A 138,405-nucleotide genomic window follows, 5' to 3' on the forward strand; every position below is an offset into this window, starting at 1 on the left:
TGCCCAATCTTATTCATTTTTTATATGATTAAGAAATTTGTTAGAATAGAAACAACTATTTCAAAAAATCAGATGCACTTTCTGCATAGTTCCAGTAGCCAAAAAAGTAAACTAAGTTCTTCTAGTACTACATGTATTATTTACTAATAAAAATACAAACCAAGGTTGTATACTCTGATACTTGAGACTTTTATGTTTAATTTATACCCATTCATCATCTGTGTTTTGTTTTTTTAGTGTGTGTGTGTGTGTGTGTGTGTGTGTGTGTGTGTGTGTGTGTGTGTGTGTGTGTGTGTGTGTGTGTGTGTGTGTGTGTGTGTGTGAGGGTGTGTGTGTGTGTGTGAGTGTGTGTGTGTGTGTGTGGTTAATTCATTAATTTTAATTGTAAGCAGACATCCTCCTTTCTGTTCACACCATTTTCGAGTATAAAAAACTATTCTCTCACATTCAAGGCTCAAACCTAAACATGCGGATTTATGGTTGTAACACTGAGGAAATGCCTCTCCTGTGTAGGCAACTAATATCCCATATCTTTGAAATATACTAAGCTCTATATTTATAATTCAAAGCCTATCATTAAGGGTCCTCCAAAGCCTATCATTAAGGATCCTCTACACACCTACAGCTTATTATGTTCTCATATTATTGAGCATTACTTTTAACAAACATATCAACCTTTAAAAACTGTCCAGGGATCAAAATGTAATTTATACTGATTTTTTAAAACAATAATTTCACAAGTTTGAAGAAATTTTTCCTAAGGCGTTTTCATACATAGCACAACAAATTTTGTTTTACCCTTTTGTATATACAGAATAACCATAAAAACTCAATTTCATCGATCAACATATTTTTAACAGATATTCATTTTATTTATAAAAAGTACATAAAATCATTTTCTTTAAAAAATCAGTAAAGACTCCCTTTGTAGAGAAGAAACATTAATGAATTAGATTACATTTTAAAAATCTAATTAAAATCAAATGCACTGAAAACAACATTTTCAAAATCTTTGCTATCAAAGTTCCTTTTGGGAGTTATCTTTCCTGTTGCCTGGGACTCAAAAACGTCAAGTCTCCGCAAACGTCACCATACTATATTTAAAAATTACTGGCCACTGAACTGGACAGATATAAAAGAGGAAAACTAGAAACAAACACTATTTTATCAATATTTATAAACACACAATGAGATAATGTATTATTGAAACGCACAAATTAGTGTGCCGAAATTTCAACTATCAAAACAGACTCGGTTGATTAGCCTGAGAGTATAAATAACCTAAACGTTTCTCGTCATACCAACCGGTACCTGTTGAATTGTTTATGAATTATTATGTAACATAATCCAAGACGACTCTTGTTCTTTAATTAAAAAAAAAACCGCACATCTTTTTCAATCGATCACTCCGTGATCACGTCAAGTGTTCATTGTTTGTAATTACAAACGGTGCTAGGCCAAATCGTCCATCCATAAACTAAATAAAACAGGAAGTAAAAGTATTTTTTCTATAAAAACGTCACGAGTCACATGGTGTGGAGGACCCATAAGGAACATTTTTTTTTTTTGTGGGCATATGTTCATGATGTTAAGAGTTTTTTTTACCTTAAAGTTTTATTTTCTTTATACTCATTGCTTCAAAATCGAATTTTCTTAATAATAATAATAAATTACCTCATTCAGTACACGGCGTGTACAGTTCAGTTGACAGACAAGAGTAATATTTGCCATTCCTTCAGTAAATTCACTATGAATTAAATCAAGTACCCCCCGAATTTCCTCTGCGTCCTTCAAACTGTCAACATTATAAGTTCTATGATTAACTCCAATCTCGTTCACTCTTTCCAAGATTTTTCCAACATTGTGCGCTGAAATAGAGAGAAAACAGTTTTAAAATTGTATTTCAAAATGTTCAATTGTTTTTCGCCTAGTTTATTTCATCAATTAGATTGAACGATCACAACATTAATGTATGAATTCTTGATTTTGGATGTTGATGGTCTACATCAACAACACCTGCCCGTGTCCACATAATTTATTTTGTCAACACTAACAGGCGAAGTTACACAATCGACTACATCCTAAAAAAAGTAATTTAATACTACTCCATGACACCTAATCCCAACTCTGATGTTTCAGAGGTCCGTGTTTACTCTGATTCTATTTTGTATTGTTTTATGGATTTGTTTAATCTTGAATACTGTTCGTTATCCATATATGTTTCAACTATTTTTTTTTATTTTCTATGTTTTCTCTTTAAACATGTCGATTCCTTTTATTTCCATTGTGAAATTAAGTGCTATTCAGAACTGATGTGTTTAGGATCTTTATGATATTGAAATGTATATAAGCATTGCTATGGGAAATTAAACAAAACATATAGTCTATAATTTTTGTTCTTTTCACAAAAAATTGGGTATAATATTTCACCTGAGCCAAAAAATACATATTTTGATATTCTCTGTATATTGAACATAAATATAATTAGTTACTATTGTGATTTTCCCACCTTGACATTTACGTGTGTATTAAAGGTGGTCAAATATTGTAGATTTTCATTGGAATTCATAGCAAAAAAACTCTCAATGTAAATATTTAATATCCATTGCTCAAACTAATTGAATGAAAAATAAGAAATACACAATCTTATACTCGTAATAAGGAAAACACAGTCGTCGTTTAATTACCAGTTGCATTTTCAAAGAATGTTATTGTAGATTTCCAATGCAGATGCGTCAGTATTCGAGCCACCATAACCGAAAGTGTTTCCTCATCAAAATAATTTTCTCCAAATTTGATTGATAAGCAGGCTTCCGTGGGAGTATTGTGAAGCTTTGGTTTTACTTCATGGCAATAGGGATACTTTTCTGGCGCCACAAGACTCTCCACGCTTTCTTGATCTACATCATTCAGGTGAAGTGTAGGCGTGGTATTCAGATTTGAAATTGTCATTATGATGCGATGATTGGTGGAGTTGACGTAAACAAGATCAGCGCTGTTCTTTTTCATTTCTTTGACTAAAATATAAAATATTATTTTTTTTAATACAAAATCTTATCTTTTTGTTCAAATTTGTGCATAAGTGGGCAACATAAAAACTGTCTGAAAACTTTAAGGTATCTAAGATGTCAAAGAAGAAGGTAGAGTTTCAATGCAAATTAAACTCGACATTTTTCTAAAATACTAAAGTGATATAAGAAATCAAAATGCATTCTTTCTGAATAAAAGGAATTCCCTGCAGTAAGAATATACAAATCGATTTTCTCATAAGACCTTCTTATTGCTAATTGTGACGTCATTTACTTATGCATTTTCTCATTTCTTTTAAAGTTGCTAAAGACACCAATTTTCAGTGGAATTTTCTATAAGAAAACACACTCTGCCACCGTCGCCCAGAAAGATTTTGAGATTTGTGATTTTTCATAGCTGTTTACATAATATATCCAAAAATCAAAGTGGGCGACGTTGGCAGGCACTATTTTCTAAAGGAAAATTAGCACAGAAATGTTATTTTAAGGTTTTCTGCACTAAACTTAGAAATGGACCCAATTAATGACGCCATATTTCCAGATAGGGCCTACTTCATGCCATATTCTTTCATAATTTATCATATTCATCTACTTATCTATTGTTAAAATCAATTTCATAACCTTTTAAGAGCATTAAATTTTTCGGGCACAATAAAGCGCAAACTGTACCTTCTTCTTTAAACAAAATTTGAGTTCTCTATTTAGAGTCCTTTTGACAACTTATCAACAAAAACTAAATTAAAATAATATTTTTGATTAAATATCCATAATTAATCAGAAGAATAACTTTATTTTTTTTCTGAAAGAAGTGTATAATTTAAATTAATTCAATTATTTAGATTGTTTATTCGTATTAAGTAACAGTCAATACTTTTTTTCGTCAGTATTTTTGAAAGTTGATAAACGTGGCCTAGAATAGATAAAACAGATAAAGATAACAAAAATGATTAATAATTTGTTTTTTGAAATACAAATATTTCACAAAGATAACTATTTTAGATGGATGTAGTTTTTACCAACACATGTAATGTTATACTCTGTCTGATTGTTTTCTAATGTAAATTTTAATATATTATGTTTGACACAGAAACATCTTATATTTCTAATTTTATGCTGTGATAATAAATTATTATTCATTTTATTTACTACACATTTAGGGCGATTTCCACCTTAGTTTTGACTTTCAGTAAGGCGTGGTATTCTAGGCGCTATGTAATTAGCGTGTGTAAAATGAAGAACAGATTCTCATTGGTGAAGATGTAAATAACATCAGGCTTTAAATTGTTGTTGACAACGATATGAGGCGACTAAAGCTCTACCTCTTTGCCGGAGGAGACCATATTAGTAGTTTTTCGATACACTAATAGGCTGTTGCCCGATTATCTATCCCATGTATATTTCAACAGTCAAGGAGAGCTTTGTAAATTTCAGATGCTAATTATGTAACGTCGAGAATGCCACGCCTTACTGAAAGTCCAAAATAAACTTGAAATTGTCCAATAAACATGTATCTTCTTCATAGTAGAATAAACTTGAACACAAGTTCAGTAATAGATAGGACACTTTTTCGGATTCCCTCGTTTGAACACTTAGCTTAGATAACTAACTGCATAATATATAAATAGAACTTATGCATTACATAGTATGACCTTTTAGCTTCCTTTCTATCGCTTGTTTTCATTGGTTAAAAAATTATACTCGCTATAAATTAAAACCAAACACGATAAGGCAGAGACAGCTAAAGTCGGACAAAGACAGTGAAAGTCGGACACCACGATTTTAAAGTCGGACACAATTTGTTTTCTTATATTATACAATAATAATCTTATTTACCCAATCAATAGGGCTAAATAATTGCTTATTTTTATGCTGATAGCTTATTTTTATTACAGACGTTTTAATGCTTATCTAATTTATGCAATAATTGTCTTAGTAATTAAATAATTAAATTACTAATGCTGCCAATTTTTGGATGTTACTATCGATTTAAAGCACCATAAACAATATCTTTTATGAAGTAAACTGTTAAAACTGAAACGTAAGAGAAACGTACAGAGCACCCCCATCGAATGGAATGACCTGACACCCCTTGGGAATAAATTGTTTCAAGGGTATATAAGTCAGTGCAATTGGCAGAAGCGGGGAATTCTACTGATGACAGATGGCGGGAAAGTTACAGAGAAGACGACGACAAACAAACGTAAGGCTGGTGCACCAGCGGTAAGGTATTAGAAGAATTAATTTGAGAGTCAGGAGGTAGTAGGTCTAACAAGATCGAGGCGCATGATTTTTTTATATTATTAGGAACCCTTTTACCAAGAATACGCGGTGAAGTTACCCAGTCACATTTAAATAATTATATAGCCCTCGGTAAAGCCTCTGATAGTTTAATTATTTTCGAATTATATACAGAATCATTATACTCAGGAAGAGTAAAGGAAAATTATCATATCTCATAATCATGTTTACTCAGATAGAATACAAGGAAAATCATATATCCCTTTATTATAAAGAACCCTATTATTCAGATAAACACGTAACAAAATTAACTCATCTCTGACAGTCTCTCCCAATATTGCACACATTGCACAATTTATTGTTTTTTATTTTTCATTTTTTGTTTTCTCTCTGTTTTAAGTTTTTCTTTTAACATCTTCTTCAGTTCTTTTTCTTTCTTCTCTTCAATGACATCTTTTGTTGTTAGCAATCGATGCGATGTTTTAGACTTTGATTTCTTTACAGTGCCAGTGCCCTTCTCTGTATTGGGGTGACTTGGGGGTAGAAATATACTCTCAACCACACTATTCCAGACAGATTCAACAGAGGTAGATTTTGATGCGTAAGGCGAGACATCCCCATCATCAGACAGACTTTGACAATCACCCGCGGAAATTGTTTCTGGAAGTTCGGATTCATGAGCTGATCTATATTCGGCGGTGTCCTCTGGAACTATCTGGCATTGTCCAGAAGTTATTAGGGACAGCAAAGCTTCGGGGTCATCAAGAACAAATGTGTCGTCGGAACATGCCGATTCCAGAGGAATTAAGGCTCGATCAGAACAGCTGGGGTCAGAAATCGAGAGCTCAAGGGGAGTACATGCAGAGATAGCCTCAGGGGTCTGTGATTCAGAAGTAGAGAAGGGTATCCTTGTGGACAAACCCTCGGGATGATCATAAGACTTAGAAATAGAGAGGGCACTACAAGAGGGCATACTTTCAGGACTCTGTGTTTCAGGAATGGAGATAGGAGTACATATAGACTGAGTCTCGGTATGAGCACAGAGAGGAATCGGCGGAGAAGTCGGATCCAAAATTGCAGTGTCAGAAGTAGCCAGAGTCACGGTACATGTGGGTTGAGAAGCTGGGGATGATCTGGTGTTATCTGGAGAAGTATGTTGGTGGGGCGGAACTACTTCAGTGGCAACGGAGGGATGAAAAGCGTCAGATGAAATGGCACCTGGATTAAAAGGGACTATCCCGCATGCTTTGAATCCGTTTACTATATTTTCCTTAGTGATTCCTGACTGAAAAGCTTTATTGAAAAGATTCAAGAAACTGCTTTTGTTCACAATGTGATAAGGTGACTCTGACAGAAATTCTGAACATGCAGCGTTGTAAGCTGCATTGAAGGGTCCGAAAACTGATCGATCCAGTGGCTGCAGTACATGAGTTGTGTGAGGGGGCAAGCAGATAATATGAATGTTTTCTTTCATGGCCAGCTCCAGAAGACCAAGTGTCTCATGAGACGAGTGGCCATCTAAGATTAAGAGTTGGGGCCGCTCCGGTCCACAGTTCTTCAGGAACACGTCCCGGAACCACCTTTCCCCGAGCTCCTCCGTCATCCACCCGTTTTCTTGGTACGCAAATACCGTGTCAGGTGGGGCATCACTAACATGAAGACCATGAAGAGTGGCGGATGTTTTGCCCTTCACAACTACCATTGGGGCCATTTTCCCTCCTGCGCCATTGACACAGACCATTATAGTGATGTTAGTTCTGTTTTCAGATACACGTCCCACTACATTTCTGGCGCCCTTTTCTGAGATCACCTTAACAGGTGTGTGCTGAAACTGTTTCCCAGTTTCATCACAATTCCATATGTTGTGTGGTTTGTCATTCAAATTAAGATTTGTAATTATGTTTCCCAAATCATTCAAATACTTGTTAACAACCGTGGGATTGAGCATACGAGCACGGGAATTGCCAAGCTTCTCCGGTTTTCTAATTGTAATTTCCGGGTGTCTTTTCTTAAGACCATCCCACCACCCCCGACCTGGAGCCCCATTTTTAAAAGCTGCAACTTTCATCCTCTGACAGAGGATTCCTGTTCTGGCAAAAAGTTGCCTGCGGGAAATCCCCATCCCTCTTTTGGATGCCTCGAGGACGTTTCCCACCACTCTTTCTTCAATAAACTTTGGGAGTGCAGGTTGACGTCCAATGTTTGTGTCAAGGTCACTCCGACCTGATATTTTGTCGGAAATGGTGGACCTGGGGACATTGTAAAGTTTTTCAGCCGCCCGTACAGATAGCACACCTTTTTTAACGTCTTCCACAGCCTTAACCAAGGATTCATGCTTATACCGCAAAATTTTCCGTTTTGCAGAACGCTTTTTTGCCATTTTTGTCTGAAAGGTAAAGGGAACATACTTTTTTCTAAAATTCTGTATAATATGGGTTTTGTCTATATGTCATCCTTTAATTCTATAAATAAAAAAAAAATAATCTACATTATGTCTTCTTTTAACATACTGCAGCTATTTATTTTGAATTAAAATTATGACATAAAGACAGCACATAGGCGTCGAAACCCACCCACCCACAACCCACTGTGTGGGATGATGGGCCCATTGAACATTAAGATTAAGGCGAAGGTTTAGCCCCCCCCCCCCAACTTTCAACAGAAACCTTGCAGTTTAGGTGAAATAAAAAAGTAGTTTTGAAATTTTTATTCTTTCACTTAGACCCCCCCCCCCCAAATTTCAATTTGCTTCCGACGCCAATGCATCATAACAAACCCAATATTCCTTAACAAATTCTGCCTGGACGCTGCCCTAAAGACTTAAATATTTTTATGGCAATATGTTGTTTGCTTTCTTTTTGGTTTTGATTTTCACGTAAATTGATTTTTTTTTGGCCACCCCCCTCCCACTTTTAAACGAGTTCACGTGCCTGGTATATTTGTAAAATTAAAGTAAAAGAAGTAATTACTAAATTTTAATACTCATTTATTTTAATTACAAGTGATTTCAGTTTGTAATTAAATCTAAAGTTTCGTTTTATTTTTCACCACACTTTCAGTTGATATTCCGAGAGCAAATCTTTAATTTTTTGAACATTTTCTTCTGTGCACATGAACCCAATGTTGCAGCGTTGTTTAGGTCCGCATCTCTTCTGAAACTTTTCTGCAGGACCCTTTGCTTTTAGGTATGTTTTCCCACAGATTAGATTTTTTTAAAACAGTTGAGATATAATTAAAGCGTCACTACGAGATAGGTAGGCCCTTTTTCGCTTTAATTCATTGTCTTCATAAATCGATACGGCATTGCTGTCTCGTGGATTTTCTGGCTCGTCTTTAATATAAAAAACATTTCCTACAGCCAACTCGCGACTTCCCCAGTGATGCATCCCCACGGCATATACGCAGTAAACTGCTACTTTCTTCATTCTTCAAACTAAGTTTTCAAGCTGAAATATTTAGTTTTATCGAGTAATTAACACAATATTTTCGTTTTTAAAGGTAAGTAAGAATTTTGTATTTTTATATTGACAAAACAATAACTAGTAAAATTAAGACGATACTAAAAAAAACCCGAATGGCTCGTTTATATTAAATTTTATTTTAAATTCAATTATTCTTATTTTCTTTTTTTTTTTGGCAGAATTTGACAGGGAATATTTGGTGAGATAATTATATAGATATAATTTTATATAAATAAAATTAAATCATTGTAATAAGTATATCTATACATAAAATAAATTCATTTAATTCTAGATATTTGTTAAATAATGGAAAAATACACATCTTTAGAAAATATTAACACGTTCTGTCACTGTGTCCGACTTTAAATGTCTGGCTTTCATGACAACATGTAAAGTCGGACACTAAATTAATTTTTAATTTTAAATCAAACACTTTTATTTGAAACCAATTCATATAAAAAAAAATGTTTATATTAACCTTTTACAACATTTTTTAAAAAGTGCAAATCTGTAATACGGACTATTACCTGTCTTTTGTCTTTCCTTTATGGAGCCTCTTTGACTTTGAAAATTTTTCGCGGTCGAACTTTCATCCGGATCTTTGAGATGTGCTAATTTGATTTCTGTTTTATAGCTGCCCCAAACGTTTTTAGGACTATTAAGCGAATGAAAACATCCAATGAACTCTTGCGTTACACAGGGATAAAAGGAAAAGAAGTGAAACACAATTTCTATATTTATTTTAATGCAAACAAATAACGTGTCCGACTTTCGATGTCCGTCCGACTTTAGCTGTTCCTCCCCTACATGTATCAACGTTGCATACTTCAGTAAAACTAATGCTTTATTGCTGTTGATGAAAATCGATGTTTTAATTTTAACAATAAGAAGTGAAAGTTATTACAGCTAAATACACACAGGGTTTAATTGAAAAATACCATTTCGCTATTTAAGGGTTACCAACCCATGGCAAAAAAACATATTTTTTTAAAGTATAACAAATGAATTGGAAAGGAGTCAATATTTTTTATTTCAAATTAATTTTCAGTTAGAATACAGAGTATAAAAATTGAGTTAGATTTAAATGAACCTAAAATATACATATTCATGACTGGAAACCATATTTTTGATTTCATCTTCGTTTGATTTACCTTTCTGAAGAACATTATACAGTTCGGAGAAATCTGCCTGGGCCCATATGATATTTATAGTACTGTTGTTAAGTTCTAGCGTGGAAGACTGCAGACTTTCATTTCCCATCTGCTCGGGGGAACATATGCTATTGATTATGCCTAAAATAAAACACAACATATTATTAAAGTAATATCACGTTAAGGTAAATATTAGTATTGGTAAATGAAATGAATTATTAACTCTAGTATATGTGGCCAAAAATCAATTATTAGATTTTGAAAATATGTGTCTTAAATAAATATTTGTTTTGGGTAGGAATTAATGTTAGTTTTTTTTATCAATGCAGATTATTATGATTAAAATCATGTTTATTTAAAGTAAAATTTGAATAGAGATTTGTTATTGAATTAAATAGATGTATTTTTTGCAGAAAGCAATAGCATTTTACATGTAATAAAAACAAACATGTCCATTTTTCAGGAAAAATTATTGATCCTTATTAAAACAAACTCATTAAAACATTATATGATAGTTTAGTAAATGGGATTCTTATTTATCCGGAAAAAAATTAACCGAATTCAGAAGTATTCTCAGAAAAACTGCACCATAATATCCTGTTAGTACCCACATCTTTGCGGTAAAATAGAAACATTGTTTTCTGTCAATGCAACATTGTTTAGTTGTCTTTAAAAAAAAGTTTACTAATCTCAAACAAGTAGTAAGGTAGGGAAAATTGGAAATATAATATTGTCTTTAATTAGAAATTTTCTCCTCTCAAATCAAAATGGAATTTTGAAGAGTCAGATTAAGAAACCGGTGTGTAATGGCAGGGCTTCAAACTTTAAATCTTTCCGGTGTAAATAATAAGATCAATGCCCCCCATGAAATGATAACCGGGACTCAAATCTCGACGTGATCACATCGATTGATTAATTGATTTATGTTTTTACGTCTTTTTGAGAATATTTCACAATGTTTATAAAGAACCCATCACTTTGACTGGAGGAGAGCTACAAATGTTGTCCTTTACTCGGCACTTACAGTCATTGAGCAGTGGGGATCTTTTTGTGCCAGCATCTATTGCGGTTCAGGACCTCGGATTATACGGTCTCATCCGAGCTCGAGGGACCGATCTTCACGTACCACAGTGAGATTCGAACCCGCGATGTAGGGATCATTTCCATTTTTTGCGACTCTATAGAAGACGCTTTAACGACTGCGCAACGCGGGCAACTGACCACATGACTTAAAAAACCTGCATATTCGACATAAAGTTAACTATATAAAAATGACCCTTGTAGATTTTAGTATGAGTAGTCATTTTATCCCCCCCCCAAAAAAATACCATTTTTTTGGTCATTTATATGAATTCTTAAGGCTTCCAAAGAAGTTGGTGGGATTACGCTTAATTTTAGATGAGCAAGACAGTTTTTAAAAACAATATATTTCCATTTTAAATTTCTTTTTGAAAGTTAACGGATTTGATTTCTTGATAATTCTACCGGAATGGAAATGAGGCAGGTCGATAGATCAGGATCTTAGGAGGCCTAATATGCATACATCTCGTGCGTATCTGTCTGTGTCTGACGCTAAGGAGGCCAAATATACATGTAAATCTCATGCAGCAGCCTTTGTGTTTGACGTCAGTCATCCCTACTAATGTTATTGTGATTTAAATTCAAGCCACGTGGTTTAAGTTGACCCATTCAAAGATTACAGGGTAAATAAAATTGGCAGTAAATATGAAATTGCCAAAACTATATACTTTATCTTCGCTTTTGTGATAATTCACGGTATAAATTGGAGCTCATTAGAAACAATATCCCCAAAATAGGCCGATACCCTGGTATGAAATATAAATGTTTACAATAACATTTACACTGACACACCATTGTATGCCTTATATGGCTATTTTTTATCAATGCGCACGTCAGATCCTACCAATCGCCACCTGACCAATCGTTGAATGAATAGCAACGTTTACGTAACTATACATGTTTTTATTTTACTTTGAACACGTGGTTCAGGTCGATCTATGATCGATGTGAAATGGGCCCCAAAAAAGTTCATATGAAAAAATACAAAGATTAGAAACTATGAAAGATGTCATCGGCGTTTTAAATTTGTTGTTAACTAGATGTATAAAAATGTAGTTTGTGTCAAGTTCAGAACACCAGAGCTTGAAAGGTAAGGAAACCGAGCAGCATCTCCTGAGCATTTTAAAGCACAATATCTGTAATCATACGTGTTTTTTTGGCCAGGGAATCCACTTGACATTTGTATTCATCGATAGTACAACAAAGGAATCAATACAGACGCAAATCGTCTTGTAGTATGACTAAGAAATACCTAGAATTTTATGTTTATTCAATAAATGAATTGCTATATAATAAATCATTATTAGCATGAAAATAATAGGACAAAAAGGAACAATTGAAATTGCTTTACGAAATTGCTGCAACAGTGTTCTTTGTGCCTTTCCAATCGCCATTATATTTGTGTGGTTTTTCTTCAGGTGTAAAATTCCTGTAGTACCCGTAGTAACCCATAATGCAATTCTCATTCATCTGATTTGTCAGTTAAAGCCATGTTTGTGCCTCATTTGCTAAGCTGACGCCAAAAATATAGTCCCGGTTCCAAATACATGTACAGCATGTACAGTAATTTTTAAACATGGTTTTTCGCACAAATTAAAGTCACATTTTTCGTGCAATAAAACTTAGAATTATTGAGTTTCAGTTCGAGACATAACCCTTGTTGTATTATATTGTTTCATGTTACAAGTGCACATTCTCTAAAATCATTATCGTAAGTTTCAAAAGTCAGTGTTCTAAAAGGAAATTTGTTTATAAATTGTATGATGTTAAATGTGTATGATTCTATCATAGGTTTTTACAAATTTATTAATGGACCTTTCTTTGATACTATTTTGTTTAAATGTTCAAATTTACTTCTTAAAGATGAGTATTTTTCGAGGTACTTTGCAAATTTTCTATACTTGTCTATATTTTTTCGAAATTAAGCGCCGAAAAATGACAAAACTGTATAAAGAAATCAAGTAAAAGGATAGGATAATAAATTATTGTTTATCTTTCAACAAAGTAAATTGTAAATATCAAAAAGAAATTTCTTTTACATTTATGGTCTGAAACTTTGAAATTTTGCGAAGGAAGGTATCTTTCATGATGCTAGATTTCAGGAAGTTAACCCGAAAAAATGCCACCTTTTTAACATAGAAAGCAGTCGAAAAGATGCGAAATACATATATATTACATGAACTGCACTGTTTCTGTATTAAGGCAAGGTAAAAGTATGCTTTAAAGTGAACGGATACAAAGACAGTTACATTTGACAAGAAACAATGAAAAATACTTTGGAAACTCTGATAAGATATCAAGCAAGAGCATAAAAAATCCCACCAATTATTATGAGTGAATTATGTTTAAAGTATTGGAATATGATCAAAATTAAGTTATAAATCATTTTAGAAATATATTTTCTTGTCACATTACACTTATTTTGCATTATAGCAATGTGACTTTAAAATAATTTGTGCGAAAAACCATGTGAGTTTAAAAAGTTTGTTGAGCTGTATATTTGTTTAAAAAGAAATTTTGATGCATGAATGCAGAAAAATGATACCAAAGTGAATATATATACTCATTTAAGTTGAATGAATTCAAATCTGTAGAAATGTACTTCAATTTCATTTCACCTAAGTTGATAAAAATTGAAACACAACATAACTTTTCTGTTTACCATGTCTCCACGTGCTAGTCATTTCCTAGCCACATTTCCGTAAATAATTTACCATATTTCCCCGTATTCTCGCTTACTCTCGCCAGAGCTACTACCAAAGCTACCCCTCGTGTTTTATTATTTGCAGAACACCGAAAAATAAAAAGTGCCGTACACTTTAGAAGGGGTGTCAGTGGGCAAGCTAGGACTATTGATAATGGCATTGGCTATGGAGTTCTCGTGTAATTTAAATCTATGTCTACATTGTAAAGCCTAAATTTACAATTTTATTTCACAATGAAATGGAAATATAAGGAATCACTGTCTAGTTAGTATAGAATACCACGGACATCAACGATAGTAGGAAATATGGGATAATATATGCATAACGGGCATCGCCCGTTCTGCAAATTATCCAATGTTTTCCACTATCTTTGATGCCCTGGCATACTATAGTAACTAGACAGTGATTCCTTAACTAATTTAATGCAATCGAACAAAGATAACACCGTCGTAGACAGGAATGTGGATTATGTAACAAAAAGGTTTTGTTGCAGATTATTTGTAAGTTGGCCATAAGAGTCTTTTATCATTAAAATATCCAAATATAAAACTTATTGCATTTTTATGATGAATATGTTATTCTATAGCAACGGCAATGTATCTCTCATGCGATTTTTAATGTTTGCTAGAAACACAATGGGTGAAATATGCGGATAACGAGCCAAATTCATACTTAGTGCTTCATCTGAACATTATATATTTTAGCAGAGCAAACATAAATTAAAGGATGAAAAATCGGTTTTAAAATATATGCATAATTAGATAAAGTTAATTTTTCTGTCTACGTTTGCTCAAATTTACCAAAACATACAGCTTGGTAAAAATTTGTAATCGAATGAATTTTTATGTCTTTAAAATCAGCCAATTTTGAATAAAACCTGATACATGTTTCATACCTGAATCACATTCTTTTTGTAGCAGAAAATCAAAGTCAGCATGTTATTTACATATGAAGGCTTATTAATCAGCGCACTTGTTAAATGTTGACATTTACATGACAAATGCAATCTCATTCAAAGGGAAAATCAATACATTATTTAATAGTTAAGTTCACCAATATAATCTTAACTTATACAAAAAAGATTAAAATACTACACATAAACTTGCCTATTGTGTTGGTCGAATTCATCCCATTTTTAATCACAACTAGAAGAAAAAGAACAATTTCTGCGAGAAACACATACATGATGTCTCAGGGAAGATAATAATCAAACAAGCCAGCAGCCGAGCGTTCTTGATGTGGATTAAACATTATCACATTAATATTTCAAAGTACATAAAACTTGAGTACAATATCCCGATACCGAGGTTAGCTTCAGTGTTGACATTAAAATGTGGTTATAGAACTGTATAGGAGTAAAATGGTACTTCTTGCTAGTAATGATCTCTTATCTGTCCACAATCTCATTAGTTCTCATAACACTCAGAGTATGTTTACTTGGCAAATCAATAGTTTGCTATGTTTTTTAATTAGAATTGATTTTAATGTTTAACGGAGTTGTTTTGTCAGGAAACAATCGTGTTTTTATTTTAATCTTGAGTGTGCTTTTACGATGAACAATTATCCAGACTAAATGTTCCTTTAAAGCACCGAATCTATTGTTGGATTTCGTCGGTTCGTATAACATAACATGTCCGTTAGGACAAATTGAATACCAGTTGCTGAAACAGTCATATGCGCTATTAGACAACAAGAACTCAATTTTCGATTTTCTGATTTTTCATCTTCAAAAATATTAATTTTGGGCCCCATACGTGGTGGGAGTTATTCAAATGTGTCTTATCAGGATTATGCTTTAGTATTTTGCAAATGGGTTTCATAAGAAGAACTACATTTCATGTTTATGTACTGCAGTATGTGCTAATATTTTAAGGTTAACGTTTGCGGCTCGTCTTTTGCTAAATGTTATGTTTATCTCAATTTGTATTTTGGATCCCTCCATTTGGTTTCATTTTCCATTTGACAAAATATTTCCTTCTGTTGTTAAACGAAGAGTATTTATAAAATGTCCCTTTGTCTTCACAAGAAAAATTTTCTTGAAGAATGCTTTAAAATCAATCATAATTTTGATATAAAAGAGCTATGCAAATGTTTTCAATCAAAAGCTTAGATCTCCATATTTATATATGGTCGTATTTAATGTTGAAATCCTACAACACATGTATGTAAAGTAATCATTGGGACATATTAATATTAGACGCTTCATGTGGCAATACACGATGGATCAATGTATTTATTCCAGATATTCTTGGCGACGATTCTAGTAAAGTGATTACCCCTTACTAGATTGATTGTGCCGAGGTAAACATGAAAATGCGAATATTCTATTCATATTGATTTTTCAATTGTAAGCTAGATAGAATAGAGATTTAAATATGTCATGAAATGAGGTCTATGCCTGACGGTCTTTGTCTTGCAATATTATTAAAACAGGTCAAGTTGCAGCCTTTTCGCTTTCCTTTTGTCAGGTCCAGCAACTATGATATTCTGATGACAAAATAAGATGGATATCGGTATATATTAATAAAAAAAATTGCCAAACAGGACTTAAAACAAACCCTTATATTATCAATCAATATATGGACTGCAATGGGGCTGCAGAAAAGGGGATATTTAATGATTCAAGTTATTCAGGGAATGTTTTTTTTATAGTGTCTGGAAGTCGGGGGACTTCAGAAGGCCTCAATACATGTATTTCCATGGTTTTTGTCCTCTTGTCGATTGACTGAAATGATATTTATATATGCACTAAAAATGCCATATATTTAACATATTATAGGATCCGTCAATTAGCTAATTAAATGCTAATTAAAAGACGTTCGAATGCTAATTTGCGAATCATATACTGTAAGCATAATTATGAAAAAAGAAAATTTTGATTTCATTTTATCACTGAATACCGGGTACTCTTCATAATATATTTTAATAAATGTGTTTTTCTCGGGCCACACATAGAATCATAAAAAAGTACAGCAGCTGTTATCTCTGTAACAAAAATGGATTTCCTGAAACCTTTAGGGCACAAATAAAAATTTAAAAATGCATGATACTCTGAAAGGTCTGGTACAGATTCCGAGCATAAACAATGTTAAACTTTTTAGCATTATCTAATTGAGACCTTTGAAAATAAAAGAAAATTTAAATTTTACGTTGACTATTTAATTAAATATGGATAAGTTCCTTTTACACCCCAGTAACCGCAACAAATAATTCATTTTTAAATGAGATACCTTTAAAGAGTATTTTTTATATAGCACAATTAAATTTTCACGACTTCTTAAAACTAGTTTTAAATGAATGACGATTTAAATAAAAGATTCATTTACTCTATTCTGGTTTACGCCATCTTTTATAGGATTTCTATAAAAATAAGTCCTTTTCTAAATCAAGAAAGTTATGATCAGTTTCATTCCAATAATGACATGCATTTAAACAAAATTCAAAGAATGAATTTTGATTTTCCTAGCCGCATTTTAGAAAGACATTAATTTCTTCGAAGATGGAAGAAACCCATAAAAAGTGTCTTTTTTTGTTTCTTTTAGGTGAAAGTACAACACAAAGCAGAGTCTAATGTAGATTTGCAAAATATAAAAGTTGGTCCTTACTACGTCGTGGGTTCAAATCTCATTATGAGACGTGAAGACAGGTCCTTTGAATAAGGCTTTATACACTGAGATCCCATATGTAGGACTTTCAAGTGCCGCTAGGGTTCGCTTTTATGAACGATAACTCACTGCTGAAACGTTTTCAAAGCAGGTCCGAAGTATCTAACTGTTTACATGCAATTCAGTTTTTAGCATTTCCTAAGTGTTTCTTTGCTGTCAGTAGAATCCAGTGGTTTTTAAAATTTAGCTGCAATGTTAAGCATATTTACTGTGTATTTGCGGACACCGTTTAACAACATATATTTAAAATTTTTAATTAAAATAAAAAGTTAAATCTACCCTCCTTCTTAGTTCTAACCTGATTAAATTTTTATACTCGGTCTTCCCCCTTCGTGCTAAGTAACAAAAATAAGATAATCAATTGTTTCACTTACTTGTAAAAATATGTTTTTTTAATACGGGAAGCAAAAAAGCGCAAGCACAAAATAATGAAATTATATTTTCTTCTTCACAACAGTCGTCAAAGAGAGTTAAAAGTATTGAATATAGTCTGTTTTCCATTTATTCAACCCTGTTATTCTAGGTAGAGTGACTGCATTCTACTATCATTCCAATAACAGCGTGTCACTTTGCTTGATCGACCATGGTAAAAATTTCACAAATTGATTACCATATCATTCATCGAATGGATGTTTGATTTGAATGAAAGCAATGCTACTTTGCCTATAAAAAACAGAATCCAACAATACCCCGATAACACTGACCAATCGTATTGAATGATTGCTTTCCAGCGCTGGCATTTGTAGTAACCGACAACACGTGGTCAGTCAAAGCCCGTTTACTGTCCAGCAAAAAACACGCGCCATATTTCTTGTGATTTGACCAAATGGAATTAATTTTGATACGAATGAGAATATTTAAAGCATGAAATAAGTAAGGCTGTACATTGAAACTATTATAATATGTATATCATATTGTATATAGCGATTAATTACTTCGTTATAAGGATAAAAACTTGCTTTGCCTGTCCACGTATGATTATTGTTTAATGCATTCTCGTGAACAATCATTCAATGGGATTGGTCAGTATTCTTAAGGGTATCGCTGGATTCTGTATTTCATATGCTAAGTAGTATTGCTTCCATTAAAATCATACATCCAATCGATGAGTAATATGGTAATCAACATGTGAAACTTTTCCATGCTCGATCAAGCAAAGTGACACGCTGTTATTGGAATGAATACAAAACAATATAAGGAACCCTTTTGTGTGCATAACAATACCAATGCCGAAGCAGCCTATATGTCATTCCTATAATTTTTTTTTACACCTGAGTTACCTGTCCTTAAAACACAACATCGTAAAAGTCAATTATAAAATATTTATTTTTTTAATGATTTAATTAAAAATATGCATAAGTTATTATATTTTTTTTTATTTTCATGTACCTATAAACCTATCTATGCAAAGTTTTTATCATATGTGCAACTTGAAAAATTAGCTGAAAGGACTACCATTTGGCATTAAGGAGGCTGGGGGATGTTCAACAATTTAACAACAAATTAACCACCAAATTTAACTTATTTTTTTTAGATACAGTATCTAAAGCTGTCAACATTCATTTGGCAAAGAAAAAATTTATACATTTTAGTTTTAAATTTTGATCATTTTTGTATATCTTTATATGGAGCTCTTCTTTTTAAGGAGACCAAAATAGTCTGAAAATGGCTGCCAACGCAACGCAAAGAAATTTTGTGCAAAAGTTTCAGAAACGATTTTTAAAAATACATCTTCATTATTCATGTATTTTTATAAAATATCAAATGAATGCAATATATGTTATTATCATTAGGAATCAAGAAATCTATAATTTTAAACAGAGGGCCAGTCTTTGGAAATTTACTTCTGATCGATATTAACAGTTTACCTTTCAGAGAAAACTACACTTTTACCCTGTCAATATATTATATCTCTTAACTTTTTTAAAGAGGAAAGTAGCTGATTTCCATCATGCCCACTTATTTCAAAAGGAATCTTAAAAGGTATAACTATTGTCTTTCACCATCAACTAGCTTGCATTTCTATTTAATTAATGGCTTGTTCTTTCCATGAATCGAAAAAAAAGATAGAAAATTGAATGTAGGATTCGGATTCTTAATGGTCTATTATTATTATACAGCACGCGTTTTTATAGATATATATTATAAACTTTGTATATATTGCTTTTTTAAAAATGCTTTTATATATTGTACATTCTTGAATACAAAACAAATTAAGAAAGTAAAAAAAAAGTTACATGTTTGTTACAAATGGATAGGGACAACATTAATAATTAACTCAAATTTCTTATGCAATGTTACATGCTCACGCAATGTATCAATGAAACTCAGACGCATTTTCATAATATATTCATTGATTTATAACATTCCTCCTATGAATATTTAAACTGATATGTTCCTATTTAATTCACATATTGATAGAATATTGCTTAAAGTCTATCCATATCTCAGCCACATTTCTGTGGTCTTGTATATTATATAATCGATATGATATATACTGGTATTTACAAATACCATAAAAAATTATGTAACTTCTATCTTATAAACTATAAATTCAAAACAACGATGTAATAAAAGACGATAATAGGATTCGTATTGTCTGTTTAATTGCAATGGAAACAAAAAGTGTCTATACTGATTTTTTTTAAAAAGATACAAATACTGCTAAATTTTTTTTTTTGATATTATTTCAAATTTTTCCTCGTCAGAAAATTCAATCTTTAACTTTTCCTCTTTTTAAAGGAAATACATGTATTTCACTTCTGCTCGTGTTACTTTCTCTCGCTTATGATACTATCCTTAATTTTATTAAGGGGAAATTTACAAATAAGTTAATTTTCCAAGGACATCAGAGGAGCATTTTAAGTCAGTATATCGAAAGAAGAAAATACGGTTTTGGCTTTATTATGTTCTAGGAATTTGATGGAATTTTGAAATTGGCTTTAATAAGAGTATAGTAGAGGAATATGACAAATCAATAAAGGATGTTTCATGAGAATGACTATTTTATATGCAAATCTGATGTCATTAATTTGGTGCATTTCTAGGTTTCATTCAGAAATGCCTCAAAATGAATTAAGCATTTTCTTTAGAAATATTTTCTTTAGAATATATGTCCACATTCGTCGCCCAATCCAATTTTTGGAGAAACATTGTAGTGTGTAAAATACTTTCAGAAATCAAATATCTCAAAATTTTGTGATCGATGCACAATCAGCATTTAGGAGCTCAATTTGGAAAAGGTATTTGTATTTATTTTTTTACTTAAAGGAATTTCAATAATTCAGAAGGATGATTTTCAATTTCGTACATCACTTCCATATTTAAGGAAAAAAAAATATAGGACAAGATTTGTATTGACACCGTAAACCTTATTTTTCAACGGTCATATTGAGTTATTAAATAAAGTGTAGAAAAGTCAACAAAGGATGTAATTGTCACTATTTAAAGTGTTTTAAGGTAGACTAAACTTATCAAAAATATATGTTTTTGAGCGGATAGTCGATGTTTAAATAAACCAACCATTTCAATATTTATTCCATTTTCATGCAAGAAACGCTGAGCCTGTGAGATCTGCTTCTCATGGGAATTGTTTGTTCGAGGAGTACAATTTCATGTATTAAAAACCTGAACCACGAGTGCTGCCTTTCACTGCAGCACGAAATATATATTTGTCTGATTTCTAGTCATGAAAAGAACAGGAAATCAATTTCGTCCAATTTATTCAATGGCAATGATTAGTGTAAATGTGACAAATCAGCAATTGTACTTTTAAGAGGACTTGGTGAATACAAATAGAAATGATCGATACCAACAATATTCCTCTAGGGAATCTAATGATATGTATTGACCGTGTCTACATTGCAATATTCATGTAAACCAGGTCAGTTCGGGGTAACATGTTATGTTCATAAGATGTGAACATCATTACAAAAAGAAAAAATATGATATATTATGCAAGAAAGATGATCTTATAAAAAATAGTAGCTTGCGAGGATGCAAAAAAATTTTGGGAGAAGAACAAAAGTGGAGTCAAATAGGTCATAATAAACATTTATAATCAAAATTGGGAGGATTTTTATAGCTATTAAGTGGGATGAATATTTATATTAAACTATACAACACCAGAGAATTAAGTACGAGATCAATATGTTTCGAATTAAGACATTTAAATATATTTGTTTTAAAATTTCATTTAAGCAGTAATATAAGCAAAATATGTACTTTTGATTATCTTCTTTTTTTTTGCCTTCAACATGTCTGATTTCTGGAAAGATATGAACAATTCAAGTGCAAATGCAGAATGCATTGCATTCATGACCTAGAGCCCTAATTGATAGTTCTTTGTAGATGCATTCTGTGCGTTATTATTTTGATATCTGGGGAGAAAATGTACTCGTCTTGATTAATATTCGTATTGATGTTGATTGACATTAATTAGGTACAAAATAATTATAAAAGATTAAAGTTTTTATTGTTTCCCTTAAGTTTAAAATTTTTAACGTGTCTATTGAAATATATCGCGAAAATGAACAGTATTCAAGCTCAAAGTCCATCAAACAATACGAAACAGGAGCAGAGCAAATAGGGACCTCCAGAACACCACAGGTGGAATCTGGCGACATACAGGAATGAGTATCCCCTGCCGACTGATTACACCCTCCTTATCATGCTCCTTGTCTTGATCGAGAAATATCAGAAAAACCGTCGTCAATTCAGTGTGTAAATAATGGACCAACAATTAGTATGAAGAAAGTCAGTCAGCATTTTATTCTTTGATAATTTTTATCGGCAGCAAAGTTAAGGTTACAAAAAGGAGGCGGAGCCTAATTAGTACGGGAAAACTTAACTGTGACATCATACAAAATCTTCATCATACAACAATTCTTTAAAGTACCATATAATGAGGTGATTTGCTATTTTAATATGTAGGAAACAATCAAACTACATCAAAACTAACTAAGCATGCAGATTTGTCGTTAGTTAAATCCCACATAACAAGTTATAAAGAAGTCACTGACCGCAATCCACTTGTCGATGTAACGTCATTGCGTAAAACGTGACGCAGTTTGTATGCAGTGAGAGGTAGATCAAGTAATATTTTCTCAACGAAAAATGTATTCAATAAAAAAATGAAATATCATATACAGATATTCTACAGGTCATTAACTTGGATTCAATGTAGTTTTCACGATTTTATTGATATATCATCTGTCTATTTCGTATTTAATTGACACTGCCGTATATCTGTGTGCAAGTACATGTAAATCGGAGGGTAATGTGAGGGTCGTAATAAATCGATCTAGTGCAAGGGCAAACACTCAATTGATTCTAGTTAATTCTAGAAGGATAAGGGTGTCTGAAAAGTGCTGCGATACTGATAAAATTTGAAAATAATTGATTTATATTTTATGCCGTTGACCAGCAAAAAACAGCATTCGGTCATACAAGTATGATTTTAACAATAAAATTGCAGAATCTAGATAGGATCGCAGCTTCTTTCAAAAACTAATATGCGTTTTTATAATATTTATAAACTAAACTTAACGTAGAACCTACGTCGTATGGCATCATAATTAGTAAATGTGTTTAACATGTGCTAGATCCATTATGACGTCATAATTAATTCAATGTCACTTTTTTCCGTACTTGACAGCTTCAATAAAAATGGTAGAAAATACTGCATTTTGAAATTCACAGAATTCAATCATGCCGAAATAGTCTTTATTCAATTCATATATTTTTTGGTTTATAATGCTTAATGGCAATATATTTTTGGAATAAGAGAAAACCTGTAGGCACCTTTAATTTACTAGATCTAGACCTAAAGTTGACAAACCCAAGACTATCGTGTGTAATAAAAATACAATGTATACAACTTTCAAATTTGAATGGTATGTAACCATTTTGAGGGAATGCAAAAATTGTAAGAAATCTTTAGTTGCCAGCTAAATAGTGTATTATCTTGATGAAATGTGTCTAAGTCAAGCTGTACCTGTTGTAGATCGTGTGATCGTGTGTACATTTTTGGGATATCTATAGTGAAATCATGTGCATTCATTTTCACAATTATGTGTTAATCATTCATATTCTTGGTGTTTTATTACAATTTTTCTATTAAATATGATCTTTTTGATTTAAAGGTACAATTTCTGATAAATATTTAATCTGAAGGTTACCCCAAACAGTCATTTCATTATCAAATCCCGTGTAAGTGTAAAAGGTCAAGAATAGGAGTATCAGTAAATAGCCTATCTCTCATTAGTTAGAGGGGAAAGGTATATATTTTAATCACTTTTTGTTATCATTTTGGTATGTTCGTCATCATATTAAAGATTGAAAACATTGTGACAAAGACTTCCAAAAAATATTTACAAATTGAGGTGCAAAATTGACTAAAAATAATAGAGTTCATTTGACTATTTTTTTAATGGTGGACTTATCTTTTATGTCAATTGAATAAAAAAGAAATTATTCTTGAGAAAATATTGTTTAATATTGTTCAGTTACTGTGAAATCACTAATTTTCGTGGGGGTTTAATTTTCGTTGTTTTCGAGGTATGAAGAGACTCACGAATTCATGTCCACCACGAAATGTCAATTTTCATATGCACAACTACTAAAGAGTTCTTCATCCACGAAATCAAATCCCCACGAACCAACCTTTTTTCCTTCAACCACGAAAATTTGACCCCACGAAAATATGTGATTTTACAGTAATAAAATCTATAAAGGACGATGTTTGAAGAAGTATTTTTGTGATTTTTCATATTCCTTTTTTGACAAGAACCCCTAAAAATATTTGAAAATATGAAGTCGCAATATGTTATTACCTTATCAAGTTTCACAGCCTGTACTAGATTTAAAAACAAGGAAACATATCATGATATTTTAACTGATTGATAAGCAAGTACTAATCTATCATTTTGAAAAGTTTGAAAATCTTGTGACAAAGACTTTTCCGACATAGGTTCTACCTTAACTAAACTTATACACTAACTTAACTTATAAACTAAACTTAGAATTTTAACTTGGTTATGCCCTAGCACAAGTGAAATTTATAGATGACCTCAATACTGCAAGTAAATGTACTAAAATCATGTGACTGCCGCATCACGTGACAAATCTAAACATAAAATCTAAACGTCTTCAATATGTAGTTATTAATCATAAGTTCAATTATCCGATATAAATAATGTACTAAACATAATCGCCATCCCGAATATGAATGCACTTTTAATTACAAAACAATATTGTCGATATTTCCATTTCGCACCTTAACTGTACTGCATTTGCTGACCAGGCCATTGTATCGACCATACAACTTACGAAATGATTTATATTATTATTTATACGTTACTGCTGATATTCTTGTTTTCATCACATTGTTTGTCAATAATTTACCTCTTTTTAGAAATTGCACTGAACTCTTGCGTATCGAATCAACTGAGAGATATTAACCCCGTATGCAGGTGACGAAGGTATTCCTGCATGTACTGTTTTCTATTTTATCGAATCGACATAAGAATGGATATAACCATTGAAAATTGACAATGCGTCGTAGATATATCTAAATGTCGAGTTGATTGATTGATTGTTTATTGTTTAACGTCCCTCTCGAGAATTTTTCACTCACATTGAGACGTCAAGATGCCAGTGAAGGGCTTCAAATTTTGACCTCTACTCGGCACTCAGGGCCATTGAGCAGTGAGGCTTCAGCCTGCCGCTGACACGGGGCCCTGGATTTTAAGGTCTCATCCGAAGGACCTGCAACTTTCACTTCAAAGTGCCTAGCGCATGGGGAAGGAACAGTTGCTACCCATTTTATCGACTAGGTCAGTTGTGGCCGAGAAACGAACTCACGGCCTCCGATCAAGGTGCGAGTCCTCTACTGACTGAGCTACTGTGAACGGTAAATGACGAGTTGAAGGCCACAGCAAGTGTTTTCTTCTTTTTTACGGATCTTTTTCTTTTTTCTTTATTAGTTTATTTCCCTTTTCATATATTTGGAGGAATTTTAAAAAAAAAATTCCATGCATATTTTTTGCAGAATTTACTAAATAAATTATATACATTATCAAATTGCACATATAAAAAAAGTTTATCTAATTTATTTGAATTTCAGATGTTTGCAAATGTCAAATGCGTAATTTGTAAATCGATTGCCAAAATAATCAGTTTGCATTTGAATAGATTGTCTACACAATTACTAGTGACCTTTTAATCTTCCAGCAACAAAATAAATGCAATAGAACTAGGCAGCCATTTACCTTATTAGAATCCAAAGCGTTAACTTCTTGAAATATTGATTATAATTTAAGTTACATCCATAAAAAAGCAGTTCATGCGCTTTCAGATTAAGTAGACCATTGAGTTGGCTTTAAATATTTCTTTTTTTTTCCTATGAAAAAAGAATGACATCGCATTTAGGGGAAAACACACAATGCAAAAATTGATCAATACATTATAGGAATAAAAGTATTACCTTTTCCCGACGTAACGCATTTGACAATTTTTTGAGATGATATCAATTTTGCTCACTAAAATTTGAAAGCTGTAGTCCTACTTAATTTACTTAAGTTTGGAAATATTGAGTCTTATAGGACCAAAACATACTGAAATCCCCGAACAAAAAAAATACTTTTTATCACAATCAACGCTTTTAAAATAGATTGGTTAGATGTTTGTGTTCACAAATTAATTGCTTTTGTTTTATAATGATGACGATTAAGAAAAAAATATGAAGCTTAAAAAAATGTTTTTTATATAAATTTTCCATGAATACAGACATTGTACGATTTGTTAAAAGAAAAAGTAATAATAGTAATATTGTTGTAATTTCTCCTTGTAAAATGAGACCAGATAACTTACGTGCACTTCAGGAAATTGAGCACTATTTTAATAATGTTTTATAGCTTTATGAGGTCACATTTCAACTAAAACAAAAACATGATGATCAAAATATCGGTATGTATCTCCTTCATTAAAAATCTAGATGACCTTAAGGTTCAATAACCCTCTGCTCACTCATATGAAAATTTTATTTAGTTTTTATGATTTTCCAAATGAAATATATATGCTGAATAAAATAAAAACAATTATATCATGGCTTGCGGGACTAAATTTGACAAAAAGGCACTTATGTCGTTAAGATTTATCGCTGTTATCAGAGTATCAATGTACCTTAAGGCCGGTGGAATTTTAATATGTTGTTGTTTAAAGAATGGCCATTTAAATGTAAACATGATTTTTTTGTAAAGTTGGAAATGTTAATATAAGGTCAATCATCCATATATAGATATCATTTTTCAAACAGTGGTTTGAATGAGAAATTAAATGAGTGAATTCTTTCATTGAAAATTAATGCAAGAAACACAATACTAAGCAGTGTCATCAGTTGGACTTCAAAGATTTCTGAATAATTTGTTTAATAGTTATATAATGATTGCAATTTCTGGTTCTTATCATTCGGAACCATTTATTATATCCATGTACTCTAAAATGAAATGGTAGCTCTAACGGTCCATCATTTTGAACGTGAACTGTGGTTCTTAATTCCCCTCGCTAAAGCTTATACTTAGGTATACATGTACTGTGAAGCAATTATCTACTGGAAGTTAAAAATTAAAGGAACCTTTTCATTGAAAAATAAAATATTAACATAGATTTATATCGTATGTATCAACTATCAATAACAACCAATGAAAATGAGAGAAAGTGTTTTGTGATTGGCTGATATTTTAAATTTGTTGTTTTGAAAAAATTATGTATTTCTTATAAAAATTTTAAAAAGTATCGAAAAAATAAATTTTACGTTGAATTTTCCTTACAAAAGGGATAAATTCTTAAATAAAAGACCTACTAACAGCCTTTGAAACTCTTTTGAAATCTAAAACTTCCTCTTAGTCTCACAGCTGTATGTTTATCATCCCCTTAAATAATAATTAAGTCTATTGTGTTATCATTATACATGTATTTTGCACATTGATTGTTGTGAAAAGGATAATTCAATTAAAAAAAGGAAGAAAAACTACCTTTAAACTTAACTACTTTAAGAGGAAATATAAGCTTCAATTCGTTTTTAAAAATCTTTCTTAGAAAAAAAAACTCAGTGTACATTAAAAATTAACAATTGATGTTAGTTCTAGAGCATTTATAAGTGTTATGCAGAAAAGCCTCAAAATGATTCTCCTATGTACTTATTTTCATTAACAAAACACCGATAGTGCCTTCCACCGGCACCCACTTCAGTTATTGGATATATTTTGTAAAATGCTTTGAAAATTCACATGTATCAAAATCTTTGTGATTCTGAAAGAAAATTCCACTGAAAAATGGTGTCTTCTGCAACTTCTTAAAAGAAAATTAGGGGAAATGCTTCAGTTCATGACATCACAATTAGCATTATGGAGGTTATATTTGAAAACCTATTTGTATGTATTTTTTCTGCATTGAATTTCAATAATTCAAAAAAAAAAATCAAGTTTCTTCTATCAATTCCTTATTTTAGAAAAATACAGGGCAAGCTTAAATTTTGGTTTGAAAACATACCGTATTCAAATTTATAGTATTTACTTGTCAAATACTAATGTTTTTTTTTTAAATCACAAACTTTACTATATGCGTATCATAATTAGTTGCTCACCTATTGTAATGTTGGATCCTCCGACAAAACATATAATTATAAGTATAATAAGTATATTATACACAGTAAGCCAAAGTCCTTTCTTTTTCACAAGAATCACTTTAAAAGACATGACAGTATTTTCCAATTAAAATTTCCCTTCGGTTACATATTCATTGTCTTGAAGAATTCAAATATCCAACTGTTCTTAAAGGTTTGTATCAATACATCTATCTTCCTCAATACAAAGTGTGATAATTTTCTTAGCATATTAACAGAAATGTATTAATCACCTAATTATCCGAAAACATTGATTATAGCATACTTTTCAAATGTAAGCTGAATTGAATCAAAACGGTAAAATGCGTTATGGTGTTAACTGCATATTACTAACTTTCGAGCGATTGTCTCTTACTAATCAATATAGTCGCTCTAACGTTCACGTGCCTAAAAGGATGATCTTAAATAGGATAGAACTGTGTCTCTTTTATCAATGTATTGATCTTCAATGTTACATTATTACCCGCTTAAGGTAATCATAAAAATAAAAAAAATACTTTAATTTAGTGATGCGTTTAATATTACATGACTATGACCTACATCAAATATTTTAACAATTGTCATACAAAAGATTCAAATAAGGTCTTTGGAGAAACTTTTTTATCGAAACAAATGACCTGTGAAATCTATATCTGTAAAAGATTCAAAAATTAGAGTTTAAATTAGATATGGGTTAGAATCAAGGATTGCTTTAATGTGGGCCAAAATTCAATGTCAGGGTCGAAGGGCATATCAATGGCACAAAGCAAAAGGCTTTGTAATGAGAAATACACATGTGAATACCCGCGGTATTTAAGCACCAACTGTTCAAAAGTTATCGGCAGGTTTTTTTTTTTGTTTTAAAGTTGTTCAACAAAAGGCCGAACTCCAAGGTCAAGGTCAACAGATTGGAATTGTTAGAATTCAAAGGTAGGACTTGTGGCATAGAATACATATGTGAAATATGAGAAGTCTTTCGTGCTAATTGCAAAAATACATTTTATAAAGTTTAAAATGACCTTTTTTTGAAATGACAATAACATCAGAACGTACACTGTTACAGTAGGACTTTTCTACACTTTACACATGTAAAACAATTTCTCGCGAATATTTGAAAAGAAGGCCTAGGGTTTTTGATATCATGCAAAACCTGCTTCTTCGATAAAAAAAAAATCGGAAATTTACACATCTTGTGGTTGGTCATCAACAAAATAACTTCGTTTAAAGTCTGAGATACTAGTTTCTCATTTGTAACACATTTATTTTTATATTTTTCTTGTCTTCCAGCTCTTAGTGATTATTTCCCTATTTCCATTTAGGCTTTTTCATCGTTAATTTCTGTAGCAAAGTTGTACAAAACATTTCAACAGATTTTTTATTAAAAGGTTTCAATGTAAAACAGTTTATTCTGCTTGATTATTTTCACATACAATATCATATGATATTTTTGCACAATATAAAAGATAGTGTATCTGTTTTGTCCGTTTGTCAATTTATTGGTCACAACTCTTTCATAAATACTTCTGTCTTTATATCTTATTAAAGTTAAGCTAAATCAATTATCAGACAGACCGTCGTTACAATATTTCAAAACAAGTTGAAGTGGAGAAGGAATACTGAGAATTGTCAAAATTTAAAAGGTTGTGTTGCAACCACTATTGAACTACGACCACTATTGGAATGATTATAGCAATAGTTGTTGAGAGTGCATTTCACTAGCATAAATAGTTAGTAACCACTATTGAAATACAATCACTATTGAAATAATTTTATCAATAGTGGTTGAGAGTGCATTTCAATAGCAAACATAGTTAGTAACCACTTTTGAAATACAACCACTACTGAAATAATTATATCAATAGTGGTTGAGAGTGCATTTCAATAACAAACATAGATAGCAACCACTATTGAAATACGACCACTATTGAAATGATTATAGCAATAGTGGTTGAGAGTGCATTTCAATAGCAAACAAAGTTAGTAATCACTATTGAAATACGACCACTATTGAAATGATTATATCAATAGTGGTTGGGAGTGCATTTCAATAACAAACATAGTTCTGAAGACATGACGTTATTAATTTGTGATACATTTACCTATTTTAAACAGAAAAGCCTCAAAATGACACATTTCAAGGTTTATTTTCCTTTAGAAAATAGTGTCCACAGCCGTCGCCCATTTCAGTTTTTGGATATATTGTGCAAAATTCAATGAAAAAATCAGATATATCTAAATCTTTGTGGGCGATTCCTGTACACAACATTTACGAAAGAAAATTCCATTGCTGAAAGAAAGTTCCATTGAAAATTGGAGTCTTCTGCAACTTAAAAAAACGGGGAAATGCATATGTTTATGACGTCACAATTAGCATTTAAAAATACATGGGAGTAAAATAATTTGTATGATTTTTTTTTTGCATGGAATTTCAATGATTCAGAAAGCGTGTGTTTTTATTTTTTATTACAGTTTAATTTTTAAGGAAATCACAGGGCAAGATTTCTATTAAAACCTTACCTAATTCTTCAATTTCGTCTTTCAGAGGGGTGATTGGGACAGAAAATGATTCTTAGTACTACTTACAAAATATATTTATATGCTAATTTTGATCTTTACCCTGGTATACATGTATATGATATAGGGAAGTCAAATCGGTCAATTTTTAATGCTCGGTTACCCGGACGTTTTTCCGATCGAGTACCCGGGTACTCGGTAAAAAGTGTAAATAAAAATGAACTAGAGGTACTGTGAGCAATGAGCTCACTAAATGATACCCCCCGCTTCCCATATGGTTATAACTGATGACAAAGTCCATGATTTGCCATGGCCGGTAAACCCAAAATATGTGTCAGATCAAAAAGTAAAATAGGAGGTGCACAATGGCAATATGTAATAAAGATTCTGTGAAAGTTTCATTAAATTTCACTGAGTGGTATAAGAGGAGTTGCGGATAAGAGATAGGTACTCTAAAGCGTAACAGACGGACGGACGGACGGAATTAACGATTACTATATACCCTCCCGCTTTTCAAGCGGGGGGTATAACAAGTAAACAAGTTCTCATAACAGAGATGATTTACGATTTTTGCACACTTTTTCACTCCTATATTATAAAGTATTTCGGCACGGTATTTTGTAGTTTAGTGCAACGATGGACATCAGTTTTTAAAAGCCTTTGCCTTCAACCATTTGTATTGGCGTGTAATCAAACAAACGATATCAACAATCGCACGTGTAATATCTGTCTCTTGTCCGAGAACTTACGGCTTCTAGGAAAATTGACAAAATCATCCAACTTATTTAAACACAATAGACCTTAAACGATGTTTGTTCAGTGAAAACAAACAAAGTAAATCAAAAATAATGGTCCGGGACGAGGACGTTCGATCGAGTACCCGGTCAACCGGGTACTCGTTGACATCCCTAATATGTAATGTTGCCAATGTTTATAAATGTTGCTTATGTAACTGAAAACAATATAATGTACAATGAAATATATGGAGAAAACGAGCTGTTTTCAATCTCAAAAGTCCATTAATCAATGATATCAGGAGCAGAGAATACACGGACGTTTTAAACACTAGAGGTGGGATCAGGAGCCATGGAGGGGTGAGCAGTATCAACCTGAAGTTGACGCACAGAAACAGGGGAATTTGCCTCTCGCCATATAATCAATAAAAAATAAACACAACAAGTATTTGTCAATTCCCCCCGTTATATACCAGAGTTATTTTTTTACTCTTTTTTGATTAGAAAAACACCAATGAAAACAAGATGTGTTTGTAAAACACTGGTGCCCCCGTATGGCAACATAGCAAAGATTAAGCTTTTCTTAAATGCAAATTTATTTAATTGGTACCAAAAGTAGGGTATTCTCACTGGAAAACAATTGTGAAATTTGAAAGTAGGATAATGTTAAAGTTTTTTAATAAGTACAAAAATCTCCAAGGTCAAGATCAATGTTATTAGTACCAAATGAAAGGTCTTGCCATATAAAATACTTATTTAGAGCATGAAAGCCCAAGCCCTAACCGTTCAGAAGTTATGGTAAACGTTCAATTTCTTAAAAAGTAATTCAAACTTCAAGGTCAAAGGGTCAAAGTTATTGTTATCAAAGGAAAGGTCTTGTCATATATCATAGGATCAAATATGTAAAGTATGAAAGCTCTAGCCCTAACTCTTTAAAAGTTATGGTCAAGGTTTGCTTTTCTAAAGTAGGTCAATCTCGAAAGTCAAGGTCAAAGGGTCACAGTTCTTGGTATCAAATGAAGGGTCTTCTCACAAGGATTACATATATGAAGTATGAAAGCCCAATTCCTTAACATTTAAAAGTTATGGCCAAGGATAAAGTTATTTCACAAGTACAGAAATCTACAAGGTCAAGGTCAAAGGGTCAAAGTTAATGGTATCCAGTGAAAGGTCTTTTAACAAACATTACATATGTGAAGTATAAATGTCCTGGTGTCTACTGTTCAAAAGATATGGCCAAAGTAAACTTTTAAAATTTTCATGTAAAAGTGGGTCAAACTCCAAGGTCAAAAGGTCAAACTTGGTGGTACCCAAAGAAAGGTCTTGTCACAAGGAATACACATATGAAATATGAAAGTCATAACTCCACTAAATCAAAAGTTATGGGCTAGGTTAAAGTTTTTGCGGACAAACAGACAAAAAGCTAGAGAGACAGACAGACGGATGGACAAGACACAAACTATATACCCCCGATACTTCGTTTACGGGGGCATGAAAATTTTCACATACATTTTAATTTTGTTTAGATAGTAATCAATTAATAATTGCTTTAAGTTGATAAGTTCATCTGTCAATAGGAATGTTATCATTAGGAAAAGTGTTTTTTCATCTTGTTTAACGTGGTGAAGTCAAATATAAGTTTGTATACTTTATTGAATGGAAAGTTGTGATTGATTTTGTTTGCACCATCACCTTGTGCTTGATAATCGCTTTCAGCTTTAAAATCGATAGCGATGATCATAGTTGAGCTAAAAGAACAATTCACATTCAATGACGGACAATCCATGATTGTACATTACCTTTTTAATAGGGTAATTGATTTCAATTTTGAATCAATTCAACAATGCAACATTGAATTAATTCTGCAAACCATTCTGTATGCATAGGTGATTACAAGGTCAAGTTCGTGAAGTAGACAATACAATTGCTTCTATCAATTTATTCTTATGCAAATATTTTTCAAAGGGAACCAACGAATTGATATCTTCTGAAAATATCCAGAGTTACATTTATTTTAAATTTGCAACGGCAACTTTAACATTGAAATTTAACGTCATATATATAATTAATAATGTACATAATTAAAAACTTAATCTTAATATTTTTCTTGCATAGAAAATGCTCTACTCAGCTACTTTTGTATAACAAATGAAAATAGAATTGTGTTATTTTATTGTAATAAAATTAGCAGCTTTGAATACTTAGTTGAAATTATTAACAGTTAGTCTAAAAATATCGATAAATGTACCTTTTATGAAATTTATGAATTGCAAAGGTTAATTGTCGGCATTCTATCAGCTTAGTGAACTTACAATTTTGAAAAAAAAATCGTTTGCAATTGGATTACAAAAATACTGGAAATATTGGAAAATCTTAGGAGATGCTTACTGCTTCATAGCACCAGGGTCCGCCGTCATAATGCTTTGAGAATTCTCAAAAAAATTCTCAGCTCAAGTCTTGAGAATTACTAAGCTGAGAATTAGAGAATAAAACGGAGTTTAAGGAATTTTTATTTTTCTCAGCTTTTCTATGACGGCCACTGAGTCTGAGAATTTTGGATTTGAGAAAATTCTCAGACTTGAGAGCATTCTCAGACTTAAGTATGTTTTATGACGACGGACCCTGATCCTACCGTCTGAGGTCTTTGGAGCCCCCTTTTTTGCTTTGCTCCCGATTTGTAAGATTTCAATGGGCTCTTGACCTTGATTATTGCTCGTTGTTTCCATAATTTCAAAAAGATGCCCTTTTTTATTTAACATTAATTATAAATGACAATTGTGCAATTTATATTAGCAACATGAAATGTATAAACTTTGTTAGCCAAATAATTTCCACTAGATTTTGTTATTTTTACACATTAGACAATTTCTTGTATTAAATACTTAAAAACTTCAAGTCCATTAAAAAATTAAAATAATTGTTCTTAGTGTAATTTACAAAAGTAGATATCACCTCAATGATAAACCAAAAGCACTTCTTTAGAAAAATTACAAACTTATCTTAATTAGGCTTTAAAAATAATGAAAGGTTAAAATACATTAATGAGCATTTTTTTCTATATAAAGATATCTCTCTAGCCAGTGTAATTAATTCTTCTTTATCTTAGACTTGCAAAGGAAGGAGTTGATCCTTACGTCACGGGTTCGAATTTAAAAACAGAAAAAACCAAATAAATATTCACATTTGAAGAAATAAAAAATATTTGGCAAAACCTGCAAGCAATTTAGTGTCCATTTATTTATTTAATCTTTCAAAGCAACATTTTTACCATTACAATGTTCGGCTAATGCATATATAAATTATTATATTATATATTATATTATTATAATTATTATTATTCGAGACTTAGAACATTGACTGAGATTCTTCAAACTTTAAAGGAATGACAACTTCTTTGTGCATACCATCGTAAATAAATACTTCACAGAAATAAAATGAAAGGGAATACATTTTTTTTACATGCGATCCTAAATAAATAGATTTCTCATAAAAAATAAACAGTTAAAGAAAAGACAACTCTTGGTATACAGATTGTCCTCAATATACAGATACTTTACAAAATAACTTTAACGAGAAGACTGACACTGGTCATGTGCAAGCTTATGGTGTTTTTGAAGTCTGTTGTGGTTTTAACATCTTCCACTCTTTATCTCTACTTCATCTACCGCTATCATTCCGGTGGAATTTAGAGCACCATATATTTGCTGACAAGTGAAAAGAAGAAAGAACAACAAAACAATATAATAATATTATAATATAATATCCAATTTTGTGATTGAAGGAAGAAAAAAATCCATTTAATTGTGCCTAAAATGTAATATTTATAAACTACAACCATTGTTTAACTTTTGATTCTTAATCCCTTAATTTAATAAATGATTTGTGTAAATTGAGTTAATAAGTATTATTGAAATGTGGAATATGTTTTTTCATAGCTGCAGAACTGTAGCTCTCGGAAGAAAAAATATATATTGACAGACCTGACAGCTACACTGTCACTTGCTGATAAATTAAAGTAAAATTTATTGCGAAAAAAATGCGATGTTTTTCGATTTATTTCACTAGGGTTTTTTTCAACTTCCATCTCAAAATATTACAAAATGTGTGTTTCTAACATATATTTTTCACTACTACCCCAAACCAAAGGTCTGAAAATATAATCATAGAAAATTTCGCCATATATTCTGTTATCTTGGTTAGCAAGACAATTAGGTCCAACGCCTTTTATGCATGACTTGCACATAGAGTCTGGTTGTGAAAGTAGCCAAAGAATATATTTGTAACAAACATGTATGTATATGTGAGTAACGCATGTAAGTAATATTTTTAGATATATTTAGAAATAAATTGAGAAACAACGCACATATGTGCACAATAAATATACACTTTTTTCAACTCGTGACACTGTAGCTCTCTAGTCGAACATCCCATTTTTTTCGGACCAGCAGCTACAGATCTGCAGCTAGAGTCTTTAATACAGTTTGGAACCTTTTCTCTAGGATAAACTAAATTTAACGATGTACAAGGCAGAGGGCGCTCACCAGAACAGATGAAGCAGACGCTCTGTAATTTCCGGTTACCGCCATCCAATATCCCTCCGAGGGTGTGTTAGAATGCCAGATCCATTTAGTGTCGTAAAGACCGATGAAAACCGACGAACCCTTCATATAATAACTGAACTTAAGGCAGTAGTCTCCATCTATGTGTAGAGAAGCGGTATAATAAAGTGTTTTGGGGATGCAATAATTAATTTCAAGTAAGCATGTACTTATAAAGAGCTATTTCGAGAGACCAGAGAATACCTCAGTATTTACTAAGGAGGATAAACATTAAATTGAAATGGAGAGAATTCAATCGTTAAAATGATTGTCGAACGTTCAATGTTTGATAAATTTAACGTTCTGTAATTATGATGAGAGTGCAAAATAAAACAAAGGCAGATAACATATTATATGTAAAATGAAATAATCCCGAATGACTACGTAGAAATTTGGAGCCAAAAAAAAATCCTGGAAGATATGTTCGTAATTGCAGTGATTAAACCGCAGAGGGAAGTTAATTCATTTCAAATTTTTAAATAAATTTAGTATCGTAAAAACTGTCAGTTAAACATTTTGGAAGTCAAAATTAATATCGAAACATTTCATATGCTCTCAAGAATTGAACAAAGTATGGGCTAATGTTACCCAGATAATATTGGAAAATAAACATCACAAATTTTGTTTTTAATTTAAAGAACACATAAAATCTAATGCGTGTATTCTGATGTTCCTAAATCATTATCATGTCATATATGCACATAGATTGCTACGTTTACGACACGGCGTAATTGTTTTATCAGCAGAAAGATTATATTTTAATCCGCTGAAAATAGCTCTGTTTTGATATCCAATGTTAATTTATTTTTTATGATTAACTGTCTAAATTCAGTAATAATATTTTGGCTTGGGTCGAAAACGTGATAGAGGGCTCGGAAAGCCTCGCCCGTTATCACGTTTCTTCCCCTCGCCAAAATTTCAAGACAATAATCATGTATTTAAGATGTAAACATGTCACTTTATTCGTAAACTGTACAATTTTACTGAAAGTAAGTAACAAACGAAAACCACAAACATTATGTTATTTCATGAAAATATTACATAATTACTAGATAGAATGTTCTATCGTTAAAATGATATTGTCCTACGGACCCGGTTTAATGATAGAATTCGTTCCGTGTATTCGTAATGTAGCAAAAGAAACACGGGCGATAACTCGCATAGTGCATTTACTAGGAACAATCTAGAGAGTTCCGAGTGTAAACATGGAGGTAATTTGAATCGAGAGAAAAACGTTGAGAAAATTAATTGGATTTTCGTATTTATATGGATTATTTTTTGGGGGACAAAAGGCATAAGCAATCTCAAGAAGGTTTGTTTTGATTATTTTGGTAGTTATTTCCAGTGCAAATCATTTTATATTCTTCAAAATCGTTTCGGAGCGGATCCGCTCCGATTTGCTACATTGCAAGTATATGGGACGTATTCTAACTGTGGTGAGGGCTTGTACCGAGACACAGTTAGATTATTCTAACTACATAATTACCAGTAAATGTATTCCTTGGTGTAGCCAATGAAAATGTTGTTACAGTATCGATATACGCATAACCAGGGGTATTTCTAGCTCCACTTGGGGGATCCAACCACCATTTATTCTGAAAAGGAGTTAAACAAGAATCAATTGAATCTAACAAAATTAAGGTCTTTTATTCATTTGTAAACATAAAAAAATCTTTTATTTCTATTAAAAATTATTTGATGACGCTTATCGAGTCAAAATATAGATGTAATTCGTGGTTGTTGCGTGTATGTCAGGGTAACGTGATTTATTTAAAGAATAAAACTTGGATTTGGCAGAAAAGGAAGCTATTATAATTATGCTATTTTTTTCGACGATTATATAAAAATGTTTACTTCTTAATGATGAATATTATGTTATCTTTAACCTATACATGTAAACTTTTTTAACAAAAATAACGGATACTCCCACACCAGACTCTCCTGTAGTCGTGTTTGTATCATCCAGCAGGTATTGGAACTATCGAAATTGCAGGCTCTATTGAAGGTTGATGGTGAACCTTGAAATATTTTTTAAAAGATCAATCATATTGATTCAATTTTCTATAATACATCTGTTTTCATGTATTATCAAAAGAAAGACAAAAATTTAATGGAAGATGCTTGAGTTTTTTTATTTGCAGAATCTATGTGGTTTTAAAGGATCAAATTTTTCATCAATCTGATGGAATTCCCATGGGTACCAATGGAAGAAAAAAATTGTATTCATACAAAGCATATCTTAGAATCTTATACATGAAGAAAAAAATGTGGCCTTCAATTCCACATTTCGATATATTAACGCATTGCATGTTTTAGCAATAAATATCAATTATTTCCATTCATATATCGCCATCGTGTATCCCAATGAACTTGAATTTAAAGATACCACAAAGTTTGACGCATCTAGAAAAAGATGTCAAGTATAATTTGTCACATTACAACCAAGCTCCGCGATAAACATGATGACTTTGAATTTGCCATCATCGACCTCCCTTACTCAATGCAATAAACCCTTAAGCTTGTCGTCTTGACACAGGTATATATCTCTCTTAGTTGATTAAATGTGCAAGTGGATGCTCTATATGTATAAATTTCTAAATTGAGGTTAAGTTATCAATAAACAAATTAATAAACAGGAGTATCAACAGTCTCCTTAATGACTACCTTTTCTACATTCTATGGTCGATACAATTACCTTGTCAGCAAACACAACAAAACAATACTAACTGGAATTATTCATTCTACATGTAAATTTAAGTCATATTTTTAAAAATTTCCGTACATGATAAGGAGCACATGCCAGATGTAGCTGGTCGGTATGGAATGATTACTCCTTCATGGCACCTGATCCCATCTTTCATTTTTATTGGAGGTCCGTGTTTGTTCTACTTCTTATTTGTAGCTACTGTTCGTTTTTTCCCATATAATTCATTTGATTTTTTTATATGAATGGAACTAGACATACATAATTATACATGTATTTTAGAGGAAAGTTTCCGAACCAACAAATCTATGGTATAGCTAATTTAAACAGTGTTTTGTCTATTTAATGAAATTAATTAAAACTTATATGTGACCAAGATCGTGGCTCATTACCTCCACCTGTGCTCGCCCTTAAAAAGAATTTTTGGCCACTGTAAGGAAGATAATCCTTGGAAAATCTACTATTGAATCGTATCATCATTTGATTGCCTTCTGATACAATAGGGCTGAAAGGATTGCAAAACCTTAAAAAGAAGAAAAAATGCAAATTAAATATACATAGTACTTTTCTCATTTCTCTGTCTTCCATCTCAAAGTCAATATTAACATAATCCGTCTCTGACTATTTATTTTTCGCTTCCATTAAATGTCTGAGGATAAAAACAATGAACTTATTCAGAAACAAGTCATTTGATTGGATAAAAGATTTTATCCATTTTGTATAACATAACTTGCCTACTTCACAATGAGTTACGTCAAAAAATGTATTACTCCGCTTGACGTTACTTTTAAAATTTTATCAATGTGAAGCCTTATTCTGTGGGGAAAATTATCTCATTGTCTGTACTAAAATTAACTTATAAGGAATGAAGCTTATTTCAACTTATATTATACGATATAACAAAACTTCGGACAGTTGACGCTTTTTTATAAACCGCTTCGCGGTTTATAAAGCGTAAACTGCCCCAAGTTATGTTATATCGTATAATATAAGTTGAAATAAGCTTCATTCCTTAAGGGGTACCGACCCTCTGCTATCAAATTTCTCTCAGAAAATTTTATATTTCTAATGTTGATTTTCATGAACAACAATGACAATAGAGCCATATGGAAAATAGTTTGATGTAAGAAGCGCAGCTTATTCTTTTCAGAAATGATTTTTATATCAGATCATGATATAAAGAAATTTCAACATAGAGAACAGAAACAGTAACGATTTATTATCATAACATTTAATTTGAAATGTGAGGTGTATATGAAAATAAAACTTAGTATAATACCTATTAAAATCATGTCAGAAAACATCATGAAGCGATGCTTCCTAAGTCAGAAAATTACAATGTTGTATGTGGTTGCAAGAAAAAAATACATCTGTGAGGAGGAGTTATCTTTCTTCTAAAGATTTCTTCATATGAAAAAAATGTCATACTTATAAAAATTCTGTATCAAGTACTTGAAACATTGAAACCATTATTAAAATGGTCTTTTAAAAAATACAACTTGTTCAATTTAAAATGCTTTTGAAGTAGGATTTAAATGTTTTATTGTTAAATAAAATAAAACAATTAGTAAGAGATTGGCAAAAGAAATAGAAAGTAATGTTTCAATCACATGTTAGATTTCATCGAATTGACTACTCAGTGGTCTAAAGAAGAAGGTACAGTTTCAATACAAAATAAGCCCTATATTTTTCAAAAATATGAAAGTGATATAAAAAATTAAAATTCATTCCTTCTGAATCATTGGAATTCCCTTCAGTAAGAATACACGAGTTGTTTTTCTTATATGACCTCCTAAATGCAGATTAAAAAAATTTTGTGAAATTTTCTTTCAGTACCGTCGCCCGGAAAAATTTTGAGATATGTGATTTTTCATAGCAGTTCGCACAATATATCCAAAAATTAAAGCGGGCGAAGGTGGCAGACACTATTTTCTAAAGGAAAATTAGCGGGAAAACGAGTCATTTTGAAGCTTTTCTGCATTAAACTTAAAATTGTATCAAATTAATGACGTCATATTTCAAGAATGGCCCTTCTTCATGCCATATTCTTTAATGATTTATCATATTCATCTATTGAACTATTGTTAAAGCCAATTTTATAACTTTTTAAGAACATTAGATTTTTAGGGCACAATAAAGCTCAAACTGTACCGTCTTCTTAGGAAACTCAGATTAAAAAAAACTGTGAGTAATATTCATACTTTGTATTCTGACTGTCTCTGAGAGTTATCTCTCATATCAGAGGGTCGGTACCCCTTTAATAATTCTGGAGGGAAAATTTATTGGCCTTTTATTTTACCTCATCCTGATGTCAATTCTAGATTTTGTTTGAACAAAATAAAATATTAATGTAAACAAAATGAAAATGAGACAAACTTTCTGTATCTTTTCTATGATGTCAATTTAAACGAACAACAATTTTATGTATAAATAAAACACTTCAAAGCTCCAGAGAAAATATTTATAAAAGTAGACAAATGAATTACTTGGGACCATTGATTTCTGTTGACGTGTAGCGAACTTCAATCCAATGGTAACAGTAATTACTTGCAGATCTTCTCAGATTCAGTTCATTGTTCATCACTTCAAGTTTTATTTTTGATCCTTTTGGCGCCTAAAAAAGAGCACTCGTTTTCAGTCACAATTTCAGACATTTCATTAACTACTTGCTTGATTTAAGACATTTCATAGACACCCTGCTTAATTTAATATAATAAAAGATTTATCATTGCTTCTAATTTAAAATTCAATGTCATTTTAGGCATACAATCTGAGTATATTAACTGATGCAAGATCAAAATGAACTTACATTTCTCAATATATTTATTTACTCTCTCAGATGGGAAATAATCTCTTTCTGTATTAATTAAAGTCATATACACTTTGTATAACGCCGTATTTTGTGTGAAACAAAATGAGTAATGATTTAAAACACATGAAGTGTAATGAAAAATAATACTTTCCACAAAATTGTACTATAGATGTCGTTGTAATAACAAAACAATTAAACAATATCTAGGAATTAGGAACTCAGTCTTTTCATGAATATTAATGAAGGAAGTACGTATACAGTAGGCCTATATATAGAAACACATGTCCACAGGGAAATCACAGACAACGAGGTATGTTGCATTTTGACGACAGTTATTAATATAAGGTTAATACGCGTCATAACAGAGAAGATGGTTGATACTGAATACATTCAAAAATAAGTACCATTAAATAAGATGCTTGCCATCCACGTCAAAAATGAGTAGTATCTCAAACGGCCTACCTTGTTTTCTTTACGCCACGTGTGTTTATCAATCTAAAAGTAGCGACGGCGTCACGTAATGGACTTATTTAAAAATAGCTGTATTTCTTTCCTTGCAGGATAATAAAAAATTATAATTTGATAACTTTGAAACGCGTTTAATTTTAATGGTGTAGTTTACAGTATTTTCCTAACTTTTATTGATAAACAAATTATATCAATTTCCAATCGTATTTTAACTGGCGCAAGTTATAGCGTGTATATTTTTAAAATTCAATTTCCTTTATCTGAATTATCACAATTAAACCCTGTCGACAAATGTTTTTTACCTTACCAAAAATTACTTTGAAAAAATTCAAAGAAGATAAAAATTTACAAATGAGGAGAATATTTGACAAATAGAGTTCAGTTAAGCATTCAACCAAGCTTCTTATGGTGGGCTTTCATGTTTAACACAGTAAATTAAGATCACGAAAAGCCCGTGCTGAATAAAGCAGATATTATTTTTACAATTCATACCGTTATCAAAATGGTACACTCTTTGTCAACAGGATAAGCATTAGGATAGTTGATTGACTTCAAATCCCTGTATCCGTTTGAGTTCAGATTCAAAATTCCACCACAACCTTTAACATAAAATTGATGTTTCACGGTAATTAACAATCGCATTATAAGAAATATTAGCTTTCTTAGATTTTTGCTTTCTTACAAGACAATGATATAGCCAATATTAACAAATAGTGATTTTTTATCACAATACAATTTTTTTTTTCTTGTTACATTGAAGAAAATTTTTTTTCGCAAATAAATATTGTTTTTGAGTAATTTTGCTAGAAACCTCAAACAGACAGATTTATTTTCAATCTGGGAAAGGTAACCTTAGTATTGGATATGACTGTGTATCTGTAGTTTCAAAAAAGAAATTTTGTTTTTCATGTAAACGAATATCACCAATTTACTATGAAATCACTAATTTTCGTTGGGTTAATTTTCGTGGTTTTTAAGGTATGAAGAGACCCATGAATTTATGTCCACCACGAAATACATTTGTCACATATATTACTTCTGAAAAATTTTTGACCACGAATTGATAACCCAAGGAACCAACACATTTTCATTAAAAAAAACCCACAAAAATCTGACCCCACAGAAGGATGTGATTTTACAGAATTGCATATTTAACACAAAATTCGTGTATATTAAGAGCAGTCTAGTGTAAATTATATGTAGTTCATTAATGATTAATAGAATTTTTCTTGATGACGCTAAAAGGAAATCATATAAATCTAACCTTAGCATCGATCTTCCCATTTTTCCCCGTATACACGTTTGTATTCTAAAATGGCCTTCAGTTACATACATGTATTACCTAGATCAAAACACGACTTACCTGGATCAGACTCGACTTACCTGCATCAGACTCGACTCCTTGGCAGATAGTTCCGGTTAGACCATCAGGACACTCACAATCGCAGTTCTTACCAACAAATCCGCCATTGAGGCAAGATGGTTTGTTGACACATTTAGCTACAACATAACAAAAAGAAACTGAATAGTCAACCAACAATACGTGTTTTGCTCTTCATAAATTTTCCTAATAAATATTCAGTTTTTAATTAACATTTCAGATATTTAATGTCATCGGTTTGACTATGTAATTTTTTTTGTAAAACGCAAGGATTTGAATCTTATTTTGTCATTCGATTACTCCACCGATTTTAAATGATGCAAATCTTATTTCGTTAAGCATTTAATTTTTCTTTTAATTACTTAAGTTGTAAAAAATATCAATTGAATTAGTTTTCTTATCTACGCATTTAATTAAACTACTAATCACAGTGATATTTCACTGTACATGATTTACTATTTTGGCACCTTTGAAACAATCAAAATTCAACAATACTAATCTGTTTAACCAAAACATAGGACTTAAATAATTTTACAGAATTTAAGGAAGGATTTACTCTTTTCCCAGAAATGCCCCCTTTTATTTCTCTGTCTATTCTCTACTTAACTAAAACAGGAAAAAGAAATTCCCAGGCTGCATGCAGGAAAATAGATAGTAGTTAATTATAGGAAATCTTACATGAACACTGGTATGCAAGAGTGATTTCCTTCACGTCTAAATGTGTCAGACCTTCTGACGATTTTACCAAGCCTTCTAATTTTTTGTCCTTCAAAGTCATCGTCCTTAATCCTGTTTTTGTAAATGCCTGCAAAATTCCATTTTAAAATAAAGACAATCATGATTCTTTCCAACAAGGGGTCAAAAATTTCTTGAACACTACTGGAAGTTTTTACATGTATCAGGTGGAATATTAAAGTTCAAGAATATATAGAATTGAATTTTCTTTGTTATCAATTCATTTTTAAGGGTGAGTATAATGAAATGCCAGTAGATTGAAAATATATTATATAAAAACAATAAATAGTTTTTTTTTTTTAAATCATTCGAATCAATATTCTCTACGCATACTAAATTACTTATTAAAACGCATCAACATAACATTTATACCATCATTTCTCACATATTTACCCCTATACCCAATGTATATCACTCATTAGATTTTTTATATCCCACTGATGTGACCTAACAAAGTATTTTGCTTAAAAATGATGATGTTTATAAAAAGTATAGATTCACATTAGAACTAAGTTAAACATTGATGCATAAAACATAAAATAAGAAAAATATGTCATAATTTATGCATATGGTTGGTCTTGATTTTTTTCCAACTCTTATATGTTCTGATCAGGACACAACTCGTTAAATAAAAAAATCATATCCAATCACAAATCGTTGGAGATCCGACACGTCGTGCACAATATTAACAATGTAATGCTTACATGTCAAAATTACCACTTTAACGAAATATAAAGAGGATAATCAATGTTTTGTTATTGAATTTGGAGGATTTTCAATGTTTTGTTGTTGAATATGGAATTTATTTTACGAGCGGGTTAGGATTTCTAATTAAAATATATTTTTAAAACTGTTAATAAACTTGTTATGCAAATATTAAAAAAATCTTGTTTCATGAGAGAATAAATTTCATATTATTTAACTATAATGAATTAATTTTTGTTTTTACATTACTTCAATTTCCCTATGCCTCGAACTTTACTGTCCTGTACGAATTTGAAAGGCGGATTCCGCCTGGAATTTGGGTGGAATATTGGCGGAATTGAGCAGGAGTTTGCAAATTCCGGGCGTACTTGAGCAGGAGACGGAGTTTTCGAAAAGTTACGCCTCAGTAGAAGAGATGTTTTCCAGGCGTAATTTCTAATATCCGGGCGTCAGTTTGCAAGTTCAGATTTTCCAGGCGTAAAATGGCAGGAAAACAAAAACCAAACTTACGCCTGGAACTTTCAGGAGAAGTAAAAGCCTCTGATTGGTCAATTTTAATTATCAAGGAAGGGTCATTTCAGATAGGAAGTTAAGTTTGAATTTGATCAAGAAGGGAGGGACTTTTAAGTGTGAGTGAAATAGGAAATGCAGATATTTCAATGTTGAGGCTTTTACACTTCTTCTGGATGACACAGTATCTGCTGGTAGGTGTTATTATTAATATCTGGTACATATTTGGGTAAATTTGATTATGATTATGTATAATTATAGATATATAACTTGTTAACCCTAAAATTACTTTAGATATTTGAGTTTCCTTGCACACATTCTGAGATAAATAACAGATAGAGGCAGTCTCCAACTGTAAAGTACGGAGTAATAATGTAGAACTGTATTAAGTAACTTGTTTCAAGATCATGATTATATTGAAGTGGTAAAATGTACGGGTATTGTAAAAAGTTTGTGTATAATCCTTAGACATTCGATCATGATGGAGTTCCTTACACAAAAAATTGGAAAAGTCTTACAGATTATATTTCTATACTATGTAAATGCCCTGTCATTACATTTTCTTGCAGTTCAAAAAGCTAAAATTTTAGCTTTAACAAGGTACACCTAAATGTTTTCTTGGTTAATATGGCTAATATATAGGTTTTTAGGTCACATAGTATTATATAATTCTAGGCGGAATTTTGATACAGGGGTCATTTTAGTTTCCAGGCGGAATCTTTTTCCGGGCGTCATTTATTTTTCCAGGCGTAACTCATTTGCATATTCCGCCTCAAAATTCCTGCCAGTTTCCGCTTAGCTTCCGCTTGGTTTACGCCCGGAGCCTCTGTGTAACACCTTAAATATAGAGAGGAACAAACTGACGCCCGGAATTCCCTCTCCAAGTACGCCTCTATTCCCCCTACATTCCGGGCGGAACATTTCGTACAGGGTAATACAATCATAGGCCATATGATGTCACAGCTGAGCGGTTGAGACGGCATAGCTAGGTGATATGAGATTGTAAACGTGGATTTAAACTTATATGAAGGCTATGGTAGTTTAATTATCTGTCAAAATTGTTTTTTTCTCCTTCTCTCTCTCTCTCTCTCATAACAAACCAAGGAAAATTTTGCTACAACACTCTTTGTTATTGGAGCGAAAATTGAGAGTTTTCTGCGTTTCTGAAATTTGTCACACATTCTTTTACGATACCATCCTTTGAAACTTTTAAAGAATATTTCAATTTAATGAATTAATTACAGTAAAAGACTGTTTTAAATGTAACAGAGGAAAAATACAATACCTCCTAAAAATTGATTAATTGATTGAAAATTTAATATATAAACAAGTGAATTCAAACTATGAACCTACATGTTTTGATGTTAACTTTATAACTATACCTCATATGGCTAAAGGAAAACTTTATAACACACGTACTGTTAATCCGTATTGTAAAATAGATGTGACGTCATAAGGCGTCCTGTCGTGGGAGCCTAAGGAGAGCCTCTCCATATTTTGGTTTTGTCTCCCTTCTTCTATTTGATCCCAGTGCATGATCACGTGATCATCTCTATCTTTGCGCTGTTGTTCATGAAGTTGGCCGAGTGCATGCATAATTTCATGGATAACTGTCCTTTGCTAGTTATTAAAACAAAGGGAAAACAATGAACTAATAATAAAAACCGAGGGACATTAATCAGTTTAGAATAACAAGGATTGAGATAAGATATTTCGTAATATATTTTACGGAACATTGATTTGGCCTTAAAAAATAGTGTGTACCTTGTGGGAAAATGCTTCTGAATTTTTGAAAATAAAATTTCCTATTAAAAAACGAATTGCATATTGGTTCATACATGTTTTGCTTTCTTACCAGCATTCAATTGATCTAAATCATCAACAATTAAGTTAATCAACCAAGTCTTACTGATTTTTTTAACCTTGCATCATCGGCAAAAAATTTATTTTGTAAAATAATGACATATAATGCACTTAATTTACCGTAAAACAATACGAAGCATTCAGTCCTATCCGCTGCTCCCCATTTCCTGTTCTACCTACAGCGGAACTGCATGCTTTTCTGATGTAGAAAAAAAATTATGCTTCTTAATTAAACCTTTCATAAAAGTGAAATAATTTGGAATATTTAATAGAAAAATAGATGAAACTGTAGTGAGAGTATTATTTTAGTATTGTAGAAATATATGGCTTTTAACTTGAAATACCGAAAAAAAATGCAAAAGTTGTTTAAAAATCTGCAAATGTCCAATCCTCATGGGCTAAAATTAAATTCAGTTTTTGAGATGCAGTTCAGCATCATTTTAGGTCATAGTCTAGTTTAGGAGCAAACCAGAGTATAAAGAACACATACAGACATTAATAGATATTAATGTAGGAGACATTATTTTAAAAAAAAGAAATATTTGTGCATGGTTCGATGTCTTAATTTGAATGATATTTCAATTTCATATCATAAATCTTACCCGTAGGTGAAATAAATATAATCCTTGTGTGGAAGAGATGACCAATCAGCGGAGGCACCAGGGACAAGGCGTATACATGTCTTCTGTGAAAATTCCCTGATCGCCTGGTTCACTATCTGTCGTTGCCGTGTAGTAACTTAAAAATAGGATCATAATTATCATTTTTATTTTCTTTACAAATGTTATGAGTTCAGAACAAAATTACAGTTTTTTTGGTCTTAAAGAAAATAACTAGAAAGAATTCCTTGCCGCAAAATTCAGTATCGTGTATGTTCACTTTTTGCATCAGATTTAATTTAACAAGATGGAGACCTGGCCTGGGGGCCATGAAAACTAAGATGATCGCACTTTTGAATTCAGACACACTTTTCAAGTAATCCTTTTGAAAAAAAAACGTGATACTGAGATAAAAATTTACCTCGTCCAGGTTTTATGGCCAACTGAATTTGAAGATGCCAAGCGAATCCATGTCTCATTATGTTCTTGCAACAAACTTATTAAGTGTTTCATTACAGGGTATTATATAAGCTTGGGTTAACAGAGATTTACGTGCACAAAGATAGAAACAAATTTCCTCAAATTTGGATTCGTTTGTTTCGTTCATTAATCAGATTTCTCATATGCTCAGACAGTTAAGGTGATTGGGGTTTATTCAATGCTGACCATAGAATGACGTCATTGATATAAGTCTTGGGTTGACAGAGTTTTACGTGCACAAAGATTGAAAAAAAATCCTCAAAATTGGATTCGTTTGTTTCCTTCATTAATCAGATCTCTCATACAGTATGTTCAGATCAGGATGGTAAATGATTATGCGTTTCATTTTATTTCTTTTGTGAATTTTATGAATTTTGCGTTTGTATAAAAAAGAAGTGTCACAATTTTCATCAAAATCGTTTTATGTGTGCTTAGCCTTTAGTCGTAAATGATTTCAAGCTCTCTAGCATTGCTTAGAAAAGGAAGTTGTAATCTAAAATACAACGTTTAAGAAATAGAATTTGCCTTTTTTCACATACACGATACAAAAATAGATAACAGGGAAGGAGTTATTTTATCTGTTAATATTTATATATATATATTAATGTATATAATTTGAAAGTGTAAGAAAATCTATAAATAGTAATTAACATATAAATAAAAAGTACAAATTGGAGGCAATGTAGTCTTACATTTTGAGTCAATATAGTATGGTATATAACCATAGTCCCACAGCTTTACATAACGCTCTGCAAAGTTCCTCTTATCCTGCAAAATTCTGCAACTTTTTTTTACTGTTTATTATATATAGATTTAAAGATAAAACTTTTTCATTTAACTATGGAAAAAATAATTATCTGTAATAAATTTCTAATTTGATTCTCTGATAATTTTTCATTTGAATGTTTAAAAATAATAGCCAGTATTTGCAAGTCTGTATTGCCTTACCTCTGACGTTGACTTGTTCTTCTTATCCTGAAAGTACATTTCATAATAAAGGGTAATTTATAAAACATTTCAACAAACTTCTCGTTCAAAGATGAGATTGTATTAATATTACAGAGTTTGTTTTTTATTTATAGCCATATTTATCCGAATTTAATAGATCATTTTAGTAAAGATTCCATTATTTTCAAATATAAATATTATAATTTCATGATTTATTTTAAACGTAACTACAATCAAGAGATTGCATCTTGTTAATTTTTTGTAACACATCGCAAATACACACAAAACTCTTTGACTATTATATCTACTGGAAGACTTAATTATTGTTTCATAATGTGCCTTGTACTGGTGAAATTAATGTCAGGTGATACAGCAGTGAATTATGTCGACAAAAATTCATACTAGTGTAAAAATTATTTGCTGCACTTGAAATTTTCGAAAATAATCCCGAAATTTGTAGCTCTCCATCGGCAAGTGGTGACGTGTCCATATGAGTGAAACCTTCTCGTGAGGGACATTAAACAACATTTATTCGATCAATCAATCATTAGCGTGAGAGGGTCAGCGTTTGTGGTAGAAGCTTGGTTACCGATAGTGGGGTAACAGATCTTTGGTAAAGTTCTGATTAAAAGATTTAGTAACGCCATGGGTAGCAATTTGTGCATTACTAATGCCGATTGTAACACAGAGTAAGGCTGCTTAGAATGAAATCATTAACAAACGAATCCATAAGTAATCATATATTTTGCTTATCCTGCTATATTTTTATATCAGAGCACCAAAACAAGCTATTTTCAGCCAATTTATGTACATCTCTGCAGTTGAAACAAAAAGGCAGACGTAACACTGCAATGTTTATGACGTCACAATGCATTAGAATGCATGCACCAGGCTTTATTTAAGAAATAAGGTATAATTTTTTGAGTTTTATTGAGATGTAAAACGGGTTGGTCACGTGATCAAATCCCATAAAGCCCGAAGGGCTTTATGGAAGATTTGATCATGTGTCAACCCGTTTTACATCTCAATAAAACTCAAAAAATGATACCTTATTACTTATATTTACATTTGTGACTTATTCATACTTTATATTTGCCTGATTGTTACTTTTAACGTGTGAAATGCGTTAATTTTTCAAACCCAACGGCATGTATGTAATCCACTAAACGCGCGTCGACCCTTTATGACGTCACAGAGAAATTACGTGGAACGTTTATCCAAACGCACATCTATGACCTCTTGACCCCAAACCTGTATTTACACAGTTATAAAAACGCTTGCCTTCAGTAGTGTTATGTAAAGGAAAACATTTGCAAATGTAAATATTAGGGCATGGACCGAATAAAGCTACGGTTTATAAGGTTACCATTATATTAGGCCAATTCAAGGGATGGTTTGGGGTTAATTTATTGGTGTTTCTTTTTCTTTAATTTAGCAAAGGCTTTAAATTTTTGGAAAGCTTTTCTTTTTCCTTTTTATTTGCACATATATATTCTATCTTTTTTTTTTTATCAAAGTGAAGGTATTTTGTATATCCTTTATAAATATCTCATTAATGTTTGATACATTATTTCTGTTAACGTAAATGGAATTCGATTATTCACTTTTTGAGACAAGGTGATGGTTATCAGTATTAAAAGGAACTTAGTCACCTGCAAGAAATATTTTCATCTACGCCCTTTTTTATTTAATATATAAATGTATATATACCATTCAGAATACAACTTTTGTCCGCAAGCAATGTAAATTTAAAGTGGTCCTTAGATATTTGAAATATATATCAAACTTATTGACGTAATAAAAACTATCCTTTCTATCAAAAAACAGGTCATCAGGTCACAAGATATAAAAAAGGCATCAACGAAGCTTTCATAATTAAAGGACTTGTGAGAGAGGGGAGGTAAGGAGACAGAGGGGATAGCAAAGGCCCAAATCAAATCATGCAAATTATCAAAGGAATACACAGTGAAAACTTTCTAATCCGACACCTGTGTAATCCGACATTCTGTCTATTCCGACGCAAAATTCGTCTTTCCTGCATAACACTTGAAAGAACAAACAAATGATAATAGAAATGTATGTGTAAAGTTGTATATATTCTGAAACTTTACCTGAGGATAAATATGCCCATCAAATTTTTCTGCAATTGCTGATTTCTTCTTTGAAGGGTGTATTCCATTGGGCTAGGAAAAAATTCAAATTTAAATCAATTACATGTATATATTAAAAAAACAGACTGTTTAATATTTTTTCTTCTTTTCAATTTGTATATATTGCAGTAAATATAAAATTCCAAATTATTTAAGAAACGAAAATGATATTTCATAATTCAGTATTATATTTCAAAAGTCCAGACCATATGCGGTTTTCCGTTTTTATCGAATACAACCATCGTCTGCAGGAGATCGGCTATTGCGTCATCTTGGCTATGGGGGTGGTCATACTAGTAGAGAAAAGCAATTTTATATCACAATTAATAAAGAGGATTATTTTATTAATTAAAAAAATAACAGCGGGACAGGCCATACTTTTCCTCCTAGGCACCTTTTAACTCTAGTCTAGTATTTCCAAAGGTCATTTTTTTTTAACCCTGTTAACGTTTTATGATTTTTTTATGTATTTAATAAAGATAACTGACTGTAACCTTCACGTTTTCATATTTTCATACTTTTCAAAAGTTCTAAAAGCATTTTATACTTCTAAATAATTCTAGATACTTTATGCTGTACAGATGTCAATGATTAATAATGCTTTCTGAATTCTGTTTCTCTTCTCAACAGAAAGCAATTTTGAGATTTCATTTTGAAATAATAATAATAATAATAATGATTGGATTTATATAGCGCTTTTCTAGCATAAATGCTACTCAAAGCGCTTTACAATCATTATTACCCCAGCAGACCTTAACAATCCAGAATCTTTCTCAGTGCAAGCTGCCGTAATCAGCGCTAGAACACTAACATTCTGACAATATCTTTCACTGTCTATAGCCAGGTACCCCTTTTACACTTGGGTGGAGTGAAGAAATTCGTGTAAAGTGCCTTTCCCAAGGACACAACGTCGAATTGCCGCGGCCAGGATTCGAACTCACAACCTTTTGGTTTGGAGTCCGGCACCTTAACCACTAGACTACCGACGCCACTTTATCGTGTAAACCCAAAATAAATTTTGTTTTGTGAGACTTCTTTTTGAAATTCTTTGTTGCAGAGGAAATATGCACTAACATTTCAGGATAATATCAGTACATCAATAATGAAACCGATTTTTAAAAATAAATATACTGAATTATGCTTCAAAAAAAACAATCAGTAAAAATGAAAATGGCTTGTTCAAAATTAAAGGTATATAAAACCATTAATCAACAGCTTATGTTATGATTTTTGACAAACATTTAAGGAGGAATAACGCAACAGTTTTATTTATAGATCTCTAAAACATCACTATAAAAATTGTTTTCAGCATAAAAAGGCTGATATTAGTGATTTATTTCAAAATTTAATTCACTGAGAGTAAAAAATTTGCTGTAAATTATTGCATTCAACGAATATCATAAAATATGTAAAGAAAAGCCTTAGAGACATTTGATTTTTTTCTGATAAAAATTTATGAAAATAATACACATTATTTGTGAATATTTTATTTATATATGTGGCTAAAATCTTCAAAAAACCAAATAAAACCATAAAAACATAAAATAAGGAGAACATGTTAGTTAATATTATTTTAAAAAGAAATTGAAATTAAATTGCAAAATTTTAAAAGACATGATGTTTTTAAAAAATTATTTTGGCCAATCCTAATCAAACTTAACTGAAGCAAACGAGAATTTTAAAATTATTGGAAATAAATAGCATTTTCCAAGAATACTGATTTGCTATGAATTAAAAAATATTGAATATGACAATCAAGTAGAGTTTTTAATTTCAAATACAAGAAGGTGGCAACAATTAAGTATTTTATCAATTCTGTGTTAATTCTGGTCGTGATCATTTTAATTTTGATCGGGATCGGTCCAAAATTCCTTAAAAAAATATTTTCCCCCAAAATTTCACTATTTCACAATTGCAATGTCGTGTGAACAATTTCTAAAACAAAGTAAGTTATTGACAAAGAAGTTGATGACACAAGAATATCAGCAGTTTTGTTTAAAGTCCTTAGTACATTAGTTCTATGATCGATAAGATGATTTTCCCAACAAAACAATCTATCAATAAGTTAAATGGCAACTCAAGTGTTTCATGCTTATTAATATTGTAAGGACATTATTTATATACCGAATTGTTGACAGAATTCTCCTTTACTTTATGATCATAACAAGGAGCAAATAGTGGGTATGATGGTCAACAGAGGATGCTCACTTATCCATATTATTTGATCCCACCTCTGAGCTTTAGAGGCCCGTGTTTGCTCTGCTCCTGATTTGTATTGTAAATGGGCTTTTGAGCTTAAATACTGTTCATTATCTTCATATACTTCATACTAAAGTTAAGTGAAATACATGATAAAAATAAGTATCTATTGGTTTAGTTTGACAAGCATTGGTGATTTGAAAAATAATTATAAATTATTTTATAAAAGCCACATTCTAACATAAACCATTATGAGGAGATCATGCATGTATAAACACATATAAATGTACATTTTGAGTGAAGAAAGTAAGTTGTAAGAATCATCAGCATGCTTCACTCATTTAGCTTTTAAATTAAAAATACCTCCTCCTGCTTACCCATTCTTTTATCATATTTTTATGCCACTTTCCAGGTTTCTGTAACTTTTCCCAACCTCTCCAGACAATTTTCTTTTTTCCAATTTTATCATCTTTTTCTTTCACTTGTTTAAACTGCCATTGACTTTTTGATTGGCTGGACTGTCCTCCTTAAAAAAAATTGAAAGAATTTTTACTTAATCTTAATACAAGGAAATCTTTATAATACGCTTAATTTGTACATTTTTAAATTAGAGAGTATTTTGAATTTCAATTATTTCTCCCAATAAAACTTTCACGTGATAAATGCATTGGACAACTTCTAATTATTTGTTGTATTCCATAACGTTATGTAAAGTTGTATTATTTTTTAAATTTATTTATTTAAATCGAAAGCATTTTAAAGATACCATCCACATAGAATTGTAAGAATTTGATGGTATAATCTGTAATAGCGAAAGTTTAATCAATTCAAAAATTGAAATCCCGCGTTTTCATTCTCTTTATAATTATAAACCTTTAAAAAGAGCAAGAAATCGTCCAATAAAAATCAAATTTCAATTTCAATTACTTTATAAATTATATCTTACTATCATGGGTCTTCAGAAGTTTTATAAGCTCTTTCTCATTCTCAAATTCAGCCTGAACGACCAATACACAAAGTAGAATGTAAATTAAAAGCATCTCAAAGTTAATCCTCCCCCAAAAAAGAGTTAAATCTCAAGGAAGTAAAGATGTTTGAAACAGTGATTATATATTGCTTGAATGACATTGACCTTGGTCAAAAAATAAGAATATCAAACGAATGTAAATTTGATATCTTTCAATTTCACTTGTTCATCCTTAAAACAATAAAATGTAATGGTGTTTTATCCCTATGCAAATTGTTCTCCTTTAGTTCCTTTAAAACATTTCAGTTTCACACAGGTTTTTAAATTACAAAAATAGATAAATGAATTGCGTCTCTGATTTGATTCAAAGCAGTATTTGTGTGTCGAGGTCACTTTGGCAAAAGGAAAAAAATTATCGCAAGTACATATAATAATATCATATATTTAACAATTTTCTCATAGAGAAAGTCAATCGTAGAAAAAATTGAGGTTTTATTTTGATTGTATATCTTTAAGATAATTCAAGAGTAACGACATATATTTAAAACAATTTAATTTTTTCATGAATCAGCTGTTGAATTTATGGAAATTTATATTTGTTAAAATAGCTATCAAAATACAGCTAAATATAAGTCGTATAAATCTGTCCAATTGTATGACCATTTGACAAGAGAAATGTTGGAAGTGGTAACACAATAATTAATTGCAAAATTACCATGAAGTTAATGGAGATTTTAATTATTACAAAAGCATCCTATAGAATTACAAAATCTGGAAATGTGATTTCTATGCTGATGACGAAGGGCTGATAGATTTTGATATATAAATCAACAGCCGGAGAAGAAGGACTTTTTCTTTATGAAGCCTTATCTACATAGACATTTTTGTCTGTACTTTTAGTGAAGATGAATTATTAAGTAAAAGGGTTTTTTGGCAATCGTTGAATGATTGCTTGTTTCAACGAATATTTCAAATAAAAAGGATCGATTATATTAACTAAGCATTTGAAGTACTTCTTAAAGGTTGTTTTTACATCCAAAAATAAATGTTCTGCATTCAAATTTTGATATACCATTTTCCTTTTGTTGTTGTTTCATTTTATTTTATTCCGAAATATTCGAAGTTTTATTACTTATTGATATTCCTCTAGGAAATAAATAACACATTGTTTGTATGAAAATGAATCTTAGAGGACATACATTTGAATAATAGATGTAGTTATTGTGAGCTTCCTCCATCTTTTCACATTTCTTTTTCATTCATTTTACATTCAAATGCATTTACTCTTATGTTAAAATACAAAGATAGATATGCAAATCTGATATAAATGTATATTTCCGTTATTTTTATTTTTATGATATTACATCTGTGCAAGTTTGCATTGAAGCTTATTTTAAATTTCTTACCTTCTTCATGTAATTTAATGCCTACAGTTCTATCAGCGGTAATGGCATGTCCACGAGACTGTAGTTGAACGAAAAAGAAGAGCAAGAACGCTTTAGAGGACTGTATTTATTAGATAATAGTTTGGAGATAGTAGTATCAGTTGTAAAAAGCAGAGTGAAGACTTCAATTGAAATATGGTGGAAGCATGAAACTCTGCTTCATAGGAGTTTCAAAACATGCCAGTTAATATAGGAGCGAATTTAGTGACACTCGAAATTCAAACAGTTCGTCGAATTAATTGACTTCAGTATTATTTTGATACTTTGAGAATAGTTCCTTTCATTTTTATGTTAACTTAATATATTCAATCAAGAGAACTTGAAATGAAAGACGCAAAAAGGGCTTTCAAGATCTATTTCATATCTGGATGTTTTACTTATTATAGAAGATAGAGATGAAATAATTAATATGTATGACAAGCGAGATCACTTCGTGAACTTTTCTTATCTTTGTAGTAATATTTCACTATTGCCTCTTGAAGGTATTTATGTCTCTCAGTTTATTCGCTATTCAAGAGTTAACTCTGATTAGATCAGTTTTTAAAGCGAGGCATGATAGTCACTAATACGTTGATTCCTCAGAAATTTTATGATTATATTTTTTTATTAATTTGGATGCAAATATAACTCATCATTGAGTCGTAATTTAGCTGACGTATTTCATAGTAATTTTTAGGTCTTTCCTTTCAAGTTAAATTTGACTACGGGATGTTCGTCCACCTCATCAATACATACTGCCATCAGTCAGCAAACGATGCTTACTCCTTCTCAGCACCTGATCCGACCACTAAGATTTCCAGGGGCCTGTGTTTTATTCCATCTTCACATATTTTTATTGTTGATAAATTGTTGTAGACTGGTCATTGTTTTGGGGGGTCCAAAATAATTTTTTTAAATACATTTCGCATTGAAACCTTATTATCTTTAATTACAGCAAAGGCTTTTGTCATTGAAGGGGGTTCTTTTTACCAGAACTTTGTGATTTGCTGTCACCTTTTTATTCTGAGCTCCATGTTGGCAATTATGCAATTGATTACATATTGTTTTTAACGTCCCTCTCGAGAATTGTTTACCACCAAAGGACAAGGTAGGATAACGACCAAATCTGGTCCCTTATTTGATGTAAAATCAGAGCACTGGTAAAATTGTGATAGTTTGTTGTTCAGAACTTAAAATGTTGCCTGCTTTAAAATCTGCACTAATTTGGATTCAAGGTTTACATAGAAGCCACTAGAGGGCGCAGAAGTAGGATTTCCCGATTTTCCTCATTTCTTCTTGGTAGAATTTCTTCATATACGAAATACTTTTCTCTCCGAAAAACATAGAGCACAAGCTTGCCTATCTGCGATTTTAAACAAATGAGTTGCATCTGATACTAATTTATAAAATTTATGAATTTTGTAGATAGGCTTTTGCTTGTGCCCTATGTTTTCCGAAACAAAATGTGCTGTAAAAATGATTAAAAATTACATAAAAATGAGAACAATCGAATTGTGACAAATTAGGTTTATTTACGTTTTCATAATTATTTCATTTCGATCCCGATGTAAATTGTCCACGTTTTATTTGGAAACGCCCACTTTTATCTTTCGGCCAATAAGGTTTTTGACAGTTTCTTTTGTTCCTTTTTCATATATAAAGCTATGTAACTATTAGATCGGGGAGGGAGACAGCTGGCTTCGCTAGCTAAACTCTTCATATACTGGAATCGTCCCTTGTTCGTCTGTCTTAATTAAATTATATTACTACTTAGGTTAGACTATATTTGGGTTAAGTTAGGCCATATTTGGGTTTGGAAATAAGGTCTGCATATTGTGTACTATTATAACGTACTGTAAGATTGGTAATAAATTGTAAAGTCTTGTTAATCTTATTTTCTTTTATAGTTCATTACCATTTACAAATATTTCCAAGGTATATCTAATGTAGAGGTCTTATATTCAGAAAGTCGTCTCAAAACAAAAATAAACACAACGCGAAGTACAGGCTATATGAACACCAGACCTGCTACATTATTTGGTGAACCGTGACCAGGATAGGATTTTCATTGTCGTGGGTAGTGCCTTGTATAGACACGTGCTACACGATGTGAGTCCTGTTCAGTGATTCGGGCTTGGCTGAAATCTATTGTCTAGTAAAACCTGTTTGTTTTTTTTCTGTTGGGTAAAATAAATTCACTTTTGCTTGGGCTTAGAGTGAGGTATGTTGTAAATAGTTTCACTTGTGGATTTCAAACTTTGATAATATTTTTTTCAACTACTTTGTTTTGAAATAGTTTAGTTTAATTAGAATTGAATTAAATTAGAAATGTCGTCAGAGGATTTAAGATATGGTCGGGGTTTTGAGACATCTACTCCAGCACGCTCTAACAGAAGCGTTCGTTTTGATACTGAGCAAGAGAGATTTCGAGGTTTGAATTTGAGAGAATTAGACAGAGAGATTGAAAATATTACTGCTGAATGTTCCAGGTTAGAGGAAGAGATAAACAGAACGAAAGCTGAGAAAGAGAGATTTAGAAATTTACATTCTGAGAGACTTAGAAAGAGCAAAGTCCACGAACTATCAAAAAATGCCTCTTGCAAAATATTAACGCAATTTTTATCATAGATAGTATAGACTTGAAGCTTTTCATAACCGTTTTTCTTTTTTCAATATCTATTTTATTTTTTAAAAACATGGTCTTGCAATATGGCAATGTTTTAATAGAAAAATGCAATAGGAACGTCATTTTTTGTATTGTAACGTCACGTCAAATAGCGATAGAATGACCTTGCTTTTACAATGCACAGATATATAGGAATATAGGACTTTTAAAATGCAATAATGAGAATCAATTTTATATTTATCTTATCAATTCATAATCAATAAAGATGATAATTCTGGATGAATAGAATTAGAAAAAAAAATATTGGAAATTACTTCCGCTGCGGTAGTTTTAGATCCTGCAGCCTTTTATCACAAATCTTGCTTGAAAGTACACACTTCGGCCGATATTGTGATGCGTTGAGTGACGATACTGATGAATATGAATGAAATACAATTGAATCTTACTGACTGTCGATTGCGCAATCCAACAAAGAATCTGATTGATCCTTTTTTGTAGGCCCGCCCACTTTTTCAAATGTAAAGCCGAAAATATGGAATGTTTCGAAGTAAAATAGAACAGCTGTAGAAAACGGGCAAAAAAGTGGTATATTTTGAACTAAAAATTTAATAGACCTTTACAATACCTTATTAATTATTGTGAATGTGGGTAATCTGTATAATGATCTTCAAATACGATATGTTCCAGAGCTGGCAGCAGTCCTGTCATGTTATATCAGGTGCATGTTCCCTGGGCACATGAACACAACCGTTGGCGTTTCTCGTTTTTTTTTTCTTCAATGCACCAATAAAAATAAAACGTACTTAGATTTGGTTGTTACATTAATTATTTTTAACATGAATTATAAGTAATATTTCATATTTTTAATGCATAACATTCGCCATAACAGTAAAAATTTCACTTCCCGCAAAAAAGAACAAAGATCTAGATTTTTCTGTTCGCATGTTTATTGCCATGGCGACCGTTGAAATGGGAACGTAGCAGCACAGATGCATTTTTAAAAACATGTGGTATTTTTGAGACAGTGTTGACAATAAAACGGTAAACTTTTGAATAAATCCGATGTTTTACGCGTTTTACCACCTATGGTTATGATTTTTTTTTCCACTGAATAACAAGGTTGTCCGCTATATCAGCTGGGTAATTATATGATTTCCAGTAATACCCCGTTTTAAATTTGTGTTTGCCAACGCAATGAAATAGCTCACTTATGACTAAAACATGGAGAGAAAAAAAATTTTAATGCACTGAAAAATCGCACAGAAAAAACACCTAAAGTGTTAAATGTCGTCAATAGGAAATCGGCAGAAATACATGTAGGATGAAATGAAATAGTGTGTGCCATCGAATGATATCCATGTATCGTCTGCGTAAGGAATATATCAAATGCTAAAAAAAAAAAATTATGGTTTGTTGTTTTTTTTTTTCAGAAAGTCAACAACGCTTTCCGCGCGAGAGTGAGCGGGTCCTAATCAACCAATTAAAACGCTTGTTTCACAAAACGAAATCCATGATTCAAATATATTGTTATCGATTGACTTACATGTAATAATTTTATTATGGGTTTTTTTTAATGTGCATTGCTAGCTTATCGTTTATCACTTTCCATTTCATTTTTACAATATGATTTCCATGCGTATGTAATTCTTATAAATACGTGTCAAAATAAAAAGTGAAATACAAGTACAGACATTAACATTTTACTAATACTTACAGGGAAAGATTGATTTTACCCGAAAAAGGCTCCTTAATAAGAAATTATTTTAGACAGCATTTATAAGAGGAAAGTGTGAAATGGTCTCAGTTTTTCTTGAAAAAGAAAACACATTTATGGTCGAAGTAAGCAATTTCAGAAAAGAAAGGGGGGGGGTATACAAAAGACGAACATATACAAAGTTCTATCTTTTAAAAATAATTTTTTCAAGAAAATGTTACGGTAAATTATATAATTTTGAAGTATATTTTAGACAAGTCCTGTAGTTCACAATAATGCTCATATAATTGTATGTAACATTGGCGTCGGAAGCAAAATGAAAGTGGGGGGGGGGGGGGGCTAAGTGTAAAAAAAAAAAAATTGTTGTACCTCCAAAAAAACCTGACAAGCAAAAAAAAAAGGAAATGTCTATTTCCCAAACACGAAAATCCTATTTCGTGGGTGGGGGGATGGATTCGAACTCCAGTACCAAAAATGTTCTTCTAAACACCACCACTTTCCCCATTTTTAACCTATACTAAGACGTCTCTGTGGAAAGTGGGGGGGGGCTAAAATTACGAAGATATGTTCAATGTCTTTACTAAGTATATATCTGTAAAAAAAAAAAAAATGGGGGGGGGGCCGGTTCCGACGCCTATGTGTAATTAACGTATAATTTATGTCAAAGCATGGAATCCCCCCCCCCCCACGTGACTTCTTCTAATCGTATAGTGATAAACTACTAATCTTCGTAGTAGCGGATCCACATTCCAGCGATTTTCAGATATTAACTGCAAAGGAAGACATAGTCCCCCTACTCCACCTTTCCTCCTACCCTAAGCCATAACAATACAGGGGCAATTTTGAATACTGATCTACATGCAAAAAAATTAAAATACAGAATACTAGTAATCAATATTTGATATGAGAAACACTATAGTGGCAAAAGAAGGATCTTTGATTTGATGTTCTTTTATAAATAATAATAAACACTATCTGGGGTCGTATATTTGAAATTCAGCTCTTGTTTCTAAAAACAAAATTGAAACAACTTCTTCATAATATTTTTGAAGAAAGCTAAAAATTATTTTTCATGTTATGCAAGTGCATAAAAATTATCTACGCAGGATTTATGTAGTGAAATGAATGTTTTTTTTAGGTTTTGAAATAAAAAAAAAGATTAATATATATTGCTGCTACATGTGATACTTATACATGTACATATATATGTATTGTATGCATCGACGTGGGGATTTGTTAAAGCGAACATGTGCATTTTATGTAAACACACACACGAGTTCTACGTTGAATCCAGTTTACAGAGTTATTAATTTTTTTAATAATAGATAATTTCCCGTTTCAATTAAATGAATTTAACAAAGCGACAGAAAACTACATGTATATCTTTAAAAAAAAAAAAGAATTTTCCCCATTTCTCCCTGCCACTGATTCCCAATGACTGCATATATTATGACGTCACAAATGACGTACACCGAGTAACGTCATGTACAACTGTGAACTCATAAGTTTGTTTTCCTTTGATTTCAGAAATGTAATTTTTAAATTCTCACATTTATTGCCTTCAGTGAACAATTGACTGCTTTTTTTATCACCATGTGTGTTATCTATTATTTGATGTCCCATGACCTACAAATTAGTCACTGACTGCATATCTAAAAAAATTACCGATTCTTGATAACAAAGTTTAGATTGAACACTAATTTCTTATACTCGTCACAGTCATAAACAAACATAATAATTGACATGAAAGTTTATATTTGCGATAGTCATACATATAGTAAGTTGAAAGTTGTACTTGTCTGTAAATCAATCTAATTTTGGAAAAAGAACTGTCGATAAATCGGCATTTTTAACGGATATGTTTTTAGACTGAAGCCATCCTATTTATTCCAGTAGTCAGACGTGTCTATAGGTGCCTCGGTTGACATTTTCTTACTTGTGTGATATGAGTGTCCATCCATTTACATAATCAATATTATACACCTTTGTAATTGATCCTTTAAGTTTGTATAAAAGACAAAGACAAATATGGTGGTTCATGATCATAGCATTTTTACACGCGTTGACATTTTATTTTATTTTTTTTCACCATGAGCGCACTCGTTACCGCAAAATATTTTCATTGGAAATTGTTTGTCGAAAAGGTATAATTATTTTTCTGTTTCAATATTTTGCGGTAACGACTGTGCTCTATGTAAAATTCACGATTTATTTTGTAAAATTTGAGCCATTTTCCGGAAAACCTCGAACCATGCTGCGTTTTGGAATTTAGTTTGACATCGAAACATCTGGTTTTGACGAAATTGTTGCACATGTGAAATGTGTCAATGTTCTACGTTGATAATAACCCAAAACATATTTTCTAATGCCCTTTTCAAAATTTACATATTTGCTAGGCCAAATAAGGCATTTTGTGGATTGAATTCTTTACAGTCTGAGAGTGATAGACAGAGATATTTACAGTCTGAGAGTGTTTGTTATACAGATACTAGTCTATCTAGAGGTCAAAGGTCAGATAGAAGATGGGATACTGAAATTAGTGGGTCTGCTAATAAACGTAAGGAAATAAAAACCCCTTCATTTGATGGTAGTTGTGAAATCACAGAATTTTTCATGCAATTTGAAGAAGTAGCCCGATGGAATGAATGGACATCGAGAGAATGTGCAAGTCAGTTGATTATGAGTCTGAAGGGTCCAGCAAGACAGATTTTGAGTGAGATTAGTGTTACAATCATTGACGACTTCTACGCTTTTAAGGAATCTTTAAGAAATCGTTTCAATCCTAGAGAACGAGAAAGCTCGTATAAAGTTGAGTTTAAAACTAAACGTAGACAAGTTGGGGAATCAGTTTCAGATTATGGTCATTCTTTAAGAAGGCTTGCAACTAAAGCGTACCCAGATTGTTTGTTCAGCTCGTTAGAAACGCATGTTATTGACCAATTTATCTACGGTCTCGGTGATGTAGATCTTAGGAAACATGTTCAATTTAATCATCCATCGACCATTGACAAGGCAATAGCCCTGGCAGTTGAGTATGAAAGTTTTGTGGGAAAGTGTGATGAAATAAGAAAGCCCAGTCTAAACCGTGTTAGGTTTGACGAAAGTGCATATTGTTCCCGAGACATTGTTGATAAGGACGAAGTTGCAAAAATCGTGCGCGACGAAATGCAAAGAACACTTAATACCATGAATTTTAGAAATGAGTCCAACTCTCGCTCGTCACAGAATGTTGTCAGAACGCGCGATAACGTACAACAACCCACTCAGACAAGTGTAAGTAATGAAAGGCGATCTCAAATTATCTGTCATTTCTGCAATGAAGTTGGTCATATTGCGCCGAGGTGTCCACTTAAGCAAACACAAGAACCTATGCGAGTATCGCCCAGAAATTCGAATTCGGAAAACTCACAGGGACTGGCTCTGGGGCCGGGGAGTCAGTCCTAGACCGTTCGACCCTTACTGAACACAGTCGGCCGTCCGGATTTGAAACAAACAATGCAATTGATCATATTAAAATAAATTTAAGTAAAGACCAGTGTTTGTTTGCCATTTGTAAAATAGGTGAAAAACTTATTCCGATGCTTGTAGACACAGGTTCGACAAAATCATTAATATCTAAAGAAGTGTTTGACTCCTTGGGTGTTACAAATGAAAAATACGAACCCTCAGATACAACTCTTACTGCAGCAAATAACGCAAAGATCAATGTGCATGGTTGCGTCACTTTACCTTTTTCAGTAGGTCGTAAAGAGATATCGCAAAAATTTCTTGTGGCCGATATTGTAACGTTTCAAGGAATTCTTGGTATGGATTTCCTTGCCCAAAATCAGGGGAAAGTAGACATAGACAAGAAAATACTTAAACTTGGAAAGTTCAAAGTATGGCTCAAGTCAAACTTAGAATCCGGTATAACCAGGGTCAAGTTATGTGAAAGTGTTAACATCCCCCCTTGTTCTGAGATTCTTGTTAAATGTTGCCAAGATAAACCATGTTTTCTTGAGGTGGGTCTAGTAGAGCCTGCAAAATTCTTAAAAGGGAAAAACCTTCTTTTAGCTAAAACCCTAGTAAGCCCTGGAAGTAAAATTGTTTTGTCCCTAATAAACTTGGGAGAAAAACCTGTCAAGATAGAATCTGACACTGTAATAGGAATGATACACCCTATTGAAAGAATTTGCTCTATGGCCAGTCAATTTGAAAAAGAACAAAAAGAAATACCGGAACATCTTCAGCCCCTATTAGAAAATGTGTCAAATAATTTGAACGAAGAACAAAAATATGAGTTGAGAAAATTGTTAGGGGAATACAGAGACATTTTCAAAGAGCCTGATGGGCCTCTGGGTCAAACAGATCTAGTCTTACATGAAATAGATACAGGGAATGAAAAACCAGTTAAAATACCACTGCGTAGATTTCCTTTAAAACAAAAAGAGGTCATAGATGAAGAACTAAACAAAATGTTACAAGAAAAGATTATCGAACCCAGTGAAAGTCCTTGGAGTTCAAATGTTTGTTTGGTCACAAAGAAAGATGGGTCATTGCGATTTTGCGTAGACTTCAGAAAATTAAATCAGGTTACTCGTAAAGATGCATATCCATTGCCGCGAATCGATGATACATTAGATACCCTATCAAACAGTAGGTGGTTCAGTACTCTTGATCTTGCTAGTGGGTACTGGCAAATAAATGCACCCTAAAGATAAACCAAAAACTGCTTTCTCCACGCATAGGGGGTTGTTTCAATTTAATGTGCTACCATTCGGGTTATCAAATGGCCCAGCCTCCTTCCAACGTTTAATGGAAAAAGTGTTAGGACACCTAAACTGGCATAAATGTCTATGTTATTTGGACGATGTGATTGTTTTTGGTCAGAATTTTGAAACAGCATTATTGAATCTTAGAAGTGTATTTGAATGTTTTAGAAGAGCTAATTTAAAACTAAAACCATCCAAGTGTGTATTATTTCAAGAGCAAGTGAGTTTTTTGGGACATGTGGTTTCCAAAGAGGGTGTTCAGTGTGATCCGTCAAAAATTGATGCTGTAAAAAACTGGCCCAGACCTGAAAACAAATCAGAAGTGAAAAGTTTCTTGGGATTAATTGGGTATTATAGACGTTTTGTTCCCGATTACTCTCTTAAAGCTTACCCCTTGAATGTTCTCACTTGTGCTAAATCAAAGTTTAAGTGGGATGAAAGATGCGAGGATGCTTTCAATATTCTTAAAAATTGTCTTATAAGTGCACCTATTCTTGCTTTTCCGACTGAAACTGATACTTTCGTGTTAGACACTGATGCAAGTAGAGAAAGTATAGGAGCTGTACTTAGTCAAATTCAGAATGGGGAAGAGAAAGTATTAGCCTATGCAAGTAAAACACTTAACAAAGCACAACAGAATTATTGCACCACAAAAAGGGAACTTTTAGCTGTACTTTGTTTTGTTCGGTTGTTTCGTCATTATTTGATAGGCAGGAAATTTCTATTAAGAACAGACCACGCCCCTTTGATTTGGTTAAAAAACTTCAAAGATCCCGAGGGGATGTATGCTAGATGGATTACTATCTTGGAGAATTTTAATTTTGAGTTACAGTACAGGGCAGGTTATAAGCATAGAAATGCTGACGGGTTAAGTAGGATTCCAAACAGGAAATGTAAAAACCCCAATTGTCCTGAATGTGTACAAAAACTGTCATCAGATCAAATAACTTCCAATAAAATCAATGAAGTTCAAAATGTTCAAGTTTCAAACAGTGAAAATCAAGTTTTTGACAAAGAGCATGTAAATACTATAACAACAATATCAGACACTAATGTACCAGAAATAAGGGAGAGAGAAAATCCGAATTGGTTAGATGTTTGGAGTAATGGGGAAATTTTAGAAATGCAATTAAACGATCCAGGGATAAAACAAATCTTATTGTGGAAACAAGATGGGAGAACAGTACCCCCTGAGAATGAAATAAGTACTCTCAATGATGAGGCTAAGTCACTTTGTGCAATGTGGAAAATGCTCAGCATATCAGATAATCTGCTCTATCTAAAGGGAGATAACTCTTTGGGTATCCAAATTTCAAGACTTGTCGCGCCCCGAGAAATTAGAAATGTGTTATTTCAACATTTACATACCAACAGAACTGGGGGACATTTAGGTAGAGATAAGATGATTGAAGCAATAAAACGGCGATTCTATTGGCCTAAACAAAATGATGATGTTAGACGATGGTGTGAACAATGTGATGGGTGTGCCCGGGGAAAACCTGGCCCTGGTTTGGGGAAATTTCCATTAAAGCAATTTCATGCTAGTGCCCCTATGCAAATTGTAGCAGTAGACATAGTTGGCCCATTGCCTATTACAGACAAAAATAATGAATACATAATTGTTTTTGGGGATTACTATACTAAGTGGAAGGAAGCATTTGCTGTACCTAATCACACTGCGGTAACAGTAGCCGACAAACTGGTCACTGAAGTATTTTGTAGATTTGGCTGCCCAGAACAAATTCATACTGACCAGGGGAGGGATTTCGAGTCTGAACTGTTTAGTTGTATCTGTGACCTCCTTGGTATTCATAAAACTCGCACGACCCCATACAGACCCCAGTCAGATGGGCTCGTAGAACGCTTTAATCGTACCCTCATTCAGATGCTTTCAATTTGTGTTGATGAAAACTTCCATAGCTGGGATGAACATTTGCCCTATTTGTTAATGGCTTATAGATCTACAGAACATAATAGCACCAAGTGTACACCAAACCTCCTTATGCTTGGTAGGGATATTAACTGCCCTCTTGACTTAATGGTTGGGTTACCCCCAGATCAAAGACAAGTTAGATGTTCAGTTCAGTATGTTGAATGGTACAGTCAGTTATAAATAAATCATTTGAGCTGGCTCATAGTCAGTTGGGAAAAGCAGCAAATAGACAAAAGAAGTGGTATGACCAAAATCTTAAACCAAGGTCTTTTGAAATTGGTAATTGGGTGTGGCGATGGTACCCTCCAAAAGCTGGTGTGAAATTGGGGTTGGGTTGGACAGGCCCATACTTAGTAGTAAATGTTATTTCAGAGGTGACCTGTTCCATTCAAAAATCCACACAATCTCCCGTGGTTAATGTTCACAAGGACCATTTAAAACCATATAATGGTACAAATCATCCCGTGTCTTGGCTAGGTGACCAACTCCCAAACAGTCCTGTAATAGAAGAATCAGATGAAGGTGAATCAGGGGATTTACAAGAGATTAATCCTCCTGGGGATTCTGTTCAGCAAACTCGTAGAGGCAGGGTGGTGAAACCCAGGGAGATTTATTCCCCTTGATTAATGATATAGTTAGCCGGGTAGTGATATAGAGGATTTCTTTTGTATATATTGGTAAAACTTCAAGTGTATTATATACAGTATGAGTATTTTGGTTTTGGGTTTACAGTGAGTTTAATTGAATATATGTATATGTGTGTACGTTATATAAACTAGTTTAAATTGTTAGATTATGCTAACAATAACTAAGTTAATTAAATAGCTTATAAAACGCGTAAAATTTGTAAGGTTGCCCTGACAGTGACTATCCTCTGTCAATCATGTTGACAAATTAGGGTACTGATCTGTTACTAAACCGCGTAAATTTAAATCGCGTAAAATAGACATCCTAAATAAGCATAATTAATAAATGTTTGAGTGACTTGAATGCAAAAATGGTGAAAATGAGTGTTTATTTAGACAATGATATTAATATTTTTGATGATTTAAAGAAATATTTACTTTGAAATGAATTTGCAAGTAAACTTGTAGGTAGTATATTTGAAAAATGCTAATTGATATTTATGCTTATGATTTTTTTAGTAGTACAATGGAGACTTTACAATTGGCGGTACAGGAGTCGGAGCTTAGAGATCTGGATATGGACAGAGTGGTTTTTCCTCTGGAAGGAATGGCTTGTTGTGTTCAAGGTTGCGACAGCATAGTTTACAAGACCTTCAAAAAATATATGGAACATTGGAAAGCTAGGCATGTGTCGACTGTTCCTAAGTTTGGATGTGTCGTGTGTCGGCGGCAATTCAATACTAGACCGCATGCCATATCATGTATTAAACGGCATCCTTATGATGGTGATTTTTTAAGTTACTTGCTGATTACGCGAGTGCCAAATAGTGATTTTATTGACCCAAAAGGAATTTCACCCCCTAGAAAAGGATCCCCTAGCGAAATACAGTGCATGCAAAGAAATTTAGAAGAAGCCGCTAAGGAAAGGAGAAAGTCTGTGAAAAATTGCGTTATTCATCAATATGAAGAAATGCTTTCTCGCGACAATCCAGTGAATATGGTGTATAGTGAAAATAGTGTAACAGCTGTTATTTCTGTCGATGGGAGACAAGTGGAGTATGTGCCACCACCATCTGAGATGGACATTTATATTAACTCTTTAAATTAATTAATTATGAATTACTGTACATCCATGATAAAGTAGTATCTACATTTTATATTTATTTGCAAAGTATAACCTTGCTTTGAAAGGGGGAAGGGGGTATTCAATATTTTTGAGACTTTTTTTTTACTAATTGTACAGTCAAATGTATAACATTTGTCTTTTGGGGGGGGGGGGGGGGAATTTGACAAATTAGGTTTATTTACGTTTTCATAATTATTTCATTTCGATCCCGATGTAAATTGTCCACGTTTTATTTGGAAACGCCCACTTTTATCTTTCGGCCAATAAGGTTTTTGACAGTTTCTTTTGTTCCTTTTTCATATATAAAGCTATGTAACTATTAGATCGGGGAGGGAGACAGCTGGCTTCGCTAGCTAAACTCTTCATATACTGGAATCGTCCCTTGTTCGTCTGTCTTAATTAAATTATATTACTACTTAGGTTAGACTATATTTGGGTTAAGTTAGGCCATATTTGGGTTTGGAAATAAGGTCTGCATATTGTGTACTATTATAACGTACTGTAAGATTGGTAATAAATTGTAAAGTCTTGTTAATCTTATTTTCTTTTATAGTTCATTACCATTTACAAATATTTCCAAGGTATATCTAATGTAGAGGTCTTATATTCAGAAAGTCGTCTCAAAACAAAAATAAACACAACGCGAAGTACAGGCTATATGAACACCAGACCTGCTAGAGAATATTGACCTATTTTTCGACCTCTTTGTGACCTCTGTGTATTTCAAAACGTAAAACCAATACTCATTTTGTGGCAGGGATGACTACAGGTTTTTATGGATAAACTTTTGCATCATTCTGAAAGTCCCCCAAAATCAGGAGTCAAAAACCGGTGTTACCCTATCTTGTCCTATACTCGGCATTCAGGGTAATTGAGCAGTGAATGTACATTTTCATGCTAGCACCGACTGCGACACGGGACCTCGGTTTATACAGTCTCATCCGAAGGAACGGTCTCCACGTCCCACATTTGGATTTGACCCATCAACGTAAGGATCAGCTTTTTACATCGCGACTCTAGAGCAGACGCTCTAACTACTGCACCACACGGGCGGCTATGGAATCGATGAACTAATTTTAATATTTTCCCAAAGTCAGAATTTCACACTTATTTCCTTTATTAATTCCTTCTCAAATATTTAATAACACACGGACAAGAAACCTTCAAAATCATTTTAGTTAAAAATATAAAGAAACCACTTGATATAGCCACCAAATAATTATATCAATATATCATTTGTAAAATTTGAATAATAAATATGAAACATGAAAATAACTATTGATAACTATTATAATTCAAAATCCATTCCAACAACACAAATCAGGAGTTGAGCAAACATAGACATCTTAGGCAGGAGGTGAGATCAGCTGGTCCCAGAATCATAAAACAAACTTAGACTTAAGTCAAATCCTGAAAAATGTTTATTTATTATTGAATTGATCTAAAAACTAGCAAATAACAACATGTTAATAAATAAAAATTAAAAAGACATTCAATTTTGGTCTGTTTGCCGTCTATGAAATATAAGCACAGAATGAAGATTTTGACTTAAGTTTAAGATGTTTCATGATCTTGGGTGCCAGGTGTTATGTAGGAGTGATCATCCTCTGCCGACTACTTGTCACACCCGCTCCTGTATAATGATCAAGAAGAAATGAAGACTATGCCGACAATTCAGTGTGTAATTAATGGTCTCATTATTAGTACCGCCTGTTATAAATCACATCCTGAACAAGCGATAGGTTGGATAGGTCGTATTTGCTTTCAAGGTCATTATATCGACCATGGAACTTACAGAATGTTGACTTTTACCGAGAGTGTTGATATTCTTCATTCATGAACTAGACTCATCGTCTGACAATAATTAACTTGTCTCCCTTTTAGAACTTGTTCATACGTAGGTTGTGCTCATGCGTATTGAATCACATGAGATATAAACCCAGGTAATAATAGTATCTTGTTCTTATTGGCTCTTAAATGAACTTCCTCACAAAAATTTGAGGTATATTTTTTTATGCGCCCGGATCGATAGATCCCGGGCGTATATTGTTTTTGTCCTGTCTGTTTGTCTGTTTGTCTGTTTATCTGTTTGTCTGTCTGTCTGTTGTCAACTTTAACCTTGGCCATAACTTTTGAACAATAAAAGATAGAGACTTTATATTTGGTATGCATACTCCACTAATAAAGTCCTTTCAAATGACATCAAGGTCAATGACCTTGTGACCTTGACTGTGACCTATATGCTAAAAATAGCTTTTTCCACTGTTTGTCATAACTTTTTAACCATAGGAGATAGGGACTTCATATTTGGTATGCATACTCCACTAATAGAGTCCTTTCAAATGACATCAAGGTCAATGATCTTGTGACCTTGACTGTAAACTATATGCTAAAAATAGCTTTTTACACTTTTTGCCATAACTTTTGAACCATAGGAGATAGGGACTTCATATTTGGTATGCATACTCCACCGATTAAGTTCTTTCAAATGACACCATGGTCAATGACCTTGTGACCTTGACTGTGACCTATATGCTAAAAATAGCTTTTTCCACTGTTTGTCATAACTTTTGAACCATAGGAGGTAGGGACTTCATATTTGGTATGCATACTCCACCGATAAAGTCCTTTCAAACGACGGCAAGGTCAATGATCTTGTGACCTTGACTGTGACCTATATGCTAAAAATAGCTCTTTACACTTTTTGCCATAACTTTTGAACCATAGGAGATAGGGACTTCATATTTAGTATGCATACTCCACTGATTAAGTTCTTTCGAATGACACCATGATCAATGACCTTGTTACCTTGACTGTGATCAATATGCTAAAAATAGATTTTTTGAACTTTGTTGCCGCCGGGCGCATAGTGTTTCACAAACACATCTTGTTTGTATCTTTAAAAGAATTTGTACACGGTGCAACTGAAGTTATTTCTATAATAATGTTTTAAAATATCCCTTTATTTGCAAGTATCACTAAACTTAATTAATTTATCATATTTTGATTCAACAAACAATTTGAAAATCAGAGAAAAAAGTTTTGAAGATTTTTTGGGAAATTAAGAAAAGATGCCAAAGATACAAAAACAGATATTCGTGTCGGTAGACGGTATATGCATCTTACTTGAACATTTGGACTGAGTCCTGTTATAATTTGACAATGAACTACTCGTCCACATAAACCCAACTATATATATATATATATATTATAATTCAAGATGTCCTTGGTATAGGTATGTACATATAGAAAAATAATCCAGAGTTTGTAAAAGATGATCACATTTTATTCCATAGCGCTTTCGCCATTGGGCTCTTCAGTGGATTTTGAATAACAATAGCAACATGACACTGAAGAGCCCAATGGCGAAAGCGCTATTGAATAAAATGTGATCATCTTTTACAAACTCTGGATTATTTTTTTATATATATATATATATATATATATATATATATATATATATATATATATATATATATATATATATATACACACACAAAGTATAAAAAATATTCGTCAGATTCATGATATCGCATTTGACTCTCTATCTCTCATCTGTTTGTCTGCGCTTATTTCTACTTAATAATTATCTTGTTTAAAGAACAGAAAATTCATTCATAAAATCAAATATTTATTAAAATTATTCAGTATTTCAAAAGTATAAAACATCTTCGTTAACCGTTTTCATTATCCATTAAAACCTGTAGGGCACGCTCCTTCCAGAAGTCGGATTTCGTCAATAGCGAACGTTCCATACGAGATGTACCCTTCAATTGCCTGAAACAATAAATTACATTATTCCCATCATTCAGAAATATTTCTAGAAGGTGTTTTATTTGAAAAATGTCATCGTGTCCATTCAAAAATTACCAAATGGCAGAGAAAAAAAGTTGTTGTTTTTTTAAATCTTATTTCGTTTAATATACTTTATACAGTATACATGTGAACGCTGAATGTGTAACAATGATGATCTATTTCTTACTGTTATTTCTTTGATATAAATCATTTGAACAATATAATTATTTACAGCTCATGACCTATTTGACGTCTCCCACGAGATATTGAACTAGGTTTATATACAACTATACTTTTAAAACTTCATTAACTATTGAAGAAGTACATTTCTCTTTTTCTTCTTTTTTATACAAATTTTCCATCTGAAATTCACATTCCCATTGATATTTAGATTTTACAAATATTTTTTTTTCTTTTACAGATCATCACAGAATGCTATAACAATCAAATCTTTCGAAAACCTGGCGGTGTTGAAATTGATATCACATAGATAAACGTTTTATAAGATTTATTTAGACTTTAAAGCTGAACCGTTGTCATATGAGAAAACTGGGCCATGCCTGAATGATTCTTTCAAAATAGCTTGATTAAAATTTTGATTTGAATATATGGCGTAAGCATATTAAAACTCCAACTAAGTCATTATGATTACATGATAAAATAATTCACCGGTTAATTTCTGAGTCTTTTTTTTTCTTCAGAAAAATCGTTGTAATTATTTAAGCATTGAATTCATATAAAATGACAAATTAATTTGTAATGCACATTTGTTGTATTTTATGTTAATTTTAAAAGGGTAGTTTTTTTAAATGAAATTGAGTCAAAACAATACACATTTTGTTGTTCCTAAATTTTGAAAATGCATGTAGTTCCTACTGTGTATTCTAATGCGCGGTGACAAGGTTTCGCGTGTGTTATAGAAATTTGAACGTCGAGAATTTCGAATGGATTTCATAAAGAAAATTACACTGAATGTAATTATACTGATTTTAAAAATACAAATAAGTAGTAAAATTGTTTGCTTACAATATGATCAGAAGAGGTTCCATAAAATGGGATCTCCACCGAGTACCAGTTGCCGTTAGTGGTCTGATTGTATGACCAAAGAACCTGTATTTGTTGGGACATGTTGCGGAGATAAACGTCCACATAGTGATAAAAGCCATTGATGTAAAATCCAAAACTGATGCAGTACTGTTTATCTACAATTAATAAAGTAAAATTCAATAACTAAAAATGATTAGTTCAAAAGCCGGAAAAGGCAAAAAACAAAGCAAATAATTGAGTTCTTGATAAATGTTCATTTCATCTTTAAATACTCTATTTAAATACTCTGTTTTCTTCCTGGATGACATTTTTAAAGAAATACTGTATACAGGGTTATTTTCGCCCTGTATTATTTTTGCCCTTTTGCACTTGCGAACAACTTTGTCCCGTTTTATTTTCGCCCAGTCATAGTTTTGCTTAAGAAATTATGCTGTGTAATTTGAATTCGCATCGTTTTAAATTCGCCCAATCAGGAAGAGGGCGAAAGGGGCGAAAATAAAACGGAGGCGAAATTTTTCCTGTACACAGTAAGGAGAGACGAGAAAATAGGTTTTCAAAGAAAAAAATGCAATTTCCGAATGATCCAACAAATCTCATTCTTACACTTATTATATGCTCCTTAACCAAGGGCCAAGAGATTAGCAGTTTTCAAAAAGGCGCCATTTTTCATCATAACAATATTCTTTATATTTTTGTTTAATACAAACACCTGACTATGGTGTATATCGCTATACTTTTTCACTCAAAATGAACATGTCTTTCATTTCCTTTGTCATTGTGAAAGGCCATGGAGATGACATAAATGTTTGCAAAGTAGAAAAAAATTTGATGTCATATGGAATTTTCAAAAACTTACTACTGAGGGTTCCAGATGGGGATTCCAGTATGAAGGAATAGCCAGGTAAAAGATATCCAAACCTGGCAGTATTAAGATACCCAGCATACGGTTCCATGCTGGAAGATACCTACACAGTAGCATGCAAGAAAATAAAAAGATTTTCTGAAGAAATGGTGAAATACGAAGATTTTTATGCATAAACTTTAAATAATTATTTAAAAAATGATTTGAAATTTGCAATCTTACTTCATTTCTTGTTCAATTTTTTAAAAAAATTTTCATTTAGGAATTACTGTAAAATCACACATTTTCCAGGGTTCAAATTTTCGTTGTTTTAGGGAAATATATTGATTCACGAGGATTTGAATTTGTGGCTGAATTGTTCAGTAGTAATATATGTGAAATTGTATTTCGTGGTGGACATAAATTCGCAGGTCTCATCGTACATCGAAAACCACGAAATTAAACCCCCAAGAAATTTTGTGATTTTACAGTATCAAGTTGAAATTTTTTAAATACTTTATATACATTTTAAAAGCCATAGGTGACAGGTCTCTAAAAATCAATAATCTTAAGAAGCAGATGATTACCTGTACTGAGTAAAGTTCTCCGTATTTCACCATCCAGCAATTAGATGATTCGAAGTTACAAAGTCTGGAGGTACCTGTAGGCGGTGTAACAGTTGTGGTCGTTGTTGTCGTTGTTGTACTGGTTGAAGTGGATGAGGCTAAAATTGAGAGTGTATTATACATAGGGAACATAACAGAAAATGTAATTTTTTTGTCATTCGATTAAATTCGATTATCGAGTCTCAACCTTGTCTCAATATTTTCTTTATCGACTTTATCATAAATTTTCCAAGAATTATATATTATTTTTCTTGAACACGTTTGTAGGCAAAGAACAGAAAATGTCTAAAAAAAAATTTATTAAAAAAAAAAACTCTCTCTCTATTATTTCACCTAAAATCTTTATCTCGTAAATCTGTCTTTTGAATAAAAAGTTTAAAAGTATAAGCTACAACATAGAATATTACATCTACTTTTTCTGATATTTGTGTTGTTTGTTACTATATACTTACTTTCACAGTTAGGCCCGATCCATCCCGGTGGACAGTCACATGATACACTGTTACCAATTATAGAACAGGTGCCGCCATTTTGGCATGGATTCGGTTGACAACTGAGAACAGGAGTATCGCATGTTGTTCCAGTCCAGCCTGTTGTGCATGTACAATCAAAAGTTGAGCCAACAACGGTGCACGATCCGGAATTCAGACAGGGATTAGGATCGCATGGGTTTGAAGATGTTCCTACAAAAAAAGCAAACATTAAATCTGAGTATAATATTTCGTACTTAATGCTTTTAAAAAATATGTTAAAAATGATCTGCATGCATATAAATGAAATAGATAGAGAAAACAAACGGTATTCAAGACATGAAACAATACTAAAAAGGAGCAGAGGAAACACAGACCTCAAAACAGGTGTGTATAGTGTTATTTACTTAAATTTACATTGAGTATAGATATCAAGATTATTATTAAGTATAAAATCATTCTTTATTTCATTCCTTTTCTTTATTATAAATTCATGTTCATATATTAGTGTATTTATAATTACCTGAACAGAGTTTGTGTAATACTTTCAATGAAATGTATTGCATGTATAGAACAAATAGAACCTACCTCCTTCAGCTTTCACAGTAAGTTTGAATCTTTGACCCTGTGAGGTTTGGGTGTTTTTATTAAATCGACTGTCAAACTTCAGGAGCATCAGGTTGCTCTCACCATCATTTGTCGTTAAGTAATTTTGACCGCTAACTGTGTTACACTGCCTTAAAAGCAAATAAAGAAGATAAATAAATAGATAAAATAAAGTAAAATAATATCCAAATCTCCACAACCAGATTATTGAATATGGTTTAGATTATTTATAAACATAGTTTCAAAAAGTCTGAAGTCAATTCATAAAATGTAAAAATTAATAAGTATACTTAAAAATATTTTATAATGTCATACCTGATTCCACTTTGGCCGATCATATTGAACCTAATCTCTAGCCAGTGATAGCACTTCGAATCAAAATTATTCCTTGCTAAATCCAGTTCGTCTATTGTTAGTCTTATATTTGATTCACTTGGCCCCTGGCGAGAAAAAAAAACCGTCTTTTTATAGTACATTTCAAAATTATGTGACTTAGCAGAAATAAATACGGTAATTTACTTATTTAAAAGATATTTTTCCGGACTCTAATTAAGGTCTTCCGTTTCCAACGGAAGACCTTCTACTGATTCTGATGATTAAGATTAATATTCTTATTATTCTTTTTTTTTTCCTTTTCCTAGACGCCAACTTTGAGGCCTCATATTTCACTCATTTCTCAATGGATTTTGCTCAAATTTTCAGAGTTGATAGACGTTACTAAACTCTATCAGAATGTTATCTAAAATTTAGAAAAGTCACTTCCGGTTTTGAGTTATTCCCCTTTAAACGAAATTTTATAGGCTTTCGTTTCCAGACAAAGACTCAGAGACGGCTAAAGCTGGAGCAAAAATTCTACTGATTTTAGATAATAGAAGGATTGAAGTTGTGCATAGTGATTTTTGTTTTTCGATTTCTCTATTTAAGATGGCGCTATACAGGGGTCAAAAATTAGAACGCCTAAAAGAGCGAAAATTTACACATATTTTGCTCTTTATCTTCTAAACTAAAAATATTTTGTTAAAATATATAGAACAAAATTTGTGCAGAATTACAAGATCTTTTGAACGATATCTAGAAAAAAGGGCTGACCCCTAAACTAAGGGATCTAGAGGGACCAAAATTTTTTTCCAGATATCTCAAAAAGTATTGAGAATTTGTTATACATCCAAGAAGCAATGTTGTTCAAAATGTCAAGCTTAATCTAATGAAGTTGTCAAAATGCGTCCGGCGACGTCACTTCCGGTCAAACCGGAAGTAGTCAGAAAATGCATATTTTTGCTGTTCTTGACAAGTTTTTGGGTAACATATATCACAACAAGCACAAAACTTGATTTTCTGTCCATCGACATCACTTCCAGTCAAACCGGAAGTAGCCAAAAATAGCTTATTATTTAAGGTTTTGATGCAAAATTGAAATTATAAAGTGACTGGAGACGGCTAAGCTCATTGCTTTCTTTTTGCTGACGTCACTTCCGGTCAAAACAGGACGGAAGACCTTCTCGTTGCTTTGCAACGAGCTTTGCTCTAGTTTTTATTCTGTTTTTTTCAGTTTTCTGTTTTCTATAAATAATAGACTTACTCTGACTAGCCAGACACATTCTTTGTCGGTGCTAACCGCATTCGGGTAACCAGGAGACTCGATGGTCTGGCTTTGACCCGAACTCAGATTAATAACACCACCACATCCTAAACAATGATAATTTTGTTAAATTTTATTGTTCAACCTTTTTGCTTATTATGGCTGTAGTACTAGTACTTTTACTTATCATATTTCTGAATGATAACAGGACTACATTTTTTTAATTTGATATCGTATATGATGCATCCTTTTTTATTATTTCGTAGTCTGGAACAACTGAACCATGACAAAATTAATGATCAACCTGTTCTTTTTCAATGCTTGCTTGTTTGTTTTTTCATAGAATTTTCCTGTACAGTGTAGATATGGAAACCTGTTCGAAGAGTTTACCTGTGTCGGTGGTAACTTGTTCACACGTGGTTCCTGTAAGTTCAGAGGGACACAAACATTGACAGGTATGGGCCACAAAACCCTCATTCTGACAGCTGGGTGGATTTTGACAGGATGCTGTGTATTAAAAAATATTTCATTTAAGATATAACTGTCTTATGTTTTTGGTTTCATGATGTGACCAATCGAGTTGCTTGCGTGATAATATGCCTAAATGCAAAAGGCATTCATTCATAAAATTACCATGCAATGGAAATTTAAATATTTCATCATGAGCTCTCAGTCTACATGTATTTGCATGAATAGAATTAATAATGCTCTTTTTCAACATTCCATTACTTTCAAACAATTCAATTCAAATAAAATGCTAAGACTACATCATGATTTAACAAACCTGTGCACTGATACGCGGTTGTGATCTCTTTTAGATCATTATGCGTAAATGTTTTTGCAGTATCAATCAATGCTTCCAATCTGGTGTCTTTTAGTTGCATTGTTTTCCCACCATTTTGGGAAAATGACTGAAAAATAAACTCTTTGTTTTAATTCGTTGTTCCTAAAAAAAAGACTTTCTAGTCAGAAAAGTATTTTCATCTATTTAATTGAAAAATTCAATTTATGAAAAAATATCAACCGTCAATGGGTATTGCAGAATGGACTCCACATCGTACGGTGTTCTGTCAAATGTATTGCTTTTATCAAAGTTGTGGCGGCCATTTTGGGGAATGTTGCTGTAAATTATATCTATGTACTGGTCTCGATCTGTTCTCTGCTGTTCGTGCATCTGACCAATTGCGTGCATCAGTTCATGAATCACAATTTTTGTCTGATTTAAAAAGAGAAAAGAATGGTTATTTTCTTTCATAGCTAACATATAAACAGTCATATGCAATAGAAGTGTTATATTCTGTAGCAAACATCTGAATGATGATGCTTGCTCCAAAAAGTAATATTTACCGATGAAATCTCAAAATAATATTGAAACATATTTATTTGTACGATTTGGTGTGTCAGTTTCTTATTTTGAAAAGTTTAGCTTATATAGGATGCAAATGAAACACACCCCACAAATGTGTTAATTTCTCATTAAATGATGCAGAGTTTTGCATTTACTTAAAATAAAAATGGAAAAAAAAAATGGGCATGTTTGTGGCCTCACTTTGATTTGCACGAATGCCAGCATTAAAAATCAATATCAATCTAGATCCAAGTGCATTCACAGGTGTTTAATAATAAACAATAGCGAATGTTTTGTTGTTGAAGCTTACAACTCTGTATATATCAATTTAGTGGGTTTTTTTTTTTTAGATAAGCGTATCGTCTTTATCAGCGCTATTTACTGTTTATAAAAACACTTTTAAAAAGTAACTTACCTGAGAACATTGGGGATCCTGCAGAGTAACTTGCTGTTCTAACATATCAGTGCGTCCAACATAAGAAGCACAACCCTGTCTGATTTTTTAAAGAAAAAAAAAAAGAAAATAATTTTTGACAATATTTTACAGAATACCTTATGCTAAGATCCTACATGTATTTCGGGTTAACTCTGATATATTATATTCTTGAAGACAGTTCTTGAAATAGATGAAGGATAATCAAACGATAAAAAATATGTTGTTTGAAAAACTGAAATTATTTTTTTGAATACATTAATATATTTATAACATATAGTCGTTTTTGTATTTAATTAATTTCAAATATCATTTAGAATTCTATTAATGGTTTTTTTTTTCGGACATAGAAATCTCTTTTTAAAGAAGCCAAGGTATTCTTTTTGTACGTGTTTTACTTGACAAGGACCAAACTGAAAGGTATCTTTACCCATTTACAAACTTCAGGTATGTGTTATGAGGAAGACTTGGCCTTTGAGCATTTGGGACGAACTGCAAGCAGGTAAGATCATGAAATTCCTGGATCCCCTCCTGTATTCCTTGGTTCATCTGTGAAGATACTAGTAAAAAGAGTTTTATTCAAACTTAAGTATTTCAAAAATTACTAAACATTGTATATATTTGAAATATTGGATATTAATCAAAAATTGTCCCGCTAAACTTTCTGATAATGTTATAAAATGTTTTGAATTGATACAATGTCCTCTACAGAAAAATTATGTAATATTGCCAAAATCTTTAAATGCAGTAGCTGGAGAATGTATAGAAATACAGTACAACAGTTACTATGCTGTAAATAAAAAAAAAACTCACATCCACTTTGGATAGTATATGGGATTATTTTGCTCTCCCAAAGACGTGCATCTGTCTTGAAATTTCTCTTCATCTGTTAAAAGATCTCTGATGTTCAGTACCATGTATGGTAGTTTTAATACATAATTAATCAATTAATAAATGAAATTTTAAAACGCGATATTCAAATCTTGTCAATGAGAAAATATAATTTAAAATTAAGTGTAACATACCCTTTTCTTCTTAGATTTCTGTAATTAGAGTTACAGAAAAGAAAAATTTGTTTTCTGTTTTTTAAAGAGTAAGTTAAAGTTTCTAAGCATTTCTTTTCTTTTCATGCCATTGAACATGTCAATTTTATATTGATAAAAAATGTACTTTTCATGCACCGTGCGCGTGTCATAAATGAACTTAAATGAACTGAAATTCTGATTCAAAAGCTACAACTGAAAATACACACAGAAATAAATAACGTTTACGTTTTTAAAAATATCATATTGTGTGATCTCCCCCAAAATATATACAAGTTTAAAGTTTGCATTTATTTTTATGTTGAGTAATTTACCGGTGGTTGAGGATGACGATCGAGCTCCGTGATCTTCACTGAAGATTTTCTGCTTGGTTTAATTCCCTTTGGCTACAAAATTTAATAAATCTAATAACACAATGTATACGTAAAGCACAAGTCCATATAAAAACATAGGTAGACATCATTTACTTCTCACTGAGCCAGAAAATTAACAACACAGAAAATGTTTAATTCAAAATGTCATATGTGTGATAATCTGAAGGATACATCTTTAAGTTAATCAAGTTCATTTCTCTTCGGATAAGTTGTTTAATTGCTAGATTAATATTGATGTTTTCGTCAAGGCAGCACTACTCTAGATTTAATTCATCAGAACGTAGGCATTTTTTATCTCCATTGCCAAGTTTTCTTACAGCTTACGTGTAAAATGACAAAGAACAATACAATGCTTATGATAACCGTACCTTATGAGGAACCCCGTTTGCATCAAAGACAATCATTGTCTGAAGAAGGTCTGCTATTGGTGAGTCCTGATCGGTCCCATCCTGCGAACGGTGTTAAGAAAAATAAGCTTCGTTAACTCGAATTCAATTTGAAAGAGAGAAAAAAGAAATACTGTATACGGGGTTATTTTCGCCCCTTGTTACTTTCGCCCTTCCACACTTGCAAACAATTTTGCCCAGTTTTAAATTCGCCCCTTCCGAGTTTCGTTTAAGAAATTATACTGTATCATTTGAACTCGCACCGTTTTAAATTCGCCCTAATGAGGGAAGGGCGAAAGGAGCGAAAATAAAACTGGGGCGAAAATTTCCCAGTATACAGTATAGATGGTGAAATATTTAACAAATAAATGGTTGGGAGTTTCGACCCCCCTTCGACATACCCATGTAATCGAGATATTGGTTTTAGAGATACCGAAGGTCGACTATGCTCTGATTTTCATGAAAAAGCATTCCATTTTATCAATTTGCCAAAGTACAGTTTCAGTTACATATTATAAAAGCGCTTTTTGATCTGATTTTCTTTTAATTTCTAAACAAATAAAAAAAAAACATATGCCATTTTTTTATGCTCATTGATTGGCATATATTTCAATTTATATTCAGAAAGAAAATATGATTAACGTCATTTTGTACACTTTCTTATATATCATGTAGTAAACAATAATTCGACAAGACTGTAAGCGTGACTTCCTACCGCGGTAGTTGTAATGTAAGTGTAAGTGAACATGAGGAAAAAGAATATAATGGGAAATTTCCCTGCTGTATTCTTGATTATATGTATACAATGAGAAATGTTTATCAACAAATATTTCATTACACATGTACTCTGTCTTTGAATACAAAAAAAAACACTTTTAATTCAAAAACCAAATTTCATGATTGTGATATTACTCTTACATTATTGTTTGAAGAATGAATAAAATAGATATTAAAATATACATTTAGCTTGTGAAAGCATCGAAATTTTATTATATCATGTTAAAATAAAACCGAGAACTTAAAAATGAGCAAAAAAAGATAGCTAATTAAATTACATGTAATTACCCATTCATCTATCAATCCTGGACGCCAGATACCCAACTTCTTAAAGACTTCCCAACTATTCCAAACGAAGTTCCGCGGTGTCTTGAAATTCTTCAGATTTCCAGCTAGAGGGAGATTAAGAGATATCAAGTTTGACATTTAATTTAAAAAAAGAAGAAGAAAAGAAAAACAATAAATCTAAAAATATGATGTTATAAAACATTTTAAGTATCAACTTTAAAATGTAAGTTTTTTTTCGCTTTAAAGTTGCATGCTGAAATACTTAGATCAATATTTGTTTTTTTTAATTTCAGAAAAATTTGCAATTGCTAAACCGTTCCACACATCTTTCTATTTACTTATTACCAATTAAACGTACAAGAAAGTTGAATGTTTTTGCATCGGTCTTAAACTTAAATTTTTGACCAGTCTTTGATTTGATTTGAACATATTTTATTATGTAAAATACATAATTGGATTGGGCAGCAGGCATAGCCTATATGAGCCCTCTCCAAAGGTACAAGGTTAATTAATACACATATATAGTAACAGGTTTATATATGACCAATAAGTTGTATACAGACACAAATTTAAATAGAACATAGGGGAAAGAAAGATACATGAGTAAAGATAGAAAAGGAAAAAAAAAACAACATATGAATACCGGTTTATAAATGTGGAAATGAATTGAATCGAAAAAATGAGAACTACAGCAATTTATAAACATACAATGAATGTGTATTTAACTTAAAACATAAACTGGAATAAGTATTACATAGTTACACTTCATTTATGAAACCTTTTGGTTTGTGATATATAATTGTGAACACAATCAAATAATTTCATATTTTTTGCATATGATATACTACTATCACCAAATAATAAAAGATTAAGGGAAATAGGAATAGGATTTTGCAGGTCTATACTAGATATACAGTGAAAAAGAGTGTTTCTTTGCTCAACATAACATGGGCATTCAAAGAAAAAATGATATGCATTTTCTATATGAAAATCACAATTTTACATTTTGAACTATCACTAATATAATCTTTCTGTAAATCGCCATTTAAACTACTAGCATTATTTCTTAGCTGACAAAAATATTTTGACTACGATTACCATGATTAAAAAGCTTATTGGGTGTTCTATAATGAGCACTGGTGAAAGAAGATAGTGTTGATAAATTTCTAATATGATATGATAAATTATTCCTTAGTTTAATTGTAGATGGGAAATAACTATTCATATATGATGTGGTCCTCGTCTGAGGAATAAGAAAAGTAAGACCGTCATTGTTTCTTAATGAATATGTGGTTTGGGGTGGAATACAAAGTCTTAGAAGATCTTGAAGGTACTGTGGTGCTAACCCATACACAATTTTGTAAAATAATATTAATTTATGTACTTTCCTTCTGTCAGATAATGTATTCCAACCCAATTCATCATATAAAAGTGATCTTGAAAACTGTAATAATTCTTGCAGCAGTAATTTGAACTTCTTCCAATAGAGATGACTCCTTTTCATTACAATTAAACAACATCACCATATTCTAAAACTGGTCTAATAAATGTCATATATATTTTTATTAGCGCTTTAAAGGGAATGTTTTAACATACGTAGAACATTTAACCGTTTACATGCTTTCTCATAAGTAATTTGTATGTGAGATTTCCAATTTGCATCACACTGAAAATTTAGTCCCAAATGTGTGTGATTTTCCGATGGCTCAATTAAGGGGCCATTTAAACCAAATTTAACATTGGGATGAGAAAAATGCTTTCTGGAAAAATTTACATTCACTGTTTTCTTGGGGTTAAAATCAACTTTCCATTCTTGACCAGTCTTTAAGTCCATCATAAGGATTGTAAGACGGCCATGTCACTGCTATGTCACCAATGATCTTGGTTCATATCGGCAACACGTAAATACTGTGAATTGGGAAACCCCCCCTTTTTTTCCCACTCGACAAATTCCTGATAGAACAAATTTAAAACAGGGCGGAAAATTCAATGAACACAGCATCATTTCTTAAACAAAATCATGACTGGGCGAATTTTAATTGGCGCAAAATTGTTTGCAAGTGCAAGATGGCGTAAATAACACGAAAAAAACCCAATAGCTGCACAAATTGTCACATGTTATTTAAAAGATAGCATTACTGAGAAATTATAATTTCGTAATATATATCATCAATGATATAATAATCTTATGGATTTTCTTTTTCATTATTTGTCTGTTATTTTATTTTTACTGATAAAGCCAAAATATTGCATTAAAAATTGTTTAGTATATATCGATTTAATCTGTTCGGAGATCTTCCTTTTTTAGTATTTATCATAAGTGAAGAGTATACCTATATAGACCTACGTACTTGAATGGGTATGGGGGCAACATCTGTTTTGTTGGATCTTAAGGTGAAAATGTTGTCCGTTCTTGGCAAATGCAACGATTTTATCTTCAGGTCTAAAGAATTAAATGTTGCCCCCTTCCCAGTCTTACACTATTTTTATAACCTTCAGATAAGCTTGAACACTAAAATAAAAATCTTACGCATATTTAGTTATTTACTCAAAACATAAACAATTCTTTATAAGTTCTATTTGGCTTTATAAATAACAGTATACCTTTAAAAAGGAAATTAAAATTGTAAAATCATTATATCACAGACATTATCACAAAGTATATTTTTTAATCCTTTAAATAGCATAAGTAAATAACGGTTTATCTTGAAACCGTCTTTTTAATTGTCGCCGAGTTTGAACGATGATTAATCACTGGTGAATATCAGATGTAGCAGTGACGTCACTGTACATACACTCACAAATCGTACGCAAAAGAAGAGTATTCCGTGTGTTTTTTTAATTTATTTATTTATTTATTTTTTTTTTGGCAAAATAAGAATATGACTTTTTTTTTAAAGATAGAGATTTACAATATAAAGCATAATGTAGGATTGTTTTGATGCAATAGTGTGATCAATCAGCATAAAAACAGAATCAACTGAAGTTATTTTCAAAATCAGACTTAAATAAATTTACTTTTACATAAGAGTCGCCCTCTTGGTATAGTATAAATAAAATGTCCCCTATGATTCGAATCCATATACGGAACGTGGACAACTATCCTTCGAATGATACTGCAGTAACTGAGATCCTGTCCCGCAGTAAGTGTTGGCACAAAAAAGGCCCCCTCCACTGCTCAATAGCACCGAGTGCCGACAAAAGAGTCAAATTCGCTACAATCCACAGGCATATAGTGGATGCTCGATATGAATAAAAAGATTTTACAATGCATTAAAAAAAAAAAACAGGAAACTAACAAATAGAAAATTAGGAGAAAAATGGTGCACATAAAAAAATCTAAAATTAGAAAAAAAATGAATCCTATTCACTTGATGTACATTACCTTCTAAAGTCTTGTTGACTGGTAGAGCGGAGGCCCCAGCAAAACAAACAAAGACAAAAATGGCAAGAGTCTGCATGGTTGAATCGAGTATTTGGTAGTTACTCTGAATTTCAAGATGCTTCAACTACCTCCTCTTTTATAAGGGCCCAAGACACGCCTCATGGCAAAGTGTGCCCTATTTTAATTTTGACGAAAACGATTTTTACCGGACTTGTTTTGATTTTTTAAGTTAAAACGCATTATTAAATTTTATTGATTTCAATAAAGTACATGATAATGTACGTAATCCTTATTTTTTTTTTGTAAAACTAGAGTACAAGGGGTTTAACTTGTTTATGTATTCCATCCTGTTTTGGGGGATCGTTAGTTAGCTGTACTTTTAAAATTTTTATACTTGCATTTTTTTAACAATAATAATGATAATTTATTTAAAAAATAAGCATCACAATATCTGAGTGAAGTTTGTTTTTTTCATCATTTTACAGATATGCAGTATTTTACTGATAAAATATTTTAACATATAAACTTCATAAAGGGAATATGTACAGATTTATCTTTATTTGTAAATTTTTATATGAGTATATTTTTTATGTTGTTACAATTTTGGAAGCAGAATAAATGATTTCATTTTTAAAAAGTAGCACCGGAACAAATTTCCGATTTACAGCCTTTTTAATTAATTTTGCTTAACTTAGAATTTGCCAATACGTGAACCTTAAAATCCAATATGTTTTACATAAGTAATGCTTGCATGCATACTTATATTATCGTTTCAATGGTGCAGTTATTTTTTTTTCCAGAACTTGTAGATATCATTTTGTGTAAAATTGTTAAAATTTTATTCTGTTCGATTTTTTTTACATTAACGTAAATAAGATTGAAAAATATAAAACTCATTTCAATTCATCTTACCTATAATACAATGATTCAATGAAATGATTATAAGAAATAAACAGCAGCTTATGGCGTTACATTTTTGCAAAATAAGAATCTGACTTTTTTTTAAAGAAAGAGATTTACAATATAAAGCACATTTTTTTTTCAAAATTGTAAAATTTCTGGCCATTTTCAAACAAATTTAAACATAGAGCCTATCATCGTATTAGTAGAATAAGAGCATCTGTAGATCTAGCGTGTACTTTATTCTGATAAAACATCTATGTTACGAAAGGCTACGTAAAGTTTATTAACGTTTTGAAAAAATAAATCTTTTTTGTCAAATTCTATTAAATTGTACTAAGTTTATTTTATTTTATTATTTTTTTTTTATTTTCATGATGTGCTTAAGGACTTCAAAAATTGGTAAAAGTACAGTCTTAAAATTTCTACTTTATTGATATTTGTTTACAAATTCATTGTTTAGATCAAAGTGATACGAAATTATGATAAAATAAGTCAATGCACCCCATCTTTCACTGGTACTGACTGTACATGGTGTGTAGCAAGATCATGCCTGACTGAAAATTGGATGAATGAAGGTCACGCTCTATTAAAAAACATTTTATTTTAAAGTGCAACTTAATGATACGAACTAACAGGTAAATTGACGTGCTTTATTGTTTTAAATAAGCTTAAAACATATGAAAGAGCTATTTTAATAATCTTTTAAATCATCTAAAATAAACAAAATAATGAACGGAAACATGAATTAGGATTTTAAAAAATTATAATAAAAAGTAAAGACCAGCTAGGGAGAAATTAGTTGAGATATTTTAGGCATTTTTTTTATTTTGCAATTTAGTCTATACTTCGTCTGGTGAAAATTCCAAGCTCTAAAGGTTTGTCTATAACATCCGTAGATAAATGCTAAATTTTCGGGTTAATTGTATTATGATTGCATTAATATAAAAGAGTTGAAATTTTACTGCACACAGATATTTGAAAAAAAACTCAACCTTACAAAAGCATTTATGGTTAAAAGCCATTCTATTCAGATGGCTGAGATTGCCTTTTCTCTTAATTTTAAAAGCAAAGCTGCATGTACAGTGTATGTTTTTCAGTCTTTTTTAACACTATCTGTGATATACAAGAAATTAAAAATTGACGATTGCTACTTCATTTGTGACACATTTAAAGTGTGATTTTTTTTTTGGAAAGAGTTGGCTAGAGTGGTTTTTTTAATTGTTTGTTTATATAAAAAAAAAAAATTATCTTCAATTTATTTGACTAGAGTGACTGCAAAAGTGCTTGTTTACCAGCAGTTTTGACTGAAAAACAATCTTTAGGTGGTGCAAAGGAAGCTTAAAAAATAAATCGTATAAGACTAGGAAAGACACTTTTATGGTGATTTACAAAAAAGAAGGAAATCATACGAGTAATTTTAGTACAAATGGGGCTCTTTGAAAGTTGACAAGTCATGATAGAAACAAAAAATATCTCAACATGTATTTTGATCCTTTCACTTAAAATAAAAAACAAATTGAAGATAATGACCATTTATAAAACACAAATTGAAGATAATGACCATTTATCGATTTCATTAGAACAAAATACAAAGCAATTCTGTAAACCTGTAATATAAAAGAATCCCAAAGGTGGGGTCAGGTGCTTCAGTGGAGTAAGCATTCCCTGCTGACCTTCACATTTGCTGTGAGCCCTTTGTATTAATCTAATAGACGAAACGTTTCTTTGTTTAAAGTTAGTACCATAACAAAGTCTATCAATATGTATGAGACAAGTTGGACAAATACGACCCATCACCTGCATATGGAATTTATATACATGTATCTCAGTTGATTCGATAAGCAGGAGCATGCTCTAAGTATGAACGATTTTTAAAACGAGGTAAATTATTGACAAACAAGTTGATGAAACAAAAAAAAGCAGTCTCGTTTAAAGTCATCATTTCATAAGTTCTATGGTCGATACAGTGAGCTTATCAGAATACAATTTATCATTGAGTTAAATGCTGACTGACATTTTTCATCCTTTTTGTCAGTCCATTGTTTATATTGTGAATTGACGACGGATTTTTCCGTTATTTTTCGATCTTGACAAGGAACACACAGCGGGTGTGACCGGTCGGCAGGGAATGCTCACTCCTTCATGGGACCTGATCCCACCTCTGATGATTTGGAGGTATGTGTTTGCTCTGTTCCTGTTTTGTATTGATTTGTTTTATGGACTTTTGATTTTGAATACTTTTTGTTTCTTCCAGTGATAGGTCATATTTGCTGATAAGGTCAATATAATGAATATAGACATTGGTTAAGCATTTGCTGGACCCAGCAGGATATTTTTGTTTGTAAGAACTTTATGAAGTAAAGCAATCCAAAAAAGTTAGTGTAGATCAAACTCATTTAGTATAAGCAGATTTCAAGACGTAGAATAAACGAAACCTAAGTTCTTCCTAAATAGAGTTATAGAAATGAGCCTTTCTAACAAAGACGGTACTGTTACCTGCCTTTGTTTCGCTGGAACCTTTATAATGACATATTGTTCATGTATAGTCTCTACTTCTTTTATAAACTCTGATTTAATAAAAAAAAAAAAGGGGGAGCATACTAGTTTATTCGCATTTGGCCTTTAATTTTCATGGACGTTTTCCAAAATGAGTCACTCATACATTTCATTATAATTCGGTACTTTAAGTAGGAAAGGGGATCATTCTTTAATTTATATTGAATAATTTTAATGACGCACTAAGTTCTGAAAATTTTTTCCTACATTTGTGTAAGCATGCTGTTTTACACATATTGTATCAATTCCATAGATATATCTGTCAAATTTATAAACCTAACAGCAATAATTCATTTATTGACAAATCAAAGTATATTAATGGAATTATATATATATATTATCTCAATTTTGAGCTGTGAAGCAGTAAGAGTGCATCAGTACTGTTTACAGGGAATGAATTACAAACAAAAGCAAAATACCAAAAAAAAATGGAATTTAAATCATTTATAGTAAGAAGGGTGTTTCCTCAAATGTACTTTAAAGCTATTTGTACTCTACCAGTGCGTGTATATATTTTCAATAAACTGAAAACAATGAGAAATATATGAAATATATCTGCTACATTGTACATTCGAAACTGGGATGCATTCTTGTTCTTGTCTACTTTTAATCAACTATATACTTTTTCATCTGCAAATTGCCAATTCAAATTTTCGGAGAATTATAGGCCTGCTCACTCCATCCATGATTAATTTGAATTGAATTCTACAAAATATATACAATTGACCGACCTATTCATTGGATTTTTTAACGTCATCCATTAAACTTGAATGAATATTTGAGTCGTAGAAATTTTTTCAGTGATTTTATATGGCTCTTTAATTAAATTCAAAATTCAACAAATCGAAGAACCAATTTTCAGACCTTAAAAAATTGATATTTTTTAACATGTATATGCAGTGCAATGACGTTTTTCTTTTTATAAGAGTTGAATGTAGGGTCGAATCCCACTGTGAGACCGGTCCTTCGGAAGAGATCTATAAACCGAGGTCCCGTATCGCATTAGGTGCTGGCATGAAAAAGACCCCTCACTGCTCAATGACCAATGTGCTCACCAGTGTGAATAAATGGAGGTCCTTTTTACGGGAAATCAAAAGAAATCCAACAACAACTCACTTCAGAAAACAGCGCTTTTTATTGATGTTGTGTCATCATTTATTTATTGATGTAGTGTCATCATTTATATGAAAGACTCATGTAAATAAAACAGTATTCTTCAAAACGTAGATCAATGGACAAGCATTAAATGTTAATTATTACATGTATATCATAAGCTAACAGAGTAAAATAAACGTTATAAATAATTATGGCACTTAAATCAGGAATTTAAAAAATAAAACTAATGACGCATAATAAAGTTATACTCAAGAAAGATTGATAGGTTAAAACGGTAAGCCATAACAAAGTCAGTCGATCATACATCTTTTACTAGGACCTTCCAACACAGCATTTCCTTCAACATCGATGAGAGAGGTAATTACTGGTCAAGAAGAAATGCAACTTGGTTAGACGACCAATCTCATAATAGCACTTAGGAACTTTCTCAAACATGAACTGAAAAGAAGAAAGAGTGCTAAACTGTGAGATCTTTCATATTAAAACATCATGATACAAGCAAACACGAAAAAGCAATTCTATATAACAACCTCTTATTTTCTTCAAAAAATCATTTAAATAAAATAGTCATTGTTGAACACGATAGGGGAGATGGATTGAAATCTAGTTGTGTGATACCAACCCTCAACAGTCCTTTGTCGGGATGCTCTACATAAGGAGAGGAGTAGTCCATCTTGAACAGCAGTGCGAATCCAGTCAGACGACCTCTGTTGTAATACAGGAGAAGGGGGCACAGCTTGTGGCAATCCTCATTCACATCGAAATTGTAACTATACATCTTTCCTATCAAATGAATATAATTCATATGATTGTTAGAAAAGAGTCAATTTGTTGATGTGAGATCAAAGGTATCATTAGAATTTATAAGTAATCTCGTCATTAGTAATTGAAAGGTTGTCCTGTCGGTTCAGGATATGTTTGATTTTACAGTAGCCATGGATCCAACTCGTAGTTAAACCAACCTTACCAAGTACAAACTAGTAGTTAAACGTCATCTGTAGTAACAAATGATTCTGCATGCCTGACGTCATCAGATCTTTAGTCATACCTTATTGTTTTCAGTTGTATCATTTTCACATTTACATCAACATTAAAGACACATTAGTTTTATCATCATCAGAAATTTTAGATATTTTCCCTTGTCATAATTTTAATTGTAACAAAACATGCATTCTTATCTCGAATTACAATTGATATCCCCGCCGCTAGTAAACAATAAAGGGTAAACCTGCACCATTCAGTCACAAAATTACTAAGAGATCTGGTATGTTGACTGAATTGGAAGAATTAAGCTTTTCATCTCATTAAAAGATACATCATCATTAATACCAGGCGCGGATCCAGGAATTGAAGTTAGGGAGGGCGCCAAAAGTAGGCAAGGGGTCCTGGGTTGGGTCCAGGGCAAAGCCCTGGTGGGGGCCAAGGGGGCAAAGCCCCGAAAGCTCCTGGATTCTAGAGATTTTATAGGGTAAAATGAGGTCTACCGAGTAGACATATTTACATTTTCTAGACGAAACTGTGATTTACGTTAACTTTGACAATTTGAGGGAGCGGGCGCGCGCCGGGTGCGCCCCCCCCTTAAATCCGCCACTGAATACAAGATACATCTATTTTAAGTTGTAAAACATTCACATCTCTTTTATAGTTCAATGTTTTTAATATATACATTGTATCAACAACTAAATGATGATCATTTCAACAGTAAATTCAATTTATCTATCGGATACACAAAGCAACAAAATGCATGCGTATTTCAACAAATACCTTTTATTAACTATTAATGATGATTTTAAGAGTGGGAAATACGATGAAGTAAACGATTAGGTTCTTCCTAACACATATGCGTTTGAGCAGATGTAGGCTGTTACCTTGAGTCAAGAAGCATTTTTCTGGTTTCCAGGGTCCCTCTCGTTGTAACTCTCTTTCGTCACGTGGTATCTGTATAAAATAGTTGCTCTTTGTTCCATTGTGTATGAAAAGGCCAGATCCAGTGCCCCAGTGTTCAATATGGTCGATAGTTCTAGAACGTTCTGGGTCACAAATGTGCTCTAGCAGAAAGAAAGGAGAAAATTATTAACAAAACCTTTTAATGAAATGCAAATATTTTCTTTAGAAAAAAATATGCATTCCCCTGAATTTCAACCAATAGAAAAAGTCAATGAAACATCACAAAAAAGTATCAGAGAAATAATGCGCAATTAAATTAAACGTCTTTATGAGGCAACTTAAATTTTATTCTGCAAAACAAATATGTTAAAATGTAAAGTTTGAAATAAATTTAAAAATTTATGTGTACACCAATATCAAACCTGGATCAATGAAGTAAATAGTGAAGAAAATAACACCATCTTCCTCAACAAAGGGATGAGTTACAGGGTGGTGCCTTTGAGGGTGGTGAGTTTCAGTGTGATGAATCACAGGGTGGTGCGCTTCCAAGCTGCTTACTGAACGCTTTCTTTCTCTTTCAGTGTTTTGAGGAGAATTACTTTTTGATTTTAATAAAGGAGACTTTGTTTCTGAGTTTTCATTATGTGGTTTTTTAGGTTGTTTTGCCGCCTTTCTTAAAAAACGTGACCGGTATTGTTCTTGGTTTGGGTGATAAAAATGTGGGGGGAATATGTCTGATTGTGTTGATGTCTTTGAATCTCCAGACGGTTTTGCCGCTGCCTCAAACGCCTTTCTCTCTGCTGGAAATCTATGGGCTTTTGATTTTCCCAAGGATTTTGCTGTTGAATCAGATTTCTGTCCTGTTTCAGGAAATGTCCTTGTTCTTTCATGGCTCCTCGAATTTCCGGAAGACAATGTTGTTTTCTTAAATACATTTTCTGTAGAAGGTGGTGTAGATTGTCTTGAATGTAAAGTGGAAGGAAGTGGTTTACTCTGTCTCGTTGTTCCGTGTGAGGTTGATGGTGTAGAACTTACTGAGTCTTCTTCTAGATTTGTATCTGTATGTCTTTTCGTCCGAATTTGGTCATCAAAATTTTGCATTAAAAACGGTCTATCTTCTTTTGATTGTAAACCCTCCAGGTATTGTTTAATAAGCTCCTCATTCATAAACATTCTTTTTGAAATCTAAAAGAAATACTTGGAATATATTTATAGATATTAAATGCAACTACATGAATTTAAAATTGTGTTACACGAGTTTGTAAATTGCATTTACATTGAATAGTGTCACTTGCTTATTTTTGCCACATTTAAATTGTCTGATGGCTTTAATTATATTTAAAATGTCTTATATATAATAAAATGCGTAAGGTGGAAAAACTGTTGAAAAATGCTTGAGAGGAATTTAACTCTAGTGTACGATATGTTTATCATTACACGCATGTAACACTTTAAATTGATAAACTATTAGTTTAACAATTTAACTAATAAATGTACCAATTAATATTTTAGTGACAAAAGGAAGACCTTTCTTTGAATATTATTTCGTTTATCTGCGAACATGTTTAATTTATTTAAATATTATGAAGAATCTCTTTCCATAACAACTTCACAAATTTCGCTTTACTTACTACTGACTGCATTGCGGATCTGTATAATTCTACGGGACTCAATATATCTGGGTACTTATTGTTCAAGTTTTCCATTTCTGTTATGCTTGGAAATCTTTTGTCGAAAATAGTTCCTTTTGCTGGAAATTGTAAAGCATAGATAAAATTATGAGTTATTTCATTTGATTAAGATCTCCTCTTTTTATTTCTCAAACAATAGACCACAAGAGAAAGGACATAGTTTGAGTAAAAGGTTGATTTACCCAGTGCGGTTTTTATGTCGTCTGTATTAGCTAGTCTTCGTCTTCGATGAAGCACAGGTCTCTCCTCCTCGTTTAAATTTTCCTTCAATTTCTTTTGCAAGTTTTTATTTTCAAAAGCACTTTTATGGAACTGAAATAAAATTTTGTATATATTCCATATACGAAAGACATTGTTGATTAAGTCTCTTGTCCGTATATCTATGAATAAGAATGGATTCTGGTAATACACTTTTCCCTCATATTTTGTAACAAAAGTCCACATTTAATTTATATCTGATAGAAGTTCAAACTTAAAAAAAATATTTCCTCACCTTTCACAATTGTAGTTACAGAAACAGGAAATAGAGAATAAAGCTCGAATAAGCTGTAGGGCATATAACTTTTATATATGTAATAGGTTTACTTACAATATTCAAAATTAAATACTTGAAATTGCAATGTACAAGTAGATTATTAAAATTTTCCAGCAAGAAAAATGACCAGTTTCCATTGATATGAATCCAAATCTTTACTAGCATATTATCTTTATTCCAAGTAAGGTATTCAAAGTACTACAATCTCTCTCTCTCTCTCACATACACATACACACTTTGATAACTACTTCTCAAATTTTGCTTTACTTACTAATGACTGTATTGCTTTTCTGTATGATTCTAACACGCTCTTAATTTTCAAGTATTCCTCTTCTGTCATACTTGGAAATCTTTTGCCGAAAATAGTTCCTTCGGCTGGAAAGTTGTAAAGCATAGATACAATTGTGATTTATTTCATTTGATTAAGATCTCCTCTTATTTATTTCTCAAACAATAGACCACAAGAGAAAGGACATAGTTTCCATTAAAATGATTTACCAAATCGGTTTTTATGTAGCTGTATTTAGTCTTTCTTCCAAGTAAGGTCCTCGTTTAGTTTTTCCTTCAATTTCTCTCTCTTATTTTCAAAAGCACATACACATTTTGCATATATTCCATATATACAATACGACAGACATTTAAACACCCAATTTTATGTTAACGCCCCCAAAATCTACCTGATTCAAGATCAATAATTTACCGCCTGTCAATCATAAAAAAAACAATAGCTTCTGATTTGATTGACAGGTCAGCTACCTGTGCTTCTTGATGATCTGAGATTGCTATGTTTTGAAAACAATTACCTGGTCACGCGTCAAACTCTTTCATGTACCCGCATAGTATACACGCGGGTTAGAAAACTCCAATATGTTTGAATTTTATTTCAAAAAGTAATTGAAAGTAGATTATTAAAACATTGACATTATCAAATATTTGTGATCTTCACTGCTGTTTGTTACTTGTAAGTGTTATATCGTCCACGTTATCTGTAGAAAAAAGACCGCGTCCACAAGAGAAAGGCCGTAATTGGAAGTAGATTTAAAATATTTTTTAAGAAATGGGATATAAGAAAAATATTCAGCACTTATAAACGGCATAGCATTGTTTTAAAAAGATGTTTTATTTTGTACTATGGCTAAAATCCGCACGATGTTGTACAGAAATTGATATGTCAGAATAAATGCTCGAATTTCCTCGCGTCTGTATATACGTTATGAAAATTTTCGATTCTAAAATAAAATTTTGTTGAATAAAAAAATGGAATATTTTATTTTCAGGGAAAAAAAAGCATTTCGCGGTAAATGCATGTTCACATGAAAATGATTAATAATTTTTTTTATTTCAATATTCAGACCTTTTTAACCAAGTGATTTCTTTTATTGAAGATTAAAAAAGATAAATATTATTGATTTGTAGTTTTCACTCGTCATTTTTTCTTTTATGTAAGGAAAATATTTTCTAAAACGATGAACATGTATCTTATTGTTTTTTTTTCCTTTAAAACATTACCATGATTACGATGAATGCGTTAAGTTTACAAATAAACATATTAAAAAAATTTACGTAGTTTCACTCAAAACCAGACACAAAACACGTAATGATGACCCAGATTACCAAACACAGACTTCCTGTGTAATGCTACGTATACACAGATTTTTCACATCTTGGGTATTGGGGGTCTCCAGGTAAATAACACCACTGTTACTTTGACCACTCCCCCTCCTCAGGTAACCGTACGGTAAAAAAATTGGGTCTTTAAGACTTATTTTGTTAATTAAGGGATTAAGGTAAAACACTTTTCCCTTATTTTGTAACAAAATCCACATTTAATTTATATCTGACATAAGTTCAAACTTTAGAAAAAATATTCCCCCTTTCAAAATTGTAGTTACAGGAAATAGAGAATAAGAGCTATATAGAATAAGCTGTAGGGCATATAACTGTTATACAAGTAATAGGTTTACTTAATATATAAAATATTCAAAATTAAATACTTGAAACTTCTATTTACAATCAAAGAAGATTATTTAAATTTTCCAGCAAGAAAATGACCAGTTTCCATTGATATGAATCCAAATCTTTACTAACATATTATCTTTATTCCAAGTAAGGTATTTAAAGTACTACAATATCTATCTCTCTCTCTCTCTCCAATTTACTTACCCCTGCCTGTACGCCTGCTATATAACCGTTTGCATCGTAAATCACTACCACACTAGGGTCTTTATTTTTCCAATATCGTTTTCCTTTGAATAATGGTACTCTTCTTTCTTTGCCTTTTTCCATTTCTGGATTTTTAAAAATATCATAGAAAGCATATTTTAAGAATTTTACAAATGTATCTGTTTTATCTTACATGCAGCTTATATATTTCGTATCATATCTCTTGAAATAATTATTTACTGTATATCGGGTTATTTTAGTGGGATGCTAATTCTGGCTTATTTTGGCGTTTTGATGATAGTCCGCTAAAATTGTAATCGCTAAAGTACTGCAAATATATTACATTTTGCGGTGTATTCTATGAAGCGATTTTGGCGGAAAGCAGAGTCCGCTAAATGTCTTGTATATTAAGATTTATAACTAGTACATTCAGACAGGGCTAGATCAAATCTACGCTAACATGTTGAAAATTGAATTTCAGCCAGTAGTCAGTACTCTTCTTAATGTCTATCTGCAAAGAGCTGAAACCCCGCTTCCGCTAAAATAAATTACGCCAAAGTTATTGGCATACCTTTCAGCATCCAAAACGCCAAATTTTATACAGTACTCTATGATTTATTTTTGTGTGTATATATATTTCCACGTCATCGTTTTATAGGTTTCTTCACTCCAGTGGTGATTCATTTTTTCTTTGAGAATATATAATGACTTTGTACTTCTTAATATTTTTGGATGTATCTTTCATGGTTATATGGTTATTTGCAGACAGGATCGAAGAGTTTTTGCAGAATACAGGGAAATAAATATTTAAGGAATCACTGTCTAGTTAGTATGCCAGGGCATCGACGTTAATGGGAAACATGGGATAAATTATCCCATGTTTCCCACTATCGTCGATGTCCCTGGCATACTATACTGACTAGACAGTGATTCCTCATATTTCTATTTCATTGTGAAATAAAATTGTAGATTTAGATTTTAAAAATGAAGACATAGATTTAAATTATACGAGGACTTCCATGCCATTTTCTATAGCCCTCGCACATTGATGTCAAACACAAAGGCAACTGCACGAGATTTACATGCACATTTGGCCTCCTTAGCCTCAGACACAGAGAAAGATGCACACAAGATTTACATGTATATTATGCCTCCTTAGTCCCTTACCTATCGACCTGCCTAATTTACATTCCGCTAGAATTATCACGAAATCAACTCCGCTAATTTTCAAAGGGATATCACAGAGAAAGTAATAGAAATAGAAATATTCTATAATTTGCGCTAGGCCTAGCTAATATTTGGTTATTCTTCAACTCTTTTCCGTTTTCTTTTTAGTATTAAAAGTCACTTCGTCTTTAAAGATAAAGAAACTCGATTTGAAGAGAACAGGTCACCGGTCACATCAACCTTTTTTACGAACTGTAATAAATTATTATTATCTCCCAAATTTTGTACCTTTTTGTAAGTGCTGTCAAAATTTCATGAGAATTATTAAAATTTATTTGTTTAAAAGCTAAATTTATTTTAAAAATACAAATTATGAGGAGAGCAAAGACATCTAAACTTCAGAGATGGGATCAGTTGCCTTGGAGGAGTAAGCATTCCCTGTTGAACTGTCATTTCCGCCGTATTTCGTGTTTTCCTTTTGGAGATCGGGCAAATAGAAACAAAGACAGAATGGCCTAAAACACCAGTCAGCTTTTGATTTTTTTTTTTAAATGCATTGTTTAAAAAGTTTTATTTCAAATAAACCCTCTGCGGTCAAATAATTATTTTAAGTAGTATTTGAACAAGAAATGACTATGTTTTTAGTGCATTTTTTTAGTCGGCGGAACATGGAGTTGAAGTACAACTAAATAAGTTTTTTTTTGCGGGGGGGGGGGGGGGCTTCAAATGATAAAATGATTTACATATGGTTAAAGTCTTAGAGTACATTAGAACGAATCAAAAATCATGTTTACACATTAGGGGTATTTTCATACATTTGAAATTTACGCCTGTAAGTAAACATGCACAAGTGAAAATCCTATTGAACATATATTTCAGCTAAATCCCATACAAGATTCTTCATCAATAAACATGAGGAAATTGGAAATTATAGTACCTTTACACTCGTCACGAAGAAGCTCAAATCTGGCATCTTTTGCGTCAGATTCTCTCCGCGGAAGACTTTGGAAATTATTAACATTGAACGGATCGAATCCCCATTTTACTAGAAAACAAAGACAAAATAAAATCATTTTTCCTCATGCATGGGCATTACTTCTAAGTGTGGTATAATATTAAAAGAAAAATATTGAATCTATAAGGAATTTATTTTGATATTGATAAACAGACATGAAAATGTGATTTAAGATTTTTTTAAACATTTTGAATTTATTTCATCGGTTTTATCATGCAAAAGGGCAATACAGTAATGAAAATAAATCTTTCATGAAATATGCGATTTAAAAATTCAATGAATTTTAAAAAAAATTATCCAAGGTAATATTTGTTTTCTGAACAGTAATGTTTATATACATGAAGTAGTAGCCTGTTGCTTGTAAATGGAATATCTAAGTATGTAAATTTTTTTATGTCTGAGCAGAGGAAATATGTTTCCGTTTCCGGCTTACCTCTAAAGTCGTCCCACTCCGGTTTTTCTACAAATATGAAAAGTTAAATGTCTTAAACTGAGACAGCGTTACAGTTTTGATATAGGTTATATAACATTCGATGGATAATTATTATAGTATTCTTTACATAAAAGCACATTTTTGTACATTATGAAAGTCTCCATCGCAGTTCACCTATTTTTCATATGACGGGCTAAAATTGCAAGGGATACAAACTAAAACAGAAATTGAAAACGTTTCTAAAAAATCATATAGATTATAATTTGATAAAATAAAATGAGAATACATACGTTTGAATATATCTGGAAGTTCCCGCGTTTGTCTGAAACAATGGCATATTATGATAAGAGCAGACAGTACGATAAAACGCAGCATCATCTTCAACGAAGAAGAAGAAACTGATTACTGTAGACTTTGTCTGATGTTATTCGTTTCCTGTGCTTATTTCCTAAAGGAAAAACGTAGTTTGTGCAAGTTGTTTTTTACAACTGTTAATTGCTGACAGTACAATTTTTTTAAACATGTTAATTTTACATTGCTAAGTATTCATTTACAAAGTACATTTGTATAAAATTGCATTAATTTCATTACCTTTTCTAAATTTACAATTTTTTTTTTAAAGTTTACATTTTTTTTTAAAGATCCATAGCAAACGACAGGGATGACTAAAATATTTTTTTAAGGAAATCATATCTTTATAGATGTAGATATAAATTTTCAAATTAAGATCAAGTATGCGACTTCATTTATGGACGAGTGTTATATTTTCATAGATGCAACTTTGTCATAAAACGAACATTGAATATGTTCATTACTCTATTTTCGAGACGAAGAGCACAGAAATTTACTAATTAACTTTTTTGGCAAAAACTCATACAAATAGCTTATGAGGTTTACTGATTGTCGTTGTTTTATTAATTAAAACTCAGATGTTAATTTAATTCTTTTTTTATCTTCTTGTATTCCATTTTACCCATACATGTATCACAAGCTATAAAAAAGAAATGCGAGTATTTTATCTGTAGAAAACTATAGATTCTGTTTGATGATAAAGCATTTTATTTTTTTATTCATCTGTTGCTAATTATGAAAATTGATCGTTAAAAAATTCATTTAACAAAACTCGGCAATATAAGAAGTTTTATTGCATGTATATAATGATTTTGATTTTGTGATATGGAGTTTATATTACATGTACTGGTACCTAAAAGACAAGTATTTTTAATTAAGGAACCAATAATTTGCAAAAATAATAGTAAGAGTTAAAAGCATGGTGATGACAATGAACAAAATGGAAGAAAATAGACATCTTTCATATGTAATTTGGCATCGTTGCATGTAATTACCGCCGAGTAGATGAAAGTTATTCCGTATGTACTCTAAGGTAATATAATTTCAAAATTAATTTGCTGTTTCTTTAGATGAAACTTGTGGATATAACGAACAGTATTCAAACTCGAAAGTCCAGTTAACAATGCAAAATAGGAGCAGAGCAAATTTACCTCCAAAACATCAGAGGTGGGATAAGGTGCCATGGAGGAGTGAGCATCCCCTGCCGACCGGTCACACCCGCCGTGTGCTCCTTGTCATGATCGGGAACTTCAGTCAGCATTTGATTCAATGATAAACTGTATTTGCTGACCCTGTCATTGTATCGACCAAAGAACTTATGAAATGATGACTTTAAACGAAACTGCTGATATTCTTGTTCCATCAACTTGATTGTCAATAATTTACTTCGTTTACGAAAGTGTTCATACGTAGAACATGCTCTTGCGCATCGAATCAACTGAGAAACAAAAACTTCGTATGCAGATGATGAAGGTATATTGCTGCATACGGGAAGTTGACAAAAGAAAAGTTAAAGTCATAACGTTTATCATAGAACTTGGTTGTTAGATTACCATTAACGTCTTTTTCAAGTAAAATATCCTTATATGAAAAGTTGTGTAAGACTCTATGGTATCTTTTATCTCAAGCTCACCAAGATTTATCGTAAAAATTAAATGGAGTATCACCGTTTAAATTAATATGTTTTGCAGTTGCCGATCTGTAATTTTTGGGTGAATAAGTTGGTAGAAATATGTTTGTTTGTCTTTGTGTTTATATAGACTTTAGTTGTCATATATTGTCAGATTTCGTTTGTTTATCACAGTCATAGGGATTTGATGGTTTGGAGCTCCGTGTTTGCTCTGCTCCTATTGTGTATTGTTTTATGGACGATTGAGCCTGAATACTGTTCGTTTTCTCTATATATTTATTCGTGATTAGATTAATTAAACTCAATTTTAATCTAAATATGTTGTTCATGCATATCATATCTTTTTCTAAGTCATTAACCACCTTTGTGCAAAAAAATCATCTGGTTGAAATCATTAACCCCAAGTTATGTCCTTTTGTTTTTATCATAGAATACCACAGTCAGATTAAATTTTTCGGTATAAGCGTGTCAATGAATTCACATGAATTTGTGAAGAAATAATATATTAAAGTTTTCAATTATTAAAGCACAAAAATTTATGACCCGGTTAAAAACCTCCTGATTGTACAAATTAATGATATTATTAATATTTAGATTTCTATCTTTATTGAAACCATTTCTCATGTTAGGAAGTATGTACTTTATTCAATTTATTTTATTTCCCCGATAAAAAGTATGAACAATTATTACTTTTGAAAGACAAATATTTTGTTGACTTTTTTTATATTACTTCATGGAGGAATATTTTTTATGCACGCAATGTGTTCTACCGCTTAAATGATTATTTAAGAATAAATGACATGTATATGTTTACTTACAATCCTTCCTTGTAATTTTATTTTTTACTAAAGACAACTTTCCGTAGTAAGTTCCTGACTAAAAACAAAGCAAGGTCAAAACAGTTATCTCTTCTAACGGAGTGAAATTTATAGTTTGATACATGGTATTGTTCTGAGTCCAACTAATGCATCTGGCCTGGGGGCAAAAAAGTTAGACGAGCCCACTTTTGGTCTCAGTCTCACTTTTCCACTATATATTCCTTTGGTAAAAGTGAGACTGAGATCAAAATTGAGTTCGTCTAAGTTTTATGGCCCCCAAGCCTGGTCTTTCTTCACAAAATCAAGTCAGAATCATTTTCTATTGCAAGGGTAGAATTCTGTAATTATATTCCAAGTCGTAAAATGAGTACGAATTTTATAATTTCCAGTTGAAATATGTACAATTTATGAGATCGTAGTGTATTTAGTTAAAATACGATAAAAGTTTAACTTGTCGGCAGAGAATGTTTTCTTCTCCATGGCACCTGATCCCATCTCTAATGTTTTATAGGTCCGTGTTTACTCTGCTCCTGATTTATATTAATAATGTTTTGAGTTTGAAAACTGTTCATTGTCTCAATATATTTCATGTACAAAGAAAACATCTCACAAATATTTATATTCAGAAAATTTACTTATTTACTTATATTTTGAAATAGAGGCTTACCTTGTCTTTTAAATAAATTATGCTTGTATGAATAGAGATATATTGCTACTTTACTTAATTGTTATTTTTTGGATTATCAGATTCATAATCAGTTTTAATAGGATTGATGAAAGTAAAATACCTAATTATGATTAACAACTTTTGCATGAGAAAATAAAAGATGCATAATTTGGACCTTACCTCGATATTTATATATACCATCGATGTTTCCTTTATTTAAAAAACAAGGGTTTTCCATGCAAAAATTTACTTGATGTATAACAGTAAACCAAAATTATTAAAATAACACCACGGGGTCTTACACATCTGTTTCATATTTTTTTTTTATTTCAGTGCTAGAATACCTAAAATCTATCATTTTTGACAGATAAGATGACACAGATTTTATACCTCGTCTTAATTATAGATAGATTTTTTAAAACAAGCAATGATCAAGAAAATAACGTTTAGAGTATATAAAAAAAAATTATAGGATCTACACTTCCAAACTACGAATATCTCAGCAATACAAATCTGTCAACAAAGCATAAAAACGGGTCTAAGGTATTATAGAGATGGATTAAGAGCCTAGAAGGAATGACCATCCTCTGACGACTTAAAACATCCGCCATGACCTCAATATAACAACCGACCCCTAATCAATGTATTGAGCTATAATTAAGGCGAAATATAGAAAATACTTATTCATTATTAAACAAAATGTGTTTCTTAGAGTTTTGCTTATAAACAATTTACATAAGCCGATAAAATCTATAATCTGTTTGTTTCAAACGTGTTTAAAAGAGTCCACAAGAATCAAGATAACCAGTCAAACATTAAATGCATGGTTATATAAAACAACCATGTACATTGCACCTATAAAAAGGAAGGAACAAATATACATTTAGAGTATAAAACAATTTCTTCGTTAAAAATATTCTAATTCTACATACACGTACTCTGAAGTCAATATTGAAGGTTGAAACATTTATTGAGTCTTTGGACAAAGTGTTCCAATGACCTGTTGGACTTTCGATGGGCAGTGATTGAGTTCCTTTATCAGTCGAGGTGTTTTCATATTCGTCCATTCAAAATATTTTACATTAGAAGAAAACAACACTTCAAATATTTCGTCGATGTCATACCCATTTACAATCATAATTACTTCCATACTTATGTCGATTCTCTTTCTCTCAAATCATAACGATTTTTCTGTGGTTTAAACTGGTTTAATTAAAATTCAAAATTATGTCAGTGACCTTATAAAAGCTCTTTAGGTTTCTGGGACAATCAAGTCAATGACATTTCTTAATCTCTTTAAAGAAAATATTATTATTTGTCATGATGTCGAATTGGAAAAAAACATAAACTTATAGATCTGATAAAAGATCCAATGAATTTCCATTATGTTTAGAAGATCTAATCTTAATTGAAGCAGCTCTGTGCGTGCTGATGGAGTATTGATATTAGTCTTTATTACTTTATTATCCTTGGTAAAAAGAATGTGCTTTTTTATACATGACACAAGAAAAAAATTTTAAAGATAAATCTTTCACTTTCCAGTGTACCACAAACGTTAACCGGATCTTAATTAGGTGAGAATCTCTCTCTCTCTCTCTCTCTCGGACACGTAAACACACATGTCCTCAGGAAAACTGACTCACAGAAAATTTGAAGAAACTATAGATTAAAGAAAAAGACATTATATATGATCGTAAAATTCAGTTAAGACAATACATCAGATGTTGGCAATTCATCATCTTGGGAAAAAAATGATCATTTTCTTCTTAAAAAAACCTTCCGCCACAAACTAAAGTTCCTAGGTTGATTCTACTTGAATGGAATTTAATCGCAGTTTTTTCATTGAATATAGTTCAATTTGCACTGTAGAATTTAGATTTAATGTAAGAACTTAAAAATGATGCAGAATTTTATAAATAGGACCACAATCCGTTCAAAAGCTCAGGATCGAAGGTCTTAAGGGATAATGAATTAATGCATTAATATCCAGACTTATTATCTGTTTAGAATAATAAAAGGTATCAAGCAGTGATCGATATCAAAAATCTATAATCAATTTATTTAATACACGTGAAAAAGGATTTCAACACGTACTTCTTGAAATTTAAAATGAGATGAGGTCTTGGGAGGAAAATGCGTCCCCTGTTGACCAAACACAGCAGACGTGAGCCCTGTGCTTGATCAAGTAGACGTATTATTCTGTACATAGTCAACATAAGTATAAAACGGCCAAACTATTGATTAATTTGAAAATAGTAAACCAAAATACGACACATTCACAGGATATGTTTGCGCATAAAGTCATAAAAACTATAGGATTTAGGTAATACGTACTATAAAAGAGGAAGCCTGTTACATCCACTTATATGTCATAATCCTACCTTGGGTTTAAGAATTGATCGTACTCGGGGTATGTTCTTGAGAATCGAATAAGTTTGTAGACATAAACATTGTATGCAGATCGCAGCAGGATATTATAAGTACTTTATAATGGAAATTATATTGTATATGGAAATGTGCGCCGCACAAGATCTTTCTGTATATACGGGTTACAAATGTCTTTATATGATAACAGACGCCATACACATTTATAAAGTTAGAAATTATGTTAAAAGTTGTCAGCACATGCACTCTAAGTATAATTCACTAGAACCGTGTACTACAAAAATCCCCCAGTAGCCTAACTAGTAAAGGGAAGGCTGCTAGAGGACTGTGCAGCTCATATGGTCAGTGTCTGTTCGTGTGTGTCTGACTTCTCTTTGTTATACCGATAAAAATTTCTTTAAGTTCCTATTTAAGGTTTAGAATAAACAGATTTATTTTAAATTTTGTCAATCAATGCAGATTACATTTTGTTCCAATTTAATCCCACTGTGGGACGTGGAGATTTTTTACCCATCTTTTTTTTTTAGAAAACATTAATTTTTTTTTTTATATTTTTATTAACTCAAGTTTATCACGGCCATGATTCGAACACACCACCTTCTGATTACGTCACAGAATTGGGGCTGAATTTCTAACGTCAAAATATCACTTTCTGAGGTTATTACATACGTCGTTTAAGCGTAAAAACGTAAAAAAAAAAAATTAAGGCGAAACAAATAAGACTAGACATCCAATTTTTGCATTTCTTTTCCGAAAAATGTCTAATTCTTTAGTGTTTCTTAAAATGCAACATTTATATTTATATGCACATTTTAAAAATAAGATTTTATCTGTAAAAACTTTTTCCATTAAAAAGAAAATACAGCTTACATTTATGATATACGTCCCGTTAAGGCCATAATGAATAAATTGCTAGATTCTCATCCGAATTTTTTTAAAAATCAAGGCGGGCGGGCGGCTTTTATTTTATATTTTTTCAATTCTGCAGATTTTTTATTGACCTGGTCAATCAGTGTAATTTTATTTACAATACCCGCATAAAAGTCATAGTAAAGGTTCAATTATCTCTTACTTCACATCATCACCGAGCTTTTTCAACCAACGACCCTTGTTTAAAATATATACGCATGTATTACAGCAATTACCATCTTTTCAGCTGTCAAAATCATGTCGACTTTCGCGGAATTTAAAACGAAAGTAGAATGGTAGATGAATACCGATCCCGATAAGAATTAATAAGAAGAAAAACAGAAATAAAAAAAATCGAGGCGGGGGTGTAAAATCGGGGCGGGCGGGGATGAGAATCTAGGACTATTTTTATTATGGCCTAAATATCATCATAGTACATATATTTCTATCGTAGTAACAAAACCGACTAGACATCAAAATTGCTCTATCAATCTCTCCTATTACTTGCTAATAGATTTTTAAAGAAACATTTGACTGCTCTTTGATTTGCACATTTCATTTATCACTTCAGTTTTACGAAAAGAACCTGTTATACATGTATAGTAAAAAATCTTTACCAAACATTCCATCTTTTCTTGTTACATCATCACAAGACGTTAAAAAAGATTGGTACAAAATGGTAGAAAAATCGATGTAGCCAAAACGATAAAATGTCCAAAAATTCTAATGCCTGTCGTTTAATACAGTGTTACAAGTTACGCAATTTAAAACCCCAATACTATGCGCGACGTCGGAGCGATCGAGCGCTTTACTTATTGAGCTGCTGTGAGGTCAGAAGTTGATGTTAAAAAGAGTTTCTGGTTGACAATATGTATGTAGTTTTTGAAGAGAAGGGTTTCCAAAAATCTGAACAGACCTAGTTTTCGTATGAAGGATTTACACAAAAACCCTTGCTGTGCACTTCAACTCGATTATTATATCGACGACACATTTTCTTTTTTTTTAAAGGTACAGTTTTTATTTTCCTATGTTGACTCCATTTATCCATGTGAGCTTAAGGTATACATTTACTCAGATGAATAAAAATACTCCAGTGATTAGAACGAAAAACCAACTACTGCGCATTTTACACCTATGATTTTTGTGTTAAATTTCCATTTCAAATAAGTAGGTTAATGACCTACTCTTTATGCTAGTGCCACTAGTAGTGGCCCCTGAGTATTTTTGGGAAAATACCTCAATTTTTCACACTATGACCAGTTTTTCCTTTACTCACAAAACATAATAAGAAACAAAACTCTTTAACTAATGAAATATTATAGGAACGAAACAGCGTTGCTTCGTATACATAAGTGATTAGAGTTTGGTCTATAAATGTTTAATCTATTACATTCCGAAATTCCTCTGTCATATTTCTATTTTTTTCTCCATTTTTAATCGAATATTATAACAATTTGAATGGCAAGACTCTAAATTATTCATAGCATAAGATTACTTGTGTTGCCCTTTTTCTAATGGTATTAACATTATATGAGGTTACTGATCAATTTATTGAGCTATGTTGTCTGAAACGGTTTTGTTCATTTTTTTAACTTATTTATTCATAGCATTCAATTATTTGAAATAATTAGTGAGCTTTAATGCACATAATATTTGCAAAGTGGTGTTTTAAAATACATTTAACTTTTACATTGTTGATATTGCAAGAAATAATCCATTTTGACAAAAATAAAAAATTAGGTCCGAATTTCCTCTGTATCACCATGCATTAACTTTTGTTCCTGTACATTTTCTTCAAAAAATAAGATATTGAATTTTAAAATTAATTGTAAGTCTCAAAACTCTGTTATATCATCCATTTAGAACAATTAATTTTTGATTTAAAATAACATACTTCATTAAGACATCTCTTAGAAATCTGGATAATTTTCAAGAAAAAAATTTGCATGTTACCTAACATGAATTTAATGAGTTCAACGTTTCAATGGTTAACTTCCCTTACGTATGTGGCGAAATACATGTGCATAATAAACTACATTTCAGATTTCATTTTCTCAGTCGAGTCGACATGTTAAAGCATGTTCTTGTGTAACAAAATTATGAAGAAAAAAACACGCCTTTGACATAAAGTTGATGAAACGAGGATATTAACAGTCTCGTTTGAAATAATAATTTCGCAAGTTTAATGGTGGATATAATTAGCTTTGTCAGCACATGCAGCGTATATTTAAGTCAAATAGTAACTGACATTTTTCAGGCTTGTTGTTGGGCCCCCCCCCCCTTATTTCACAGTTATAATAATGAGCATACGGCGGGTTTGACCCGTCGGCAGGGGATGCCTACTCTGCAATGGCATCTGATCCTACCTCTTAAGTTCTAGCTGTGTTTGCTTCACATTGAGCATGAATATTGTTCGTTATCTTAATATTTCAGTCAAATTGATGAGCAATATCAACATATATTTTATAACAATAGTTTTATTTTTTCACTTTTTAGAACAGACAGCACAGACAAGTTCTCTTCCCTCAACATACGGAGGGCATTTCAATGAACCACAACGACCTTCTACAAAATAAAAAAGGTAGCCATCTTTATTAACATGGCCGCCATGCAAGGTGTCTGGATTCTCGTCAACACACTTGTACGTTGTACTAGCTGCGTGATCATAGTACCCAGCCATTAGATATCCCCAGTACTCGAGTGTCCAACCTTTGTAACAATTTTTCCTTGCTGAAATAAAATATAATGATATTGTTCTTAATAAAATTACTTTGAAATCTATTAAATTTTGGTAACATACAAAAGTCGTAAAAATGAGAAGTGCCCAAAAATATTGAGTTAATGTTCTTTTTACATAATTCTTTAAGCAGAGTGAAGAATACTCTCGAGCGATATATAACTTATAAATGATAAAAGATGATAAGGTATATCCGGGACCTATAGGCAACTTCTTCATCGCCATGTTTATTTACCCAAAACATCATGCACAACACTACAAGTTTTTCAAACTACGTTTATTCGCAGTAAATAGAGTGCTTTCTGATTAATATCATTTATTTCTTTTATGAATATGAATTGATTTTTAATTAATTTCAAATCATAAATTATAATTAATATAAATGAAATATAAAGAAAACAAACACCGAAATCAGCGATTTCTCGGGAATATGGCCGATCGGGGCATGTGCTGTTTTTGAATAAAACAAAATTAATACCAAGATAAGGAGTATAATCCATGCTAAAAATAAATCTTGAAGAATTTTTTGACAGATTATTAAAGGTTTTGATCTAAAATATGCTATAGAATTAGAGATATACATAGTTAAAGTTGGCTTACGAAATCCAACGACTTACGAGATATCGCGAGACTTGCGATAGTTGCCTATCCCGTTAGTATATCATGGTATATAGGTCCCTGGAGATATATATATATATATATATATATATATATATATATATTATATATATATATATATATATATATATAGAAAGCACAAAGAAATTCACTTTTACATGGATACCCACTTCCGCCCCAGCCCGGGGTTGAACTCTCGACCTTCGGAATCTGTCTCCTAGCAGTGCAGGAACAGCGCGCTAGACCGCTCGGCTATCTAGGCAAGTTAAAAAACTTGTTTTCGATGCCGATGGAATTCTCGCGGCGCTGCCTACACGGCCATTGAGAATAGAAGTGAGATACAGTTATTTGGACATTAGTTTTAACATAGGATTGTTACCAATACATGTTGTAATGAAATTAATTATTATTTATAAAGCACATTTTACAACAACTCTTAAACTAACATAACTGCCCTAAGTGAAGAAATATTAATATAGAAAGCACAAAGAAATTCACTTTTACATGGATACCCACTTCCGCCCCAGCCCGGGGTTGAACTCTCGACCTTCGGAATCTGTCTCCTAGCAGTGCAGGAACAGCGCGCTGGACCGCTCGGCTATCTAGGCAAGTTAAAAAACTTGCTTTCGATGCCGATGGAATTCTCGCGGCGCTGCCCTACACTACACGGCCATGGAGAATAGAAGTGAGATACAGTTATTTGGACATTAGTTTTAACAGAGGATTGTTACCAATACATGTTGTAATGAAATTAATTATTATTTATAAAGCACATTTTACAACAACTCTTAAACTAACATAACTGCCCTAAGTGAAGAAATATTAATATAGAAAGCACAAAGAAATTCACTTTTACATGGATACCCACTTCCGCCCCAGCCCGGGGTTGAACTCTCGACCTTCGGAATCTGTCTCCTAGCAGTGCAGGAACAGCGCGCTAGACCTCTCGGCTATCTAGGCAAGTTAAAAAACTTGCTTTCGATGCCGATTGAATTCTCGCGGCGCTGCCCTACACTACACGGCCATTGAGAATAGAAGTGAGATACAGTAAAATGTGCTTTATAAATAATAATTAATTTCATTACAACATGTATTGGTAACAATCCTCTGTTAAAACTAATATCCAAATAACTGTATCTCACTTCTATTCTCAATGGCCGTGTAGTGTAGGGCAGCGCCGCGAGAATTCCATCGGCATCGAAAGCAAGTTTTTTAACTTGCCTAGATAGCCGAGCGGTCTAGCGCGCTGTTCCTGCACTGCTAGGAGACAGATTCCGAAGGTCGAGAGTTCAACCCCGGGCTGGGGTGGAAGTGGGTATCCATGTAAAAGTGAATTTCTTTGTGCTTTCTATATTAATATTTCTTCACTGAGGGCAGTTATGTTAGTAAAATGTGCTATATATATATATATATATATATATATATATATATATATATATATATATATATATATATATATATATATATATATATATATATATATATATATATATATGAATTTAGATTAAAAGAAATGTCAAAATATTTTCAGGACAGAGCATGTCAAATTAAGTAAGGTTTTGAAATGTTTTCAAGGATTTGCCAGCAAACAGGAACGAAATCTGATTTATTTAATTTTGCTCTTTGCCCGAGATTAGCACATAACGTTTCGTAGTGTAGTTCTACTTTCCACTCGGCGGGCAGAGTTTTGACGCTGTTTACGGAGATTAATGAAAACAAAGTCATACATGCCGTATATGGTTGTGTAGATAAATTATCGTAGGAGACAATGGTAATAAAAAATTGCCAGTGCATTTCATCTAAAAGTGTAAATGAGTGCGTTTCTGAGGAGAGGGGTGCTAATTAATTGGAATTCGGAGTTAGATACCTTGTGTTATTATTTTACTATGAGTTAAAAAATTATTTCCGAAACAAGTGCCTGTGGATAAACGTGACAACTTTAACTTTTCTCTCGTCAACTTCCCTTACTTATGCAGCAATATACCTTCATCACCTGCATACGGAGTGTATATATCTCAGTTGATCCGATATGCAAGAATGCTCTACGTATGAACAATTTCTTAAACGAGGTAAATTATTGAAGAGCAAGTTGATGAAACAATAATATCAGCAGTCTCAGCAGTCTCGTTTAAAGTCATCATTTCCCAAGTTTTATGGTCGATACAATGACCTTGTCAGCAAATACAATTTATCATTGAGTCAAATGCTGACTGACGTTTTTCATACCAATTGTTAGTCCATTATTTATACACCGAATTGACGACGGATTTTTCCGTTATTTCACGATCTTTACAATAAGCACAGGGCGGATGTGGGATGCTCACTTCTCCATGGCACCTGATCCCAGCCTCTGATGTTTCAGAGGTCCGTGTTTGCTCTGCTCTTGTTTTGTATTGTTTTGTGGACTTTGATATTGAATACTGTTCGTTATCTCCATATCCTTCATTGCTACCTTTCTTTTCGGACACCCTGTAGTAATAATGAAATTTTTCTCACCTGGAAACATTTGAACAGTTGATCTATTTTGAACAAGACACACAGCACATGGGACATCATGATTGTGCAGGGAAGTAAAGTGACTTGTAAAGGTTTCTGTTTCATACTCAGCTCCATATACGTAAGCCTTAACTCCTTCACTTCCATCCCTATAGATCCCCCACTCTGGATCCCTCGGTAAACAAAGAGGATCTACAGCTGCTCCTTTATGTGTAGAATAGGATCCTCCGACGAATCCTATCAATTGTTCTCAAACTTTGTATAACTTTTTCTTAATTACAAGTAATATGAATCAATTTAATAATTAATTGATCAATTAATTTAATTCAATGATTAATCAAACTATCTACTTATTGGTTTTCTGTAGCCAGAAGAATTTAAAAAAAAAATTCTTGTAAAATATTGTTTTCTTAACGTACTCCAAAAATGTATATTAAGTTATTCACCTAAATCAACCTGATTAAGATTAGATGTTAGATCCGCTGGCATACTCGCTAGGTTAGTGCAGCGAGTATGCGAGCGGATTTTATGTCTAATTTTAATTAGATTGTCACCTGAATAAACCAATTTTGCGTTTGAAGGACACCTTTTCTTTCCCCATCTTGTATACATAATGTCTCTATTTCTGATACCTATCAAAGAAAACTTTTATTTCTTTTTTGAATGCAAGGAATGATAATAATAAATAGACACTGTCCATATATAGATTTTAGTCTTACTTCCTTCCTGTATGCTTGCATTCACTTTCTCTTTAAACTTTTTCATTGATTCCCCAATGACGTCAGTGAAGTTTTTGAATTCCCGTCTTAAAGCTTCCACCTGATATACTCCCAGAGCAGACGAAAGTTGTTCTGTTAGATAACCTTGTAACAAGTCTTTACAACTTCCGGTCTGTGTCCGTTCTCCATGCGTCGTGTGGAGAATGAAAACCAGGACAAGATATACACACAGTGCCATAATCTTTAGAAAAAAAGTGTAAAACACTATAAATAGAAAAGCACTATCAAAATAGACATCTCAAGATGATCATGTAAGTTTGAAGCATGTGTAGCACAGCCATATTTTTCTCTTGAAAAAAATGGTAGTAGTACCTTGGTACGAAAATATACTTGTCAAAATTTCTAAGTCCCCACTTGAATTTTTTCAAAAAGTTAAAAACCTTAACTTCAATTTACTAGTTGCTTACAAATTTGCCTTTAATTTGTAATACTTACTTGTCAAGGCCAAAAAAATTGTAATCAAATGTGTAATTACTCGACCGTGACCGTTTTTGTTAAAAGGCATGAAGTTCGAGTTCCGTATGTTTTTCGGGTGTATTCTTTATATTTCTTACTTCCATGTATTCTCCATCTTTTATTGATAACGAAAAACAGAAAAAAGCTCGAATAAAATGCGGTGTATGTCCACACAGCAATGGGCAAGTTAAGTTAAAATGGCCCAATTTGGTCGTAGTTAACGAAAGTTATGTTTCCTTTTACTGTATGACTTTATTTTACTTAAAACCTTTATAATTTTCGCCCGAAAAACCTACAAAGCATACCCAAATTCCTTTTAATCGTTAAAAATCGCTAGATTTTCAACAAACACCACAAAAGCATCCTAGAGTTTATCCGGAAAAATCAATGGAACCGGAACCGGAAGTGCCCTCCCCTCAATGTCAAAATGGAGGAGTGGGGAATACAAGTAAAAAGACGTTATGTAACTATTGTTGTCAAGGCACAGACAATTTCGATAAGCCCCCTTGTCATCCTAATCTCAACCCTAATTAGCAAGTATGGAAGAAGATAGACCGGGGAGTGAGACAGCTTGTCCAGCAGCAGAATCAGGCGGAACTAGAGGACGATCTAGTCTCCACATGGAAAAACACGCAATAAAAGAATTTTTCTTAAATAGTGTGAACTCTTTGAGGAACGGTTGTCTTGCTGTGAATTCGTTTGAATGGAGAATAATACAGTGTTTACCGTTGTGAATTTTTAATTCTAGGGTGCCTTAACGTTTCTACATATTGTGTTTAAGTTCTTCAATAAAACAAATTAAGTGAGAAAAATTGTTTTTGCTACTTTATTATCCTGTATACTAATAAATTATATTGTTAAAATAATTAAATATAAGAGCGGTGAAAAGCAAAAACTTGCCTGGGGACTTAGAAATTTTGACTAGTATATTTGAACAAACACTTTGCTCAACCATATGTGATCTTGTTTAAACTGTAATGGTTTTCGAAAAGTAATGTAGTTTAAGTAAAAACGAAGACAATTTAAAATAGCTTGTGGGGCAGAATAAATCAGCTTGGTAAATTCTAAAGGATTAAAAAAACATTTTAATTTGTCGTTAAGAATTAACTCTCATCATATTATCGATGAACCTTAAATCTTACCTTAGCTATAGATATTCTTTCACATGAGGAATTTTTTTAAAAATGTACCTACATATTTATTGTCAATCAAATATAATAAATTTGATATGATGATGAACATCTGGTATTGACTTTAAAGGGAAACACAAAAAAGGAAATTAAAATGTAACTTAACACCTATGTGATGTTGTTTGTGTTTCATGTTATCACCTTTAATTTGGAAACATTTTGTGTTTATAACTTATTATGCAATGATTTCAGAATGTCTTGCAATTGATAAGTTACAAATGAAAATATCTAATGATTAGAAGCACGAGAAACCATATTTGAATATTTTCAAAATAACTGTCAAAATATATTTTCAATATCATATTATAAATTATTTATTCAAATGCATTAAGCTTTAGTCACTTATTATTTCAATGTACTGGAAATCAATTTTTCGCAAGAGATTTATTAAGTTTACCTAATAACGCGAATAATTTTGTTAAGCTCATCAAGAGCCAATGACTATTTCGCGAAAATAAGATGTCCCGGAAATTTAATGATCACATAAGTTAAAGCTTTTCTTGGAATTTTTTGGATCTTGAAAAGAAACTTTTAAAAGATTTTTTCCAATATATATCTATGTAAAAATTTGATTCCTTATTTTGTGGCCCCGCCGAATCCCGGTGGCCATGATTTGTACAATTTAGAATCTACACAACCCCTGGATGCTTCCACATATGTTTCAGCTTCTCTGGCCCAGTGGTTCTTGAGAAGAAGATTTTTAATAACCCCACCCTATTATTATTTTTTTCTTGATTATCTACCTTTGTGAGAGGACCTGGCTCTCCATTTTAATAATCTAAATCCCCTTGCTTTATACCAAGTTTGGTTAAAATTGGCCCATTGGTTTTTGAGAAGGAGTCGAAAAAGTGAAAAGTTAACAGACGGCCAGACGGACAGCTAGACAGAAAGAAGGACGGACGACGGACAAAATGTTATCAGAAAAGCTCACTTGAGCCTTCGGCTCAGATGAGCTAAAAAAACCGACGTAATGATGAACGAGTTAATAATTTTTCCAAACAAAATAAGGTGGCAGAGGATAGTTTTTTTTGCAATCAAAACGTTTGAGTGACGGTTTACTTAATATTGAGCTGCTTTAAAAATGTGCATTGAAAAATTTTTAATTCCCTCTACATGTAATAATAGTATGAAGTAGTCCCTTGAGAAATTTGAAGCTTTTAGGAATAAAACATGTACAACTTACAGAATGAGCCCTAAAGATGGCGCAGGGACAATCTCAAAATTTCATGTGAATCAAGCCTATTTTCACTATTTCGCCGCAGCTGCATCTGCTTCCAGGCCCGTGCGCCTGACCCAAGCTACCACACAAATTGCAGAATAACATTTGTACATACCAATGAACAGCAAGAGATAATGGCTCAACCACCTCGTTTTCAAGCTACAATTCATCCTGTGAACCCACCCCGCTTTTCTGGTGAAATACCGGTAGAGCGAGTTTTGAGCTTAGTTTCGTATTTCTAGTCCATATCCCATATACAGTAGTAGTGACACTAAAGTGTCATATTTCAATAAAATATACAAGGCCACCAAGTCCCTCCAAATGCACCCATAAAATATTCTAGCTATAAAATTACCTATAATATGCATTCAAACCTCAGGTTTCTCTATTTTTTCTATTTTTTGACCGGTACTTTATTCGAAACTATCCTCTGCCACCTAAATAGGACCAGGACCACAATTAGCTTACATATAGACTTATTAAGTAAAACACGTGTTTTATTTTCTTTGTAACTTTCTAAAAAATCTTTACTTCCAAAATATCTTTGACCACATGATAGAGCAATGTGTCAGATAAAAATAGGGGTGTTGAATGTGGAATTCCCTGTTTATTAATAAACTTCTGACGTCATGACCTCAGGATAGCTCTCGCTTGGCAAAAAATAGTGTAAACAAACCAAATGAATGCTCTTTTCAATTTATATTTCTAGGCATAATTTTTGCTTGAAATGCACATTGTTGCATATCATTGTTAACTTTAGACACTATACTTTTATATAAACCCAAAAAGTATCTAAAACATGTGAGCTATTTTTATTTTTATCATTGAAAGGGAGGCATAGGAATTTCCTTCATGTGCTACATTTTAGCCATTTGACCTTCACCCTTTAATTGTGGCCCGGATCCTATATAGACTGGCTTGCCAGTCTGATCCTGTGAGAGGCAGGAACTGCCAGTCTAACAAAAATAGACTGGCTTGCCAGTCTGATACTCGAGACAGGAACTGCCAGTCTACAAACAAAACTTCTCTTTGCACAAGTTGCGAACGAAAAAATATTATTTAACTTTATTTTGTAAAATATAATGGCCGGTGAATTCTCTGACCACACTGTGGTGATAAAATGGATGTTACACGATTGGAGTGATAAAGAGTACATACTAAGTGTGGAAAAAGATGGCACGGTGGCAGACCTAAAGAAAAAGATAAAAGATGCAATCGGTCTTCTCCCAGAAAGACAGGAATTATGCGGTTTAAGATTAAAAAACAAGACGAAAAGAATCCTCAGTGGTGGTAAGATAGGATTTTTTTTTCTCTGTATCACAATAAGTGATATATGCTGCAGTCTTGCAGACTATCCGAAAATCATCGATAAATACTTTACATAGTTGCTAATATTTAGTTCTTCAGAGAAAAGAAGAGCTTATGCGATAGTAAAACGTCCGTCGTCCGTCTAGCTGTCTGTCTAGCTGTCTGTCTGTAAACATTTTTTTTTCAAAATGCTACTATATACTCCTCCTACAGTTTTGGTCGGATTTGAACTTGGCGCACAAGTAGACTACACTAAGATACATCATTCTTTATATCGGTTTTTGATTTCGATGAACGGTGCATCTTCGCTAGCCAAGGGTTTCTGATACGCTACTCTCCTCATAAACCCTTGGCATACGGTGAAGTCAAAAGACGGGATTGTTTTTCGTCACGTGATCTCAAATCTATCAGGAACGCACAGATTGCGTCATCGCCAGAAATAAAGACACGTTAAAAAAATTAAATCAAAGTTTTTTTCAACATTAATTAAGAAGCAATAATTGAGTTATGTTTATTCATTATTTATAGAACAAATCTGAAGCTTCAATATAAATTCTTAATCACATATTTAGAAGATATTGGATGACACCATGGCTATTCATAGAATTAAATGTTATCGTACAAATCGTTGTTTTCTTGCGTTTTTCATTTACCAGATTAAATAGTGAAGAAATATCCCGAACGTAAATATCGTCATTTACAAAAAAAAAAACAATTCAACCTGGGTGTACTGAAATCTACGGTGGCTGGTATAGGACATGGTATGAGAATTTTTTTTTTATTAATTCGTGGCCAGGAAATCATAATTCGTGGGAACGAAATAAAAAATCGTGGCCACGAAATAAAAATTCGTGGGAACGAAATAAAATTCGTGGCCACGAAATAAAAATTCGTGGGAACGAAACAAAATTTGTGGGAACGAAATAAAAATTCGTGGCCACGAAATAAAAGATAAAGAATCTAGTGTATTGACAGATCGGGTTCGTAATTGAGATGTGTCCATAGACGCGCACACGGATCTGCAGACAAAAAGCTGAGTATACATATTATTTACAATAGCTAAGATTATGTCCAGTGCATTTTTTTAAATGTATTTCACACATTTATTGCTAGATGTTTCAATAAATAAAATGTACTTGTAAGGCTTGTTTAGTCAAACACTCAATGTTTATTTATTTAACAATTAGTGGCAGAATAGGCCCCTATTATCGGGAACGTGACATCTTAAAAATTAGAGCAATATTCATATATTGTCACGATTGTTTTCACATAAAACTCAACTGTTTAAGACAAATGAAAGTGTGTTTACTTCAAAAAAGGTACATGTAATTGTTAAGGCATTGCTTGACATACAAGAGAAGAAGCTAAATATGACATTATATAGCAGAAAATTTATTTCGTGGTCACGAATTTCATTTCGTTCCCAAGAATTTTATTTCGTGTCCACGTATTTTGTTTCGTGTCCACGAATTTTATTTCGTGTGCACGAATTTTATTTCGTTCCCACGAATTTTTATTTCGTGGCCACGAATTTTATTTCGTTCCCACGAATTTTATTTCGTGGCCACGAATTTTTATGTCGTTCCCACGAATTTTATTTTGTGGCCACGAATTTTATGTTGTGGCCACAAATTTTTATTTCGTTCCCACGAATTTTATTTCGTGGCCAGGAATTTTTATTTCGTGGCCACGAATTAATCAAAAAAATTCTCATACCATGTCCTATACCAGCCACCGTAGAAATCCAATCAGAACTCTGGATAAAAATCCCGATTTCTATGAACACCGTAGGCCAAGGGTTTATGAGGAGAGTAGCGTATCAGAAACCCTTGGCTAGCGAAGATGTGAACGGTGTTGCAGTGGTAACTAAAAATAGCTACTGTCTCGACAGAGACTTCTGGTTTTCAAAATATTTCTGTTTATACAAACTGGTTTTTGCTGATGTTTCTTTATCTTCTTATTTTTATTTATTTATTCATTTTTTTTTTTTTGCAAATGGCAGACAAATATTCCTAGTAGTACTAAGTATAAATTGAAGTTGTCTTAATACAGATATGTATTAACTAAAATATATTTTCATTCATAAGCATAGGTTAGGTAACTTTTATTTAATTTGACATTTAAATTAAAATTCAAACAATTGATCATAAAATAAGATATTGGTTATTGAGGTAAAGATTTTTCTGAAAAATAGTGTTATCTTTACCTCAGAAACTTTACAATCAAAGAACAAGAACTTGGTTGAAATATGAAGGAATCTGGGAGTGTTGCACTACAAGACGGCAGCTAAGGGGAATATCTCTTAGGCAAAATATGTTAAAGGAAAAGGGTCTATAGATATGGCACAGTAAAAAGAATTTTACACCAGTATGCAAATATTAGTAAATATGAAAAATGTTTTGCATCCTTTGGCTTATATTGTACACACAATAATTCAGTGGAAAATTTCAACCCTGAAAGAGAAAACATATTAATGTAATATATTACAAATTCCTTATACATTTAAGCAATATAAATCATATTTTTTTAAAGATGTAGTCTCATAGCTGCAACGGTATATGCAAACAAATTGAGTAATGCACATTATGAAAATTTGTTTGCACATACTGTTGCAATTATGATACTGTATCTCTCAAAAAATATTGATTCATTGCCTATATTTACATTTTTAACTCTTTCACTTACCTGCAAATAATGTGAGCGTAATTTTGATTTTCACTTGTGACGTACGTAGCACTTCCACACCGTTCAAGGATTGTGACGTACGTCAGCATAAAACGCATGCATGCTTTAACATTTTGACCCCCTTTCTGTGTTATGGTGTTTTGAATGCCATAGATTTCCATACACTTTATATATGAGAAAATTTAAACGTCTAATGTAAATAATTGCTAATAATATATGTAGTATATTTAAGAATTTATTATAGGTTATCCCCATCTGCTATAATCCTCATAATCTTCTTTTGTTAGTTTATTTTATTTTTTGTGTTGACATTTTGCAGCTGGCAATTTTGAATTTCTTCTTGTGTCTGTTATTCTTTACTTGTGTGCCCTGAAGGGCCCCTAATTGGTGCCATTTATCTTATGTGTCCAGTTGAAATTGATATTAAGATTTAAAATGTTATGAGTTTTTTTTTATTCTAGGGAAACCTCCAGGGGATGATGTGTGTTTAAAAGATTTGAAGTTAAAACCTACCACCAAAATCAGGGTGATGAGAAAGCTGGTAAGAGTTATAAAACCTTCACTAGAATTGGTTAGAGTTATAAAACCTTCACCACATGCTGGTAAGAGTTGTAGAGCTGGTAAGAGTAAAAGAACCTTCACTAGTGCTGGTAAATATTGGAACCTTCACAATTAAAGAAGCATCTGTATTCAACAGTTCAATACAAATTTACCTTTCTGAATTCTTCTGATCATTTGTATGTTTTTTGGTTTTTTTCCATTTATTAAGAATGGGAATCGAAGCAACATACATGTATGTAGTTTCTGAACAGTGCTAGAGTATATAACTTACATTTGTAAGTTCACGAATTAGAACAGCAAAGTTATCAATATTTTTATGAAAATATTTGTACTTACATTCTTTTGTTTGAATCACACAAAAAAAATTATACTTATTCTGAGTTTATTTTAAAATATAGAGTTACCTCTGAAATTAAATATCAGACTATTTCATTAATATATAAAGAGAAACGAAATTTTTGAATAAAGAAAAACGAAATTATTGAATAAAGAAAAACGAAATTAATATATAAAGAAAAACGAAATTATTAAATAAAGAAAAAACGAAATTATTGAATAAGTCATGTTTTCCTTTATTTAATAATTTCGTTTTTCTTTATATATTAATTTCGTTTTTCTTTATAAATTAATTTCGTTTTTCTTTATATATTAATTTCGTTTTTCAGAAAACTGAGAGTAAAATACGGAATTTATAGATGTGTATGGTAAGGGCCTGAACCCATGAATCATTCCATTAAGCGCACGTGTTACAGGGGATCACCTCGTAACTCTTTCAGCCTTATATCGACATTACAAATGTGTGGTGGAAATGAATAATTCAACAAGATATAAATATCAATCTAACAAACGTAGAGAAATATATGTGCACACAGCCTAAAATTCCGATTTCCGTAAACATTCAATTTTGTTTACGGAAAATTGTTGCTGTGTCATATCCCCACATCATTGTTGGAGTCTGTAAGCCTGGCCTTAGCGAGGATGGGTGTTTCTGTTTGCATAAATTAATGACATTCCACTAAAGCTCATGAATAGCGAGAAGGTCAAGACCTTGAATATCGTATTACTGAATCCCCTAAACTTAACCTAGCGTCCTATCTGTGCACCCATAAATCTTAGGTTGTTGAAGCTATAAGATTTGATTACTTTGTGGGATTTGTTTTGAGCAAGTGTGTGCATTGATTGTTCACAAAGAGCACTGACTTATAAATACAGATTGAGAGTTTGTCATTTGTGAAATCAAGTACTATAGTAGTCATGCAGTACCACAGACTTATAAATATACTAGTCAAAATTTCTAAGTCCCCAGGCAAGTTTTTGCTTTTCACCGCTCTTATATTTAATTATTTTAACAATATAATTTATTAGTATACAGGATAATAAAGTAGCAAAAACAATTTTTCTCACTTAATTTGTTTTATTGAAGAACTTAAACACAATATGTAGAAACGTTAAGGCACCCTAGAATTAAAAATTCACAACGGTAAACACTGTATTATTCTCCATTCAAACGAATTCACAGCAAGACAACCGTTCCTCAAAGAGTTCACACTATTTAAGAAAAATTCTTTTATTGCGTGTTTTTCCATGTGGAGACTAGATCGTCCTCTAGTTCCGCCTGATTCTGCTGCTGGACAAGCTGTCTCACTCCCCGGTCTATCTTCTTCCATACTTGCTAATTAGGGTTGAGATTAGGATGACAAGGGGGCTTATCGAAATTGTCTGTGCCTTGACAACAATAGTTACATAACGTCTTTTTACTTGTATTCCCCACTCCTCCATTTTGACATTGAGGGGAGGGCACTTCCGGTTCCGGTTCCATTGATTTTTCCGGATAAACTCTAGGATGCTTTTGTGGTGTTTGTTGAAAATCTAGCGATTTTTAACGATTAAAAGGAATTTGGGTATGCTTTGTAGGTTTTTCGGGCGAAAATTATAAAGGTTTTAAGTAAAATAAAGTCATACAGTAAAAGGAAACATAACTTTCGTTAACTACGACCAAATTGGGCCATTTTAACTTAACTTGCACATTGCTGTGTGGACATACAGCGCATTTTATTCGAGCTTTTTTCTGTTTTTCGTTATCAATAAAAGATGGAGAATACATGGAAGTAAGAAATATAAAGAATACACCCGAAAAACATACGGAACTCGAACTTCATGCCTTTTAACAAAAACGGTCACGGTCGAGTAATTACACATTTGATTACAATTTTTTTGGCCTTGACAAGTAAGTATTACAAATTAAAGGCAAATTTGTAAGCAACTAGTAAATTGAAGTTAAGGTTTTTAACTTTTTGAAAAAATTCAAGTGGGGACTTAGAAATTTTGACAAGTATAGTACAGATTGGGAGTTTGACATTTATTAAGACCAAGAAATCAGAAGTATTTTGCTTTATTTCTAATATAGTAAGCAATCATTAAAATCTACTTATTATAACCACTTTGTTTTAATTTTTGCACTTTTTTCACAATGTCAAACAAACCTTCAAAGTCCGATCGGTGACGTATTACTTTACGGCATTTTCTAATGCATGTACGGTAAAGCCATGGGGATTTCCTAAATGTTTAAAATTCAACAGTACATGTTGTGAACAACGGAATCTTAACCTTCATGTTTCTCTTAAATATTTGTGCAATTTATTAGGATAATCTCTTTAATGTTTCATGTCCAAAGTCATTTTTTGCGTGTATAGATTCATTATTTGCTGATCTTTAAACCTTTCGAGCAGAGGGTTTAAGAAAGCTAATGTTAATCAATTGTTAACGTCAACATCTCACCGAATTACTGGCCAAATTATCAGAGTGGTTAAAGTTCACATTAATCATGTTAATGCAAGATAAAAACATAAATCTAAGCATATCACTATTAGATACAAAGGTTAAATTCTCCCCATTCATTCATTTATTGTAATAGTTATGTATTCGATATGGGAGTCGGTGAGTACGAAGGCAAACATCACACTTGTTTATTGTCGAAACAAAATCAGGTCTAAAGACACATGCGCTTATGATTTCTGGGTTCAGGCCCTTACCATGCACATCTGTAAATTTCATATTTTAGTTTCAGTTTTCTACTTGAAAAACGAAATTAATATATGAAGAAAAACGAAATTAATATATAAAGAAAAACGAACTTATTAAAAGTACTTTATTTAACTTTATTAAATAAAGAAAAACGAAATTATTAAATAAAGAAAAACGAAATTAATAGATAAAGAGAAACGAAATTAATATATAAGGAAAAACGAAATTATTAAATAAGGAAAAATGAAATTATTAAATAAAGAAAAACGAAAGCATTAAATAAATCATTTCGTTTTTCTTTATTTAATAATTTCGTTTTTCTTTATTTAATAATTTCGTTTTTCTTTATTTAATAATTTCGTTTTTCTTTATTTAATAATTTCGTTTTTCTTTATTTAATAATTTCGTTTTTCTTTATTTATTTTTGGTTTGCACTATTGGGCTTCCGCAGATCTGAGTGCACTTCATTATTTCATTAGTTACAGGGCGCACTAATTTATTTGGGTTTAAAGTAAATGTATTTTTCAAGATGTTTCTGTATACACAAGGGTCTAAGGCAGAAAAGTGTACTGTATCTTATAACTGTAGTAAATGGTCTAGAAGAATTGACTTGGGAATGGAATGTGATGAAAACAAGTCATATTTACAAAAATAATAAAAACATGTACATTATTTAGTTATTAGAAACAACAAGAATGTCTCAAGAACTGCATCTTTATCAATTTTATAGATTATCAGAAATATTATATGCTTTGTACATGTAAGTTGTATGTTTATTCCATTATGATTTATCACACGTGTTAAGATGTATGTTTATTTCATTATTACATGTGTTTTGTCTATGAGATGCATGTCTCTCGACTTCAAAACTGAAACTGAATAATTAATCATTTTTAATATGATGGACTCCTGACTGCTTATCATATATCATAATTTGAGCCAAAAGTCTAATGTATTATTTGTATAATTTCATTTAAAGTGCTAAAAATTGGCACTCCCTTATATAATTCTATAGAAAATGTACCTGTATTTTTAGATTGTCCCTTAAAAATACCTGGACGGTAGATTTTCCGTAAACTTGGCATGTACACTGAAGTCAATGTAAGTTAAATATGGTATAAAGTTGAAGAATTCTATAGTAGTTTTCTTCACAGAATAAAACCAGAGCCAGCTCCTTTATATATAAATAAAAAGTATTGTCCACGATTTTTTAAAAAGATTTTGAAGTCAAGCTGCAGGGGCTAGGGCATAAAATCAAAAATTAGCATATTCTGAAAGGTCATATGGCAGGTAATGAACATTGTGAAAAATATAAAAGACCTGTCTTTTTTGGTGGACATATACATGTATACTACCAGTCTTGCTTCAGATGCTGTATCTGATCTACATTTTCAGGATGGGTGAACATGTTAATGTTTTTAATGCAGATCTTATTTCCAAGTAACTGTAAACCCTATTCTGACCAAACATGCATGGATGATACATCTAAGGATGCATACTACCAGGCTTGCTGCAGATGATGGATGTGACCTACAAATCCTGGATGAGTTTACAGGTTAAAGTTTTTGGTGCAGGTCTCATTTCCAAGTAACTAGTGACATATACTTGTCAAAATTTCTTAGTCCCCACTTGAATTTTTTCAAAAAGTTAAAAACCTTAACTTCAATTTACTAGTTGCTTACAAATTTGCCTTTAATTTGTAATACTTACTTGTCAAGGCCAAAAAAATTGTAATCAAATGTGTAATTACTCGACCGCGACCGTTTTTGTTAAAAGGCATGAAGTTCGAGTTCCGTATGTTTTTCGGGTGTATTCTTTATATTTCTTACTTCCATGTATTCTCCATCTTTTATTGATAACGAAAAACAGAAAAAAGCTCGAATAAAATGCGGTGTATGTCCACACAGCAATGTGCAAGTTAAGTTAAAATGGCCCAATTTGGTCGTAGTTAAGGAAAGTTATGTTTCCTTTTACTGTATGACTTTATTTTACTTAAAACCTTTATAATTTTCGCCCGAAAAACCTACAAAGCATACCCAAATTCCTTTTAATCGTTAAAAATCGCTAGATTTTCAACAAACACCACATAAGCATCCTAGAGTTTATCCGGAAAAATCAATGGACCGGAACCGGAAGTGCCCTCCCCTCAATGTCAAAATGGAAGAGTGGGGAATACAAGTAAGAAGACGTTATATAACTATTGTTGACAAGGCACAGACAATTTCGATAAGCCCCCTTGTCATCCTAATCTCAACCCTAATTACACATGTAGCAAGTATGGAAGAAGATAGACCGGGGAGTGAGACAGCTTGTCCAGCAGCAGAATCAGGCGGAACTAGAGGACGATCTAGTCTCCACATGGAAAAACACTCAATAAAAGAATTTTTCTGAAATAGTGTGAACTCTTTGAGGAACAGTTGTCTTGCTGTGAATTCGTTTGAATGGAGAATAATACAGTGTTTACCGTTGTGAATTTTTAATTCTAGGGTGCCTTAATGTTTCTACATATTGTGTTTAAGTTCTTCAATAAAACAAATTAAGTGAGAAAAATTGTTTTTGCTACTTTATTATCCTGTATACTAATAAATTATATTGTTAAAATAATTAAATATGAGAGCGGTGAAAAGCAAAAACTTGCCTGGGGACTTAGAAATTTTGACTAGTATATACCAAACTTGCATAGATGATACATCTAAAGATGCATACTACCAAACTTGCTTCAGGTGTTGGATCTAACCTACATTTTCTGGATGAGTTAACAGGTTAAAGTTTTGGAGCAGGCTCATTCTAATGTAACTATAAGCCCTTTGTTGACCAAACTTGCATGGAAGATACATCATCAGGCAGCACTTAGATTTTCCAGAGTGATATTGGGATGTGCACTTCTAGATAATTAGTTTAATATGGGACTTTGCCTGACTTAAAGACAAACATTCGTTGAGATGAGATCTGTAATATCTTATTACCTATGGGTTTTTTTATGTCTAGATGGTCATTGTGAACAAGCAAAAGTCAATTTAATGTCAAAATGTTCCGAATATATACATCCAATTTAAGTAAATATGGTAAATAATCATTTGTAAGGTTAAAACAGTGTCTATTTCAAATCTTAGTATTACTGAAATTCTAGCATATTGTTTCTGATTAGATTACACAGATTCTTGATTTGAAAAAAAAGAAATATTTATTAATATGCCAATAAATCCCTTGTCTATTAATATTATTTCTATAGACTGTATCTCTTGCTGTGTTGTAATAAATGCATGTGAAAAAAATTATTTAACATAATGGACACCTTTCATTTAGAGTCCATAAGTGCATTAACTTTAAATGCTGCTTTCAGATTACATGCATCTGCTCTCTTTCAAATGTGTGATATACCTGTATGAGATTTATTTTTCAGGAATGTCATTTATTCTCACTTAAATTAGTGTTGTTTTTTTATCCTTTCAATTTTTGCATGCATCACCCAATGGTGCAAAAATCATGTGAGTAGAAGAGATTTTAACAGACTTTTTATTTGTGTTTGGTGTCAAATTAATGCACTGTAAACCTTGCCTAAGCCTACACTTATTTTACGACATATGAAAAGGAATGTGTTTTTATTCATTTTCATGTGCATGTACTAATGTTTGCATTTGTAAAATAACAACATCAAAAATTAAAATCGGAAGGTAATTTTCATTAATTAAAAAAATCTTATTGTAACTTGGCAATTAAAATGTCAAAAAAAAAATTTGGGAGAGGAAGTTGCAGATAATGCAGTTTATTGCATCCCGACACTTCATTGACATGGTACACAGCAATTATAAGAAATTACAGGCATTTTATATGTTAGCTCACCTGAGCTGAAAACTCAAATGAGCTTTTCTGCTATCCTGTTGTGGGGCCAGGGATGGGGTCAATTATATGGAATAGTAATTAATTAAATTACAATTACTTGCCCAAAATCTTAATTACCATTACAGTTACAAGGATTTTGAAATATAATTAATTAAATTACAATTACTGTGTAAATGTAATTAAATGAATTACAAATTTAACATTCAAGAAAACGCTTATGAAATTAATAATCATGTACCTTCCTTTATACTCACATCAGATTAGTAACATCATTTTTTTAAAGTTATATTATTTAATAAATGTTCATGAAATTTTCAAATATTGTGTCCCCTAATATTCATCTATTAGAATTGACTTTGAAGATTTTCCTGTCATGCTGAAGATACATTCCAATGGGACATTCTTGGCAGGAACAAAGATACTGACTAGTAGAAAGTTTGTTCATTGTTTTACCTAAATTCATCTGTGTTTCAATATTTGATGTCAGTTTTTAAGTTTTCTTATATATTTTTGAAAAACTACTGTATAGTGAACATGGTGAATGATTTTTATGTCTTAATATTTCCTTTTTTCAGCTTCATAACCTATTATCTCAAAATGTCTGTATTTTACTAATGTGCCAAACTACAATTTTAAGTCAAACAGTGTATAAAACTGCAACAGCCGCAAAGTCAATATGTGTGAAAATACCTTTTAAGGAATATATACATGACCTTAGGACATTAGCACCTGTTAATCATTACTATCGAACACATGCAGTAGATTTGGCAAACAAAGGATTAGAAGCCATTGGACTAGAATACTTTAACTGTCAATTCATAAACAATTTAATCCAGATTATTAAATTTGTTGTACATTATACAAGGATTAATTTGATTCAAAATTTTTTTAAGAATATGAATAAAATGAATGTTTAAACAGCAATTTCGTTAAAAGGGGAAATATGAGTTTGTAAAATTCCTTTGAAGAAATTAACCTTCAAAATATCTTTTTCTTAAATAATGTGTAGGGGAGGGGGGTGTCTATTTTTATTGATTAAACATCAATGTAATTGAATGTAACTGAAAAGTGATTGTGAATAACATGTCTTTTGGGAAGGTAATTAATTAAATTACAATGACATGTAATTGAAAATTTGGCCATTTACACATTACTCTCAATTACATTGAAATTTGTAATTAATTACATTACCATTACACATTACCATTACCCCAAACCTGTGTGGGACATCCATCCGCCTGAGAATTTATCACATTCCACAAGAGGATATCAAAGTTTTCTGTTGAAATACATAGAAAAAAAAACTTTTTGAAAATCTTCACAAAAACCATTTAGCGAGAAGAAATAAAACTTGTGTGATAGTTTTCTGAAATTTGTACAATCAATGATATCAGGAGTTAAATTGGATTGAGCCACAAAAGAGGATCAAAGTTTTACATTGACTAAATTATCAAAGAAAAATATTTTGAAAATGTTCTTTTCAAGAACCATTGGCCAGAAAAGATAAAACTTATGTGAAAGCTTCCAAATCTAAATAGTTCAAATCATGACTCCCAGGGGTAGGGTGGGGCAACAAAAGGGGATCAGATTTTCATATAAAAATATTTAGAAAAAAGTTCTTAAATATGTTTTCCTTAAGAACCATTCGCCAGAAGAGATGAAGAGATTAAAGCGTTCTAAGATATTGTAGATTCTCTTTTTTCAAAATATTGTCCTGTAGGTAGGGTGGGACCACAAAACGGGATCAAAGTTTTATATGCCAAGGACTCTACAGGAAATAAATTTTAAAAATCTTAAAAACCACAATCTTTCCACATACATGTACATTCAAAAATTCCCAAGTTCAGTGAAATCCTTTTTTTTACGTATATGCAAACATTAAGAATTTTTTCATATTAATATCAAATTGTTTTCAATCAAATAGTTTGGCCAGCACAATCATTATTTTATCTGGGTAAAAGTAACAGGTACTGGCAGGTTTTAAAAGGCCTCTATTTCTGTTCCAGATAGTGACCAGGGTAATGTTTTCGTGAATCAGATAGAGTTGCAATTTCATATAGTTCCTTATAACACTTGATGTTTCCTTGCTAAATTCTCTTCTGAGGTTAATGTCCCTGAAGTTTTGTGAATTTTGATTCTGAAGCTAGACAAATACTGAATTTTTTATTGGCTATCTGCAATCAATGGGATAATTCAAGCTGTTTGGAGGCTCTTGTCAGTCCAGGGCAAAACTCCAGTATCGTAGATAATGGTGAAAGAGTATATTCTTAGTAAGCTTTAAAGTCTGTATTTTAAGTCTAGTTATTAGCTTTCCTGCATAATATTTACATACAGGATAAAGTGAAGGAAGCTCAAGAGTATCTGACAGGAGTGGAGAGTGATTCTGACATAGAAGAGGAAGAGATATCAAAGGAAAGCAGGTATCATATTGTCAATGTCAGTGGTGCTCTTTACACAAGTCTAGTTTATTATGGAACAAAAAAAAACTGTAGCAGACTCATTTGAGCTGTTTCAGGTTTTTTTTTTTTTTGAGGGGGGGGGGGGGGGGGGGGGGGGGCTGCGAGATGATCGTGAATTATTCATGATTTTCCTTGAATTTTTCATGAATTTTATTCATGAAATATTCATGAAGATCCTATTAAGTTATTATTGGACGTTTTCAAATCATAAGTTTTTATTCATAAAAGAAAATTGATGAATATTGAATAATAAATGATTTTAGCTCACCTGAGCCAAAGGCTCAAGTGAGCTTTTCTGATCAAAATTTGTCTGTGGTAGTCGTCGTTGTCCTTGTTGTCGTCGTCGTTGTCATTGTAAACTTTTCACATTTTGGACTTGTTCTCAAGAACCACTGGGCCTATTTCAACCAAACTTGACACAAAGTATTCTTACATGTATGTGAAGGGGATTTAAGTTTGTTCAAATGAAGGGCCACGCCTTTATTCAAGGGGAGATAATTAAGAAATGATGAAAAATTGATGGTATGTTTTAAAAATCTTCTTCTCAAGAACCACTATGCTAGGAAAGATGAAACTCTCAGGAAGTGTAGATTCAAGTTTGTACAAATCATGACCCCTTGGGGTAGGGCGGGGCCAAAATGGCTGATCAAAGTTTTACATAGAATATATAGAAAAATTCTTTAAAAATCTTCTTCTTAAGAACCACTGAGCCAGGAAAGATGAAACTTAAAGGGAAGCAACCTCAGGTAGTGTAGATTCAAGTTTTTTCAAATCATGACCCCTGGGGGTAGGGCGGGGCCAAAATGGCCGATCAAAGTTTTACATAGAAATATATAGGAAAATTCTTTAATTTTTTTTTCTCAAGAAGCACTGTGCCAGGAGAGATGAAACTTATAGGGAAGTATCCACAAGTGGTGTAGATTCAAGTTTTTTTTTCAAATCATGACCCCTGGGTGTAGGGCGGAGCCAAAATGGCCGATCAAAGTTTTACATAGAAATATATAGAAAAATTCTTTAAAAGTCTTCTTCGCAAGAACCACTGTGCCAGGAAAGATGAATTTTATAGGGAAGCATCCTCAGGTAGTGTAAATTCAAGTTTGTTCAATTCATGACCCCTTGGGGTAGGGTGGGGCCACAGCATGGAATCCAAGTTTTACATAGAATCATTTAGAAAAAATCTTTAAGATACTTCTTTTCAAGAATAGCAAAGCCATGATTAGTCCTGTTCATATGGAAGCATTCTTGGGTAGTGTAGGTTCAATTTTGTTCAAGTCATGACCTCTTGGGGTATAGGGCGGGGCCACAATGTAAGTTCAAATGTGAAGGGCAGTAAAGCCACAGGTAATCAAAGAAATATGCAAGCTTAGTTTGTGAAGATTCAAGTTTGTTCAAATCATACCATCTCCCTTTCAAGGATTGGTTTAGACCACTACTGGGTTTTAACTTTTCAATAATAAACCGATTTCTGCTTTTTGGATATCCACATTGCTCAGGTGAGCGATGTGGCCCATGGGCCTCTTGTTTTTTCATGAATAATTCATGAAAAGTAATATTCATGAAGATTCATCATTTCATGAATTGTCAAATAATAAGTTCATTGGATCTTCATGAACTGTTCATGATTAATTTGTGAAATTTATTCACGTATGTCATAAATGATTAATTTGAATTGTAAAGGAACATCAAGTTATCAATTTCAAAAAAAAAATGCGGTCAATGATGATGCAGTGTTTGTTCAATTATGATCAAATCAAAACAGGAAATGTTTAGAGATTACATGATTTATTTTTCAGGGAGGTGAAAGCATGTTATGAATTAAACCAGGGGCTATTCAACAATTGCATCTGCATGAAAAGGGTTATTGTGAGAGTAATTAGTGTTTTCTGACAATCGTTTGTGTCAATTACTTAGTCTTCATGGAAATTCATTAAGATATATAATACCTTGAGCTATACGATCTTCCTGTCTTTAAACTGAAAATTACACATATTCATATATATTCATCATCTGTTCATGAACTACATTTTTAGCTCACCTGAGCCGAAGGCTCAAGTGAGCTTTTCTGATCAAAATTTGTCCGTCGTTGTTGTCGTTGGCGTTGTCGTTGTTGTAAACTTTTCACATTTTCATCTTCTTCTCAAGAACCACGGGGCCAATTTCAACCAAACTTGCCACAAAGAATCCTTAGATGAAGGGAATTCAAATTTGTTCAAATAAAGGGCCACGCCCTTTTCCAAGGAGAGATAATTATGAATTAGAGAAAAATTACTAGCGTTTTTAAAAAAATCTTCTTTTCAAGAACCACTGGACCAGGAAAGATGAAACTCATGTGAAATCATCCTCAGGTAGTGTAGATTCTAGTTTCTTCAAATCATGACCCCCATGTGTAGGGTGGGGCCAAAATGCCCGATCAAAGTTTTACATACGAATATTTAGGAAAAATCTTTAAAAATCTTCTTCTCAAGAACCACTGAGCCAGGAAAGATGAAACTCATGTGGGGTTATCCTCAGGTAGTGTAGATCCAAGTTTGTTCAAATCATGACCCCCGGGGGTAAGGTGGGGCCAAAATGGCCGATCAAATTTTTACATAGGAATATATAGGAAAAATCTTTAAAAATCTTTTTCTCAAGAACCACTGGGCCAGGAAAGATGAAATTCATGTGGAATCATTTTCAGGTAGTGTAGATTCAATTTATTCAAATCATGACCCCCGGGGGTAGGGTGGGGCCAAAATGGCCGATCAAAGTTTTACATAGGAAATATAGGAAAAATCTTTAAAAGTCTTCTTCTCGAGAATCACTGGGCCAGGAAAGATGAAACTCATGTGGAATCATCCTCAGTTAGTGTAGATTCAAGTTTGTTCACATCATGATCCCCTGTTGTAGGGTGGGGCAAAATGGCCGATAAAGTTTTACAAAGGAAGATGTAGGGAATCCTTTTAAAATCTTCTTTTCAAGTACTTCAAAGCCATGCTTATAGTGACATTTATAGGGAATCATCCTCAGGTAGTGTAGATTCTAGTTTGTTCAAATCAAGACCCCCTGGGGGTTAAAATTCAAGCCCCCCCCCCCCTAGTAAACTTTCAGTTCTGATCTGATATGTGATTTTTCCTAGCCAATTGCTCAGGTGAGCGATGTGGCCCCTGGGCCTCTTGTATAAATATATTCATGAATAAAATTCATGAACCATCTTTATGAACCAGTCATGAATAAATTATTAATGTTCATGAACGCTTCATAAAAGTTCCTGAAATTATGAATTTCACATTGCAGGGATGGGAGGGGGGGGGGGGGGGGGCTTTGCTTGCAGCACCTCATTTGAGTTGAAATTCATGATAAGCAATTGATCATAGTAATCAGGCAATAAAAGTCGAGGGTTAGTTGAAGGTCACAGCTCTGATAGTGCATTTGCATTTTAAAAAGACTGGTATATAAATGGCATATACTAGTATATGGAAATTGTAGTGATGTTACAAATATACAGTTACTGTGGAGCATACTTGTAAATCATTAACAATGATGTTTAGAGGTCTATATATAAAGAAATATTATCAAAAAAAAACTGGATACATCAGAAACATAAGCAAGTGATTAGTACTGAAAACATCTATATTGACAACATTAATAAAGTGTAAATGAATACTGATTTTTGTGTTTTTCTAGAGAAGAGTACCTTTCCAAACTAGACAGACACATCAAAGACTATAAAATCAATGTACTAAATGAACCAAGGCAAGGGAAGAAACTCTTGGTGTTGGACATTGACAAAACTTTGTTTGGTAAGTGCAAGTTTTATCATTACCCATACGTATGTACAACGAAGAGGAATTGGTTTAATCACTGTTACATCGTGTGATAAAAATCTGACAAAAAATGGATAAAACATTTTAAAGATTGATACAATTTACTTGAACATGCACCATTATTCATTTGGAAATTTTACTTTATGTACTGTGAAATCACAGATTTTTCGTGGGGGGTTAAATTTTCATTGTGTTTGAGGTATGACAATTCCCACGAATTCATGTCCACCTCGAAATGTAAAATGTTACATTCATAAGAACTTATTAATTCTTGGTCAACGAAATCAAATCCCCACGAAACAAGAGATTATCCTCAAGCCACGAAAATTTGACCCCACGAAAATATGTGATTTTACAGTATTTCAAGGTACAGTTAACTAAACCAATAGAATATCTGAGTTTCAGGCTTCTCAACAAACCTTATTTTTTTTCATTTCAATACACCTGAGATAGTGAGAAGTGTTGGAAAATCAGACCAAATTTACTATTATTATTAATTTGAATATGAAGCAATTGAGTAATATGTGATTGATAGGTTTATTTTAAAAATATGATACTATCCATGTACATGTAATATGTATAATATCCTGCAAGACCAGTTTCAAAAATGCTTTGTTGTAAAGGAAAATATTGTGTCGAGTAACTTCCTTTGATATCACTTTAAGATAAATTAGTGGATTTCTATTTTCATTGACATACATGTACAGCAACAATTTTTCGATGGTCGACAATTCTCAAAACAAGTCTATTACGGTGTCAGTTATCCATATGTCTTGAAACAATTTTACATTATGCTACTGTATTGGTCTGAAATTCAGTAAACTTGATACACAAGTAAACTACTCAAAGATACATAATTATGTTTATTGGTTTTGATGTAAAAAAAAAAGGGGGGGTGAAAAAGAGAAAATGTGTTTGCCATGCTTGATTTAAAATTTAATTTTCTGTAATTGATCTTCTAGCTCATATGGTTTTGTTCTTTAAGAATGCATATGAAAATCAAAACACAAAAGATTACTTTCAAGACAGAGAGTTCTGTTTAGGTTTCTGATTTTGATAACCAATCGCCTATCCTGGTAAAGATTATGGGGAAAAAATCTTTGAAATTCTTTCAACAGACTAATCCTATAGTTTTAGTTCCAATTTCAATCATGGAACACGCAAAGACTAAAACGAGATTCATAATTTCATTTATATTTGCTTTAATTGACACAGTCCAGGTGTTACTTTTTCTTGTGGAGTTAGAGCTACAGTTCTGTCAGAGACAGCTGTTTCAGCATAGGAAATTCGAATGGATGATGATTTATATCTTAGAGATCACAATAGCACAAAAACTTTGTGGAAGATTTTTTTTAAATTTCGAGCTGTAGCATATATTAATATGGTAAATAATTTAGTATGTCCTGTAGTCTTTTTAATTTTCTGTTTTTTAGATCACAGATCTGTAGCTGAAACTGCTAAGGAATTAATGAGGCCATACCTACATGAATTTCTGCAGTCAGCTTATGAGGACTATGACATTGTAATATGGTGTAAGTAATTTACCAAGAAATTACAGATGTAAAATCACATATTTTTGTAGGGTTAAATTTTTGTGAATTGAGAATTAAAACAAATGGTGGTTCAAGGGAATGTGAATGAGAAAATATTGAGTTATATATTCAAAACTTGACATTTTAAGGGGGTTACGAATTCATGGTTCTCTTCATACCATGAAAACAACAAAAATTAAACCCCAAAATTAGTAGTGTGACAGTATTCATCATATGAAGATTATGACAATATAAATTTTACTTCATAAAGAATTGACTTTATATTCATTTTAATATGAAGAATTAATGAATGCAATATGATGAAAGTTCCCAAAGAACTGATATATTTATCATAATGTGGATTAGCTTTGTTTGTTTGTTGTTTGATGCCCCTTTCAAGAATTTTTCACTCATATGGAGACACCACCGCTTATCAGTCGTGAGCTACAATTTTTTTCCTTTACTCTGCACACAAGGACATTGAGCAGTGAGGGATCTTTTCTGTGCCAGCATCTTCTGCAACGCAGGACCTCGATTTATACAGTCTCACCTTAAAAAAAAATGTCTCCATGTCCCACAGTGGGATTCAAACCCGCAACAAAACTCCTTACTCATTGACTCTAGCACAGACACTTTTACCACCGTGCCACGTGGCCAATTTGATAAAGATTAGACTTGAAACTAAAAATTATCCTCAGGTACATCTGATTATCAAGTGACATTTAAAGCAAGCTTGCATGATCCAGGGATCTGCAGCTGTGCAGTACTTAACTGAGCTTTAGGTATGGAACCCACCAAAAATGATGATGTGTCTAGATTCTGCAATTTCGACAGGAGCTTTTATCATACTTGTTAATATGCCACTATACTTGCAATAAGTTTCTATGTTTTTTTTGCCACTAAGATAAAAGTCATGTACAGATTGATCATAGAATTAGTATTTCGACATATTGTGGAAGAAGAGGCAGTAATATGCAACCAAGTGTCAGGAATTAATCTGTTTTTTATGTTTTAAGTGCAGGTGTGTACTTACAATTGACATTGTGACTTTCACAATTGTAATGTAATGTGCAAAACTATAATTTGAATGTATAAAGTTGTCCAGATGAGGTGGAAATTATACAGATTTTTACATAGTACATGTAATAGCATTTTAAATCTGTCAGACATTAACAAATGTAGTTTCTAAAGATTTGCATTCTTTCTGTTAAAAAAGTAACCTTACAAAAATGTTTCTACTGGTAAAATGTGTTAAGAAATCAAATTTTATGGTTGAATTTATGGATGCATAACTTAAATTGTTTTAAGAATCAGCTAGAAGAGTTTACAAACAGTTGCTGAGACCTTAAATGTAAAACTAATTTTTCATTAGACAAGTCTTTTGTATTTTTAAGGGAGACAAAATTTTCACAAGTCTGGTTATCATAATATATATTGTTAATAAAATATATTTAATTTACTTTGTTTGTTAAACGTCCCTTCAAGAGTTTTAAAATCATATTGAGATGCCACCATGTGCTGTTGGAAAGATGCAAACTTAGGCCTGTACTTGGCACTACTGCAACACAGGACCTTGGTTTATACTATGTCTTCAAGAGGACCGGCCTCCATATTCACTCAGTTGGATTCAAGCTAGCAACTTAAGGATCAAATCCTTACTCCACAGCTCAAGCATCTTCTCTGGCCAAGGGTTTCTGATACGGTTCTCTCCTCATAAACCCTTGTCAAACGGTGTTTGAAAAAGTTAGGAATTTTTTCTCAAGTTGTGATTGGGGTGGATTGGGGTGGATCGACATCAATCGACCAATCAGCAGTTGTTTTTCGTAAATAACAATATTTGCTTTCGGGACATATTTAATCTCGGAAATGAAAAACGCAAGTAAACTTTATGCTATTCTATGAATAGATATGGTGTCATCCAACATCTTAAGATATGTGTGCAAAAAATGTTTAAGTATCTATATTGAAGATGTACATTTGCACTTTAAATAGCAAATGAAAAATCAAAACCTTCTTGATAATTATTCTTTCAAACCATTCTTGATTTGAATATGTTATTTATTTCTGTTGTAACCGCAATATGTGTGTACCTGTTCGAATTCGAGATCACGTGACGAAAACAATTTCTTCTTTTAACATCACCATATGCCAAGGGTTTATGAGGAGAGTAGCCTATCAGAGACGATGCAACTCTAGAGCAAACACAATAATATAAACCACTGCGCCACATGACTGGCCATTGCTAAATATATATTCTTCACTAATGAAAATGTATACACAAAAATGAAATGAGATAATGCATAGGGATGCATACAATTTAAACAGTCATTCATTTTATTAGAGACTTTGTTTTTCTTGTGAATATTTGATGAGCCTTGTAAATTTTAATTGCCTATGCTTCAACAGTGTTCAAGTTACTAGTATATTCAGGTTGCAAACATTTTTTAAAACAGCTGCTACGGGGATGGATTGGGTAGAGGTCAAGATGAAGGAACTAGGGGTAACTTCAAATCCCAACTACAAGATCTGCTTCATGTTGGATCGTCCTGCCAGGATCAGTGTCCATACACCTAAATATGGAATCATTGAGGTAAAAAGACTACATGCCTACATGTACAATGCACCATTATTTCACTAATATTATCTAACTTTGTCTGCAGCTGCCTTTGAAATCACAAATTTTCATGGTGTTTCAATTTTTGTTGTTTTCATGGTATCTAAGGGATCGACCCATTAATTCATATTCCGATTGAAATTTGAAATGTTCATGCTCCTATTAATTCTTCTTTAACCATGAAATCGAATCATCTGAACCAGTAGTATTTGTACAAATCCTAAAACAAATTGACCTCATGAAAACAAGTGATTTTACACTACGAAAGGGGAATCAATTTTAAAAAGTTTGTGGCAAATTTTTGTTGTTACGTGGATATATTCAGAAAACAATCATGGGATAAAAATTCTCCATGTATTTAAAGGCGAAGGCACTAGGAGTGATTTGGGGCAAGTATGAACAATGGAGTGCCAAAAATACAATTATGTTTGATGATATTCGAAGAAACTTCATCATGAACCCCCAAACAGGACTAAGGGTATGTAATTTAAAATGCTTGTCACTTCTCCATGTCACCTGATCCCACCTTGAAGTTTTTAAAGGCCCTTATTTGCTCTGCTCCCAATGTGTTTTGTTTCAGTGGTATTTCGAGGTTGTAAACTTTGTTATCTACATATTTCATTTAGAAATATAAGTTCCTCAACCAGTACCAGCTAGAAATCTTTTTTTGGAACTTTTTTCAAGCCTCTATCTGCAAGACTAAGTACATGTCAAAATCTCTGTGTACAAATACATCATATTCAAATAATAGTGAATAAAGAACAAGAGGCCCATGGGCCACAGCGCTCACCTGAGCGATCTTTTCAAATTTAGAATGTTTTTTTTTTCTTTTATTATGTCTCCTGACTTCCAAAAGTGTCATGTTACAAGTGTAAAGTATTTGTTTATATTATGTAATCGACCGCAGAGCGGCAGCTCCCCAGTAGCTGCTGTGTATTGGCAGCTCCACCGGAGCTGCCCCTCTGCGGTCGATTACATAATATAAACAAATACTTTACAAAAAACATATAAACAAATACTTTACACAAGTATATCGAATCCATTTTAATGATTTGGATGCATAAATTCCAATTTGACTTATTGTGTTCTTTTTACTAAGAAGTTTTATCATCTAGGCTTCAGACATATATGCACATACTGTAATTCCATTTATGAGCCAAAGATTGTTCATTAATTACTGCATTTTGCATTCAGCTTCACAAGTGCAATCAGTAACTTACTTTCCTTCAGTAAATAAGGAAAAAACATGGTTGTGCTTAAAACTTTATTCAGAAAGTTATGCAATTCTTCAGTAATTA

General features: G+C 32.1%; 7 protein-coding genes across 8 annotated transcripts; 1 reads left to right on the forward strand and 6 right to left on the reverse strand.

Moving 5' to 3' along the window:
• Positions 1-1,674: 1,674 nt before the first annotated feature.
• LOC134274165 (uncharacterized) lies at positions 1,675-10,492 on the reverse strand (the record flags this gene model as incomplete). The annotated part of the gene is made up of 4 exons (XM_062756449.1): positions 10,468-10,492; positions 9,880-10,020; positions 2,688-3,017; positions 1,675-1,868 (listed from the first exon to the last, which is right to left on the reverse strand). Coding segments are annotated over exons 1-4 (690 nt in total), but the record flags the coding sequence as incomplete, so codon positions are not given.
• Positions 5,593-7,647, reverse strand: LOC134273989 (uncharacterized). Its single transcript, XM_062756245.1, has one exon. It carries the CDS (start codon positions 7,645-7,647, stop codon positions 5,623-5,625), a length of 2,025 nt encoding a protein of 674 aa, XP_062612229.1. The 3' UTR covers positions 5,593-5,622.
• A 23,970-nt stretch (positions 10,493-34,462) lies between the features above and the next one.
• LOC134274075 (blastula protease 10-like) lies at positions 34,463-54,451 on the reverse strand. The gene is made up of 18 exons (XM_062756353.1): positions 54,339-54,451; positions 53,770-53,918; positions 51,400-51,486; positions 51,155-51,226; positions 49,044-49,070; positions 48,788-48,863; positions 47,619-47,754; positions 47,137-47,215; positions 46,573-46,773; positions 43,882-44,008; positions 43,206-43,322; positions 42,315-42,421; positions 41,029-41,156; positions 38,935-39,065; positions 37,771-37,856; positions 37,325-37,433; positions 35,782-35,939; positions 34,463-34,944 (listed from the first exon to the last, which is right to left on the reverse strand). The coding sequence occupies exons 1-18, from the start codon at positions 54,430-54,432 to the stop codon at positions 34,870-34,872; spliced, it is 1,959 nt and encodes a 652-aa protein (XP_062612337.1). The 5' UTR covers positions 54,433-54,451; the 3' UTR covers positions 34,463-34,869.
• Positions 54,452-72,246: 17,795 nt separating this feature from the next.
• LOC134274343 (blastula protease 10-like) lies at positions 72,247-85,633 on the reverse strand. The gene is made up of 19 exons (XM_062756655.1): positions 85,558-85,633; positions 82,173-82,276; positions 81,090-81,170; positions 80,662-80,733; positions 80,330-80,347; positions 80,118-80,190; positions 79,735-79,864; positions 79,287-79,365; positions 78,548-78,739; positions 78,308-78,434; positions 77,914-78,030; positions 77,524-77,630; positions 76,260-76,384; positions 75,927-76,075; positions 75,321-75,551; positions 74,830-74,966; positions 74,258-74,366; positions 73,381-73,556; positions 72,247-72,336 (listed from the first exon to the last, which is right to left on the reverse strand). Exons 1-19 carry the CDS (start codon positions 85,631-85,633, stop codon positions 72,247-72,249), a joined length of 2,193 nt encoding a protein of 730 aa, XP_062612639.1.
• Positions 85,634-90,130: 4,497 nt separating this feature from the next.
• On the reverse strand, positions 90,131-99,465 carry LOC134274425 (uncharacterized). The gene is made up of 10 exons (XM_062756743.1): positions 99,314-99,465; positions 99,024-99,050; positions 98,513-98,620; positions 96,409-96,533; positions 93,893-94,022; positions 93,651-93,769; positions 92,442-93,204; positions 92,001-92,180; positions 90,755-90,915; positions 90,131-90,570 (listed from the first exon to the last, which is right to left on the reverse strand). The coding sequence occupies exons 1-10, from the start codon at positions 99,399-99,401 to the stop codon at positions 90,472-90,474; spliced, it is 1,800 nt and encodes a 599-aa protein (XP_062612727.1). The 5' UTR covers positions 99,402-99,465; the 3' UTR covers positions 90,131-90,471.
• Positions 99,466-108,242: 8,777 nt separating this feature from the next.
• Positions 108,243-112,591, reverse strand: LOC134273737 (uncharacterized). Of its 2 annotated transcripts, none has more exons than XM_062755982.1 (4): positions 112,354-112,591; positions 112,189-112,266; positions 111,635-111,871; positions 108,243-108,513 (listed from the first exon to the last, which is right to left on the reverse strand). In XM_062755982.1, the coding sequence occupies exons 1-4, from the start codon at positions 112,589-112,591 to the stop codon at positions 108,269-108,271; spliced, it is 798 nt and encodes a 265-aa protein (XP_062611966.1). In that variant the 3' UTR covers positions 108,243-108,268. The 2 variants fall into 2 exon arrangements, with proteins under 2 accessions (XP_062611966.1, XP_062612027.1); XM_062756043.1 differs by having other exon boundaries at positions 108,364-108,513; positions 111,591-111,871.
• A 3,696-nt stretch (positions 112,592-116,287) lies between these two features.
• Positions 116,288-137,828, forward strand: LOC134273896 (ubiquitin-like domain-containing CTD phosphatase 1). The gene is made up of 7 exons (XM_062756146.1): positions 116,288-116,568; positions 119,733-119,812; positions 129,034-129,119; positions 132,822-132,937; positions 134,395-134,493; positions 136,947-137,083; positions 137,472-137,828. Exons 1-7 carry the CDS (start codon positions 116,361-116,363, stop codon positions 137,625-137,627), a joined length of 882 nt encoding a protein of 293 aa, XP_062612130.1. The 5' UTR covers positions 116,288-116,360; the 3' UTR covers positions 137,628-137,828.
• Positions 137,829-138,405: the final 577 nt, after the last annotated feature.

The sequence above is a fragment of the Saccostrea cucullata genome, unplaced genomic scaffold (genome assembly GCF_032062105.1).
Source record: "Saccostrea cucullata isolate Sc308-1 unplaced genomic scaffold, CSIRO_AGI_Scuc_v1 ctg2499, whole genome shotgun sequence".
NCBI classification, from domain to species: Eukaryota; Metazoa; Mollusca; class Bivalvia; order Ostreida; family Ostreidae; genus Saccostrea; species Saccostrea cuccullata.

Bases quoted from the DNA above. Each gene is read 5' to 3' on its own strand.
- LOC134274425 (XM_062756743.1), bottom strand. From the start codon at position 99,401: ATGATGCTGCGTTTTATCGTACTGTCTGCTCTTATCATAATATGCCAT. The intron at 98,621-99,023 runs GTAAGCCGGAAA...TTTGTTTTCTAG, and splicing joins GGAGTGGGACGACTTTAGAG to TAAAATGGGGATTCGATCCG. The intron at 94,023-96,408 runs GTAAGTAAATTG...ATTTTATTTCAG, and splicing joins TAGCAGGCGTACAGGCAGGG to TTCCATAAAAGTGCTTTTGA.
- LOC134273737 (XM_062755982.1), bottom strand. From the start codon at position 112,591: ATGGCACTGTGTGTATATCTTGTCCTGGTTTTCATTCTCCACACGACG. The intron at 112,267-112,353 runs GTAAGACTAAAA...TTTCTTTGATAG, and splicing joins TGCAAGCATACAGGAAGGAA to GTATCAGAAATAGAGACATT. The intron at 111,872-112,188 runs GTGACAATCTAA...AACAATTGATAG, and splicing joins CGCAAAATTGGTTTATTCAG to GATTCGTCGGAGGATCCTAT.
- LOC134274343 (XM_062756655.1), bottom strand. From the start codon at position 85,633: ATGCAGACTCTTGCCATTTTTGTCTTTGTTTGTTTTGCTGGGGCCTCC. The intron at 82,277-85,557 runs GTAATGTACATC...ATCTCCCTCTAG, and splicing joins AGTCAACAAGACTTTAGAAG to CTGGAAATCTGAAGAATTTC. The intron at 72,337-73,380 runs GTAAGCAAACAA...TTATTGTTTCAG, and splicing joins GAACCTCTTCTGATCATATT to GCAATTGAAGGGTACATCTC.
- LOC134274075 (XM_062756353.1), bottom strand. From the start codon at position 54,432: ATGCTTTTAATTTACATTCTACTTTGTGTATTGGTCGTTCAGGCTGAA. The intron at 43,323-43,881 runs GTAAGATTTCCT...GTTATGTTGTAG, and splicing joins TCTTGCATACCAGTGTTCAT to CTAAATGTGTCAACAAACCA. The intron at 39,066-41,028 runs GTAATTCATTTG...CTTCTTTTTAAG, and splicing joins ACAGAAATCAATGGTCCCAA to GTTTTGCAATCCTTTCAGCC.
- LOC134273989 (XM_062756245.1), bottom strand. From the start codon at position 7,647: ATGGCAAAAAAGCGTTCTGCAAAACGGAAAATTTTGCGGTATAAGCAT.
- LOC134273896 (XM_062756146.1), top strand. From the start codon at position 116,361: ATGGCCGGTGAATTCTCTGACCACACTGTGGTGATAAAATGGATGTTA. The intron at 119,813-129,033 runs GTAAGAGTTATA...ATTTACATACAG, and splicing joins TCAGGGTGATGAGAAAGCTG to GATAAAGTGAAGGAAGCTCA. The intron at 132,938-134,394 runs GTAAGTGCAAGT...TCTGTTTTTTAG, and splicing joins CATTGACAAAACTTTGTTTG to ATCACAGATCTGTAGCTGAA.